This window comes from Sprattus sprattus (genome assembly GCF_963457725.1).
Source record: "Sprattus sprattus genome assembly, chromosome: 6".
NCBI classification, from domain to species: domain Eukaryota; kingdom Metazoa; phylum Chordata; class Actinopteri; order Clupeiformes; family Clupeidae; genus Sprattus; species Sprattus sprattus.
In genome coordinates, this window is record NC_137925.1 from 29,297,928 (window position 1) to 29,442,106 (window position 144,179).

The window sequence follows — 144,179 nt, forward strand, 5'->3', positions numbered from 1 at the left end:
ATGGGAGACTGTTTCAAGAAATGTGTTTTAGCAATCGTGAAAAACTGTGAACACATACTATGGCTCATTGAGAGTGAAATAATCTCATCCCTCTTCTCGTATCTCACACACACTGACACACACACACTCATCTCTCTTCTTGTATCTCTCACACACACTCATCCCTCTTGTATCTGCTACCCGATTCCAAACGTCACTGCAGGTGATGCCCTCTTAGAAACACTCACTTCTAGGTGTGAGGACTTCCTCTGACCAAGGGAAGTCTTGCCCAGACATAACCATTACATAACTACAGAATAGTTCATCAGACATAACAATTAAATAACTATAGAACAGTTCATCAGATTCCTTCTAAACAGGACTCCCAGACATAACCATTAAATAACTACAGAACAGTTAATCAGACATAACCATTAAATTACTATAGAACAGTTCATCAGATTCCTTCTAAACAGGATGTTGTTGCACTTTTGCACAGCTATTTCTGAGAGAAGATTTGTATCTCACACACACACTCATCACAAAAGCTACACAACTCACCTCTTGAAATGTGTTCTTATCTAAAGTTTGGTGGGTGTTCATCATTTTGCTTACAGCTATTTTTAATTAATAGGATTACAATATTTTAAATAAAGAATGAGGTAAGATGACTTGTTCACATGTACATTGAAAAAACAATGACTTCATAAAACCTCAAGACAAGATTTGATTTCCAGACACAGTTTGTAAACAAGCGTATGACGTAAAGCATTGTGAGACAACAAATATTTAAACATTTTATTACAAAAGACTGCTATGGAATTGTCACTCGTCTGTTCACCCTTCTGTATATAATTACTTAACACCACCAGAGAACATAAAACTACCACTCCATACATACATAACTCCACATCCTGCATGTCAGTGGTACCCTGACACGTGTGTGTTTGTGTGTGTGTGTGTGTGTGTGTTTGTGTGGGTGTGTTTGTGTGGGTGGGTGTGTGTGTGTGTGTGTGTGTGTCACTCCACATCCTGCATGTCAGTGGTACCCTGACACGTGTGTGTTTGTGTGTGTGTGTGTGTGTGTGTGTGGGTGGGTGTGTGTGTGTGTGTGTGTCACTCCACATCCTGCATGTCAGTGGTACCCTGACACGTGTGTGTGTGTGTGTGTCTGTGTGTGGGGGTGTGTGTGTGTGTGTGTGTCACTCCACATCCTGCATGTCAGTGGTACCTTGACACTCTTAAAGGCCTCTCAGGGCTTGATGCATTCTTTCACAATGGCCATGAACTTAAGTGTAGAAAGGGGAGCTAATGATCTATATATTCTGGGAGGCCAGTCTTACAGACCTAGACCTACAGCTGTTGTGCATTTAAATATTCATTCATTGAATGTTGCAGGAAACACAAGACCTCTGATGCCAATATTCTACATGTATGATGTACCTGGAAGTATATCACCTTGACAAGAGGAAGGAGGTTCAGGCTTTGATAACCCAAAACCATCATCAATGGAATAATCCATTCAAGCCAACTGAGCCCAAAGTTCAGGCTTGCATTGAGGTAATAATATTCCATACATCTCTAACGTGAACAAGGACAAGACTTCCTACCCCCTTCATGTGTATGCATACGCATGTCTTGAAAGCTTGCTAGGGCTGAAAATCATCCTAAAACATGTGAGATGGCCATGTCAACCCTGTGACTTAGAGTCTTGAGGAACATTAAAACAGAGGAAATAATCAGATGAACATTTAACTTCTAGACATCTACACAAGTTCACAGATTCTTGCCAATGAAAACAAAAAAAGTGTCATAATAATAAATGGCGCTATTGACTTCCAAAGAGGGATGTAGATATGAGGGGTTTAACAGACTGATGATATACGGTCAGTTTTACTGCAAAAACACAGTATGTGAGAATGGCTTAAATGCAATCATACGCTCAGGATAGGATAGTGTGTCCTCCAGGATCCTAAGCCTTTCAGTCCTTTAGTCTCCAACACAAGTGATGTGCAAAGACTCCTCTACTGCTGCCCCTCCTTCTTCTCTTCACCCCCCGCACTGGAGCCGCTGCTGCCGCTGGAGGAGCCGCCGCCGCTACCGCCGCTACCCTCTCTTTCTGCCGCCATCTGAGGGAGAGGATTGGACAGAAGTCAGAGAGAGAGTCAGCACAGCTCTAACTAGGATTGGGTACCGAGAACCGGTACCAATACGGCACCGGTTCAATACAACCGATATCTACCCGGACCGAAATGCAACGCAGATTTCGGTGCTTCCTTTCGGTGCCTGAGCAGATTTTTTTTTATTTTTATTTTTTTATTAAAAAATTAATTATTTAACAAAACTAGCGATAGCTAACGAGAAGTTACGTTAGTGGCGTAGATCTTTCTGAGTACGATCTGTATACTTTTTTGTGTTGCTAACAGATTTCGTGGGGCACATATAAAACTGCTCCATCTCCCAATGTAGACTCTTGCCTGTGTCGCTCATGCTCGGTGGTGATAATGTAGCATTCCATATGGGACTAGTGGAAACGGGATTTGTGTTGAGGAGTTGCCATGGTAATGGGTTGCCTTGTGTGTGGTTTCGGTTTCAAGATAAGTGTGGTTGTTCTAAGCAGAAGTTAGATACGCTTTATTAAACGGAGAGCTACCGTCTCATCCAAAGATATTCCTTCTCAATGTGAGTTCTTAAGAGAGCACTAACTTGGACGCTACAATAACATTGCAACAGTCTAATGACAGCGAAGAGCAGGCAGCCTTGCACAGAGCAAGCAAAGCAAGCTAGCCATCAATATAACGGAGAAGGTAAACGGTCAAAAGTGTGGCTGTATTTCGCACAAAAAGATTCAAACAACGCGACGTGCAGCATATGCAACAACAAAATTGCGTGTAAATGGGGGAGAGAACTCAAGAGGCCCTGAACCTAAACTCTTAAAGGGGCATTTCACATTCACAAAACCAGTGGGTTTAAATAAATGCAAACAAAATAATATTTGTTTTACTCTGAAGGCAAACATTCTCATATTTCAGCAAAAGAATTACTGAAGTGTGAAGTGTGTGTACAGAGTGTGTTATGTATTTATTTATATTTATTTAAGTATACTGTAAACAGTTGTTATAAGTTAATATATTGTTCATAGTTTGAAGTTAAAAGGTTTGAAGCCAAGTGTTTTGTATTTCTTTTTATTTATAGTATACCTTAAACAGTTAATATATTGTTAAATTTGAAGAAAACTATATCGGAAAAAACCCAAACGATACCCATCCCTAGCTCTAACTCCACACATCTGAGTTCCATTTCAGTCTATTCGCACAAGTACCACTTAACGTGTATTTCTTAACGGATGCAGCAGTAAAGAGTCTTGGTCTAAAGCTTGCCAGGTAGAGGGCATGTAAAACCTTGCCAACACCAACAACAGTATAGTTGGCTCTGATAAAACTTGCTAGGATGCTGAGTGGTGTTTTGTGGCGATATAGTTGCTGTGGTCAAGCCGGGAAAGCTTTTCCTACATTTTTAGACCCCATAGACTTCAGATCATGTGTCCTTCACACAACCATAAAAATAATTTGTAGATGATGCCTTAATTTGTTTCCTATAAAAACATACCTCAAAAAGCGGCAAAATGCTGCAGTGTTGCTTTAAGGTCATTAAACGGTTAAAGGCAAACTGGGCTGGAAAGTAGTCTCTTAACAGTACGCTCTGAACAGTACTCTCTTAAAAGTAGTCTCTAAAAGTACTCTAAGGTTGATCCACTAAAGATGCAAACTAAGAGCACACACTACCAGATGCAAACTAAGAGCACACACTACCAGATGCAGACTGATAACACCGCTTGCAGAAAGTGGGAATCAATCCTCTGTTCACTACCGATTGTTACTGACCAACATAAGGTTTTACCTTCTAGTATTATTAAAGAAATATAAAATATTAAAGTTTTACCTTCTTGTAAGCCATCTCAAACAGCTTAAGTGACGCCTGCTGCAGGGTGTTGGCAGCCTGTTTGATGTTCTCTCCAGTCTCCGTGTCCTTTTGCGACAGGAGGTCTCGGACTTTTACAATCTCTTCCTTCAACTTGTTACACTAGAACAAAAACAAACAAACATTGTTACTGATTATCCTACACAGTTTCACTTCACGTCTCCAACTCCAAACGTCTAGTATTCAGTAATAATTGTATTGAATAGTTGTAACTAGGTCTTGTCGGCTCATCAACAGCTTCAAGGCTCACCTCCTCAGCTGGAAGCTGGTCTTTGAACTCCTCCATCTTGGACTCGGTGTCGTGGACGATCCCTTCCGCCATGTTTACTGCCTCAACGCGATCCTGCAGAACACAGCCGTTAGTGCACCGGACACACACCAATACCAAACACACACCAACACCTGAACACCCACTTACCCTAACAATAGATCCTGCAGGAAGTATGATATTTGGTGAAATGGTGTAAGGGTGAGAGTAACCTGATCATTGTTTGTATATTAGATAAAAGGCAGTTTATGAAATTGCTGCATTTTGTGTTTTGTTTCTTGTAAAGGTTTTCAACTTAAAAAGACCCGTATTTGACTGAAAAGAAGCATTTGAACCAATGACTAACTAAAATAAATCAAAGAAGAATGAAGAAACCGTCTTGAATTGTTTTAATTTTGACCCTGTTGATGGCCAAAGCCTTTTTCAAGTTTTCAAAACCCCCGATAACTTGACACACACCAACACCCACCCATTGAACACAAGCATTACCTTCCTCCTCCTGTCCTCCTCTGCATATTTCTCAGCATTCTTGACCATGTTCTCAATGTCATCTTTGCTCAAACCACCAGATGACTGGATAACAACTGGAGGGAGGGGAACAAAGTACAGATTTAAAACACAGGCCTTTAAGGGTGGTTACTCCCTCATGCAAAGAGTTCCTGTACAGGTCTTTAAGTGAGGGTGGTCTCTCCCTCAAGCATATATTTTATGCACAGGCGTTTAAGTGAGGATGGTCTCTCCCTCCTGCATATAATTTATGTGCAGGACTTTTACCTTTCAGAACGTAGGTTTTTTTTTTTTTTACCAACCTACCGCAGTGGGTGAGTTTTTTTTTTTTCTGGGTGCTTCACGAATGTTCTACAGAATGTTCTATACGGTTATTGTTAAGGCTGCAAGTAAAGATATTGTACAAAATCTCAAGACTAATCAACAAGTTGTACTTTCTCAACCGTGTGACGTCATCTCACCTAGGCTGGTGCGTGCTTGTAGCGATGATAACGTCGTGGCAGTTAGTAACCAGCCAGTCTTACGTGAATTTGTCATCAGCTCGCCCAACAGTTGATGATTGTCAACGACTATTTCCTTTCCTCACATGGATTCAACAAAGGGTAAGTGACCTTATAATTTATTTCTTTATGATATCCAGAAAACACAAGAGTTGTAAATTAGGCTATTAAAAAAAAATCGATGTCAAACGGTGTAGGTCAATAGAGCTAGTTAGCTGAATATGACATATGTGAATGCAATGCAATCGCATGAATGCGAAACAATACAAATGTGAATACAATCGATGTCGAACAGATTGGTGGCCAAGAGCTAGCTTGATGTGAAAATAATCTGGAAATATACTCCAGAAAGTGAACGGCTCATTCCGTCCATTCAACAAAAATAGCCTATAATTTTTTGCGCAAATCCAGAGCTAGTCAGATGAGGCAAATGAGAAGTTAAGGTGAAATTGCCTTATAAGTGCAAAGATACCACATATGAGTGAATTACTTTGCGAAGTTATTGTAGTCAATATCAAATAGAAGGCAGTTTAGTGTAGATTTTGGGAATATGATAAATGTCAAACAGTGATTTTGAGTAAAAGTAAGGTTAAATGACAAAAAGTGTGTACAACTCTATAGAAAACTATTTGAATATTTCAAGAAACCAGAAACATTTATTTTTAAAAGAGGCCAATTACATTCATGTGCTCATGGACACACACACTCAAACAACCACAAGCACACATGGACACACATTCACTCATGAACAACGACAGTTGTCATTTGATTACTTTGTGTTGAGACATCAACTTATCTATGCTTAGCGATGAGCAGTGTTTGTACCGTATGTTGCATGTATGTGTCTTTACATTTTGGCCATTACACTAACAGACCGGTATTTCTGTGCGTTTCAGCTGCTGCCTCGGGCCTGGAGATAGACGCTGCCTTTAGAGCAGCAGTAGTGGGTTGGGCCGGGCTCTGTTCAGGAGTTTTGGGGGCAAGCTTATGGGCGCTGATATTTATAAGCTTGTCCGGAATAAATGGTACTTCATGGACACCGAGTGCCTGGAGTACTCCAGGTTCTGTCACAAGAAGGTCACAGGGCATCTTGGCATTGGCCAGCATTGGTCCATTATTAAAATGCTCCAGGTCACCCATGGACATCTTTTCCCTCAACTTTGGCATCCCTTTCATGTTTGATCTACCCAGTCACTGAGGCACCAGTTTTGTGTGTCAGTAAATTATGAAAAAGGGTGGGACTGCTGTACCAGTGGTCCACATACAAAACATGACCCTTGCCAAGGAAAGGCTACATTAAGGTGGTCACGTCTGTAACCATTGTAATGTCTGTTGACTTGCAAGTATACACAATTATGTCTTGGATATACCCTGTTATTTTGTTTGCATAGTTGAAGGGGAACATAAGTATATATTAGCATTTTTGTATGCAAAGTTTCACTTAAAACTATTGTCCAGAAATGTGTTGTGTAATTGTATGTGAGGTAATTGTAATCAGGGCTTGCCAGTGAGACTGATCCGGTCGCACATGCGACTGGAATTTTGGCCGTGCGACTTGATTTGAAATCACAGTCGCACGCGTGCGCCTATAGAAATAGGCAAAAATTGCGGGTTTCAGGGTGTTTTTTCCCCCCACTAATTTTCCAAGAAGAACTGATTTTTACTTGACAACAATATTAATTTGGACTATCAACGTTAATGCGTTAATCTATGATATCATTGTAGACGGGCTTAATGCGATACAATATTTTAACACAGGTAATGCAACTTTGTTTACTTTCGGTTTGCGTTCACGACACGAAACGTGCCTGCAGTCATTTAGACAGGAGATAACGAAGCGGTAGTGGAAGATGGGGAGAGCTGAGCGGAAAGTTTCTATTTAAGAGGCAAAATGACGGAACAATCGACCAAACTAAAGTTGTATGGAGCATTTGAAAGCTAAATTTAGCTAGCACAGAAGCAGCTCAAAGCACCCGACAGAAAGCAGTCCCAGGTTAGATGGTCGCCAACCCACACTCCACGACTTCCCTAGGAAAATAACTCGACCAGTTTGTGGCGATATTAGCGGAGAAATTGAGAAGTTTCTTAAGCGAAAGAACTACTACCAAAACAATTAATATTCAGCGTAAATACAACCCTGATTCAATTATATTTGGTTTTGTGAATGGAGGTTGAGCCCAAGCGCAGTGTGTTGAGTGTGTTTTAAAGCTGTCTAATGAGGCGCTGAAATCTGAATCGACATTTGGAGACGTGACATCCAGCACTCACGTAGAGATGAAAGGCAGTCCGCTCCTTTTAAAACAAGTTAGACGAGTCGACGGATGTCAGTTAAGTCGCATTAGTGCTGTTTTTTGTGCGTTATTATTGGAGTGTTATTCTCTTTCTGTGGAGAGCTACCAATTCGAACTACTGCCCAGGAAGTGCTATTTATGTTGATAATAGATTGCAGCCACAGATTTAAATATTTTTTCCAATTATTTGAATCATTATATTGAACATTATTTGAACCTATTTGTTTGCATGTCTGAAGCATCACCTATTTTAATTAGGCCTAGCTGAGTGGTCTTGTTGGCATGTTTTATCACTTGATTTGAGTGCATGCTACCTTTTGGGTATATTGTGGTTTTATTTCCTTGCTTGTTTGCTGTTACTGTGTTTGATTTTATGTTGTTTTTTGGTGCACAATACAATTTTGATGCAATATCTAGAGTTAGATTTTCTTTTATTAATTTCTAGGCTTCCACCTGTAGCAGGTGCTGATGTTCGTTTATAAATTAGAATTAATGGATTATAGATTAAATTAGCCTAATGGAATAAAGATAAACTAAAATAAGCGGAGTGGCTGTTGGGCCCTGACCTGTTACAAATACGAAAAGTCGAAAAGGTTGGGAACCCCTGATCTAAATCACCTATACCATGCAATTCTTTTCCACCTATCAATGTAGGCCTTAGCAAGGTCATGCCTTTCCTTTTATAATCTGCTCAAACATGTTATTCCAGGTTGTTAACATTGATCAATAGTAGTATTACTTGGTTTGGCAAACTTTTTATAGTGGTGCGCCTAGATATTTGCTGGTGCTCCCAATTTTTCTGGGTTAGGAGCACAGTGCTCCTAAGCCAAAAAGTTAGTGTCAAGCCCTGGTAATAGAGCAAAATAGGAATTGAAAAGCAGAAGATTTCTGCCTGGTTTAGCATGATTCACATTTGCCAGCTTGATGCCAAAACTTCGAGGGGATAAAGTGTTTGAAGGACAGCCTTCCTTTCCAATTCATCATGGACTTATCAATGTGATGTCAATGGGGTAAAACATCTGATAAAAAGAGTTAATTATTGAGGTGGAAAAGGAGGGGATCAGTTGAGGTGGTGTTTGAGGGTAGTGGAGTCTGTCCTCCAGCTCCATTCCCTCATCCACTTCATCCAAGGCTGCCAAATTATCTGGCAGCTCCTCATAAAAGGAGTTGTCAGATTCAGGCTCGTCATTTTAGTCAGCATCAACATAAGCATTCAAGATCGACGGTGAAGATGTTACAAATTTTATCATCAGTGAGCTGACGCCTTCGTTCAAAATGTCTTGTCATGTTTATTTAGTTTTGTGATTTTACGTTTACGCTACTTGTTTTTCTGTAATAAATGAATGAATGAGATGCCGGTATTGGTGTGTAGTTATTTTCGTGAGTGACAAGTGATTGTTATATGAAAAGGTGTCTGCGCAGTTTGTGTACATCAATGATGAGACTACAATTATGTGTATCCTGAGGAGCGTATGTGTCTAAGCTAGTCAGCTCTTGTGAAGCATTCCATGTACGGTATATTCCCGCTGCGATGCTGGTTTTCATATCGAGCTGTCGTTGGCCATGATATTTGACTGAATGTTGTAACTTTGTCATGTACAATTGGACGTGGACCACACAAATAATCATAAGACTACATATAGTAAACAAAATGATAGTGACGAGAAGATTTTAAGAGGCATAATGGATGAAGGTGGCTGAATGTACAATGTTAGCTCACGTTAGCGAAGTTAGTAGTAACCCACAAACAGGCTAATTGTTACGCTGCCATTGGAACGCTCGTGTCGCCTAATTCTAATCACACCCGTGTGACGGTACGCTTTTGCGGAAAGTTGGCTGCTGTCACACCGGTGTGACGCTACGTTCTGAAAGGTTAAGTGAGGGTGGTCTCTCCCTCATGCAGAGGTTCAGTACAGGCCTTTAAGGGTGGTCTCTACATCATGCATAGAGGTTATACACAGGCCTTTAAGGGTGGGCGGTCTAATCTTCATGCATATATTTTATGTACAGGCCTTTAAGTGTGGGTGTTCTCTCCCTCATGCATAGAGGTTATACACAGGCCTTTAACTCACTCTGCTGTTCGCGTCCAGTGCCCTTGTCTTTAGCCGAGACGTGGACGATACCGTTGGCGTCAATGTCAAATGTGACCTCGATCTGCGGCACTCCTCTGGGAGCTGGGGGAATTCCCACCTGTGAGGACCAGAGGAACTTCATCAGTAAACCTGCTCCCCTATGCACCTGGACCAGCCTAAACTAAATGAGCCCAGATCTCACTCTCTTACCAAGGTGAACTGGCCAAGGATTTTGTTGTCTGCAGCCATCTCTCTCTCACCCTGGCAACACTTGATCTCCACCTGTGTCTGGCCATCAGCAGCTGTGGAGAACACCTGGGGGGGAGGGGGGTCAAATGAACATGTGAAGAAATATACAGACAGAAGACGAACAGCAGTTTTATTACATTACACAAACTCCTTGACCTTGAGGGACAAGGAAAGGCAAAAGGAGGAGTCTTCAACTTCCACCACTGCAGAGAGCCTGTCAGAGGTCCATACCTGACTCTTTTTAGTGGGAATGGTGGTGTTGCGGTCCCTACCTGACTCTTTTTAGTGGGAATGGTGGTGTTGCGGTTGATCAGCTTTGTGAAAACACCCCCAAGCGTCTCAATGCCAAGTGAAAGAGGCGTGACATCCAGTAACAGCACATCAGTGACATCACCAGCCAGGACTCCTCCTTGAATGGCGGCTCCAATAGCTACTGCCTCGTCAGGGTTGACAGACTTGCTTGGTGCACGGCCAAAGACATCCTGGACAGTCTGCTGGACCTGTAGACGGATTAAGCAGGTTGGAATCAGCGACAGCTTTATATAAGGAGACGGATAAAACCAAAACATCTGAGCGCATGTTTGTGGAGTAACAAATCATTCATCTTCACACATTTGCTTCACACAAAAACCTGTAAGACATGGGCATACGAATAAAATGACCAAATTGACCGCCTTCTCAACAAGCCAGCCTATCACAACTTGACAAGACTTCCTGCCCAGGACAGTAAAGAACAAACTAATAACTTTTTGAAAAGGATAAAGACAAGTCAGGGAAAATGACTGACTTCTCCAGGCATTCTGTGATCACACTCATCACTGGCCTGCACTCTAGTGGCACAAGCTGGGAATTACATTAGGTGTTCCTATTAACCCCCAGAGGGTGTGCAGTATCATTATCCAATCCAATCTGCAAACCCCATTCTCAACCCAACATGATAACAGCACTACCATGAACCTTAAAGGCTTTTGTCAATTAATGCACTGATACAATTAAAAAATAACGGTTTTAAAGGGTACACAAAATAAGTGAAATGTTCGGATATGTGCATTTCTTTCACAGCAGCAGTAGGACAGTGGGTACAGACACCCCTTTATTAGTTGTTTTATCCACATGCTAATGAAGGTCATGACCTCTGGCTTAAGGGGAAGAGAGAGACCACTGTAAACTACATGTGCAGGTCTATAGTGTACAGTGCATATAGTGTGGAGATTTCTGCTTAATATTTGCCTTCTCTTCTCAAAGGAATGAAGTGTGAAATGTCTTCAAAGAAAGTACACTTATGATACCAATGTTGGGCGTTACCATTCAAATGTTTAGAATCACAAAAAAATACCCTTGATTATGTTTTTGATGTCACTTTCTCTTTAATTTGAGTAACTTTAACAGTCTTCACATGTTACACTTGACATATTTCAAAAGATATTTTCATCTCAACATCCATCCATTCATTTTAAATGAACCATTTATCTTTTACTTTACTGATTTTCGTTTTTCCTAAAAAAAGTTAAACATCAGATTTAGGTAGGCTTAATAGGTACGTTCACCCTACACCTCCAGCAGCTGATTTGGTTTACCAGTTTCACAGGAAAGATGTACGAGTATTTAGCATTAAACCACAGTGTTCCCAATTCCCTATGTCAGCTTGTGTTGTACGAACATGGCACAGAATGTATACTCCTACATGTGTAAAAGGAAGTGTGTTGTATGAACGTGGCACAGAATGTATCCTAACATGTGTAAAAGTAAGTCAAGTGAATAGAGCATCATTGATATTACATGTGTAAAAGTAAACAGCGCATCTTTGTGTCACTCACCTTTGGCATACGGGTCATACCACCGACCAGGAGCACCTCGCCGATGTCACTCTTGCTCACTTCTCCGTCCTGCATGGCCTTCTGGCACGGGGCCACGGTGCGCCGGATCAGATCCCCCACGATGCCCTCGAACTGAGAGCGTGTGAGCTTCATGTTCAGATGCTTGGGGCCAGAGGCATCCATGGTCAGGTAGGGCAGGTTGATATCAGTCTGATGGAAGAGGAGATCACCGTTTTAGTGTGGGGCAGGTTATTATCAGTCTGATGGGAGAGGAGATCACCGTCTTAGCGTGTTGACATTTTAAAACACATTCTGCCATCATCCAGTAAGGATTTGTATGGTATTGTAAAAACAGCAACAAAACAGCCAAGAGCCAGTTCCTGCTCAAAATCCCACAAAGCCGACCAGCACCCCAGCTCAGGAACAGTAAAGCCTGTATAGGTGACTGCCAATAGGACTCAAACCGCCTCTGGCTTGTGATGGCACGTGCCAGGTTTATTCAGGCTCTAGTAACGCAACAGCATCAAATACCGGCACGCGTCAATTACCGGCCACATTCGACGTGGTCATGTTTACATTCAATCTTGTGATCAACTTCGGGCAACTATTCTGCTCCCACAAAAATATGGCATTTAAGCTTTACTGGTGAAAAGTTGTACTGCCAGATTTGTTCTCTCCAAGATGAAGCTTAACTGTCATTTTAAACGGTCATTTCAAAAGCTAACACAGCTAGCATGACGTAATGTAAGTACGGATGCTCACAGAGACCAAATCCGATTACGTTTAGACCTATGTCAATATGAAAGGCACTCGTTTAGAAATTGGGCGGGAGAACAACGCGATTTGGCGAGGAAGGTCGCGTTCAGTTGTTGCGTTTACAGTTTAACTAAAACAAAGTTGAATTATATAAAAATGTTGTATTTCCATGAACAATAGTACAATTACAATACCGTTATAATAACATTACATAATCATGCCATGTTTGTTTTGTGCGTGTTTACGTGAACAGACTGCACCTACAACTGAATCAGGTCAAAGCCCACAAAATACCCAAATAAAAAAAAATAACACTAGTTAGATTAACGTTTGCTTGTCTAAACATATTGTAACAAAGTAATCTGTACAGAAATTAGACCTGTATATGTAAAAGCAGGAGGAACCCTAGGTGTACTCACTTGCAGAGAGGATGAGAGCTCACACTAACACTAACCCTAGGTGTACTCACCTGTAGAGAGGATGAGAGCTCACACTAACCCTAACCCTAGGTGTACTCACCTGTAGAGAGGATGAGAGCTCACACTTGGCCTTTTCTGCTGCCTCCCTCACGCGCTGCAGCGCCATGGTGTCCTTCAACAGATCCACACCCGACTGGAAGAGAGCAACATTCCTTTAGTACTAGTAGCACTGGAGCAGTCATCAGTCATTTAGTACTAGTAGCATTGGATACACAGTCCGCGGTCATCTCCCGATCCCACTCCCCCACTCTCTTCAGCGAATTTTCTGTCTATCTTCACTATCCTGTCTGATTAATGTTCACTTTGTCAGTTATTAGCAGATGCTTTTGTTCGAAGTGACTTTGGATATAAAGCAGTAAAAACAACAATATGGAAATTAAACATAATGCAAGTAAATTCACCAATAAACAATATTAAGCATCATTGAGAACTTTGAAGAGTGAAATAGCAAGGCACAAAACTAGTACAAAAACAAAATGAGAAACTAAAAACAGGGGCACCCACCTCTCTCTTGAACTCCTTTACGATGTGCGTGAGAAGGTGCTGGTCGAAGTCCTCTCCCCCTAAGAATGTGTCTCCGTTCGTGGACTTCACCTCAAACACCCCCTTCTGGATCTCCAGCACCGAGATGTCAAAGGTGCCGCCGCCCAGATCATACACTACAATACTGCAATGAGACAAGAACCATATCATAAACTACAAAACTGCAATGAGAAGCAGATCATACACTACAATACTGCAATGAGAACCAGATCATACACTACAATACTGCAATGAGGCAAGAACCAGATCATACACTACAATACTGCAATGAGAACCAGATCATACACTACAATACTGCAATGAGGCAAGAACCAGATCATACACTACAATACTGCAATGAGAACCAGATCATACACTACAATACTGCAATGAGAACCAGATCCTACACTACAATACTGCAATGAGAACCAGATAATACACTACAATACTGCAATGAGGCAAGAACCAGATCATACACTACAATACTGCAATGAGAACCAGATCCTACACTACAATACTGCAATGAGAACCAGATAATACACTACAATACTGCAATGAGGCAAGAACCAGATCATACACTACAATACTGCAATGAGAACCAGATCATACACTACAATACTGCAATGAGACAAGAACCAGCTCATACACTACAATACTGCAATGAGGCAAGAACCAGATCATACACTACAATACTGCAATGAGAACCAGATCATACACTACAATACTGCAATGAGACAAGAACCAGCTCATACACTACAATACTGCAATGAGGCAAGAACCAGATCATACACTACAATACTGCAATGAGAACCAGATCATACACTACAATACTGCAATGACAGAAGAACCAGATCATACACTACAATCATGCAATGAGTCAAGAACCAGATCATACACTACAATACTGCAATGAGAACCAGATCATACACTACAATACTGCAATGAGGCAAGAACCAGATCCTACACTACAATACTGCAATGAGAACCAGATCACACACTACAATACTGCAATGAGAACCAGATAACACACTGCAATACTGAAATGAGAACCAGATCATACACTACAATACTGCAATGAGAACCAGATCATACACTACAATACTGCAATGAGGGAAGAAGGAAAAGCCTTTACATACCAATCCAAATAATATTAAATTAAAACACTTAATTGGTGAGGTGAAGACTGGCCAGTAAACAAACGCAAGCAAAAGATGTTGCACGGTATATACCGTCATACCGCCCAGCCCTATTCCACTGTAATTCAAGTTACATTTCTAATGATCTTGTTTGTTATTTAAGTTTAATTCAATAGTTAAATTTCTTTCTTTTTTTTTAAGATTTATTTTTGGGCTTTTTGGCCTTTAATCGATAGTTGAAGTGAAGAGTGGGACAGGAAATGAGAGGGAGAAGAGGTGGGGAGTGGACAGGAGAAATGACATCAGGCGGGAATCGAATGGTCGGGGCTGCTGGATGCGCCACAGTGCCCCCCAATAGTTACATTTCTAATGCCCTCGTTTGTTATTAAAGTGTAATTCAATAGTTACATTTCTAATGCGCTTGTCTGTTATCAAAGTGTAATATAATAGTTACATTTCGAATGTGCTCATTTGTTATTAAAGTTTAATTTAATAGTTACATTTTGTCGTCAGTCTTCTCCAGGCCGTAGGCGAGGGCGGCAGCAGTGGGCTCGTTGATGACCCGCAGGACGTTCAGGCCTGCAATTTGACCAGCATCCTTTGTGGCCTGTAGACAAGGAGTCATGACATTAACTTGTGTCAACACCCATTAGTGGCCCCAGCCCACCACCCAATATTGGCCAACAGTAATGCCTACATAGTTCAAAGTCTAAGTCTTGGCCACAAACGCTCAGTAGCCATTTTGTATAATACGGCGGCACCTATGACAATAGTGTATTTATACAAGCGTGGATTTACAGTCGATTAAAACATCACAGTCATGACATTCTTACAGCACTCAGATTATTGTTACAGAGTTCGTGCTCAATATATACACCTATAGTACCTTGGGATCAATATTTACTAAATATTCGATACATAAATGTTTAGTCTTGTCAGACGTCCCCAAAAGGGCCACGCCCTGTACTCCAAAGGGTTAAAGGACTCCGAGGCGTGAGCCCTACCTGTCTCTGGGAGAGTGGTGTGTGTGTGGTGAGTGTGAGTGTGAGTGTGTGGTGTGTGGGGTGTGGGGTGTGTGGTGTGTGGTGTGTGGTGTGTGTGAGCCTCACCTGTCTCTGGGAGTCGTTGAAGTAGGCTGGGACCGTGATCACTGCATTCTTCACGTTGTGTCCCAGGTAGTTCTCTGCAACAAGCACAAGCCATGAATGAATAACAATGTTTGTAACATTTTATGTAACAAAGCGTAGCTGCACCTGTTAGCAGCCAGTCTGTTAAACAATCGATATGCAAAGTTTATTATTAGATGACTAAACAAACGTAGCCGATAAAACGCGCATGCCGCTATTATATCCCGTTATGGAACAAAGCGATAGTGAACAAAGCAATAGTGAATAGAGCAATAGTGAATAAAAGTGTCGTTTTGGAACAAAGCAATAGTGAATAAATGTGTCACCTGCTGTCTCCTTCATCTTCATGAGCACGAAGGCGCCACCTTGGCTGGGCGAGTACAGTTTCCCATGAGCCTCCACCCACGCGTCACCATTGGAGGCCCGGACAATCTTGTACGGGACATTTTTCCTGTGGACATAAAAAGTATATACTCATTATATACTCAAAAGCCACCTGCTTATTTACTCATTATAAACTCAAATGCCGTCTGCTTATATATATATATATATATATATATATATATATATATTAGAGCTGTGAAAAATAACGCGTTATGATTAATTTACAGGATTAATCCGTATTTTTTTTTTTACTCATTTAGCGCATGTGCCGACTGAGCTTCCAATAAACCCACAATCGACCGTTCGCGAAACTCCTCCCTAGAACGGCCCTCGTCCAATCCTACCTGAGCAACCTCGACTAATATAAAAGAAGTTTACCTCGACAACCTCGAGGTCTGATGAGCATGGTGAAACGGTGTTCATACGGGACTGACACAAGGTACCCTGAGATTTTAGAGCGACACGTCGTTTTTTTCCGCATTTCTAAAGCCCAAAACAAAGGAGGAAAGGAGCCCGCTGTGGATTAAACAGTGTGGGAGACCCAGCTCCCATCTCAATGTATCAAAGATCAACAAACACACGTGTCTGCTCCAAAGTAAAAGAAGCTTCTTGAGCCTGCCAGCTAGTGAACTAGCTATGCTATCTAGCTAACTATCTAGTTGAGAGAACACCCCCAAGCAGTTATGGTTCATGTCAACTAGTATTATAACGACTACAAGTGCATAACTAGTCTCTCCAACAAATGTGTTAATGTTTAAATAAAATGTTAATGTTACTGTCAAAATGTTAATTAGAATCAGAAAGGTTTTTACTGCCAAGTAGGTTTTCACCTACCAGGAATTTTTTGTGGGACGTTGGTGCAAACAATAAACATACACAATAAACTATACAAATATTAGTTATCATACACATATTAAGTTATTAATTATAGGAAAAACTAAATCTAGAATATATTAAAAAATGTACAGAATATATTAAATGGAAAATGCAGGACTAGTGTGCAATACAGAGTTCAGGATTAGTCCGTGTTGGGGGGGCTGGGGTCCAGGGCCTTGTTAATGAGGCCAGCCGCAGACGGGAAGAAGCTGCTCTGGTGGCGTGAGGTTTTGGTCCTGATGGACCGCAGCCTTCTGCCGGAGGGGAGGGTCACAAAGAGTTTGTGACCAGGGTGGGAGGGGTCGGCCATAATCTTCCCCGCACGCCTCAGGGTCCTGGATCCATACAGGTCCTGGAGAGATGGCAAATTGCAGCCAATAACCTTCTCCGCTGAACGAATGACACGCTGCAGTCTGCCTTTGTCCTTGGCAGTGGCAGCAGTGTACCAGATGGTGATGGAGGACGTGAGGATGGACTCAATGATGGAGGTGTAAAAGTTCAACATCATTGCCTTTGGCAGGTGCCGAAGGAAGTACATCCTCTGATGTGCCTTTTTGGTGAGGGAGATGATGTTTAGCCCCCACTTGAGGTCCTGGGAGATGATGGTGCCCAGGAAGCGGATGGACTCAACAATGTCAACTGGCGCGTCTCTCAGGGTGATGGGGGTGGATGAGGCTGGGTTCTTCCTGAAATCCACTATCATCTCCACTGTTTTCAGCGCATTGAGCTCCAGATTGTTCTGTCCACACAAGGTCACCAGATGGTCAATCTCCCACCTGTAGGCAGACTCATCCCCACCAGAGATGAGCCCAATGAGGGTGGTGTCGTCCGCGAACTTGAGCAGCTTGACGGACTGGTGACCGGTGGAGGTGCAGCTGTTGGTGTACAGGGAGAAAAGTAGAGGGGAAAGAACGCAGCCTTGAGGGGAACCGGAGCTAAAGGTTCGGGGGTCAGAGACATGTTTTCCCAGCCGCATGTGCTGCCTCCGGTCAGAGAGGAAGTCTGTAATCCACCTGCAGATTGAGTCAGGCACACTCAGCCGGAGAAGCTTGTCATGTAGCAGAGCCGGGATGATGGTATTAAAGGCAGAGCTAAAGTCCACAAACAGGATCCTGGCATATGTTCCTGAGGTGTCTAGGTGCTGGAGGATGGAGTGAAGGGCCATATTTACTGCATCGTCTACAGACCTGCTAGCTCTGTAGGCAAACTGCAGGGGATCCAGTAGAGGGTCAGTGATGGTTTTGAGATGCCGCAACACAAGCCGCTCGAATGACTTCATCACAACAGAGGTCAGAGCTACGGGTCTGTAGTCATTAAGTCCTGTGACCTTTTTTTTGGGGACAGGGATGATGGTTGAGGTCTTAAAACAGGCTGGTACGTGGCATGACTTGAGTGAGGTGTTAAAAATGTCTGTAAACACCGGTGAAAGCTGTTCAGCACAGTGCTTTAAGCCTTTTTTATGGTACTCCGTACGACACGTTTTCGGTGACATAGGAACGCCTTCGGGAAGGTGGAACGCCCTCTCAGGTAGGTGAAACGCCCTCTCAGGTAGGTGAAACGCCCTCTCAGGTAGGTGAAACGCCCTCTCAGGTAGGTGAAACGCCCTCTCCGTGCTCTCCAGAGCCTTCAGACAGCTCTCCGTGTCCCCGCAAAAGATTCTGTCGGTCCGCTCATGGCGACGGATACTCCTTGGCCGTGATTGGCCCACTACGACATCATTTCCATACAACATCAATTCCGGAAACTCACATTTCTGTACCTCGCGTTTCCTGTTTCATTACCTTTATATCCATAGCCTACGTATATGAACAACGGCCACTGTCAAAGTAGATCAGATCCTTTCCTTGAAAACTATTCCCTATATATCACAATACATGAGCCGGCCCAAGTAGCTGAGCCCAGCACGAGCGACAGCAATTAAAATATTTGTCCAAACGACCTGAGCCCCACGGAGTCAATGTCTCTGTGTCTCAACTGTTCATACTACTGACACATTGACTTCCGTATTTTATGAATAGCCTGCCTTTATTTAACTCTGGCATCAACATATAGTACATGCACTCGCTCTAACAAACAAGCCCTGTTAAAAGTACAACCGTGCACAAGAGGGAGATAGCATATTGAAATGAAAATGATTCATTGCAAGAACGGAATGAAATAGCCTACACATTACACATGCTAGGCATCTGCTGTGCCCAAATAAAACTCACATTGTATGCTACACCAGAAGAGGCACAACAAAAGGGTCTTACCATTGAAGATATTTTTTTTTTCTTGTAAACTTGAAGTCCACGTACACGTTTGTTAATAAAATTAAGTCCACCGAGGTTTAATCCATGTTGTTATGGAGAAAGCAGATGGCATCAATTCTATTTCATTAAAAGTTCACACTTCTTTCATTGGACATATTTATCATTGGACATATATTGCAGAACTTGTCACTCCATTGTTTATAACCGACGGTTTCCACTGTATTTTAAATCCAGCATGCATGTTGATTATAAATTTCAAACGGCAGAATAGTCTGTTCCGTTAAAGCAAAAATAAGGGCAGTAGGCTACATGTTTGCTTAATAGGCCTAAATATTAGGGTTATTCTCGAATTCCGATTGTGTTTGGGATACCAAAAGGCTACCTTTCAAACACGGTGATAGAATGAAGGACAAATATTATTATTTCAAATATGGAATGTTCATTCCTTAATCCGCCAGCCGCAGTATCTCAATTTGCCAAGATGATGAATATGGATTATCCGTGTGCTCTGCCCTGCTATTGTTCTAACAATACAATATTCTTTTGTTTGAGTGTGGTTGTTAAGTGCGATGGGGGTATATTCTCGTTAGGCTACTGTATATAAAGGAAGGCATTGCAACGGGAAAATCTCCTGAATCTCTTCTCATTTGTGCTCCACCTGTCACGTCTCTGCGACCCACCATTTGGGCTTTAACCACACTTCGAGACACACTGCCGTTGGGGGTAATTATTATTTTAGGAATTGATACACATGACAGTGCAGTTTAAGGATAGGTAGGGTAGTGGTAGCTGATGGATAAAGTTTTGTATAAAAAACAAGTGAAGTCTTTCATTCTCACTTTCCACCCTAAAACTATGAACTGAACTATTAACTAAAATGGTTAACTATGATCGTGAACTATTCATGTTTGCTCGTGAACTGTTCATGTTTACTTGTATGAACTTTAACTATTTAAATTTCATGAAAGGTGTGGACTTGTACAACACTGTCAGTCGTTCAGATGTTGTGCCGATATCGTATCGTCTCGTCACATGATCATATAGAGATTACAAAAATTACCCAGAAATCATTGCAAATCTGAATATGACGAAAATACCACAGAAAATAAGAAGGTATTGATTTAATTTAATTGTTTTTTAATCGTTTCTATAGTGTAAGTTAAGCATATCATTTTTGCTACTATTTCTCCCACAAAAAAATACCTACCATGATAAAGAACAGTTTGCCCCATCAGGTCAGGGTGTCTGCAGGTTTTAACAAGTGCAATTTTAGACTTTTTTTTAGACCTTTTTTAGACCGTCATGGGTTCAATTTAAGACCTTCACGGAGTATCAAAAAAAGAAATAACAAAGCCAGACTGCGGTCAATTGACATTTATTGTCAATGAAACAAACATATATACATCCATTATTTTACATGCTTCTAAGCTGTGCACTTTTGGTGGCAATTTCATCCTCCAGAACCTTAAGCTGTTAGAGTTTGTCTTTAGCAGCCCTCCTCAGAGCATTGGATTTTGAGAGGAGCTCTGCCATTTTGCTGCCAGCCTTGCCCTCTGCTTGCTCTGCCAACTGAGCCCAATTGATCGCAAATGCTGGACGCAGCACTAGTCCACATTTGCCGAGTCCTGGTGCTTACTTGACTTTGTGTGCGATTCCAGTGCCTTAATGCCCAGGGTCCCGAGTTTTAGAGTTCTTTTGCAGAGAATGCAGTAAGCCTCACTGTCGTTGGGAACACGTTTCAACCAGTCCGAAAATTCCGGTCGCGAGAGTTATCATTGAGTTTGCATTTCCCAATCTTCTTCTGCCATTTAGTCGTCTTCTACTTCATAACTTCCCGCCTTGCTCGCACACAGGGAATCAAAATACTTGCTACTGCAAGTGACGAGAGTACATTTCCGTTTCACATCCGTAGTTTTCTTATTACGTTCCACTAACAGCAACATGTCATGTAGAACTACACGGACCATAACTGTGCTCATTACAGAAAAAGAAAAAACAGAACGGCGTGGAAAAGGACGTAAAAATATATATTTTTGCATTGAAACGTAGGTCTTAAATTACTCAAACTCAATTTTAGACATACAGTGCAAAAAACAAAATAAAAAAAAATTAAAAAAAAAATCGCTATATTTTAGACTTTTTTAGGCCTAAAATGGAAAATGTGTAATTTTAGACTTTTTAAGACCCCGTGGACACCCTGTCAGGTGTATATATAGCATTAGACACAGTTGAATTATTGTGTATCTGCTGACACCTGTTGCATTTGAATAGTGGCAGCTGGTGGGAGAGTAGAAATGGACAGTTGTGGTGGAGCGGTAAAGCCAGCTAACGATTTCCATCGCACAAAGACGTCATGGGGTAGCTTGTCTTTCGGCACTTAAACCGTTACTCCCCCTTCTGTTCTGGAAGAGAATTTGTTTTCAGCACCCACAGCCGTTGGAGTACTATAAAAGGACACAAATGCTAACTAGTACGTACTATCCGGCCTCCCGCCCACTGCCCGACTATCCGCCACGACCGTTTTGAGTACTCTATTAGGGCCTTTAGGATGGATGGAGAGACATAGTCTGGCCCGGTTGCTTTGAGGGGGTTATGTCTCCTAAAGATTCTGAAGACGTCCCTCTCCATAATGGATAGTCTTCACCGTGGTGGTAATGTTACCGTCTGTAAGGTTGCACACTTAGCTATCTTAGCTAGCGATAGCAAACGAGCTAGCTTAATATACTGTATCAATCTTGAACAAAACGTCCCAAAAGGCCATTATGAACTTTTTCAAATTTTAATCTTTGTAGCATTTTGTGAACGGGCAACCTGCTCCTGGGTATCCCAAGGTATGTGTGGTGTACTGAAGCTTCAGAATAACGATAAGCAGGATGATATTAACACTCTTTACTGAGAACTGTCAGCAGCATGAAAGTACGTGACTGGTGGCATTTCGGTTCACTTTTCTTCTGCTCTATGTATGTAAGTTAGCTAGGATTGATTGCGGAACAGTGCCTCCTAGTGGTAGCACAATATAGAACAGTATTACAGAACACAACAGTATGCATAAGGCACAACCTGAGAGCAATAACCAATGATTAGATACAAAGCCATATCATTACATAAGGATCATCATTTTAGATGTATTAATGTCAATATGGAATAGCAAAGATTATTGCTTTGCAGCATTTGCAGCACTATTATTTTAGTTTTTTTATGAATAAAAAAATATATTTTTTTAAATGTATACATCCGTCTTCTCATACATCTTTTCCTCACAAAAATATACAGAGAAAAATATGTGATTAATCATGATTAATTCACAGAAACCCGTGATTAATTTGATTAAAAATTGTAATCGTTTCACAGCCCTAATATACATTTCATTATGTACTCATTATAAACTCAAAAGCTATCTGCTTATATACTCTGTCTGCTTTTATAACGCACCAACACCCGCAGCCAACCAGCGCGTCGACTGAGGTCGAGGTTGAGGAGGCTAATATAACAAGGTTGTTTTACAAAAATATGCTAAGTTATTAGGCAAGAGATTGAAAAAGACTGATCTAATGTTTTGCATGAGATTAATTTATTTGAATATGATTATGAATGGTTTTAATTGCCCATAGGTAACCATTTTGTCGATCAAGCCAAATTAACCTTTAGGAGATGTGGTTAATCGGAGCGTAGTACAAGCAAACCAGATTAAGCTTTGAGCTTAAGCCAGTCTTGAGATATTGAAATGTTAGTTGCAGTGCCTAATTCTCAAAAACATTGGGCAGATGTGGTAGCGTTGCAGCTTGTCAAATTTTGTGAAATTTTGAACCTTTACATCACAAGACATTTGCATTGCATTGAATTTTATAATGCTGTAACATCCTTCTACACGTTTCAAACCTTTTTTTAACTTGGATATTTTGACATTCAAACACACATCAATTAAATGGATGTATAGACATTCAAACACACATAAATTAAATGGATATTTAGACATTCAAACACACATCAATGAAATGGCGTTTCCTACTTTTTAAGCGATGCTTTTAAAATGTTTTTTTTTCTTTTCTTCTTTAAACTATGCTTTTGTTATGGGCTGTTTTTAACTATGTAGCACTCTGAGATTCAGTTAGAATGTAGAGTGCACTACAAATTAAATTAATTATTATTATTATTATTATTATTATTATGAAATGAGCAACTCACAGGTCCTTCTGCACCTCGGCGTCATCGAAGCGGCGCCCAATGAGACGCTTAGTGGCATACATGGTGTTGTTGGGGTTGGTGACGGCCTGGCGCTTGGCGGGCATGCCCACGAGCCTCTCTCCATCGGCAGTGAACGCCACGACGGACGGGGTGGTTCTGGCTCCCTCGGAGTTCTCCAGGACCTGTTACACATTCAAACAGGAGGTGGACAAATCATGATGAAATTGTGCTGCATCACTTATGGGTCCGTCACAGAAGACAGACCGACCTGTTGCCCCTCCCTCTCCTTGAGAAGTGGGTAGCATTAATGTGAACGAGGGCAGGCCATCATAGCAAGAAAAGAAAAGGTCCATTCACTTTGTTACACAATTATGGCTAATTTACCACTGCTCACAAGCATTCATGCTTGGATGAGGTCAACAATTACAATGAATATCATACACATAATGCAAAAAGTGTGCATCTTTCTCAGAGCTCCCCCCCCCAGCACTTGAAGAGGGGCATCCCAAATCAGTAAAGTACAGTAAACACAACAGTGATCTCACCTTTGCCTGTTTTCCCTCCATGACTGCCACACATGAGTTAGTGGTGCCCAGGTCAATCCCAATCACGGATCCTTTAATTGCCTCGGATCTGCTCAGTAAAGAGGGCATTGAACATCAAAATGTTGTTAAAATGTATTAAAATATATCAACACATATCCAATAAAACTAGTTCAAATTTACTTTAGAACTCACGCATAGTCTCTTCTGATCAAGCCTCTCATCGCATCTTGCCTCAATCCATTGGAGCAAGCCTGAAAGCAAGAATTTTGGTACATAAGCGGATTGATGTAAGGAGGGGGGGAATCCTTATTTTGTTTAAAAACAGAGAGAACCGGGATTCCTGGAGTCTAAATGGCTGGCAAGATAGCTTTGGTAACAAGTGAAATACATTGATTTCGGGTAAAGGAACACCCTGCTAGAGGGGGATGGACGACTGCTGTGTTCAGGGACACCTGACGAAGGTCACGGGAAGAGACATCGCTGTCGCACATGTAAGACACGAATGAATGAACCAGTTGCCATAAATGAAAATGGCACCGCGCAAACCGCTATGATCAACCTACAAGTGCAATAATATACAAACTCATTCATAGACTCAAATCGTTACGCAACCATCAACGAATCAAGTCCTCAACATTGGCAATTATTAGCTCAAGCTGATACCATAGCGTCAGTTAGCTGGGCAGCTAATGTTAACTAGGGTAACATATGAACCATTGCAAGACTACGACGACTTCGCTTTGTGGTCTTGAAAAACACCCGTTCGGTATTAAAAGTATTTAGAGCAAACCCAACTAACAAAGTCAATTTAAGTTACAGAAATTACACAACTGGCGTTACGTATCCCAATAACATACTCAACTAAATTAGCAGGCTAGGACTCAAAGTTAGCATTTGACCGTCATCTCCTACTCATGCCTAGCAATGTTACCAACATAAGTGAACTACAGGCCAATATTTGGAGCCGACATAAATCCATACTGAAGTAAATCATAAACAAGGTCCATATAGGCATTACACTGTCCAAGCAATATGCTTCATTTGAAATTAGAGCAGGTAACACGGCTGGCTCGGTGGCGAAAATGTAAGAACATGATTTCAACGTTAGCATGTAATTTGCTAACGTTAATCATGGACAACTTTATCCTTCCATGGCGTACACGTCAATATTTTCTGTAAACCTGTCGTGTCAACTCTACTCAACTTAAATTGGTATTAAGAAAAACATAACGTTACCTTCTTCACCAAAGAGGAGACACCTCTTGTATTATTCTGGGAGTGAGAGAGATTTCTCGAAGCTGTTCTTGCAAAATTCAACATCTTGATTTAACTTGGAGTTGGGGTTTCAAAAATGGAGTCCGCTATCTGACGCTAATCTCAAAAGAAGTAACGCTTTTATTACTTTTTTTTTTACCGAAGTCAAATTTCCAAGCAAAATCAAGCCCCTGGAAGCTAAGCGACAACCTCAACGACAGCCACTGTCAAATTGCAATTCTCCAGCCGCTTCGATGCTACTACCTTCTGGAATTATCTAACACATGTGAGTTGCATAGTCAGGCTGCGTTGCGTAAAGGACCCTCACATAGAGGCCTTTAGAGTGCCTGAAAGAACGTTTCCATTTCGGATAATGTCTCCGAGGTTTACTGAAAGATTTTCCATTTGAAAAATAACTACTTTGTAACAATTCAATGTCATTTTGGATGTAATGCTCAATAACTCGTAGCCTACGCAGAAACACAATGTAATTGAAACGGGCACGCAATGCGTCTGATTCAGGCAGGGGATTCTGAAGGTCAGGTTCTGAAAATTTCTTGTAGGTTACATCAGAACTGCTTTGTAGATGATGATGACAGACTCTTGAAATGACGATATAAAAATGATTTGAATGTGGTGTCTTAAGTGTATCGGCCCAGTGTGCCCTATGCGTCGACCAACTTATGTTCAAATGTATGTCCTAATAATGACGTTTTTTTGCATCCTGTCCAGTAGGGCTATAGCTACGTGAAGTAGGCTATGTCTAGGTGCGCAAAACCTAAGGTACAAGCTCAGCAGTGCTGTAGGTAAAATAAAGTGTGTAAACTACCGCATGTGTCTGCGCCGTTATGAAACTGCAATACCACTGATTATTATTGTTGTTGTTGTTACAGTAAAAGTGTTTAGCAGGCGTTTTTGTCTAAAGGGATTTGCAAAAACAGTTAATGTTAAAACACTTTTTTAAAGAAGAAGAAGAAGAAATAAAGTATGCCTCAAACCATTAAACTAGACAGATGACGTTTAAAAAGGTTTTAAACGCTTTTTTAAAGTATCATGGCTGTCACTGGAACGCAGAGCAGGTAAGTCATTCCACCCCCATCCACCAAGGTACTACAAACCACAAGTTTCTTCTGAAACAGCACTTGAGAGAAAGCAACAGATTCAGATTGAGAGGGTAATGACATTTTTGCCAAAAAAACTTGCCTTACTAGCAAAGATGATGGCTAAGCAAGTGTAGCTCGCTTTCTACATGTAATGTACACCATTTTAACTATTAAAGTCATACAAATAATAATATGCATATTTTTATTATTAATTTGTGATAAATAATGTTTGAGATATGGCACGACATGTGAAAACTATGGTGGCGGACAACACCAAAACTCAGATATTGTACCACTAAACAACAATAAAATGTGTTAAAATCATTAGTAAGAGCAACCATAAAAAAGGTCTAGGCTTCACAGCTACAGCATGAGCCAGTGAAGGACTAACATGTATCACAGCTACAGCAGGAGCCAGTGAATACAATAAAATAAATCCCAATATGCAAGTTCTACTGCTTACCCACTTATGATCACATTTTTGGTTATTTATCAACTATGCTTTGAGATGTCTTTTAAAGCAGTTGAATGAGGTTGTCTCCTCTGAGGCTCAATGTGCTGCTGCTCTCTGAATCATCTGCATTGGTGTCACGGCACATGCAGGCAGGTCCGTTACAATTGCACTGCAATGTTTTATAACTAGCCAGACCACGGCCATGCGCAATGAGTTGTGGAGCATTATTAGTGAGATAGAGTCTGATCTTCTGAATATTATAGTGTGAACTGAAAAGACCTCAAAACAGAAACTACAAGCTCAGAGAATTAAGTTGGTTATCAATTAGCACCCAAGTTTCATGCAGTTTTACTTTGGTCAATGGAGATGGACCAAGATGGATGTAAATATTTAGTGGGATAGCCGGATTGGCTGGGAATATAATTTTGTATAGTCTTTCAACACCACCACATAGTAAGATGGGGACAATTCCCCACTTTTTATATTCCAGAATCATGTTCTACAACCTCTAATAAAGAGACTTCACTCCTATATAAAAGGGGTACAATTTGTAGTTTTCTCAGCCTAACAAGTATCAGTGTATGTCAATTTTGCCAATAGAGGTTTGGGCCCTGCGCTTGAAAGATTGTGGATGCCCCCATTTTTTAAATTTTATTTCATGATCATGTAGTTTTCCCAGCTTAACAACTTTTTAAGCATTAGACTATTGGCCATTGGGAATTAAAATCTGTGAGGTGTAGTGTGTATTTATTTAAACTTCATTTTGCAGTGGCACACATGCTTTAGAAGGGAGGTACACTATGTTTTTTTTCTTTTAAGGTGGGACATTTCTCTGAACAATATGTGACATTGGTGCAATGTGTTAAATATGTTTTAGAGCATTAATGTAAAAAAGCTTTACTGCTGTATGGATTAAATCAAAGTAAGATCGTTTCGTTCGTGCTGTTATACCGCTGCATTTTTGGGCTTTTACTTTTATTTTTTATCGTCGCCCATCCATAAATCGAGACCGGAAGCTACCTGCACTATTTAAATGACTACTGGTATTTATGTTAGTTTCACGCTTCTTTATCATGTAGCCTAGTGCAACCGCAGACGGATTCTCTTATCACCGCGGCTGACTTTTCTGAGTGCTTAAGAGGTCTACTTCACATCTGTCCTTGATCTTATGCGGTTTTCCATCGAGGGCAAGGAAAGGTATTTCAGGAAAAGACATACGACGTAATTTTGTGCTATCCGACCTCCGTCTGGTCTTTGTATCCCGCCTGCATGAACCACATGACCAAACGCGGAAATGTACAACGCAACGTCTGCTGTAGTGGAAATCATGTGAAGTGCCACGATCCTCGCATGGCATGTATTTGGGGACTGCAATGGAAGATATAATATCCTTAAGTTCGGGGAGCGAAGCAGACTCCGATCTAGAGGTGGTTGGATGTTACAGTGACGATACTAAAGAAGATGCGAGACCATTTCGCAGGGTCGACTGGGTGCCTGTGAAACCGGTGAGTGTCAATAGCCTCACACAAACTATGTATTGTCCATATCCATAACAAACCAGCAACCCTATGGGCTTAACGACACACTTCCAAGTCGATCATTACGCTCTCGTTAGCTTAGTGGCCTCACAATCTCAAAGCAAGCCAGTCAAAAGCTATTGTTGTTAATGTTTATTCACCTGTTGGCATCTCCGCTAACGGAAGTCATTCCATGCAGACGGCTACTACAGAATTGATATGCCTGTCTGTCAAAGTTGTGGTTGTGGATTGTGAATCGTCACGTTCGGTTTTGTCATAGATACTTACTTCACGTGAGCAGCACTTAGTTCATGGGCAAAGGAGTTAGCATTGGTTTAGCTGATATTCAGTTAGACATCCACGGTTGGCTCCAGCGAAGCCCTTGAAATGTACCGGGCTATATCCAGCCACCACGGCTAGGTGATTTGTGGCAAACACCTGAGTAGTGGTGGCTTTAATGTTATATCTAGCTCTCTAGCTAGACAGCTTATATATTGTCTCGCTAGGTTGGTAGATTCTTAACGTCTTGTTGCTAGGTAGGTATATAGCTAGCTAGCCATCACAAGTTTGTTAACATGACATTATAATATAAGGAAGTGATTTCTACATCTTTTTTATATCCAAATACCGTCAGACAAAGACAAGTATGTATAAGGTTGTGTAAGATATTTAACAGATATGTGTGTTTATTTCAGGTAGTCATTGACTTGTCAAAACTCAGAAGAAGACGCCCCCAACGGTGCCAGCTTGGTTCTATTGAAGTTGTGGACTTAGAAAAAGACTCTGAAGCTTTTGTTTGTACTGCACTATCAGTGTCAGATAAAGAGGTTGTTTCTCTGGATCAACAAGGTGAATGTCAGATTCTCCCTTCCCTTGCAATGGGGACAAACCAAAGTTTAGCAGTAGAAAGTTCACAGATAATTGAGCCATCCCAAAAGCCTTGTTTGCCTCCTGTTTGTGTAGCCCTGACCGTATCAGAGGAAGAGGGAAATGGCCTTCCATTCGAAGGTGAATCTCCCGTTCCATTGACAGCTGCACTGAATTTACACCAAAATATATCTCTTGGAGATTTGCCCCAGATAGATTTGAACCAGATAGACTTCACAGGGTCCTCTGTTCTTCTGGATGGTGAGCTGCCTGTGTTGGAAAAGTGTAGTTCACAGAGAGACTCTTTGGAAAGCATCCCCTCTCCCTTCAGCCTTGATAGCCCCTATCACTGTCCGTCTGAGATCGACCCAGTGTTGTTCTCAGATGAGTCAAGCATGCTTGACTTGAAGGACACCACTTTTACCACAGATTTTTTCGACCACCCGGCAGAGTCCCTTATCATGCCTTACAGCTCTGCCGACACTGAAGCTCAGGGCAACTCTGCCCTCACTGAAGCTAAAACCAGCTCTGCCCTCACTGAAGCTCAAACCAGCTCTGCCCTCACTGACGCTCAGGGCAACTCTGCTCTCACTGAAGCTCAAACCAGCTCTGCCCTCACTGACGCTCAGGGCAACTCTGCCCTCACTGAAGCTCAGGGCAACTCTGCCCACACTGAAGCTCAGGGCAACTCTGCCCACACTGAAGCTCAGGGCAACTCTGCCCACCCTGAATCTCAGGGCAACTCTGCTCTCACTGAAGCTCAGGGCAACTCTGCCCTCACTGAAGCTCAGGGCAACTCTGCTCTCACTGAAGCTCAGGGCAACTCTCCCCACACTGAAGCTCAAGGCAACTCGGCTATTGGCCTAGCTTCACCTGTGGCTGACTTAGCGGTTTGGGAAGAGGTTGAGCAGAACCTGGAGCCCTCGTCGTCCCGTGCATGCCAGTCTGATGTTTCTACTCTGTGTCGTCCCCCAGCATTACCTGCCTCAGATACTGGGTCCACATGGACAGAAACCCAGAACAATTGCACCCCAAATTCTCCAGGAAGGCCGGTTTCAGGTGACAGCAGGACTGTTCAGAGTCCAAACCCCCTCTCTAAAGTCCCCTGTCCTCAAAGTTGTGTCTCGTACCCTTTACCTGAAAGAGGGTGTCATAAACAGGAGGTGGAGATACTGGGGACCATACCTAATGGTCATGGTCAAGTTGATCACAGACACGATGATGCTGGCAGTCATGTGATGTCTGATCTTGGTCCTGGGATGTCTGGACAGAAACCAGAGGACAAACAATACATTTCTCATCTTCAGCTGAAGAAGTTGAAAAAACAGATGGGGGCGTTTGTTCAAGGGCCGGTGAGATGTACCTTCTTTTCAATGTAACCTAATTAATTATAATAAAATTCAATGTAACCTAATATTTATTAACTATAATATAATTCAATGAAATCTAATATTTATTAACTATAATATAATTCAATGAAACCTTATATTTATTAGTTATAATATAATTCAATGAAACATTAAATGTATTTATTATAATATAATTCAAGGTTCAAACTTATATTTTTTTAATTTCAGTGTCTGAAAAAGTCTTCACTAAGTGCTCTGTTTTAATTCTTAACTAGATGGATGAGGATGAGGAGGAGGAAGAGGAGGAGGAGGAAGACTACGGTCCCCCTGAGGTATTGTGTAGACAGAGCCTGAGTCTGGTCTACAGCACCATCGATGAGAACTACCCAGAGGGAACCCTTCAACTGCTGTCAGACTTCCTGCAGCCTCGGTACTACCCCCCCCCTGACATCATGGCACACCTCCTCAGGGGGATCCTGATGGACCCTCACTGTCCCGACGTCCTGGCACTGGAGGCCTACACGCTACTGACGAGGATTCAGATGTGAGACACACACACACACACACACACACACACACACACAAACTGACACACACGCTACTGACAAGGATTCAGATGTGAGTCTCACACACACACACACACACACACACACACACACACACACACACACAAACTGACACACACGCTACTGACAAGGATTCAGATGTGACTTACTAATACCTGATAAATATGTTAATATCAACTTTTTCAGAACAGGTCAGGTACTGTAACATCGGTCAAGTTAAAAAATTTTGATGCAACAGTGTTCCAAAATATAATAGCGTCTTCAAATAACTTTGAACACAAATGTTCATCTGTGAAGTACAGGCCATCAAGCGGTAGATCAAGGTGTTGGTGACACAAAATTGGAATGGGGACATTTGCCGGTTTTCTTATTCTCTAATTTGCACGTCAACTGAATGATCTCACGTCACTGTGTGGGTCAGTTAACGCGTTGGGATGGGATGGGTGGCTTGATTCTAGTTTGTTAGCTAGGCAGGCTTCTGCTACTGCCTGGAAGGGTCCCCCACTCTGAAGTATCAGATGGGAAAGGGCATAGAATAGACATAATTGGCTGGAGGGGTTGTAGTGATGGTAGGCCTAATCAGAGATCACTTCTGTGACCACTGGCGTTCGATGACCTTTACTTATAGGTAACCATTGGATTAAACAAGTAAAATAAACTCACACAATTGGATTAAACAAGTAAAATAAACTCACACCATTGGATTAAACAAGTCAAATGATCCCACTCCATTGGATAGAACAAGTTGCTTGGCAAGCGAGCTTGACTCCCATTCCACATTGTATTGTTATAGCACTAAATAAATAAAATTGAATTGAATTATTGCAGGCAAGCACATCGACCACTAGAGGGCAGTAATGGCAAAATTACTATTACAGTTTACATTTAGTCATTTAGCAGATGCTTTTATTAAAAGGGACGTGCGAGGGAGAGAACAAGCAAGCTACGAGCTAAAGAGACCTAGTGTAACAGTTGATACTATTTTTACATAAGAAATAGAAAAAAGGTCAGGAAAGTAACTACTGTAAAGGCAAGTTAAGTACTAGTAAAAGTGCAAGTTAGGAAGTAGGGTGCTCTCTGAAGAGTTTGGTCTTCAAGAGCTTCTTAAAGGTAGAAAAATGACCATGTGCCCTATGTGAGTTTGCTGTTTTATCCGTGGATCTATTTATTGTTCTGTTGATGTGGTCACAATCATTGGGATGGCTCCATTGCCCCTGGCGTAGTCGGTTTGTTAAAACGCATTCTGTTCTTACCGGACAACCTGTGGCGATTGTCGCTCGTTCTTTAACCAGCATACAGATCCTTTCGGGATTTATTCAATTCACAATATTCCCCTATTTTATACAGTTAATGTAAGGCTGAGTTGAACCTGTTTCTCCCAATGCAGATTCCATCCATCAGATATCTCCACTCTCCCCTGGGACTGGGGTCTGCTGACGGCTGTGATGGACCAGCAGGTAGGGAAGCAAGTTTTTAATCGAACAATAAAATAAGTCACGTGGACAACACCTGTCTGGATACACATTTCAAAAGCATTTTCTCTAAATATCTATTCCCCTTCTCTCTCCACCCTTCTCATGTCCCTCTTGTCCTCCTCTTCTCTCTCATGTCCTCCTCTTCTCTCTCATGTCCTACTCTTCTCTCTCACGTCCTCCTCTTCTCTCTCTTCTCTCTCATGTCCTCCTCTCTCCCTGTATTGTGTGACTGCTTCTCACGACCCTCATGTCCTCTTCTCTCTCCGTGTGTGTGTTGTGTGTGACTGTGTCTCATTACTAGGGATGGGTATCGTTTGGGTTTTTTCCGATACCGGTACTTAACCGATACTTTTAAAACGATACCGGTGCCTAAACGGTGCCAGAACTTTTTTTTTTAATTAAAGACATTAAAGGCTTATTTATTGCCAAGGCAAATAGTTTTCTTCAAATTTAACAAAATATTAACTGTTTAAGGTATACTATAAATAAAAATAAATACAAAACACTTTGCTTCAAACCTTTTAACTTCAAACTATGAACAATATATTAACTTTTAACAACTGTTTACAGTATACTTAAATATACATAAATACAAAACACTCACACACTTCACACTTCAGTAATTCTTTTGCAGAAATATGTGCATATTTGCCTTCAGAGTAAAACAAATATTATTTTGTTTGCATTTATTTAAACCCACTGGTTTCGTGAATGTGTACTGCCCCTTTAAGAGTTTAGGTTCAGGGCTGCTGGCATTTCTGTTTAATCTTCAGTCTGCGATATCTGATCTGCCTTTGCCTCTGACCTTCTCTCCCCCCTTTACACGCAATTTTGCTGTTGCATATGCTGCACATCGCGTCGTTTGAATCTGTTTGTGCGAAATACTGCCACACTTTTGATCGTTTACCTTTCGGCATTTTCTCCGTTATATTGATGGCTAGCTCTGTTTACTGCTTGCTCTGTGCAAGGCTGCCTGCTCTTCCCTGTCATTAGACTGTTGCAATGTTATTGTAGCGTCCGAGTTAGTGCTCTCTTAAGAACTCACACTGAGAAGGAATATCTTTGGATGAGACGGTGGCTCTCCGTTTAATAAAGCGTATCCAACTTCTGCTTAGAACAACCACACTTATCTTGACACCGAAACCACACACAAGTCAACCCATCACCATGGCAACTCCTCAACACAAATCCCGTTTCCACTAGTCCCATTAAAATGCTACATTATCACCAATGAGCGTGAGTGACACAGGCGAGAGTCTACATTGGGAGATGGAGCACTTTTAAATGTGCCCCACGAAATCTGTTAGCAACCTAAAAAAGTATACAGATCGTACTCCGAAAGATCTAACGTTAGAAAACAAGAACAGGAAAAAAAAACCTACGCAAAATGACCCATACTTCTCTTGCTCCCAGATGTAGTCATTCACGCCACTGTGATCAAACCATACTCCGTTTATTCACTCTACAATGAAGCTGAGCAGGATAGCTTTTCTGAAGCACAGAACTCAGGCTGTTTGTTTTTCCTCCTGTAGATTTTTCGGCCTCCTTTCATTGTTTTTGTTCCAGTTATATATTATTTGTTTTGTCTGGTGTTCGTGCCATGAGATTTGGGCTACCATCTGCTCTAGTAAAACTTTTTAAACTATACCACTAACGTTACTTCTCGTTAGCTAAACTATATTTTTAAACTATACCACTAACGTTACTTCTCGTTAGCTATCGATATAGTTTTGTACTGTTTTGGAACCAGCGTCCGTGTCTGATGTTTCCGCCTGAAATAATTCCTGTTTATAAGACAACATTTTACGGAAGTTTTGTTCATTTAGCTGCATGAATTGTTGCTGTAGAAGTATTATTTTAGTTTTGATCAAGAATGAAAACGGGTCCCACAGACCGGAATACCATACAAGGGCTAATTAAAAAAAAAATCTAAAAAAATCGACTCAGGCGCCGAAAGGAAGCACCGAAATCTGCGTTGCATTTCGGTCCGGGTAGGTACCGGTTGTATGGAACCGGTGCCGTATTGGTACCGGTTCTTGGTACCCAACCCTACTCATTACCCTCATGTCCTCCTCTTCTCTGTCCTTGTGTGTTGTGTGACTGCGTCTCATGACTCATGTCCACTCACAGGACGGCACCAGGAGGCTTCGGCTGGAGGTGAGGCGTATGCTGCTGCAGTATGTGCTAAAGATTCTGGAAGACGACTTTCAGCGGCAGTTATGCCTTCAGAAGCTGCACCAGTCCATCACTAAGGCCATGCTGTCCTGTGAGCTGCACTTCACTCATGTCAGGTGAGTCACTAAGGCCATGCTGTCCTGTGAACAGCGCTTCACTCATGTCAGGTGAGGACGTACTACAGCCAGGATCAGAAATGTTTATTTACACTAGAGGTTAACATGTAGTGTGGTAAAGAGCGTTTATGTAGATTAAGAGTATGATGTAGATGTGTGGTTGTTAATAATAATAATAATAATAATAATATTATTATTATTATTATTATTACTATTATGATGATTCCAAGCTGCTGCTCAAGGTTTAGGCTACTGGGCCATTTTACATCTAACCTATTTCAACAACTAGCCTATTGTAAGCATTGTGCCTTTGAATACTCTTTAAAGAGGAGGCCCATCACCCTTAAAATGCCTTACTGGTGAACATGTTTCATAATCTCTGGCATCCAGAAGAACCATTTGGAGTATTCTTGTTGAAATTGCTTGCAACTTACAAACCTCTGAATTCTAGTCCGAGCCAATATGTTAGCTTCGTATTTACAGAGCCAGCACTGTCTATGAACTCTAGGATCTGTTTCAGCACCTACACTGATTTGACAGCTAGAGAACTGTGAGGAGCAATTCACTTAATCTGACCAGAAGTGCATTGGATTAGAATTACAGACCCTACCTTTAATGGAGTAGAATTACAGACCCCACCTTTAATGGAGTAGAATTACAGACCCCACCTTTAATGGAGTAGAATTACAGACCCCACCTTTAATGGATTAGAATTACAGACCCCACCTTTAGTGGCGTAGAATTGCAGACCCCACCTTTAATGGAGTAGAATTACAGACCCCACCTTTAATGGAGTAGAATTACCAATGGCCAGGACTGACTCCAAGACTGCACTCCACTGCCATTCAGTCACTTTGTTGCTGGGTTTTCACTAGTGGAACGTTCATATTATCCATTTTAAAGCACATTAATACGTTTTGGGGTATGTCACTTTCTTTCAGAGAGCTGATTTGCTGGCTTTTCGAAGCAGTTTCCATGGCTGTTGGCAGCAAAGACAATAAAAACCAAAAAAGGGAGCGGAATGAAAATCTAAAGTATGTTTGTTTATATTTTTATTTATAAAGCATATATCTGTTTTTAAAACTGACCAGGGAATTACATATAACTATGCTTGTGTTTCAGGATGGTGAAGAAACATTGATAAAACAAAGATACATATAGATATATAGACATAGATATAATGGGCTTCTCTATATATAGCCATAGATACATGGATATGCGCTCTACAAAGAGGGCTTCCCTGTGCTGTGCTTCAGGATGGTGATGTATAGATGTATAGAGGATATTAAGACAGTGGGCTTCCCTGTGCTGTGTTTCAGGATGGTGATGTATAGATGTATAGAGGATATAAAGACAGTGGGCTTCCCTGTGCTGTGTTTCAGGATGGTTACGGGGTGTCCGCAGGGTTTTAAAAAGTATTAAAAGGTGATACATCAAAATTGCCAAATTTAAGGCCATTAAAAGTGTTAAATGTGGTTTTAGATAATTTTTTCACACTATCAAGTGTCCTATTCTGATTGAAATTGTATCTGCTTTAGTTCACGTTAGTTTGTTTAAATGCGGGCTTAAGCAAAGCTGGGCACATAATGAAATCTTCCGTATCAGTCTAAACTTTGTATGTTTGATGCTTGTTTGATGTACAGTTTGCGCGCTTCAACTGGGTAGCCAACTGGCTGGCTTACGTTTTTGACTTGCTAAGGCATTTCTTCAACGTCCAGACAACCATCGTCATAGTTATGGGTAAATGCAAGTTTTCTAACAAGACCCAGCGTTTATGGACTGGCTCAGGCCTGTAGTAGGGAATAACTGGAAGGCTTATTGTTCGGTTTGTAAAAAAAACATCATTGTCAACTGGATGGGAGCTAATGCACTTCGGTCGCATATGCAATCCACTAAACATAAACATGGAATGCAGGTTCGTCAAGAGCAATTCATTCTACGAAAGTTAATAAACTCGTTCATAATTTTGGTGGTGAACTGAGCGTACTGTATAACTGTCTGATGAACGATACTGTGAACCCGTTCATTCTGGTGTCTGTGAACGGCACTCAATAATCGTTAACAGTCCTGTATCCAGTGTTGTCAATCGCTGCGTGTACTTTCTTCTACTGTCTATGCCTGGCAAGTTTTAGAGCGCCGAAGTTGCGTAGAGGCCGAGAGCGGTATTGCAGACAGATAAACTAATAAAATAATTGCTGTCTGTGGTTCTATATGGGCTGTGGAACTCACATTTGTAAGGGAACATGCGTTGGTGGGATGAGCATCAGAGCTGAGTATGTGGGGCGCGCCCATGAAAAATGTGCCAGAATAAACTAAAACTGAAAAGTAGTGGATGCCTGTTTGTGAAGTGATATCAGCAAAAATTAATATAGCAGTTGCCAGTTTATAATGCATCAACAATTCATGCAGTGAATGCCAGCCAGTGTGCTGGAACTATCTCTCCAATGCACATTTAATTTAGTTTGTTTTATTTTTATTCACTATGAAATAAATATGTGCAATATATGGTCACCATCAGTGAGTTTCTAAATCTATTATGTTGTATAGTGTTATACATGTCAAAATCTGCCTAAACGTTAGAAAGGTCGCTGATTAACACTTGCATCTCAGTGTCGTGATGGTTTTAAAAAAAAATCAGAAGGTAGTAAAAAAAGGTATTAAAAAGGTATTACATTTAACTTAAGGATTGCTGTATATACCCTGGGTTATGATACATAGATACATATAGATGTATACAGGATAGTAAGACAGTGGGTCTGTGTTTCAGGATGGTGATGGCTCTCCAGAAGATGCTGGTCTTGGCCTTGGAAGTGGACCGCACTCCCACCTGCAGCGCCAACAAACTGTCCCAGGAGCTTTTCCACACCGTTATCAGCTGTCCAAAGCGTGAGCACAGGTGTCTCAGTGTGTGTGTGTGTGTTTGTTTGTGTGTGTGTGTGTGTGTGTGTGTGTGTGTGGGAGGAAGTGGGGGAGAGAAGTGGTGTTTAATACACACCTAATTAAACTGGTCCTCTTACTTCCCCATCTGCTTATTGACGTGTCTCTCTCTCTCCCTCCCTCTCTCTTTCTATCTTCCTTCCTTTCTTTCTTTCTTTATCTCTTTCTTTCTCTCTCTCTGTCTCTCTCTCTCTCTCTTCCTGTCCACCAGGCTGCTTGTGTTGGGGACTCTGGAGAGCAATCTTCTGAAGTGCAAACTCCTGGAGCTGCTTCTGGACTATGAATGCCCTCAGAAGATCCCCGTCCCCATGTCTTTCAGTCTGCTGCTACACTTCCTTCAGCACTCCACTCTACCCTCTGATCCAATGGTGAGAGACACACACACACACACACACACACACACTCACTCAGAAGATCCCCGTCCCCATGTCTTTCAGTCTGCTGCTACACTTCCTTCAGCACTCCACTCTACCCTCTGATCCAATGGTGAGACACACACACACACACACACACACACACACACACACACACTCAATCAGAAGATCCCCGTCCCCATGTCTTTCAGTCTGCTGCTACACTTCCTTCAGCACTCCACTCTACCCTCCGATCCAATGGTGAGACACACACACACACACACACACACACACACACACTCACACACACACACTCAGAAGGTCCCCGTCCCCATGTATCTCAGTCTGCTGCTCCACTGAGACGCTGTGGAGGATGACAGGGAGAATATCTCACCAGTTATCTATCTCTATCTCACTGCCAGAGAAGCTTAGTGACTACATCATCATATATGTTTATACCTCATGGATAGAGTACCATAGAAGAAGCTTAGTGATAACATCATCGTATTATGTGTATACCTCAAATTGAATTGAATAGAGTACCATAGAAGAAGCTTAGTGATTACATAATCTAATATGTGTATACCTCATGGATAGAGTACCATAGAAGAAGCTTAGTGATTACATCATCGTATATTTGTATACCTCATTGGTAGAGTCTACATATTTTGAAAGGTTTTTGCACTGGTAGTGTAGTGACAGTCAGTATTGAGGAGATGATTGACATATATTCATGCAGCCATCTCCATGTTCAAGATCATGCACCATTTTAAACATAATCAGTCATTTCAACTCCTTCACCAGGATGCCAGTGAAGAGGCGATGATTGACATATATGTGTGTGTGTGTGTGTGTGTGTGTGTGTGTGTGTGTGTGAGAGAGCGTGTGTGCACTATTGTAACATAATCAGTCATTTCAACTCCTTTTCCAGGATGGCAGTGAAGACTGGAGGAGGTGGGAGGAGCTTCTGCAGCTGATCTGGATGCTTCTTCTGAGCTACGAGGAAGTCATGAAAGGTGTGTGCTTTTGACTCGTCCACTTTTGTATTTTTTTATGCATAAAGATACTTATCCTTGACCATGGAATGGATCGTAAATACAAAACAAGGTCATATTTATATATATATATATATATATATATATATATATACAGTGCCACTTGAAAGTCTGTGAACCCTTTGAGCACTTAAGAGTTTTCTGTTGTTTTACCATGATTTCATCACCAATTTTCCATAGATGAAATGTCAGGTTTATGTTTATCATTTTCATGTACTTGTTTAGAGGGAATTGTTTGAGTAGCCAAAAAACTACATGAAACATGGAATAAGTGTTTTACTATAGGAAGTGAACCCCCAGGTGCATTGGTAAAGTCAAGTAGGTAACAGATTCGGTGAAACATATTTGGGTGCTTAATTAGTCAATTGAGCAAACCAATCAACTGAGACATCCTTAGGAAAAGGGTTGGGCAACACAGATTAAAACAGAGAGGAAACCAACCAAACCACTGTAGTGCCAAGGTGTACCCCCACAGATCAACAATGCTGAGAGGAAACAAGATATCCGAGAACATCAGGAAGAAGGTTCTGACAGCCCATCAGTCTTGGGAAAGCTATAAGACCATCTCCAAAAGATTCCAGCTCCATCCATCCACTGTAAGAGAAATAATTTACAAATGGAGGGCATTCAACATGACCACATCTCTGCCTAGAAGTGGATGCCCATCAAGACCATCATTCTTCTTCTGGTGCTTCTTGGTGATGGTCTTGACTCTTGACTTTAGTTTGCTCAATTGACTAATTAAGCACCCAAATATAGTTCACCGAATCTGTTACCTGCTTGACTTTACCAATGCAGCTGGGGGTTCACTTACTTTGGCACAAACACTAATTCCATGTTTCATGTAGTTTTTTGGCTACTCAAACAATTCCCTCTTAACAAGTACATGCAATTGATAAACATAAACCTGACATTTTATCTATGGAAAATTGGTGATGGAAAAAAAAATGAAAAATCATGGTAAACCAACAGAAAACTCTTAAGTGCTCAAGGGGTTCACATACTTTAAAGTGGCACTTTATATACAGAGAATGGTCAGAAAAATAGAACATATCCAGGGAACAGCAATTCTCTGGGCGGAAATGCCTTGGTGATATATATATAAATATATATATACAGCCGCGGAAAAAATTAAGAGACCACTTCAAAATTATCAGTTTCTCTGGTTTTACTATTTATTTGTATGTGTTAAAGTAAAATGTACATTTTTGTTTTATTCTATAACCTACAGGCAACATTCCTACCAAATTTCAAATAAAAATATTGTCATTTAGATTATTTATTTGCAGAAAAATGACAATTGGTCAAAATAGCAAAAAAGATGCAGTGTCTTCAGAGCTAGAATAATGCAAAGAAAACAAGCTCATATTCATTTTTAAACTACACAATACTAATGCTTTAACTTAGAAAGAGTTCAGAAATCAATATTTGGTGGAATAACCTTGATTTAAAATCACAACTTTCATGTGTCTTGGCATGCTCTCCACCAGTCTTTCACATTGCCGTTGGGTGACTTTATGCTACTCCTGGCGCAAGAATTCAAGCAGCTCGGCTTCTTTTCATGGCTTGTGACCATCCATCTTCCTCTTGATCACATTTCAGAGGTTTTTTATGGGATTCAGGTCTCGAAATTGGGCTGGCCATGACAGGGTCCTGATCTGGTGGTACTCCATCCACACCTTTATTGGACTCATCAGAGAAGACGAACTTAGAAGAACCTCCAGTCCGCTTTTTTCAATCCTTATGGTCTTTTACAAACCTCAGCCAGGCAAAGTACAACGTTGCCCCGGAAGAAAAACTTGCTTCCTTTTGCTCTGACAATGTTCCCCAACTCTGAGAAGTGTTTTTTCCAGCAGGGCAATGCTCCATGCCACACAGCCAGGCCAGTAAAGGTGTGGATGGAGTACCACCAGATCAGGACCCTGTCATGGCCAGCCCAATTTCGAGACCTGAATCCCATAAAAAACCTCTGAAATGTGATCAAGAGGAAGATGGATGGTCACAAGCCATGAAAAGAAGCCGAGCTGCTTGAATTCTTGCGCCAGGAGTAGCATAAAGTCACCCAACGGCAATGTGAAAGACTGGTGGAGAGCATGCCAAGACGCATGAAAGTTGTGATTTTTAAATCAAGGTTATTCCACCAAATATTGATTTCTGAACTCTTCCTAAGTTAAAGCATTAGTATTGTGTAGTTTAAAAATGAATATGAGCTTGTTTTCTTTGCATTATTCTAGATCTGAAGACACTGCATCTTTTTTGCTATTTTGACCAATTGTCATTTTTCTGCAAATAAATGATCTAAATGACAATATTTTTATTTGAAATTTGGTAGGAATGTTGCCAGTAGGTTATAGAATAAAACAAAAATGTACATTTTACTTTAACACATACAAATAAATAGTAAAACCAGAGAAACTGATCATTTTGAAGTGGTCTCTTAATTTTTTCCGCGGCTGTATATATATAATGTCCTAATATTCTCTATCCTCTTGATCAGGTCACCTCCGCTGTTCGATCACAGAGCGGTCCACATACAGCAGGGCCCCGACCTGGACGGTGAACGACAGGCTGACCCCCACCATGGTGCAGGATGCTGTGGACGCCTTCCTGGCCCGGACGGAGAGGGACCTGGGCTCCTCCCTCCCAGCACATGTGCATGAGTCTCTGGCTCTGCTTCAAGGACATTTACTAGACACCTACTAGATATGTTTATAGTCAGTTTTTTAATTTTTTTTTTATTTGTGTGTACAAACTTGAAATGCCAAATGATTATAGCGTTTATTTATTGTTTTAAAAAAAAATATTTGTTTGTATTTTCTTTCTCTCTGCTCATGGGTGGATTCTTCTGAGCGCCCCTGAAACTACTGGAGTGGGAGGTGACGCTTATTGGTTGAATGACATGAATGGAAGACAATAACAAGCGCCACTTTTAAAACCAGCAAGACTATTTTTGAATGAAGTGAATACAGTGAGGGAATTGTAGCCTACAGAGATGATGGGTGTTTCTTAAAGTCAAGGATGCTTCCTTTGTAGGACGAGCCAATCAAAGTTGGGTCCTTGAGAGGCTGGGCAGGACTCCTTTCTGGAATTCGGAGAACAAACAATGGAACAGCTTAGCGAGTGTGCAGGTGTGCGTCATTTAAAAGGTCCCGCCTTCAAAACCCATGCTCCTTTTATAAAAAAAGGCTCTGTTGTGTGTGCATAGGATTGTGGGTGCTATAAGAACACAGAGGATTGTGGGTGCTTTAAGAACGTTGAGGATTGTGCGTGCTTTAAGAACGCAGAGGATTGTGGGTGCTTTAAGAATGCAGAGGACACTCAACCACATCCTTGAAATTTCTCTGATCAAAGGACTCGAAGGATCCTAGACATCAGAACTTTGGTGGGAAATGATGACGTAGCATCCTTGAAACACAACCGTCAAGGATCCTTCTTTGACTTTTAGAAACACCCAGCATGTTGAGGTTTCTGTCACTGACAACACGTCAGCACAACGTCAGATGAAATGTGTGCTTTAATCAACAGCGGTCCTGGCATCTTCATTAATCAAACTGTTAACTCGACCTTGGGGGAATCCTAACGTTCTCTAGAAATCCGTTGTTAAGCAATCTGATATTGATGCTGCCGTTGGAGAGATATACAGTCATGGACGAAAATGTTGGCACCCTTGCCATTCTGTCAGATAATGCAACAATTCTCCCCAAAACTTGTTGTAAATACAAATGATTTGGTATTCACATGTTCAATTGTATTGTTTGCATTGACACAACACAAAAAAGAAGACAAGAAAAGCCACATCTAACATAATACAACACAAAACTCCAAAAATGGGGTGGACAAAATGATTGGCACCCTTTAAAAATTGTAAGAAATAATTGTATTTCAAGCAAGTAATGGTCCTTTAATTTGTATTTTAATGCACCTGTGGCAAGTCACAGGTGCTGGCAATATAGAAGTCACACTTGCAACCAGTTTAAATGAAGCAAAGTTGATTCAATCGTTGTGTTGTGTGTAACAATGAGCATGGAGAAGAGAAAGAAGAGAAAAGAATTGTCTGAGGATTTGAGAAGCAAAATTGTGGAAAAGTATGGACAATTCCAAGGCTACAAATCCATCTCGAGAGATCTCAATGTTCCTGTGTCCACTGTGCGCAATGTCGTTAAGAAGTTTAAAGCCCATGGTATTGTCGCCAACCTCCCTGGACGTGGAAGGAAGACAAAAATTGATGCAAGATTGCAAAGAAAGATTGTTCGAGTGGTGGATAGAGATCCTAGAACCACTTCTAAACAAATTCAAGCTGACTTGCAGACACAAGGTACAACAGTTTCAGCTCGCACTATCCGTCGAAGTTTGAATAAAATGGAACGCTTTGGTAGGAGACCCAGGAGGACCCCACTGCTGACACAGAGACATAGAAAAGCCAGACTGGAGTTTGCTAAAACGTACTTGAGGAAGCCAAAATCATTCTGGGAGAACGTCCTATGGACTGATGAGACCAAAGTAGAGGTTTTTGGTAAAGCACATCATTCTACTGTTTACAGAAAACGGAATGAGGCTTACCAAGAAAAGAACACGGTCCCTACAGTCAAAAATGGTGGAGGTTCACAGATGTTTTGGGGTTGCTTTGCTGCCTCTGGCACTGGTTGCCTTGACTGTGCATGGCATCATGAAATCTGAAGACTATCAAATCATTTTGGGGCGTAATGTAGGGCCCAGTGTCCGAAAGTTGGGTCTCCGTCAGAGGTCATGGGTCTTCCAGCAGGACAATGACCTAAAGCACACTTCTAAAAGCACCCAGAAATGGTTCAACACAAAGCGCTGGAGAGTTCTGAAATGGCCAGCAATGAGTCCAGATCTCAATCCCATTGAACACCTGTGGCGTGATCTAAAAACAGCAGTTGGGAGAAGGCACCCTTCAAATGTGAGAGACCTGGAGCAGTTGGCAAAAGAAGAGTGGTCCAAAATTCCTGTAGAGAGGTGTAAGAGACCCATTCATGGATACAGGAAGCGATTGATTTCAGTAATTTTTTCCAAAGGGTATGCTACCAAGTATTAAGTTGAGGGTGCCAATAATTTTGTCCGGCCTATTTTTGGAGTTTTGTGTGAAATCATGTTAGATGTGGCTTTTTTTGTCTGCTTTTTTGTGTTGTTCCAATGCAAACATAAGAAATAAACATGTTAATGCTAAAGCCTTTGTAATTGCAACAATTTTCAGGGAAAAGGGGTACATTATCTGACAGAATGGCAAGGGTGCCAACATTTTTGTCCATGTCTGTATTTGTGTCCTGCTCAGAAGTGACGTTGTGGTAGTGCCAGGCCTTTCAAGCTCGGACCTATTGACCGCTATGGCCTATCGATCTCTTTAGGCCAAATTGACATACTATTTCTGCAAAAGTTCTTAGGCTGAGAACTCAAAATTGTACAAAAGAATATGAGGAATGCAATTAGTTAAATATTTAAGGCTGTTCTCCTCCCTGACTCCTCATTGGTCCTCAGTCCTCGCTCACTCCTCATTCCTCGTCTCCTCCGGCAGCAATAGAGGGTCCCTTCAAAACCGTAGGTTGCTGCCTTGTTGCCGAAATAGACAGGTAACTTTAGAGTAAAGGCGTCTTCCAAGAACGTGGGATTCAAATGGTCCTTCAGAGGTGCCATAGAATGCTTTATTTAGTATTTGAGATTGTTCTCTGATGTCTACATGAAGGGGCTGTAGCTGGTAGGGGCAAAAAACATGTCTCTTTCCAACCCTGGGAACTGGGGGTTCTTTGCCGCTTGGTGATTGACAAGAAAGGAGATCCAAAGAGGTCCAGGTATAGTTTCGACAATGTTGATTGGTTTATTATTATAAATAGATGTTAAAGGCACCCAGTGCAACTTTCGAGGCTTAAAAATAAACATTCAATTTCTAGTCTTTTTTACACGTAGTAAGTTTCAATAACTCCATACCATTACATACCGACATTCAAGCAGCAAAGATGAGACGTCGTTGTGTGGTGAGAACTGATAGAAAATCGATAACAACAACAATCGCCGCCATTTTCTTTATTTTTTGTAACCTACAATAACTAAAGCAGGCTTCCAGTCAATGGAAAAATAGCTTCTCCCCACCGGCGATTGTTGATTTTCTATCAGTTCTCACCACACAACGACGTCTCATCTTTGCTCCTTGAATGTCGATATGTAATGGTATGGAGTTATTGAAACTTACTACGTGTAAAAAAGACTAGAAATTGAATGTTTATTTTTCATTGAATGTTTACATAAAATTGCACTGGGTGCCTTTAAAACTTGTAGGTTTTGTAAATGTATTAATTAATAAAGGCAGATTGAAAGCTCAAATTAGAACAGAAAGAGCAAGGAGATTCCTATAGCCTTGACAAACAAGCAAGGTCAAAAGCTGTCTGCTCCCAGTCAGCCGCCTCTCCAACAGGTCACTCTCATATTTATTGACCTTTTGACCTGTAGAGGGCACAAATTCTCAGAAAATAGAAACAAAAGCAAGCATTATAATAACTTATTTAATAAATAGAGAAATGACTACACAGTCATCAAAGCTATTGTGAGGTAAAGGTACAATTCTCTAAGAATGCAGCATCCTTTGCAGTGGTACATCATCATCGTACTGGGGATGAGAAGTTCATCGTTTTTGAGAAATGCACCTTAGCCTGTTCAGGAGTTGTCCTGTGTGCACCACACACTCTTCTATTGGTGTGTAGATACACATGTGTCTGACCACGCAGAAGAGGGACCTTCTTAGCCATTGACAACTGTGAGTTCTTTAGACTGTCCTTTGCAGAACCCCTGTGGGCAACTGGTTTTGGTCTGTGAAGATGTGGAAATGTGGATCATAAACAATGACCAGGAGACTTCAAGTCTGGGCCAACCATCAACATGCTTATCACTTTGTTGTAAGGCAATTGTAAAAAAAAAAAAAAAAGAACAAGAAGTGCAGGATTTAGAAGAGTGCTATAGCAGTGTACTGTATAGCTTTAGATTATCAGGTTAAATTCATTTTTAGTATTTATTTATTCTTCTATTGGTGTGTATCTATCTACACATGTGACTTATTCACACTGGCAATATGAACAGTTTCTGTGGTTGCATGTCTTGTGGTTTATGTGGTACCGTGTAGCAATGCTCTTCAATGAGAATGCTGACCGTCCACAAATGGCAGCACATGAAGGGAAACCTGTGTACAAGCTTCTCTTTATAAAAGCCATACAGGGAGGACACACCGTCAAACCAGTAAAAACAGAACAAACATTTTCTACGTTTTACAAAGAAATATTTATTTCAAACAATACTTCAAAATGTGGTGTGCAGATAGAAGGTGCAGATACATAAAAAATACCTTTTCTCACTTCACAGGCTGTCTTAAACCCAGTGGTGGACAGTAACGAAGTACATGTAATTAGTTACTGTACTTAAGTAACATTTCCATGTATCTGTACTTTACTCAAGTACATTTATTTGGTAAGACTTTATACTTTTACTTCACTACATTTAAAACTACATTTAAAATTATTACTTTTCACTTCTTTACATTTACAGAAACACTCGTTGCTTACTCGTTCCTTTTTTATTTTTAATAGCATACCAAAAGGTCAAAGTGTATCGCGACTATAACCAATCAGCGGCAGCGCCCAGCGCGCGATTATCTGCTGAAGTTAACAACAGGTGTCGTCCTGATTGAAGAATTGCAAAGTCACGCTGGAGCTGGAAGCATAAGGTGGTGTACGTGCTTGTGGTCATTGAGAGTTCTTACTCCTAGAGATTATTAATATTATTTGTCAGGTAAATGGCTGAGGAGCTGACTGCAGCATCATCGGATGAAACAGAAGTTGGTGCCCAACACCCCTGGCCTTATTTAGCCGAGGTGTCAAGTAACGAAGTACAAATACTTCGTTACTGTACTTAAGTAGAATTTTTAGGTATTTTTACTTTACTCGAGTATTTATTTTTTTGGCAACTTTTTACTTCTACTCCTTACATTTAACACAATTATCTGTACTTTCTACTCCTTACATTTTTAAATGAGGCTCGTTACTTTTGGTTCCGGTTTTGTTTTTAAAAGTTTCAAATGTGCGCCATCCAATACAGTTCAATGGCGCCATCCAGATACTGATTTCGAGCGTAATTGGATGAAGCATAGAAACCCATTACACTCATTGGTTAGGGCTATCCATCGTCTTTACGCATGACGCAAAACAAGACAACGGAGGCGAACAAATGATACAACGCGCGTCAATGGCAGTGTCAGAGAGAGATGGCAACTCTGGCGAGATGTCTGAAGGGTCTGAAGACGCTAGACAGTAGTGGCGATGGAGAACAGCAAAACCGTCCACATCCCTGGCCCTACCTCAAAGAATTATTCTAAATAGTCGGGAGCAAAAAGGATCATGGAGAATGCGGTGCAAACTTTTCGAACCCAAGAACCATGTAGGAATTGCTAACAGCTAGTAGCATGCTAACATTAGATAGGTGGCTCAGACACCGTGCAAATCCTCAGACGTATTTTTCAGTTACAATAATGGGATTTTTACATTATACAGTGTAACTCCGTAACTTTCTAAAAATCAAAGCAAAACAAAATAAGGGAACAAGTACAACAAGGCCATTACAGCTGTTTACAGTGCACTAAAAATACCCATGTATGTACCTGCCCCTTTTAATTTTAAAAGCTGAACTATATCTATATTCTTTCACTTTGAATTGAAAAGCTTTAAAACACTATACAGTATATTTACTGACCCTCATTACAGATGATTAGCATTACATAATTGGTTTGTTATTGAATTGAAAGTGTTTTTATCCGACTCCTGTCAAGCTTGAATTTCTGGCAGAATATGCGAAGACTGCAAAGGCCCTTGAATAGAGACGAATGTGCAAATGGGGTAGAGGTCTACTTGAATTCCAATAAAGTTTGAGAAAAACATGCTCTTCTAGTTTGTTGTCTTTGACAGCATTATTATATTTTTGTATGACATTTTTTACCATGCCTTGGGCCCCATGTAGCACTAATCAGCTATTAAATTAAGCTTCTTTTTTCTTACAGTCGTGTCAATTATATTAAGTCCAACTAGTTTACCTTTAAATGTTTTTTTTTTCTTTTTTACTTTTTACTTTTATACTTTAAGTACATTTTAGAGCCTGTACTTTTTTACTTTTACTTGAGTAAAGAGGTTACGTCAATACTTCAACTTTTACCAAAGTATTTTTAAACTCCAGTATCAATACTTTTACTTAAGTAACGAATGTGTGTACTTTTGACACCACTGATGGCTTTTGAAAAATGTTTTTTTTCCCCTTTAATACTAGATTGGAAATGCCTGTTTCAGGCTGATTGAAGAGGCTGCGGAGAGAAATGTAATGTTATTAATTATGTTCTTTTGTAATTGATCTCTTCACTAAGTATTAAACCTCAGAGTTAATTATGGTTTTGTATTATTTCAATAAACAGGGGAAATCCGTCCACATTGTGGACCTTTATGTGGTCCCTACGTGGAAAGTCATGGACCCACTGCCAACCCTGCCAGTAGGTTGGAGACATCTAAAAGCATCAGAGATGAAAAAATGTTATGTGATTAAACCATTAAAACCTGCTTTTGCTAATGCAAACAGAACAACCTGAGACAGAAGGATGTCATAATCTTTCCTGCTTGGAGCAGACAGGATGGGGCAGTAAACCACTACCTCCTCTGTGTTGAGTACAATTTTTCATTTTTCTACCATTTTAAGAATAAGATTTTTATATTTTGAATGCAATTAAATGTAAGGAAAATTTGTTTTTTAAACCTATTGCAGGTCTTATTGGTAGCTCAGCGGCAGGTGTTGTACCTCGACTCTCTGAATCCAAACGGATTTGGAGATGAGTCCTACCGCAAAGTATTTAGGTTGTGATAATGGCAATAGTTTTTGGCTTGTTCCTAGCCCTCACACATTCCTCTGAGTTCCAGAGGTGGTCCTGTTCTACGACCTACATAACCCATTAATGACCAGAGACCAGAGAAATATGTTTGTGATATTTCGAGTCACACACAAATTTAACTTTAAAACATGGCATGGTAGTTAGGGTAGATATGAGCAACAACAATTCTTAATTTGGTTGCCAATTCTAGTTTGTCATTAATGGGTTAAAATTCTGTTAACAAGCCCTGTTCCGTGGCTGGTTTCCCCGGTAGCCTTGTTCCCAGGCTACAAAACAATATGGTCAGTGTTCTTACTGTGTGTATGCTACTGTACCTGTACAGACTGTACAGACAGGTGGCATGCTCCATTGAGGCGGGCGAATGGACGGAGAAGACTGGTGTGGATCTCGAGGTGTGTACAACAAACTTCACAGGGGTTCAATTATTCTTTAACTTTGGAAAAAATGGAGAATGGTGCTGCCTTCTTAACTAATTTCTTTTGGCTTTTCATTTTACCAGGAATTCCCCACACAAACATCAGGGAATTCGTGTGGCATTTTCATGTTGATGGTAAGATATGCTTATTATTTACATACATAGTACTTGTAGTTCTTCTTGATGTTGAAAGTGGCATTTTCTTTGAAAAGCCACTTAAACGCAAACAGACATCTATGTACAATAGCAGCTGATTTGACTGAAGTTTCACTAGTGTGTGGCATAAAATAATGAATTAGAAACGTCTTGGCAACCATTAATTGTTGTTTGTAACTACTTACTTAATGTTTGCTGTTTCTTTTTTGTTATTTTTCACAGTATGCCCTCTGCTTGTGCACCTCCACCCCCTTTCACTTCTCCGAGGTATCTTCAATTTCAGTTTTTTTTTCTTTAAATAGAAAAGTGAAGACACAGGTCAAATGTCTCGGAACTAAATACATTTCTTGTCTTGAATCACATTTTTAGAATGACATGCCACAAATACGCAGGTGGTGGTGTGTACAGCTATTGCAGATATTTGCAATTGAAGGGTAAGCATGAGGTTGAAGTTAAGGTTTCAGAAGGTTTCTTTGTGATGTCTAGTCTGAAGAAAACTACTTGAAATTACATAATTTATTTTTAGACATGGACAAGCCTTTGCTTCATGGACCAAGGAGAGTCGGGAGCTCCTCGAAGGGAGGTACTTGCCTTTGCTCAGGGTGAGCAAGACCCTTAAGCAAGGCACAAAGGTTAGTTATCCAGATGTTATACACATAACAGGTAAAACTGATTTAAGGGACATGAAAACACAATTTATCACACTGTATCTGCATGATGGTTGCAAATGTACTTGTCCAGGCGAAAAATGTAGAGGGGGTTCCAAATGAAAGGCAGTGCCTAGCAGAGGGAATGCTCCTCTGCCAATTTCAGACACACAAAGGACGGAGGTGGGTTAAATGATTCCCCTATTGGTGTGTGATTACAGCCAAAGTAACAAAAAAATGTATCATAGATTTTACCCATGAGCCTCTTTTATCCTTGTTAAACTACAACAAGTACCCTGTCCAAATGACATATAATTCATTTGGTTAGAGTCTTCCATCCTGATGCAGACTGCATCGAGTGGGTGCAGTGCCAGTGGTGTAGGGGTTGGCTGCACAAAGACTGTGCTGGTGCCATCAATTCCCAGAAAATCAACTGTGGTTGCAAAATTGATGACACCGAGATGGTACTACACCATTTTGTTGAAATACTCTGAGGACAACATCTGGCCCCTATGCCATATGTTGTCTATATCTACTGAAGTTGATGAGCATTTGCGCAATAGCTGGGAGCCCTCATGTTTTCACTCTATGTCGGCAGGATCGTGGATACCGCAGAAAGAGAGGGGGTTCTTGCGGTCTTCAGCAAGGACCAAATCAAGGTGACTTTACATAAAGTGTGTGGTTATTAATTACATTCTCTATCATGGCTCTTAGCCTATTTGTGTGCCCTGGCTTGAACCTTTTATTTCAGAGCTTATATGAGGACCTAATCAGTGGAAGGATCCTTTCCAACCGGATGTTTTTGTGGCGGAACCCCGGATGTTCCAACGAATTGAGGCAACACCTGAAGCCCAAATCAGGAATTTTCAGTGGCAAGCAGGTAAATGAAAAGTGGCAATATTACCTACTGTTAGTTGTTTACTTAAATGTATCTCTATTGTTTTTTTTTAATTGATGTTTACTAACCAGCTTTGCACTCACTAATAGAGTGTCCTTTGCTTGCAAATGCTGAAGGCTGAACAAATAGTAGATTGTTCTCTAATTTTGCTCTCAACTGTATATTGATTTACTTGAATAGACCTATGAGCTCCTAAAAGCAATCGAAGAGGTAACAGGCATCGGAGCCCAAATCAAGGCAGGAAGAATGGACCTCATTGATTTTGTGTTTGACATCATGCTCCCAGAGGTATGGTCAATGTATGCTGAAATGCCACGGGTGCACATAACCATAGATAACCTTGATTGTAACAAACAAACATAATTTATCTAACAATATTTCCATTTCATAGTCTATTTCATATCTATTCAATAGTAAAACAATCCATTAAACACTTATATTTGGTCTATAGCCCTATTTGGACCACCAAAGTGATGTAATCATTAACTTTTTTTTCAGACAACCATTAAGATCCTGGAGAGCGCAGGAATGTCAAGATTGCAGACAGAATTTTTTTTGCATTGAGTTGCTGAATTTCCGTTATGCACTACACAGTCTACATTACTGACGTGCATGACAATTTATTTGACCGTCCTTCTCACGTACTGACTTTTGTAAATATTTTGTAAATAAACGAATTATTATTTAAACGTTACCCGATGGTGTCTGTCTTCCCTTGATAAGAATAAAGACAAAGGCGTTGTGGGGGAAGGATAACTCCATGGTGTTTTATGTATGCATTTTCTTTCATACAAAAAAATCCAATTAATTCCGAGCCCATACAGAGGCATACATATGAATGTATTTTAGGAATATATTATATAATGTGAAGTGCCACAGAGTAGTGTACGTGGCACATACCCTAGTCTGCAGCAGTCTGTGTGTTCTTTGATAATAAGGCTCCCTGACAGAGAACAGTTCATGAATTTGCCCAACTCAAAATGTTGAGAATGAAACTGATAGCCTTCTTTAGTGTCCTTAACATGGTGGTGTAGCCTACGTACAGCATGAGGTGGAATGACAAGCGCATGTATTTACGTTTGAAATCCACCAAGGTTTATGATGTTAAGCTTCATGTTTATTAAATTATTAGTTAAGCAGTGCATTCATTACTAGTAACAGTAATACAAAATAGCCCCATATGTTGACGATGAGCCTTATGCTGTTAACCGTTTACAACAATTAAATGTAACATTAAATGTAACGGTATTATGCGTTAAGACCAGCCCCATATGTTGACGTTGAGCCTTATGCTGTTAACCGTTTACAATACAATTAAATATAACATTAAATGTGCCGGTATTATGCGTTATGGCCTTATGCTGTTAACCGTTTACAACATTTTATTACACGGCTCTTTTTAATGCTGTAGAATTCTCCATTCACTTGAATGGGGCTTCCCAACGTTCTGCGGTCAACTATTTTCCGATAACTGACCGTTGCTATGGACTTAATGACCGCTGTCAAGGAAAGTGGCCTTTTTGCCTCTGATTCACATCTTTCGTAGCACTCCGCAAGTAGTACGGTATCTTATCAAGGGAGTTTCAGGGGACGGTTGAGCAGCTGTGTTCTAAAGAATGTTCAACTGTCTTTGAAGTTCAACGTCTTTGGCGAACTATTTCTCTGCTTTTTAACACTACGTATAGTAACAAAAACAAATACATTGTAAAAAGACACACTGTTGAGTTATTTTTTTTGTTTTAGCCGTAAAATAAGCGGGATAATGTGTAGAACGCCGGTCATTGTCGGGAAAATAAGCCCCTTCACGGTGAAGCAACACCCCTCCGCTTCGCGTCGGGGTGCTGTTCGCCCTGTCGGGGCTTATTTTCCCGACAATGACCTGCGTTCTATACATTATCCCTTACATAAAACATTATGTTAAATACACCTACATTATGCGTTAAGACAAGCCAGATATGTTGATATTGAGCCTAATGCTGTAAACTAGCGATACCCTTCTTCTGGCGTTCACTCATCCCCAGGGCAACCACACTACCTGGCTCGTTGTAACAGTGTCGCAAAGTTGACGCATGCGCGACTACTATCCGGTAGACGGACTACGATTCGGCATCGACAAGGACAACGGAGGCATATGACGTGATTTTAAGACGTAGCTAGCCCTACTCTGGCTCTCAGTCGGTGGAAAAGCAAGCCGGTTCCAAGATAAGAACCAGCACCGAACCGCATAAGCACCAGCCCAGAACCAGCCCAGAGCCAGCTTTGGTGGAAAAGGGGTATATGGTGTGGACTGGCCTTAACATTACATTTTTTTTTTTTTTTTTTAATAATCTATTTATTTATCCGGCCCACTTTAACCCCTGCCCACACAGTATCTTTCTATTGAACATAATACAATTTTGCCGGTTGGTTTAGGAATTGTTCCCTGTTCCCTGAGTTGGTCCTTTATTAGTCAATTTTTTTATATATATATAATTATAATTATCATGGTTATGCTGGTTATGGTTATTTGACGTTTCTTCAACACGAAAACTGATTGAAGACCTTTATTTTGGTATATCTTTTTTCTAAATGCTGCCGGAAGTTAAGCCAGATCGCTGCAGCTTCTAAGTAGTGTTGCTTTGATAACTCGAGACGTGTGTCGAGCAACCCATCTGTAGTTATTCTCATATCAAGTGTCTATTACTGGCGTTTGCATCCCTACGGTGAGAGGTGGAACACTATGGCATCAGGATATGGGAAAGCTGGTGGTGCCGTGGGCGATAATGTCACCTTTCTCTGTGGTGGAGTACTTCCAGAGGTTGAGATTATGTCAAAATATCTGAAAGAACTGGATAAGGAACAGTTTCGCTCCATACTTAAAGGTTGGTAGTTTTTGGATCGTCTCATAACGTTAATTGGAATGATGATATCCAGTTGCTGATCGTGCTTTTCATGGCCTTCAATGAAGAATTAAGTTTTGTGTAAGTCAAAAACCATTATCGTTATGTCGTTAAAACAACCACTTTGCAGTCATTTTGAGACAAAATGTAGCCTATACTACGACTGTTTATACTGCGAAGCCATATCAGTGGGTTTTCGACCAAAAATATATATTTTCCAGTTTCTGTACCGAGATAACCTACTTACTGAAAAATGCAAGCAATATTTTGCCTTGTTTACAAAATTGGAAAATTGCTCATTTCGCTTCATGAATGGACTACAAGTCACGTGCCCTGCTCACCATAGTAGGCTGACACCCCCTGTCCGCGCTCCTTGTGAGTTGCGCCACTGCTCATTTGTCCTGGTAATTTTAGTTAGACACCTTGTGCTATTGTGCCAATCCTTTCAATGTCACATGCAAGTTCTCATATCCAAAAACCTAATCTCACCAATAAAACAACTGCCCAACCATAGATCCCGAGCAGCTGGATGATACCCCACTGAAGAGAAGTGCAATCAGTTTGCTCCATTTTTCAGTGAAAACATTTCAACTATTAGGAGCGAATTCTTAAGACTTGGCCAGCATCATCATCTACGCAGTAGACGTCATACAGATAACAAAGTAATACCAAAAATAACATACACTATAACAATAAAACATATAACATTAAACATTAACACACAGCAATTTAAAGTACAAGAGGGGCTAGCAGCAGTTTAAAGTGAGTGTGATGAAGTGAGGAATATTAAATCAAGATTTTTTTTTTTTTTTTTACAAATATACAGCCGCGGAAAAAATTAAGAGACCATAATTATCAGTTTCTCTGGTTTTACTATTAATTGGTATGAGTTAAAGTAAATTGAACATTTTAGTTTATTCTATAAACTACTTTCAACATTTCTACAAAATTTCAAATAAAAATATTGTCATTTAGAGCATTTATTTGCAGAAAAATTACAATTGGTCAAAATAGCAAAAAAGATGCAGTGCTTTCAGATCTCGAATAATGCAAAGAAAACAAGTTCGTATTCATTTTTAAAGTACACAATACTAATGCTTTAACTTAGGAAGTGTTCAGAAATCAATATTTGGTGGAATAACCTTGATTTACAATCACATCTTTCATGTGTTTTGGCATGCTCTCTACCAGTCTTTCACGTTGCCGTTGGGTTACTTTATACTACTCCTGGCGCAAAAATTCAAGCAACTCTGCTTATTTTCATGGCTTGTGACCATCCATCTTCCTTTTGATCACATTTCAGAGGTTTTTAATGGGATTCAGGTCTGGGAATTGGGCTGGCCATGACAGGGTCCTGACCTGGTGGTCCTTCATCCACACCTTTACTGGATTGGCAGTGTGGCCATAGATCCCTAGCAGCAGGATGATACCCCACTGAAGAGAAGTGCAATCAGTTTGCTCCATTTTTCAGTGAAAACATTTCAACTATCAGGAGCAGTGATCACATCATCTTTCATTAATCTAAAATGATCCCAGGGATTCAAAATCAGATACAGCTGTGAGCTTTTCTCCTTCAATAAAGACATCAGGGGGTGGTGTATTTGATGATTTCTTGGAGAGGAACATACAGACTGTTTTATTTGTGTTCAAGTGTAGGGATGACGTTTTTTAGCCAGTCAGAGACATGGACCAATGCTGCGGTTAGTTTAGTGGCAGCCTATTCTTTGGTTTTTGCATGTATATAAAGAACAGTGTCATCTGCATAGGCTACATTTGCACATTAATAGAGGGACACACTGATGGTAAATCATTAATGTACATGCTAAACAGCTATTGTCGCATGCACCAAACAGCGAAATTCATTTCAACTATTAGGAGCGAATTCTTAAGACTTGGTCAGCATCATCATCTACGCAGTAGACGTCATACAGATAACAAAGTAATACCAAAAATAACATATAACACTATAACACTATAACAATAAAACATATAACATATAACATTTAACATTTAACATACAACAATTTAAAGTACAAGAAGGGCTAGTAGCAGTTTAAAGTGAGTGTGAAGATGTGAGGAATATTAAATTAAGGAAAAGAAAAAAATTGTACAAATATACTGTATGTAGGAAGTGTATTGTATGAGTGGGGAGCAGGGAGTAAATTGTGGTGGCGACTGTTCACTGGATCAGTCTTGCTGATCCAGTGAACCCCCTGATCCCCCTGATATGGGGTCGTGACTCGTGACCCCCCCCCCCCCCCCTGCAGCCTCCTGAAATCCACAATCATCTCCTTCGTTTTGCAGACGTTGAGAGACAAGTTGTTGTCTTGGCACAATGCTACCAAGCCCCTTACCTCATCTCTATAGGCGGTCTCATCGTTGTTAGAGATGAGACCCAGGATGGTAGTGTCGTCTGCAGCTTAAGGATGATTTTAGAACTGTGTGTTGCCACACAGTCCTGCGTGTACAGGGAGTACTGGAGGGGACTGAGTACGCAGCCCTGGGGGGCCCCGGTACTCAAGAAAACAAAAGCCTCCTTAAAAGATTATGCCGCAAATATGAACGTAAATGGTGCAAGACTAAATCACAGGTTGACCTTATGAACTATAAGAGTCATTTGCTTATGTACAACTGTGAAATGAAAAAAGCTTGACGACAGTACTTCTCTCAGATTATATCAGATAGTTCAAATAATTCTAAAGTCCTGTTTAATACCATTGACAGACTAATCAATCCTCCGCGTTTGATACCCTATGAGCTCCACACTGAAGAGAAGTGCAATCAGTTTGCTCCATTTTTCAATGAAAACATTTCAACTATCAGGAGCAGTATCACATAATCTTTCATTAATGGCTTCAATCCTCAATCTCTTAGCCTACCTCTGCCCAATAATATGGTTACTATCCTCAATTTTACTCCAATCCATCTGAGTGAGTTGGAAGAAGTCGTCCAAAAATTAGGTTCAGCTACTTGCTCCCTCGACCCTGTACCTACTAAACTGTTCAAACAAGTCTTCAGCTGCTTGTCAGCTGACATACTTCATATTGTCAATACCTCCCAGCTATCTGGAACATTCCCTGGTTGCCTCAAACATGCCATTGTTACACCACTTATAAAAAAACCTACGCTCGACCCCTTGGCTTATGAGAGTTATAGGCCTATCTCTAACTTGCTTTTCTTAGGCAAAATTCTAGAGAAGGTTGTCCATAGGCAACTTTGCACCTTTCTGTCTCAAAATTCCATATTTGATGCCTTTCAATCTGGGTTTAGGGTAAACACAGCACAGAGACTGTGCTAGTCAGAGTCGTAAATGATCTTCGAATTGCGACTGACAATCAAAAATAATGATTCTCGTTCTCCTTGATTTAAGCGCTGCATTTGATACAATTGATCATGCTGTTCTTCTTCAACGTCTTCAGCACTCAGTTGGACAGCAGGGTACAGCTCTTGATTGGATCTCATCCTAATTAAGCGGGAGATCCTTTTCAGTTTCTATCAATGGCCTCTCTTCTGATGTAAGGCCCATCTTATATGGGGTTCCTCAGGGGTCAATTCTTGGTCCTTTGCTTTTTAATTTGTACATGTTTCCACTTGAATCTATCATTCGGCAACACAACATCTCCTACCATTCATATGCTGATGATACCCAACTTTACTTATCCATCTCCTCTGATGACCCCAGTCCTGTAAATGACCTCACTCTCCGACATTAAAAATTGGATGGCCCAAAATGTTCTAAGGCTAAATGATGCCATGACAGAGATTCTGGTTGTAGGCCCTAAGGCCCTGAGAAATCACTTTCAACGAATTCTAACCTCCCTCTGGGCAAAACCATGTGAGAATGTTAAAAATGTAGGAGTGACTCTTGATGCAGATCTTAATTTTCAAAAGCATATATCTAACATTACCAGTGGCGGCTCCTGACATTTTTTTCAGGTGGTGCAATTTCCCCCTGTTATGTCCATAAGTACCATAAAAGTCCATAGGACTGAGGTATATTTGTCTAGGTAGCAAGACCATTTCCCTAACTTGTTAGTGCCTATAAATTTAGGTATCAGATATTAATTAAGCAGGCTGACAGTTTACCAAAAGACCAAAGGAGAGACTCAATTGCAGAGAGGCAGACAAGGGAAGTCAAAGTCAAAAAGGTGCTTGAACAAAGGCACGATGGTAGACCAGCAAGATACAAAAAGAAGGATGTCCAAAATATTTTGCCACAGTTCAAAATGCTCAGTAGGTAGCAGTAAAAAGTCACAATACAAAAATCCAACACAGAAGATCCAATGGAAAAATATCAAAGAATATCCAACATCCACAAGTAAGCTTTTTCTCAAAAATAAAAAAAAGGTCACAGTCTTAGCAAGGTGTAAACATTCAGAGTCCAAAAAGACAAAAAATATTCAGAGAACAGAGTACAAGAGAAACATCAATTTACAAGTCAAGTGATCTGCAGGGGCCGGTATTTCAAAATGATCCAACAGGATTAATCCTCCTGGATTGGATTGAATCCTGATCAGATCCTAAAAACGGGTATTTCAAAGCAAATCTGATCCTGAAGATTCAGATTCAGATTTGGGAATCCATTCCTGCCTTTGATCTGGATTAAACACTGCTGTTGAGTATTTCAAAATTTAAGTGGGAAATCTGGATCAGTTTGATCCTAAAAATCAGGATCACCCTGATCCCACCTCAGAGGTGGATTTGAGGGAGATTACATGTAAAGGTTTGAACAGTTTAAGTGTAACTTCTCCCAAAGTTCTTTGTTTGATACTACAATTCACTGCTGTTTGATCAATGTTTATTTTCGTTGCACTTTCCTTTCTTTTTCAGAAAACACAGTGAAAGTCTGAATATGAATGCCTTATTTAAGTAACAGTTTTTTGTTAAGTTATACTGATAAAAGAATCCACTGAAATCAGTCAAATTTATTTATTAACATGCATTCAGCACACACACTTAATTTTCATAGCCAAAGCTCAAAAGGTTATGCCATTTGGAGCAGGTCTATGTTAACTGCCTGCTCTCTTTCCACAAACATCTGTAAAGAAAAACAAATATTAAGGTTTTAGGACTGTCCCTTTTGTTGACAACTGTTTCCTAAAAAGATATGTACAACACATTTTGAAATCTACACACAATGCCTTGCGAGTGAATGCATTCAAATGGACTGTGGACCGCGACATACAGACGCTAGCCTATTTACTAGCTTGTTAGCTCCTTCACACAGGAGTCAATGGAGCAGTGTTAGCTCGCATTAGCGCGAACTCTGCTTAATTAGAGATCGCCGAGCTCTTCTTTCAACTTTGTGCTGATTTACGTAATTGGTAAACTCAATATAATGAGTGCCTTTCATCTAGTCTAAGGACGCATCAACACTGACCAAGATTATACTTTAATTTAGTGACAAAATTTGTGTTAGCTTCTCCTTTTTCTGGTAAAAAGTTCGCTCCGTTTCCTGTTTCCTGTCTGTGATCCAGGGGGCGGGACGGATTTGGACATCCCAATCTGCCGGTATCAGGATCACTGATCCAATCCAGCAAAGTTTTGAAATACCGGGATAGATCAGGTTGATCCGTGGCTGAGGACAGGGGGATTTGGTTATCCGGATCATTCTGATCTGGATTACAAGTTTTGAAATACCGGCCCCTGCTGACAATCCCAAGACTGAGCACTGGCAAAGAAACTGAGGAGGCATTTAAAAGGAAACTAAATGAGGTACATGTGATAAGCAATTTGCTGAACAAGGTCTACTCTAAAAGAAAACATGACTCACTAACCTCACACTGAAATATTCAAGCATGGCAATGTTATACTGCAATTGAAAAAAGCAACCTTAACACTGCTTTGTTTAATACAAAATCTGGCAAAATACACAACAGGTGAAAAGAGCTTGATATTGTTACTGAGAGAAAGACGGTCAGAGAGAGAGTGTGTGTGTGTGTGTGTGTGTGTGTGAGAGTCTCTCTTTTAATGCAGCAAAGCAGTCAATGACTCTCTCATTGAAGTCAGGCATGCTAAGGACAAGTTTCCGTTCCATTGAAAGCATGGCCAGGGCGTTAAGACGTTCCTGGCCCATGGAGTTGCGCAGGAAGGTCTTTATACTCTTCAAAGTTGAGAAGCATCTCTCTGCTTCAGAGGTGGTCATGGGTGTGGTGATAATGATGTTCAACAGAGCAACAGTCTCTGAGAACGTGTCCTGTAGGTTGTAGGACATGAGCAGCTGGTAAAGTGCCAGTGCACCACAACATCCCCTAAACTCTGGGTTTTCGAAGATGAGGGAGAGCTCTGTGTGCAGCTTTGCTTGATCCAGCATGGGGTATGCCTTCACAGTGGCATGCAGCGCTTCGGTTGGAAATGAATGGCAGTACCTTCCAAACAGATCTCCTTGCAGTAAGGTGGCACTAACTAGGTGGTCGGTGAAGGAAAACCGCTCCTTGCAGTGAGCCAAGATGGTGTCACAGATCTCTTTAGCCATCCTCTGCTTTTCTTCCTCTCCCAACGCTGTCCTTGATTGTTTGGCAGCTGGTTCTCCCTGGACCTTTTTTTTGTTAGTTGGGCCATTTGCTGTTGTGTAGTCTACATGCTACAGGCTGTTTATCCATTTGAAACACCATTATTTCACTGTATCCTTTTAACAACATTAAACACACACAGAACTCTTTAGTTCACAACTTTTCTTTAGTTTTGCAAAGGATTTTAAGCTAGTGCAGTCATTTCAACAAACTAGACTACACCACAGAGGCTACATTTAATTAATCATTATTGGCATAATTTAATTAATCATTATTGGTACAACATAGTTATCAATATATTCTTATCTTACCTTATGGCCTGCACACTGCTTGTGAACCTCTGGAGGGCCCGCTGGATGAGTACTGCATCGATGTCCTTCTGCTGGAGTTGCTGGTACAGGATGTCCACACGGGGCATGATGTTGTGAAAAATGCTCAAGAAAAAAAGTCTTCATCTTGCAGCATTCGGATGAACCCAGATGCCTCTCACTGTGGGTTGGTCAAATGAACCGGATGTCATGATGGTTTCGAAACATTCAATGAGGTCGGCTCGATTCTCACTGACAGTGTTGACGATCCTGCTGTTGAAATTCCATCTTGTAGCTGAAGCCCTCGGCAGTCTCCGGGCGACGACCTGATCGAGAATGCTGGTCCTCTTGGGTGAACGGGAAAAAAAACTCGAAATCCCACTCAGCTCAGAGAAAAAAACCTTCACTTTGCTTATGTTGGATGTGGCTTGCTGCATGATCAGGTTCAGTTGGTGTGTGTAACAATGCACATAATGTGCATTTTTGAAGTGTTCACGCACCTTTTGCTGCACACCAGCCTTCTCTCCCCTCATCACACTGGCACCATCATACGCTTGAGCGATTAGTTTCTCTCTCTCGTCGTCGGAAAACAGACTGTTCAGTCGCTCCAGGATCACATTCGCTATAGAGGTCGCCGTTGACTCGGTGAGGGGAAGAAACTCAAAAAAACGTTCATGCACTGCATACTTGCCGTCGATGTATCGGAGAACAAGAACCAGCTGAGTCTGCGTGCTGACATCGGTGGTCTCGTCAGCCTGGATGGCTACAAACTTCGCAGCCTTCACCTCCTCGACAATCCGTTCCTTCACCACACCCAGCATACACCCCAGCAGTTCGTTTTGAATCGTCTTGGATGTGCCCTTTAATACACTTGCCGTTTTCAGGTGCTCATCAAACACCTCATCCAACTGTGCCACAAAATCGACAAGGCCCCGAAAAATACCAGGGTTGGCGGCGCCCTCGGTTTTGTCTTTGCCTCGCAAAGCCAGCTCAAAAATGCCGCAAAACTTCACACACTGGATGAGCCGATTGAGTATGTGGCGGTTCTTGATCACCTCATCGTTGTGACGAAGCACTGCTAGCCGATACCCCTCATCCAGCTTTGTAGCAATGTTCACTCTCCCTAAAGCTGAAAACTTCAGACAGCTGTCCATGTGGTTTTTTGCCTTCTCGTGCTTTTTAACTTTCTCAGACAGATGTTGCATATCTGTTACCCCTTTTATTGTCCACGCTGTACCGTCTGCCGTGTTGTTTTCTGGGTGGAAGAGAAGGCAGGGGTAGCAAAAAAGAGCATTGGCTACATCACAGCCGGCTAGCCAGGTTTTTCTGTGGTACCAGTTATTTTTAAAAGATCGTGTGTAGGCCTTCTCCCTTTTCGTTGACACTTGCTTGATGTTTAAATCAGGTCTAGGGGGTCCTAGCTGTTTTATCGCTTCCTTCTCCGCATTAGTACGACGACTAAAGGGCACTTCTCTCAGAGACACTACAGTATTGCACTTGACACTCGCCATCTTCTTCGTAGAATGTTCATGTTCCCGCGCAACAGACAGATGACGAAAGCACGTTGTTTGTGCGAGCACATAAACCCTCATAGAAAATGTATTGGGAGCATGATTTTTGAAAAAAACGGACGTACCATGAATGTCAATGGGAGAGTTCTGGTGCAAATTTGGGCTTGACAGAAATCGCCCCAAATGGGCATGGCAACACCAGGCGCAACCTTAATCTGATTGGACAATGACATATACAACCAGCTTGCATACAGCAGATTAATCACCCGCCCTAACAACTAGATACAAAAAAAAAAAAACAACTCCGTGTTTGGTAGTGCGTCGCACAAATCGCCCCTATGAAGGAACCGCCGCCGAACATTACTAAGACAGCCTTTTACCACCTCAGAAATATTTCCGTGGCTTTCTGTCTTTTAGTTCATGCATTTATCTCAAGTCGGTTAGATTACTGCAACGCACTCTACGCTGGTCTAACAAATCACTTCACTGGCTCCCTGTACAATAAAGGATTGAGTTTAAAATACTCCTTCTTGTCTATAAATCACTTAACGGCCTTGCCCCACCCTATGTTTCCGATTTGATTTCTGTCTATGATCCATCGCGTTGCCTAAGGTCCTCAAATAAATGTCTTCTCACGACCCCAAGAATGAACACCAATGCTACACGCGGTGCCTTTAGTTACTATGCTCCAACCCTCTGGAATAGCCTACCTCTGGAGTTAATAATAATAAATAAGAGAATATTTTGTATCATTAACAATTACGCATTGTTATTAAAATAGCCATAGTGGAATAGAATGGACATATCCACAGTGCCGCTTGAAAGTATGTGAACCCCTTGAGCAGTTAAGAGTTTTTCTGTTGTTTTACCATGATTTTTCAATTCTTACATCACCAATTTTCCATAGATGAAATGTCAGGTTTATGTTTATCAATTGCATGTACTTGTTTAGAGGGAATTGTGAGTTTTTTTTAACACAATCCTGTGGGCAACATCATTATGATGATATTGATGATAATTAAGCAAATGATCTGACTGATCATTGATTTTTGTTCAGATACCACTATACCTAAAATTGCAGATTGACAAATGAAGAAAGGGTAGGATTTTCACCCTGGGCCATAAGTCACACATTCCGATTGTAAACGCTTCCACGAAAAGGATTCATGACGACTTGTAACCCTAGACACAAGCCATTTCTAAAAAGACTTCTGATACTTACCAGTGTACTCTTGGTACAGATTGCATCTCTGTCTTGTCTCTGAGGTGAGGTCAATGATGTTACAAGAACAGTGTAAGTGTGTGTCAAATAGAACAAGAACAGTGTAAGTGTGTGTCAAATACAGTCTGACAGTCTGACCAATCACCACACTTGGAGTGCCACGTTAGAACCACCTGCCCAGAGAGAAGTGTGGTATTTATAATGACCCTTCAAGACAGCGGACGAAACTTTCTGACATGCCAGAAATCCAACTAATTGTCTGGTAGAATATTGATTGTCCCAGTGATTGATCATGTTGTTACCTTACTCAAACTTCACAATAAATATCTACTGTTTTGTTTGGATTTAATTTTGATTCTAAAATAAGTCGGGGCAATGCAAGAACTCATCTCTGTTCCTCAAAATTACATATTTAGAAGTTTTTTTTTTCAAAAATCATAAAAAAAACCTTCTTGGCCTTCAAATAATGTAACCTGGCTTTTCCTCTGAAAGCTCTTATGCTAATGATGAGTAAAGCCCCACCCTTAGGTATGTGACGTATGAAACCCAGGCTGTCTCGTACACTGCAGTTCCAAGGTGAAAACACTCTGTCATGGCGTTGGCTGCTTATTTCGCTCATATGTCGCATATCATATGAAGAGCCTCACATTGACATGTTGAGGCTAGGATCTTTAATTAATGGAGCTTTTTCATCTTAAACATAGATGTTTTTTCAATACAATTTTCATTATGTTTTAACTGAAGTACCATAAGGGCCTGTGTCCATGTGATGTGTTTTGCACTGGCACAGTGTTCTTTTAAGCATTTATTCTAGCAACTTTTTCAAAACTGTCTATGGTACTTCTGGACTTTAACATTTGTTTAAGCTAACTAACTTGGTAACTAGTCAACCTCAGCAGATTCAAAATTGACATCGACAAACAAAAGGGAGCAAACCAGAAACAAACATTCTACACAGAGAATGTTTTTTCCACGTGAGTACAGTCTCCCTAAAGCCCAATATATTCAGCGATTTTTGGCTGTCCCAGATTTAAGATGTCCAACATGAAAGAAACACAGCAATGCCTTTTGACTCCAAAAAGGTGGTCCTTTGTTGCACTGTGAGATAGGTTCAAAGATGGCCGTTGTCAGTCTTGCAACCAAAGATAGCCTGGGATAAAATTTTGACTGTCAGAAATTTAGGATGACCATCTGACATTGAGACTGCTAATACTACATACATCTACTCACCAGCAAAAAATAATCCAGCATGAAATCAAAGAGTCACTGCCTCTGAACCCACGTTTCAGCAGGTGTTTCAGTCATTCATTCTACATACATCAAACTTGATGTGGTACCTAAGTGTATTAGTCATGTTGCACAGTGTGGCTTGCAATAAAAACCGAACCGGAAACACAACCACACAGGTGGAGGTAATAAAATAAATACAGACCTTCCAAATGTTTAATAAATGTTTAATAAACGTTGTTACTGATTACATTATCCTCAAAGTAAGACTAAAGTCTCTCCAAACTATTTTGAAACCCTTACACACCTACAGTGCATTCAGAAAGTATTCAGACCCCTTCACTTTTTTCACATTTAGTTATTTTGCAGCCTTATGCTGAATCTTTTACATTTATTTTTTCCCTCACCAATCTACACTCAATACCCCATAATAATAAAGATATTTTGCACATTTACAAAGGAAAACTGAATTGAAATGAAAACTGGGGAAAAAAATTATGGAATTTGGATCATTAAAAAACTAATGATTCATCATTGTCCTTCATAAAAAAAAATAATAAAAAAGCAAACAGAATAGTCTGGTAGCCTGGGGATAAAATGGGATCAACAGGTCTATCAGAACTAATATTATATTTTCACTAGTTGACTAGTTTAGCTGTTTTGAGACACAAGAATACTATTCCACTTCAGTTGGAAATGTGGGTGTGCACGAGGAAATCTCCACCCTTGCATATAGGTATATTTATAACCACGTGAGGAAATCTCCAGCCTTACATATAGGTATAACCATGTGAGGTTATCTCCACCCTTACATATAGGTAAAACCATGTGAAGTAATCTCCACCCTTACATATAGGTAAAACCATGTGAGGTAATCTCCACCTTTACATATAGGTAAAGTTATAACCACTCTTCACTGCATTCCTGAAATCTCTTTTTTCGTAAATGCTGATTAAGGCATTGGCTCAACTTCCTCCAGGATTACTGATTGGTTGGCCAAAAATCTTTTCAACAGGTCTGCTCAGTTAAGAGATTCAAGACTATGATGTCATTACAAATATAACCAGCCTTTTGAAGGTTTACACATATCCAAATCTCATATGCTACGTATGTCTGCAGATACGGTATGCGTTGATTAGGTATACATGAGGTTTTCCAGAATTGTATTGTTATAGACAATATATTCAACTGTTTTATATGTATTTGATGCTTATAAGGGATTATAACAGGGTAGATGAAATCAAGCATTCTGATTGGTTTAGAGTGAGTCACGGGGTGTGCTTTATTCAGCAATAAAGGTACTGTACGACCTGTTTACATTTACCTGAGCGTTCCATATCACTGCGCACTCAAAAATAACAGTAGATTCGAAATCGAACCAAGATGGCGGCGTGTTGGGAGCCTGTCAGTGGGACATATTTTATGTGAATTAAGCTATCTACACAACTTTTTATATGTCTACATTGACTCGGTTAGTTGTTTATGTGCTACACGAATGTTGAAAGTGTCCCATTGTCGTTTTAGTTTTTTTAATGGCAACTTTATAAAATGAGCAATGTGAATGACTAAAATGGTGCGAGATCAATGTTGATCTCCTAGCTAATCATCAACAAACTTTTGGTTCTAGGCTAACAGACGTGATGTTCCCAATGCTGTTTGTCTGTTGCATAGCAACAGCCACACAAAGGGGGACTATTTTCTCTAGGCTACTGAAATGCGTTTTCCAATGTTTGGTGGCTACAACTTTTTTGTGCTGAAAGGCAGCTTACTATTTATATTTCAATTGTACTTAATATTTAAAATGTCGCTGGCAACCGTGTTATAAAAGCAATACGGTACTCAAGTCGGTACTGTATCGTCAATAATGTACTTGTTTGAGGGTTTGCTGGCCCTCTGCTGCGCGTCGGCCTAACAACACCCTCGAACAAGTACATTATTGACGATACAGTACTGCCTCTCGAACCGTATTGCTTAAATATGTGTCTGTATAAATAGATAGATGAATAAATAAATAATGTGTTCTTGCCTGTTCTTTTCACAGCTGTGGTGAGCACAATCGAAGGGAAAGACTGCTGTGAAGCTATGAACGCCATCCTTGAAAGTGGCATTGTCACTGAAGAGAAATTAAGTCACATCATCGCAGGAATGTTTGGTCTGCTGAAAGAAGCTTTACGCCTTCCGAAGTCGTCATTAAAACATGAGGTGATCAAGAGTGAAATCAATCATACACTTAGCGATAGAATTCTGATGGACAAGCCCCATCATCTCCATAGCCTAATGCTTGAATCTTTTTTTTTTAAAGGTGTTCCAAGAGGACTTGCGAGCACTTAGGTATAAATTTCTCCAATTTATCAAGATGTCAATATCTTAATTGATTTGATCAATGTGTAAATATGATGATTTTCTTATTGCAGAATATCAGAGGAGTGTATAACAGACTTTTCTAGTGTTGTGTTTGGAAACCGGTAAGGTACTTTTCGACTTAAGTGATTTCAATCTATTTTTCCCCTCTATGTATTTAGACTAAACTTAGTACGTTCTCTTATAACAGTATCCTCTAGATGTGCCTCACGTTTAGATATATTTAGATCTATGTTTACACACCATCTCACTTACGGTTACAACTACAGACAACGTACAATTCTGACACTACAAAACTGTAGGTACAATAGGTACACATCAAATGGGCACGGAATAAATGTGCGTGCAATTGTGTAGAAATAGTAAACCTTTCCTTATGAGTGCCACCAAGATAATTTTGGTACTATCCTGACAACAGCACCAATAACATGTTGGTGATCTCACCCGATTGGATAGGCATCAACTATTCAACACAAAAGCAGATCAATTAAGATGAACACATGGGGGCGCCACACAAAGTGTCACACAAAATAAAGATCAGTCACAAAATAATCTCATATGTGAGTCTCATAAAATATATGTCACTTTTTATTTGGAGCTCTGATTAATAATGTCATTAATAACTACAACCAAAATGTTATTATTCATAGTGAGTAAATAGAAGAAGTTTCCATTCATTCATTCTTGTGCAACATTAAATAAACCAGCATATACAAATCAAACTAATTTATTCACAAAATGATCAGAAGTTAAACACACAGTATGTAATCTAAATAGATGTACCTAACTAATGGACTGAATGGGATAAATGTGTGATATAGAAGAAGGGAGTGTGTGTGTGTGTAATAATAACATGTTATTTAGAAATAGGTTTTCTGTTTTTCAACAGAATTTTCAAAAGTAATGCAAGTTCAAATGGACCAATAGGCTGTAGGAAACAGTCATTGGCTAGCTGGTAACATTATTGCTGACTTTGTTATGATTAATGCTTGCTTGAGGACCCATAGATTTCAAATTTCAATTGATCAGTCCATGTAAACCTTTTCTTCTTGTTAGGAACCACCTCCATGCCATAGCCCTGCCACCCTCAGTCTTTTGCAACTTTGGTATTTTTCAGCCTGGGCCCAATTTTCTATATACATTTCAGGACAACATTTTTACTTGGGGCAAACTATTAAAATCAGTGCAGTAATGAGTTAGAACACTAAAACCAGCAACCACCAATCGTCTGTACAATGGAATCCTATGACACAAGCATGCACGTGAAAGTAAACCACTTGTTTTATTTACAAGTGTCTGACAACATGGACATGGTCCCTACAGATATTGGACCTCATTCTGGAACAAGTGTCTTCTTCAATGTCTTTTTACGAACTGCGTAAGACCAAGCCCAACCCCCATGAACAAAGACATTCCACCACAGAATAGTAGCATTAATGAAAAGTATTGATTGTCATCTCTTGCTGTGGAGAGAAGACAAGGACAATCTCAATGGAATTTAATAAGTTCCAGAATGCAACAGCCGTCTGGTGCTGCGGCACAATCACAGTTGCATTTCCTTGTGGAAGTGGGTGTGTAGTTAATTATTAGCCACAACGCATTGTTTCACAGTGGGCAGGATGCAGAAAGCGTGCCATGTGGAAATGCTTTTCACTGTGTGACATGAAGAGTGTGCAAAATCATCGAGTCTTTGATTTGAGTCTTGTACAACTACCATCCAGAAAAACAATAAGGAGTCCATATGCTATATTCATTCCAAATAGAAAAGGGTGTTTTTGCTTTTCTCCTATCGCTCTTTTGACTCCTTTTCCTTTTTTGAAAAGAGCATGCTGAAATTGTGCCATTTAGAAATCTAATCACAGTCCTCTAGCAAATAGGAGGCATAGTTGAGGTCACCAAGTGGGTACCCACTTGAAAAATATACTCACCTTAATATCACCTTAATAATCCATACACTTACATTGACTTAATCCTCATTTTAAAACATTTACTTTGATAATTGTCCATTCAAATAATTCTTTACATGCTTCATAGGACTTATGTATAAATGCTTATGTATAAACACAAGTTTAATGGATATTTGCAAGCCAGAACATGAAAATACACACTGTGGAAATGTATTTGTTCCACTCTACACAAATAAACAAATAACAAATACATTCCCACAGTGTGTCTTTTCATGTTCTGGCTTGCAAATATCCATTAAACTTGTGTTTATACATACATTTATTGAAATAAAGTAACCAATTTGCCAGGTTCTAATCATCAACATAAAATACGATAGAGAAACAAGTTTCAATATTTGTATTCAAGCAAACACAAGCTCTATAACAAGGTTTATGAAAACTTGAAATTACTATAAGGCTTAATATGCAAATTCATTAAATATCTTATATATAATATTCATCGCCCGTCATAATCATTGGTCTCAAGCAGGAAAGTGGTCCCAACAAATTGGCCACCACGATTTGCGTGTGGCCTCACTTTGAAACTGTCAGAAACCATGGGATGCGCTATCCAGTTTCTTTTTGAGACCAGTGCTCCAGGCCAGGGGGAGAGATGTTGCCAACCAGTCCATGGGAAACCAAGCGGGAGTGGCTAACTTAGAACAGAGCAGGGGGGTGAAACCCATTTTTCTTTGGGAATAGCTACCTTCTGTGAGCACTGTAAGCATACAGGCACACTTGACCAATTGTTTGTTTCTTTGAAACTATGTTGACAGTGAACTTAGCTAGCTCACATAGGTTTATGAATGGTAGTTGAACAAGTTTTCAGCTGATTAGCAATCAAAAGACAGTGTGGATGTCTTTTATAGGCACAGTTGATCATTGGTTCATGTAATATGCAAAGAATGTCCTGATACTTATACAATGTTCAATTATACATGATTGTGTTTTATGGAAACGTATAAATGTTATTTGTTTTTAGACGCATGGTTCTGGAAACTGTAGGCACTCAACAGGTTCCACAGCTACCTAGCATCAAGGACTTCACATGGAGAGTAGATGTCGCCATTTCAGCAAGGTATAGCTCAATGTTCTCTAACTAGCATGCTAACTGCATAGAATGGTCAACATGACTGGGTATGTGAATATCATCCTGTATATTCTTTCTTTTCTGATTTCAGTAGTCAGGTGCTTTGATTTAAGCCTTTTGTAACTACAAGTTCTTTCAAGTAGTATAGCAAAACATCTGTTTTCTTCTATAAAGCTGTATTTCCCGGGCTCTGCAACCTTCCATACTCACGCAGATTCAGTTGTCAGATGACACCAGACATTGCTTTGAGGTAAACTACTGTTTCAAATTCTTTTGCACGTTTATGCCATGTCAGTTTCAATGTTACCTCACAATTCAACAGCAGATCTCCAGAGTTGTACCCAAGTGGTTGCATTTCCTTACTTTTTTATTTCTGGCACGTGCGACTGATTGTTTTTTAAGGTGCACTTGTGTGACTATATGATATGTAAACACAAGACAGTGTGAAGATTAGGCATTAAGGCAACAGAATGTGTCATGTGACATGATTCAGCTCACATCAAATCCTTTGCAATTGAATTAAGTTTCCATTCACAGAAGAAGTGAGAATAAGTGTCCTATCAAGCACAGCATAAACCAATGGCACAAACCGTTTTACAAGCTAACCCAAAGGTTCTGTTGGGCTCCACAGTCTAATGTTGGTGCTGCTGCTGGTGAAATATATCATTATGTTGTTATGCTCAGAATTGAGGTTGCATTCCAGTGTGTACCTCTCCAAAGAATAAATCCTAGTTTGTCTCTAATGTTTTTTTGTTCTAACAGGGTATGTGTTTTGGGGGCTGTTAAAAAGACTGTGTAGTTTTACTCACTTGCATTCCATTGCGAGCCATTTTTGGCAAGATAAAAATAAGACATGAGAAACTTTGTTATTGTACATTGTACGGCATAACTCATAAGTATATTATGAGTTATATCACGATGTATAAAGTATATAAGTTCCTAAGTTATATATTATGTATTAAGTCAATCACGGTTGAATGCATTCCATGTACACACTCATTCTAAAGAATGTATGTAGCAGTGACAAAATTGTGGCTGGCATCTATTCATCAAGTGGTTTGTTTTGTCCAGTTAATGACCTGTGGTGATCTCTTCCAGATTCCTGTTTCCAAGTTCCAAGAATTGCGCTACAATGTTGCTCTCATTCTAAAGGAGATGAATGACCTAGAAAAGAAAAACATTCTCAAGATTCAAGACTGACCAATTGCCTGCAAGGCCATTTCATTCTCCTGAAAATCAGTCTGGATCAGAGATGTGTGTAATCAGCTAAATACATGACAAAAACTTTTCTTAGAGATCCATTATCTGATCACATGCTGCTTTAAGCTTTGCTTTGAGTAATTGATGCCTTTTTGTCTTAATTTTGTCTCATGTCTCAACTGAGATGTTAAACCTTTTATAAATGCAAAAAGATATGATATAATTGAAACATTATATGCTCTAATAAAAGTATTATATTAACATTTGTCTTCCATGGAATGTGGGTGGAATGTAGATGGGAACGAGTCCAACTATGAAATCCTCCATAGAGCTGAATTTGGGTTTAGGATTTCCCATTTCTATCCCTCAAAGAGAAGTGTTTGTAGAATTATTGATTACATTTCTTAAGTAAAAGCCCAAACTGCTGTTGGTAATTTTAAATGAATTACTGCTAGGTTACAATCAGTTCCATTGTTAGGTCCCCATCTCTCCCTGCTAGTCAAACATGCCATTAGTCTTCTGTTGAGTTTTGGTTCAATTCGAAAAGGCTATATTGTGTCACCAGTATAATCCACAGATTTATTATTGTGTATATATGTGTATAGACCAAGTCAAACATAAAGACAGGCAATGCAGACTTGTGGTCTTTTCCACATGGTGAGAAACAACGAGACAATGTGTTATTGTCACAACTAGAAGCAAAGAGAAGCACACATATTGTACCATAGAAAAATTGTAGAAACTTTTTTTTTTTCTTTTTTTTTTACAATGACATGAATAGTTATGAAATGACAACATACAAACTGCTGTAACAAAAAAAAGATCGCATCAATATTTGGTGTGTCGTTTTGTCTTCAAAGCAGTGTCAATTTGCCAATATATACATCTTTACAGTTTTTAGGGGACATGGCAGCCATTGACATTTTAACATTTGTCTAATATCCCCGATCCGCCTTGAGCTAACTGGTGCTTGAGGCAGTGTCAAGAGTTCTGTTCAGTGTAAAGTACTTGTTTTATGTTTATATGAGCCTTGTTTGATAGAAGTGGCTATACAGTCTTGTATGAACAAAGTTTAATCCAAATGATCATTAATTACCAATTGATTGAACAGCAAACACTTACATAGCCTATATGTTTAATATACTGTATGTTACACCTTCCAGCCATAGTTGTGAAAGAAAGCTTTGTAAAATATATCAAAAGCAGATAAGTTATGTATTATATAAAACCCAATCAGGAATACAACATTTTAATGAATGTGGAATTGTATTCAGTTTATTTGAGATCCCCCCGCAAAAAAGGTTCAATACAATACAAACAGCGTCAAAACATCAGTTCCTCCCTAATGTCCATAATGGGCACAAAAAACGAGAGTGAGACAAAAGTCGGTAAGTGCAGTGCAGCTTCAAGTCTGACCATGGACATCACACAGACATTCTGTTCAAGTTTGACCATGGACATCACAATTCAGAAACGTTCTGTTTTGTAAACGGGATACAGAGCCTCCTGAGATTTGGTTCATGAGATCAAACATAAATCTTTTCAGAGGGTAAGGATGATGAAAGCTATTTATCACACAAAGATATACTAATAGGGATGGTAAGATTCGCCAATTTGCATCAATGCACCGGCATAAAAGTTCATGACACGATTGCCCCGATTCAAACTGCAGCGCAAACCATTTGGGCTTCACTGTTTCGAACATTTTTGCATTGTTAGAAAACTATTAATTAAAATGTGACTTATAATTTGTGACCAATGATGTTCCATTAAATGGATTTCTCTTCTCTTAACTATTTCTCAAGCGTCTGTCAAATTACTACGGAGCCCCTAAAGGGACATGAAAAAATAAAAAAAAAGGTTCGGGTGCGCAACTGAAAGTTTCGCGTTCGCACCTGAAACTTTCAGGTGAGCACGCGAAACTTTTAGGTGCGCACCTAAAAGTTTTCTGGTGCGCACCTGAAACTTTCAGGTGCTCACCTGCAACTTTAAGATGCGCACCAGAACGTTTTCTTGTGTGCATTCCCATATGAAAATGTCAGTACAGGAGTTAACTCGTTTGTATTTTGACCTGGGATTGCATTATAAAGACATAGCTACTATGCTTGCAACTCATCATGGTTATGTGGTGTCTGACACTTAAAAAGAATTTTGAGGTCATGTAGTCTGTTTCGGAGCAGGGGATACATTTCCCCAGTGGACAGAGCTGATGTACAGTTGTGTCACAGTAACTGCACATTTCGACCAGCTGTGCCATGTGACACAGATATCTATGACCTCTGCAACATTCTGATGGTGGAGTCACAGCTTCATCTTCCAACTGATGCATATCAAGCAGTGGATTTGTACCTGCATTTGAGGAATGAGATAAGATCTACTCTCTAATGTGAAATGAAACACATTTGTAGCCATGTAACTAAAGTGATCTGATGCTTTATTCACTGACCATTACAATGATCTAACAAAGCACAGACATGAAAGAGAAACATACTCTTTTTTGAACACTATTCTGTTAACAGTGACTGTCTGTATGAGGCACCAGCCATAAGTAGCCATTTCGAATGTTACTGTGTCATCCTTTTTGAAATAAACAATTGCATAAGATAACCAAATGCACAAAACATGAACATGTTAACAATATCAACATTGTATATGCCTGAAAAGTTAAGATATGAATGAACAATAAAATGTTTTAACTGTAGATCTGTATAAACAGCTTGCTTCAGACAAATGGTACAGCAACCTCAGAAGAAGAGGGACATTTAAGGTCCCTACATTATATACGCTGAAAAAGGGATGTTAACATAAAGTATGAGGGTAGGCCTTTCTGACTCATCAAAATTATTGAATTTAAACTGTCTTTTGGACTTAAGCTACATTTTCAAAGTCTTAACAGTAAAGCAACAAAACCAAAAATGTCAAAACAGTTTGTCTCTGTTATGTGTTAATGAAGCACAATGTTTTTTGGGGTAAGATATGAATGAACAATACAATGTTTTAAATGTAGATCAACCTCAGAAGAAGAGTGTTACGACCCACTGCGCCTCTACAGATGGTGCAATGTGCATGCATAGCCTCTAGGACGACTGATGCCTGATGACCTACACCTGGCCTGGTGTATGGGATATAAGGAGGAATGGACACTTGACTCGCTCTCGCGGGACTTACGTCTAAAACCCCTAGACACGTTGCCTTTTGGATTATGGAGAATATGGACTGAATAAACGCGTGCTTTTGCAGTTTACCTTTTTGTTGTCTGCCTCCATTGTTATGTTGCGGCCACGAGCCGGCTGTAACAAAGAGGGACATGTGTAAGTCCCTTACATTCACTATACAATATCCATTGTAAAGCAGTCACCAGACAGGACATTGTCAAACTCCTTACGAAACTCAGGGTATGAGCTGTAGGTGCACGGTAACTCAAGAACTGCTCCACACATGTGTGTGCTACAGGTCTGCGACTTAATCCACACAATCTATTAAAAGTTACTTCAATTGTGTCTTTGCAAAGCACAGTGCAGAAGCGCAAGAAGATCTCCAGCTTTCTTTGGTCAATGTTTCTCACGTACCGCAGCAGGTGGTTAAGAGCTGTCTGCTCTTGTGGATTTAGGCTTTCAGGTGATGGCTGTATCATCTGGACCACTTTTTTGTTAGTTGGCCTCTTCGATTCATAAAGCCCCATTATGCTGCCTTTGGTTATGAGTGTTGGCACATAACTGTGAATGATGTTGTGGAAACAGTCAATTATGAACTTGAAGAAGAGCTTTGTGGGCCATTGTCAAAATGGCTGCCCGTAAGCTGTCTTTAGAGGGCATGCAGTATGAGCCCATTCTTGAGAAAACGTCAAGTAAGTCCTCCTCAACAGTTTCATCAATGTTGCCCTGCAGTGCTTTTTCAAGTGATGCACGCTCGTTCTCTGAAAGAAATCTGCCAAATGATAAAATCAACAGCTCGTCATCCACTGAAGTAAGTCCTTGACAACAGGCAAGAACAAAAGCGGGTGACAGTCTGACTGGTATGATTTTGTGGTCCAGGTATCCTTTCAACCACACTCTTCCAAGAGCTTCCCATTTCTTCTCAGAATAGTTTGGTTGTAGTCTGGGTACTCGTTCATCTTCCCCCTCACACTGTTCCAAGAAATGTTCCCAGAATGCGGAATATGCCTCTCTTGATACCCCATCACTGTCCACAGCTTTCTCATTTGTGAATTCCATTTTTAAATGAGCAGTCAGTACCTTTGGATCCATAAAGACATCGAGGACATCATCAACTACCCGTCTCAATTTCACAAGTAGTTATTTTTCAGATGGGTATTGTGATGCTGGAAGACTGCTTGATGATACAGGCCCATCATTCAATGTAGAGTGCTGCAATATAATAAGAAGAAAGAAAGAAAGAAAGAAAGAAATCAGATGTGATTATAGATTGATTAATCCATTTGTGAGCAGAACATGACTCAACACCTTTGACAATCAATATGAATTAGCATGCAAAATGCTGATTATGTTGTGGTTCTAGATTTGTTGCTTTTCTGTTTTATATGACATTGCATGGACTATCCGTGTTTTTTAATGTTTGGATGAAAACTTTATCTCAAAACTTGAGTTTTGGATGATAAAATATGTTTTTGTACGTTTGTAGACAGAATAACTGAGGAAAAAAAAGAATCAGTAATTGCAGAAATGTTTTGCTGCACTATAACTTAGACCTTTAATATACCTGCTGAGGGTCCAAGTCTTGATCAGCATAATCATCACCAAAATTGGGTCCAAAATGTACTTCAGTGTCCTCAAGAGACGCTTTGATGGCAAGAGGGGAATCCGACTCATCACTTAACATCTGGTATGTGTCTTGATTTGAAATAGGGATCAAATACTCAGCTTCAGATCCATGTCTGCTCGTTGATTGCTGAGTATGACTGTCAGGATCATCAGAAGATAGTTGATACAGCAACTCTGTGTCACTCATCTCAGGAGTTGCTGGTCTTGGTCTTGATTCAATGACTGGTTTGGTTCGCTGTAGATATGAAAAACAAACAAACAATCATATAATTATTACCTTATTTTTGCAGCTTTTTGGTATATTTACCTACTGCTCCACAAAATGACCAGAGAGCATTTTAGACATGTCCATGTTCTGTTATGATCTTTTGGTTTTGATACCTCATGATATTTTAATAAATGAATGGTTTCATTTTGAAACAGTGGGCTTGATGCTTCCCATTGAATACGTTGTGCTATATCAACTGCCCCTTCAGTAACTTCATCCTATTTATTCTGTTTGCAGTCCACAGCTGGAGCAGCTGCAGCATCACAGGGCAGCTGATACATGCCTCCAAACTGAGAAACATGCTGATGTGTGCCTTAATGCATTCACAGTGCTGACTGACATAGCTTCATTAACAAGATCGGCCAAGATTTGATGATATTAATTATTTATTTATTAATATTCAGTTCTCCCTACATCTATACAGGTCAGTTGGTGCAGTTTCCAGATTTACAGTTAAATTATTTCAAGACAGACTTTATGGATCAATTTAGACCTGCATGCTAGTCGACAATCTCCAAATGATAGGCCTATCACAAATGTGTCAAAACAAAAATTGAAAGACAAATAAAAATTACCTTGTTTGGCCTCTCAGTGGGCTCAGAGTCCGATGACTCGTCCGAGATGAGTGTTACATCTTTCGCCTTGGAGCTTGCGTAAACCCGTAACATTCTTAATTTAGTCTGGTCGTATAGCTCATAGACATGTATAGATAGACACCGCCTCCACTGCTTCAGCCCGTTGCCTCGGCGAAACGCGTCGCCGCCATTTTGGGAAAGGTGCTCTCTGCCGTCAGAGGTCTGTCAGACGTGTCAAACAAGCGCAAGTTGCCAGGAGCTGCGGTTTTTCTGGATAAAAATCACGATAACCTTTTACATTTCGCAACCAATTTCATGGAGTATTCAAAGGTTTATGCTCTACGTGAAGTGTGTGAAAAAGATTTGCCTCTACGTTACTTTGAATCTCGCTAGTCAAATCGCCAGTCATACATGTGCATGGGTCTATGATAAACGCTCACTTTTCTTTCAAAACTCGTGCATTTTGAAAATACTGAGAAGATCTATAAACTATCGAAATAGTGCTTCTTTAGTTACTAGTAGTGACCATCATTAAGAGAAAGAGCATACATCAAATAGTGAGAAACTGGCAGTCAGTGTGTTTTTCATAGTTTAATTCCTTTTCAAGTATGTGCATTAAGAAACCTTGAACAGTGCAATTGGCAATACACAGTTATTTCACAATTATATATTGTGTCAATTGCACTGCATAGATCTGAAAATGTTAAGAGCATGATTGTATATTATGTCAAATTGTACAAATGTACATATATATATATATATATATATTTATAATATGAATATATACTTATACTTAAAATATATTATATTGTATCACATATTATATATATCATATGTTATTCCATTGCACATTATACTGAGTCATTATATTATATTGTATTATATATATGCTATGTTATTTATATTACAGTTGGACTACAACTATTGAGATGTGTAGGCTATGTATATATTGAGATGTGTATATTTTTACTGCTATAGAAATATATAGATTTTTTTTGTAGCCTAATGTTGATTTGTGAAATAACTGTGTATTGCCAATTGCACTGTTCAAGGTTTCTTAATGCACATACTTGAAAATGAACTATTAAACTATGAAAAACACACTGACTGCCAGTTTCTCACTATTTGATGTATGCTCTTTCTCTTAATGATGGTCAATAAGTAGTAACTAAAGAAGCACTATTTCGATAGTTTATAGATCTTCTCAGTATTTTCAAAATGCACGAGCGTTTATTATAGACCCATGCACATGTATGACTGGCGATTTGACTAGCGAGATTCAAAGTAACGTAGAGGCAAATCTTTTTCACACACTTCACGTAGAGCATAAACCCTTGAATACTCCATGAAATTGGTTGCGAAATGTAAAAGGTTATCGTGATTTTTATCCAGATAAACCGCAGCTCCTGGCAACTTGCGCTAGTTTGACACGTCTGACAGACCTCTGACGGCAGAGAGCACCTTTCCCAAAATGGCGGCGACGCGTTTCACCGAGAAGCAGTGGAGGCGGTGTCTACCTATACATGTCTATGGTATAGCTCGCCCACTGTTACTTCAGGGGATACTATGACGTGACTATAATCACGAATGTCAAAGTCAAAGTCTTCCACCGGTCCTTTGGACGAATGACCATTTGGGAAAAAAAGGTCTTTGCCTGTCTGCAGCAGGTCACCCATAGTTATGGACTTTTGGACAGATAGATGCCGTGTTCCACCTCCATTTCTGGTCCGGATTTGGTGGTAAGTGCCACTCTCAAAGTTGAGCCATCCAATCTCAACCCGCCGGGTGACTTTGACGGCAAATGTATTGCCAGTAGAGATGCACAGATGGGCTATTATTTCATCCGCAACCGCATCACAAAACGCATGATCCGTCCGCTATCCATCCGCACCAATTTTTTTGACCAATTTTCAAAACCGCACCCGCCCGCCATCCGCCTGTTGTTTTTAGGTATAGGCGCTGTGACGCGAGGCTAGAAAGTTCTTGAAAGGAGACTGATCCAATGCCGCAAAGATATTTAAAGGATAAAGCCCCTAGTATGAAAGCCTATTGGCTATGTTGTAGCCTATCCCCAGAATATTATCAGTGAAGTGACGTCTGTCTCTGATCGATGCACAGGGAGAAACTTTAAAATAGCCAAGCACATCGGCAAACCTGACCTTACCATAGGCTAGTAAGCCTACACTTTTTTATCATTGTAATAAAACGCAATTTGGTAGACCATTTTAATATGGTAATATAGCCTACTGTTTTTAGTTTAGAAGGAAACGCAGAGTCTATTAATTCCGAAATTTCACCGCATTGTAGGCTTTATACTGTAACAACCCCAACACTTGCCTGCTTGCCTTGCAAATCAAAGTTTTCCGACTATTTTTCTTACCTTCTTTCTTAGCTGGTGATGTTACTGAGCTAGAAGTTTAACTTGTTCATCTCGCGCTGCCAATGGCCAATGTCACTTCTGAGTAAAATCACTCCATCATCTCTTTGAAATTCCTTATTCCACGAGTGGTAGGCTACAATGACTGGCTGTTTTAAAATATAACTAATAGCCTAACGAAACAAAATAACCCAGGCAGTTTAATCTACGACACGTTAAGGCTTCTTCCAATACTGACAGCTGACTCATAGCTTGCAGGTTTGCGGCGTTGCAAAGAGACGCGACATGATAGGGATCGTCACTTAATTTAAACTTTTTTGCTTCCTTTGTTTGCTTTGTATGCATACACGGAAGGCCAATTTAGGCCAATTTATTGCCTGATGAAAATTTGATTATTTCAAAATGTGCTTGGATGTAGGTAACGACATTTAACAATGTGTATATATTTTGAATTTTGTTGGGTAAACCGCCACCCGCCCGAATTTAATTAAAATATTATTTTTTGTCACGTCACCCGCCCATCCGATGCTTTTATTGCAAGTCGGTCCCCATATCTTGTAAAATATTGTCCCAATTCATCGTCTGTCATAGCACCGATGACGTTGATATCGATCTGTAAAAAGACAGGCAAGCATTAAAAACGTTTGAAATAGCAAACAAGGTAGAGAGAACTAGGAATGCTGTACAATACATGTATTTATATTGTTCTGGTGAACATTAACTAGTAAACTTGAGTTCAATATAAAGGGATGTGGCCGTCTAGGGGCATTGGTCAGAATGCTCACACCAAAGATGTTTTTTATAGGAGATTTATTCCAAGCAGATGGGTAACATCAATAAAGAGTATATTCCCTGTGTGAGAGTGTGATAATGTGTGTGTGTGTGTGTGTGTGTGTGTGTGTGTGTGGATTTGTGTCAGAGGATATATACTGTATGTGTGGTAGGTGTGTGTGTGTGATTCTGCAGGAGAGAATGAAAAGATAGGCAAACATTATCCATGTGCTAAATACAGGAGCATCTCAATAAATTAGAATATCATCAAAAAGTTGATTTATTTCAGTAATTCGATTCAAAAAGTCATATATCATATATAGATTAATTACACACAGACTGAAATTTTCCTAGTGTTTATTTATTTTAATTTTGAGGATTATAACTGACAGCTAATGAAAACCTCAAATTCAGTATCTCAAAAAAATGTAAATATTACCGAAGACCAATCAAAAACAGAAATGTTGGACTATTGAAAAGTATGAACATGTACAGCACTCAATAATTGGTCGGGACTGTTTTTTTTTTTACTGAACAGGCGCCAGTACCTGGTTTTAGGACCATGGTATCCCTGTGCTTGATTGACGCCTGTCCTAAACCCCATAGAGAATCTATGGGGTATTGTGAAGAGGAAGATGCGAGACACCAGACTCAACAATGCAAACGATCTGAAGGCCACTATCAGTGCAACTTGGGCTTCCATAACACCTCAGCAGTGCCAGAGACTGATCGCTGCCAAGCTGCATTGCTGCACAAATTCCTGTAAAAGGAGCCCCGACCAAGTAGGCCTATTGAGTGCTGTACATGTTCATACTTTTCAGTAGTCCAACATTTCTGTGTTTCGATTGGTCAGGTAATATTCAAATTTCCTGAGATACTGAATTTGGGGTTTTCATTAGCTGTCAGTTGTAATCATCTATCTATAAATCCAGAAATCTCTGTGTGTCAGTGTGTCAGTCTAGGGCGTATCTTCCTGACGTTAGTTACGTTAGTTATGAAATTTTGCATGTAGCTTACGCATGTCATGAACCTGTGCATCCTTGATTTTGAAGATTTTTGAATTCATAGTTCGCGAGATATTTGTATTTTATCGTTTCTCGTAGGCACTATGGGTTATCGTTTCCCGTAGCAAGTCCCACTGACCGATTGTGCACCGAAATTACGTCACAATCAAACAATTTACGCGTAGCGGTATTAAACTATCCTGCCTTCACTCAAAGTTCAGAATAGCGTTGGATACGATAAGGAGGTCCGCATTCAAATTGTTCTTGGTGAACAGATACAGACTTTTGCTCAGGTAATCTTAAAACAGTGATTGATTTTATCTATTCGTTTATTTTTAAGCTTCTTTATATTAAGTTTCAAAGTAATGTCTAGAGTTGTACAGTCATCTAACAGACAGGGAATAATAATCCATCAAAAATATTCATATTGTTTATTAGTATAGCGTATTTTTACAGTACATTTCTGCACTTATTCGACTTGGCAAACTCATTTCATAAGCATGGTTGAAATGTAACTGTGATTACAGCACTTATTCATGGCATATGCAAAACGCATGAATTTTACTCTATACAACTCTCTCTCTGAATTCATAGTTTGCGAGATATTTCTATTTTATCGTTTGCATGGTATGGAATCAGATCAATGCCATAAATATTTTGTAATCTGTAATATAGATTTTGTATCTGTAATATAGATTTAGTATCTGTGAAACCATCTACACTTTCAAAACCTTCGTCTTCTCTGATGAGTCCAATTTCACAGTAGGTGCAAGACTCTGTGGCTTGTAGGCCTCTCCAGGTCTCAGTCTAACCATCAGATGACCATGTGTTGGGCAAAGCTGAAAATTGGACTCATCAGAGAAGACGAACTTAGGGACCTCCAGTCCGCTTTGCTTCAATCCTTATGGTCTTTTACAAACCTCAGCCAGGCAAAGTACAACGTTGTCCCGGAAGAAAAACTTGCTTCCTTTTGCTCTGACAATGTTCCCCAACTCTGAGAAGTGTTTTTTCCAGCAGGGCAATGCTCCATGCCACACAGCCAGGCCAGTAAAGGTGTGGATGGAGTACCACCAGATCAGGACCCTGTCATGGCCAGCCCAATTTCGAGACCTGAATCCCATAAAAAACCTCTGAAATGTGATCAAGAGGAAGATGGATGGTCACAAGCCATGAAAAGAAGCCGAGCTGCTTGAATTCTTGCGCCAGGAGTAGCATAAAGTCACCCAACGGCAATGTGAAAGACTGGTGGAGAGCATGCCAAGACACATGAAAGTTGTGATTTTAAATCAAGGTTATTCCACCAAATATTGATTTCTGAACTCTTCCTAAGTTAAAGCATTAGTATTGTGTAGTTTAAAAATGAATATGAGCTTGTTTTCTTTGCATTATTCGAGATCTGAAGACACTGCATATTTTTTGCTATTTTGACCAATTGTCATTTTTCTGCAAATAAATTATCTAAATAACAATATTTTTATTTGAAATTTGGTAGGAATGTTGCCAGTAGGTTATAGAATAAAACAAAAATGTACATTTTACTTTAACACATACCAATAAATAGTAAAACCAGAGAAACTGATAATTTTGAAGTGGTCTCTTAATTTTTTCCGCGGCTGTATATTAAACTGCACCCACTACATAATCTCAAACTTTATTTGTTGGTGTATCTCCAAAAAGGCTATACAACATTAAAACATTTCTCAATGAAAAGGAAACATGCAATAATACTTCAGTGTAACCTGTACCTATGTGGAGTGCAAATATGTCTTGCTATTACACTACCCAACAGCTACACCTATGTCTGCTAACACTACAGAGTGCATCATTCCTACGGGCACTGCACTAGTCAAAATTAAAAGAAAGAAACACTTGAAATATATCAGTCTGTGTGAAATGAATCTACATAATATATGAGTTTTACTTTTTGAATAGAATTACTGAAATAAAACAACTTTTTGATGATATTCTAATTTATTGAGATGCACCTGTACAATTAACAGGAGCTACCACATGGACATGAGCACAAGCCTACACATGTCTGCAGCATGTTACAATGGAACTTAGCTTAGCTGAACATAGCATATCAATGCAATGCACATTAATATTAGCACTACTGTTGCATATTTGACAAGTGAGTACAGCATAATTCGGTACACCTTTCACATAGGTATATACAGTGATAATAAAGGCACTACTTCACATTCACATTCAGAAGGAAATGTACCCTAACATCTCTAAGTGGCTAGGTCAACAATTAACCCATGATCATTTCAGTCGCGGTAAAAAAAAAGCCCCCGCGAATTGTGTGCCTCACGCTTATACAAAGTGTCTGAATTACTTCAAAACACTACACAAACATAACACAGGTACTCACTTGTTACTGAACGCACACAAGGTTGGAAATACACACCAAACACGCTTGGACTCTAACACACAACAAGAAAATGCATTTCCTGAAGGAAATACCAGTGCATGAAATGCAAAAGTTAAGAAAGGAAAAAGAAAAGAAAGAAGAGTGAAAGAAGGAAATAAGGGAAAAAAGAGTAAAAGAAGAAGAGAAAGGAAAGTGGAAGAAGGAAAGATGAAAGGAAAAAGGAGTGAAGAAAGGAAAGAAGAGTGGAAGAAGGAAAGAAGAGTGAAAGAAGAAACGGAGAGTGAAAGAAGGTAAGAAGAAAAGAAAGTAGAGTGAAAGAAGGAAAGAAGAGTGAAAGAAGGAAAAAAGAAAGGAAAGAAGAAGGGAAGAAGAGTGGAAGAAAGAAAGAAGAAAGGAAAGAAGATTGAACAAGAGTGGCTCTGGATAAAGACAGTAAAGAGAGAGTGAAGAGGGAAAATACTAAAAGAAGGAGGAAAAAAAGGAGTAAAGCAGAGAGATGCAGTGTGAGAGAAAGTGGATTGAGAGGGATAGAGAGAAAGATGGAGAGAGAAAAAAGTAGAGTATGTAAGGTGTCTCTTAATATTCCTAGTTATACAGTTGAATGGAGAGGGACAGAGAGAAGAGGAGCCTTGGAACTTTGGCGCAGGTGTCAGTGAAGCACAGGTGCAGGCCAGTTTAATGACCCTATTATGATATAATAATGGCCCAATGTAAGTCAATGGGAAAATTTATATTCATTTTTCTTTAATATCTTAAAAAGTATAAAGTTTAGAAAAGTGAAAAATACATAGCATAAGTGTCCTTCACAAGACCTACACGACAAAGTTTGAACGAAGTTTCTAAGTTAAGCGGTTCGAGCTGAATTAATCGCAGAAAAAGGTGAGAAGAAGAAGAAGAAGCCTAGGAATAACAATACAGGGCATTTCATGCACTGTAATTAAACACAGACACTTAACGGCAGCTCTCTCCAGAAAATGTCCACAGTTCGCGGCAGTGCTGCGTGCTGGTTTGGAGGCAAGCAATATGACTAAACTAAAATTGGGCCTTTGTTACATCTATATTCATATCTAAAATGTACATTTATATTTACCTTATCATAATTGGTTGATTACATTATTTGGTATATTTCGGCCTTTTAGGAAAGAGGACAAGTCATCTTCCTCTGCCATATTGCCTGAGGCAGTCGCACGCAGATTCAGCTCCCGTGTCTATGGAAGTTTCAGGTGCGCACCTGAAAGTTTCACGTGCTCACCTGAAAGTTTTGCGTGCTCGCCTGAAGGTGTCAGGTGCGCACCAGAAAAGTTTTGCGTGCTCACCTGAAACTTTCTGGTGTTTCAAAATGATTATGAAATCAAAGTGCTGTATATGTCAAAGGAATCCATAGCCTAACATTTTTAGTGCTCATACATCTCACTGCTTTATCGAGATGTCTCAGCCACCCACTACACTTTTATTGCTTGTTTTTTTAGCTTAAGCGAAATTTACACTTGCTGTTCCCAAGGGGGTGCAACGGCAGTCTCTTGAACGTCCGCACAGGAGGCCATTTTGAGGACAGTATACTTCCGGTAGGGATCAGTGGTACGTTAGGTAACGTCAGTGATCTTCACAATCGTTTACACTCTTATCTCGCGGACATTTTTGACGGATTTACAAATGACTTGATTTTGACTTGGTAATAATTCTGGATGCTTGAACATGTTGAAATGTGCAGCTTAATTGTGTATCACGGCTATTGTGTATCAGTCATTTTACATCAATTGGCGAGGCATAATTGTTCTTTCTTTTCAATATAACTTAAGTTGCACATAATAAAACTGAAGTTGCACATGATTTCCAATCGGGTTGGTTTGTTAAACATCTTACATTATGATTTCGACCGGAAATTGCGGACTTTATTGCCAATGAAGATGCCAGAATTTTGTGCAACCTGCTCTATTGAACACTCCCTTGAAACGAGACCTGTCAGAGACCTGTCAATGTTATTTTCATATGAAAACCCATGTTTATAATTCTTCATAAGTATGTAGTGCCATAAGAAATATCTTACGTTTATAACAAACCAACCCGTTTGAAAATCGGTTGAAAATTGAGCAGGTTCTGGTTACTTAAAAAGTACCACTTCCAACACAATGTTAAGGGGGAGTGAGCTATACTGTCCTCAAAATGGCCGAAATGTGCGGACATTCGGCTCCGTCGGCCAGAAACGCAGGCAGGATATCTAGCCTTTATTATAGATATCTATGGCTGTTCCTGTCTCTGCTCATAGAGGCGCATGCCGAAAATGACGGCAAATGACGCATGATGCACTTTGAAGTAATTTTGGGTGGTGTGTCGCACCTATTTTTGTACTTGTCGCGTGCAGCGCACATACAGTGCTGTTTGAAAGTATGTGAACCACTTGAGTAGTTTAGAGTTTTCTGTTGTTTTACCATGATTTTCCTATTTTATCATGACCAGTTTTCCATTTATGAAATGTCAGGTTTATGTTTATCAATTGCATGTAGGCGAGAGTGGGGTGAGTTGTGGCAGTTTTTACTTAAAGTGACTTTTAAGCGAGGCCATGATAGTAATGCTTCCAACTAAAATATGTACATATATTTCAGGATGTGGTGCATCCTTGGGAACAATCACTTTGGATCTGAGTTGCAATCAATGACGCCCAAGCTTCAGTTTCATCACAGACGGCATGATGTTTTTTCCTTAGATTTCCTGATACTTGACTGAATCCATCGTCCACCAAGGAGAACTATATATGCAGTGATGAACAGCTCGTTCTCGCCTGAGATCCATTCCATCATCAGCATACCAGAAGTAGTGAGTCATAAGAATGTTTAATTTTCTAATGTATGACCAGGGGCCGATATTTCAAAACTTGTAATCCAGATCAGAATGATCCGGATGACCAAATCCCCCTGTTCTCATCCACGGATCAACCTGATCTATCCCGGTATTTCAAAACTTTGCCAGATTGGATCAGAGTGATCTCGATACCGGCAGATTGGGATGTCCAAATCCGTCCCGCCCCCTGGATCACAGACAGGAAACAGGAAAGGGAGCTAACTTTTTACCAGGAAAAGGAGAAGCTAGCTCAAACATCAGTGAATTACTGTATCAAACAAAAAACTTTGGGAGCAGTTACACCTAAACTCTTCAAACCTTTACATGTAATCTCCCTCAAATCCACCTCTGAGGTGGGATCAGGGTGATCCTGATTTTAAGGATCAAACTGATCCAGATTTCCCACTTAAATTTTGAAATACTCAACAGCAGTGTTTAATCCAGATCAAAGGCAGGATTGGATTCCCAAATCTGAATCTGAATCTTCAGGATCAGATTTGCTTTGAAATACCCGTTTTTAGGATCTGATCAGGATTTAATCCAATCCAGGAGGATTAATCCTGTCGGATCATTTTGAAATACCGGCCCCAGGACATTTTGAGTGGAAATAACATTGAACCTGGAAACAACAGAGTCAAGCAATCCTCCGTAGACTCCAACACAGTAGGTGGCAGTATGTACTCCTTCAGTTGGTGTGCAACTAGTCAAACCCATCGAACAAGAAGGGAAAGCAGTACCAGAAGGAGTTAGCAGCTGTGCTGTCTAGTTACATACATCGCCAGCAGACTACAATTAAACGAAGGTTTGTCATCGATTGATTTATATAGTTGGTCATCTACATAAATCTACTGTTAATTGGGCTACGAATCATGGTTTGTATTACGCTGTGTTTTTACCCCCATCAGGAAATTTCCTATTTCCCTCCTGAAATGGGAATTTACGCGATTGAGATAGGGAATATGTAATGTATGCTGTCCATAAGCACTTGTTGGCTGGTTAGTAGGTGAAACGCTGTCCTCTTGGTTTTACATTTTAAACTCAGAAGCTTGCTTAATAATCGCAGAAAACGAGATAACTTTTTGTTCTTGTTTTGTAACCCCAATCGCCGCCATGTTGTATTGACGTCACGGTATTTTAAAGCATGAGGGCTATTCGATTATACCACAGAATAGAATGTGCACCTCCGTGGTGCTGCACCTTAAAGCCACGCCTACCAGCGCAGTGAACCAAAAGTGCTCTACTTAACCCGACCAGAAAATAAGGCCTTGGTGGTGCACGACAGCATAATCATGATCATGGACTAGCTCCTTAAACTTTGACTGATCACGTGACAGTGGTGCTCTTAGCTGCATGCTAGTTTTTCTCTGTGCATAAAGTGGTGTAGCCATAAAAAAAATTGCAGCTCAGCCCGGTGCAGCTCAGCGGTGACCAGTCAAATACGCCAATATTAACGTGGGCCTCTGGTTCGTACGTCTTCGGCTTCCCCGCATTGGTCAGGACGGAATTCAGTGCAATCACAAAACAGTCACGAATGGAAAACGGTGGAAAAACGGGCTGCCTGAAGTGTGTACAAATCGTAGCACCTTTAAGACTTGTATCTGCTTTAACCTCACATTTACTTAGGTTAAGGGTAAAGCAGATACAACTTAACAATACCCTGCTGCCATGAATACCATGGTGATTAATGCTGACTTAAAGGTATGTTATGAAATGTAATGTTACTCATTAAGCCACTTTTTCAGTATGGTATTGATATTCTAGTACTGACCCAGTTTAACAATCCCAGAATGTTCAGAGAACTTCCCCACTTTTTACCTTGTAACCTCCCTAGGAAATTCCCACTCATCATAATGCAGACCTCTTTAAAGGTTCTGGGGATGTTATTTGGGCACTTCTAGGGAACATTCAGGACGCTATGGGAAGGGTTGCGGACCATTACTGTAGGACGTTACACTCTCTGACGTTTGTGACTTCTCACATACAGCCCCTCCAGTTTATGTCTAAGGACTAAGTCTGAATCTAAAAAAAAAACCTCTAGCCAAGATTAATAGTTTTTGGGGTGCAGCTACCAGACTAACACTCTTCTTCCGGTGCTTTGGGGCACCAACCACAGCCTTGTGCAGTCAGTGAGAGGCCTAAGAGAAAATAGCCTCCAATCACAATGCAGTGCTCTCCATTCAAGCCCAATTGAGTGGCTGCATCCACATTTTCTACTGTCTGTTCCGTATGAAGTTGAACCACAAAAGGAGAGCATATTTTGCCCATATAAGAGTTCCATTTCTAAGCAATTTCCCCGCAATGGGAAAATAACAAAACTTTGGGTTTTTTCAACCTGGGCCTTTTTTGGGTCCGACTATTTCACAAAGGGGCAATTAATGATTGAAATCCGTCCAGTATTGAATTTAAATGTTAACACTGTAACACGGATTTGTACAATGGTCTAATGCAAATAGATTAAACAGATCAAAGTGTGGCTTGTCAATAGTATCCCTTTCTTAACCACATCGATTTAGGTAGATGGGAGATACACTTGTATTAATGCCGTTAGCAAAATTCACGTGTAATAGCAGCAAGGTAAAAGGAAGAAAATCTTGGAAAAAAGCTGGAGAGCTGCTGCACTCAGCTCCCTCACTCGCTGCGCCATGGCAACCCATTCAGTTATTAAATATTGCCGGTTGTGTCAGGTGTTCTGGCTGGTCTAAAAAATTACGTGGCTAAGTAAGACCGCAAAAAACTATCCACATGTAGGTAGAGCAGCACACTATCCCAATAGAAACAACTTAGCACAGTAGAAAAAGGTAAGTCACGAAAAAGGAGCCATGTCATACATTTAAATTGTTGTTGCTGTTAAAGGGGTTCAGCCTGAGGTCGTGATGCGATCACGTGGGACAATGACATCATCAGGTTGTGTAAACCCGTGCACACGAACACTAGCCCCCGTACAGATTCAAATCTACTCATTTTCTACCCCCAATTCGAATCTTAGGATACCTTGTGCGGATAGAGAGTGTTCGTCTTAACGATAGGGCTATCTGTATTAGTTTCATTTCAGACGCAGAGAAACTCGGCTCCGTGTAAACTTGGCCTAAGTGTTGAGTAAAGTTAACATAAGACTGTGGTCAGTACGCAAAATGAAGTGGTTCCATAGATAAGTACGCCAACGACCAGTCGCTCATATGCGAAAGGGCTTCTTTTTCAATCAGTATTTTCTTTTGCACTATGTAAGAGTATGGATTGCAATGTCTCTCTCACTGTCCCCATGGAGCTGTGTAAGTACTGCACTGATTCCATAGTCTTCACACAAAATCATAATGCTTCTGGAAACTAAAACAATGTTAACTTTAAAATGGTTGTTGCATTGACTGCAAGTGACTGACCTAGTAGAACAGTTGGGTAGCTAAGTGAGCGGAGGAGCTAGTTTGGTAGCAGTCGTTCCACTTCATAAAAGAGCTGTATTCTTTCGGATTTTGCTACGAGGATTTGTATCTACCCCTGTCATTTCATTATTTACATCAACATTTGGTGAATGTAAATTGTTTGTAGAGGCAAATGATCTTTCATTGTAGAGGAGTCACTCCTTTAGTCTCCAAATTTGCAGATCGCTGAATGAGACAAGAGGTTCACCATGGGCAAAAATGCACAACAAGTCCACCTGTTCAGATCAGACATGACTACTATTCTCTGAGCCCACCTAAACCGCTGGAAACATCAGGAACCTGAGTGGCTTTTCTTCAGGTTTCCTCAAACAAAAGCCAATTTACTAGCTTTTACATTACGCTGACTACAATACTCTAAAATGGAACTAAATTAATTGACAGCAGAAAAATATAGTTTAAGACCGTTTAAATATCATTGAAGTAGGCTACTTCATTTATAATCTACTTGTACATTCTTTGTACATTCTTTGTGCATTTTAACCTTGCATGTCAGAGCCAAACCTCATGAACATTGAGAAGATGCTCTTTAAAGTTTCAACAAAGCATGTAGCAGATTTCAAGCCATTATTGTTAGTATGTGCACTTTAAATGCAGGAACAATGGTCATCCCTAAAAAAAAATCACAGAGCAATAAATACATTTATTACCAACGCTTCCAAACTAATTTTGTACATCCGGAATTAATTAGCTAACCAATCAATTACTTTTAATGTGAAAACTCGATGTGGATGATGGCCAAATTGTTAATGTATTTATATTTTCCTTGTGTGTCTCTCTCTCTCAGTATCGTTATCGTTATTTAGAGGCTAGCTAATGTTAAACAGCTACGTACAATGATTTTACCTGTTGTCTGTCTATGTTGGCGAAGCTTGTTCCTTTAGGCCACAATGTTTACTTCAGGGACAAAACATTCAGTGCCTTTAGTGCATTGTCATATTAAGTCCCTGTAGCAAAGGTTTGCCAATGCAATGCATGAGCATGGTGCGCTTTCTCCCTTCTGCAGGCTCTCTCAGACAGCACCAGAATAAGTATGAAACATTCATCACCAAGCTTAAGCTCATTCATAGCCACTTAAGTTGGACTTGCATTTGAATGATTGCGAACATGATGTGTAGTAACTCATGATGTGTAGTTTTCTATCTGGGCTATGTATGTATTGATGGTGTAGTTCAGACCTGGGCAAAGTGCGGCCCCAGGGCCATTTGTGGCCCCTTGGCTGGCCCTGACCAGCCCTCGGAGGTCAATGGTAAATTAGGAATCAAACATTAAATGATACAAATGTATATTACAAATCATTTGTATACTTATACTATTGCATTGGAAGCTTGCTCTCGTGTGTGTGTGTGTGTGTGTGTGTGTGTGTGTGTGTCACAGTGTGTGCCATGTGTATTGCTCGTCTGGGCAAACCTTTAATACTGCAAAAACATGCTCATTTTTTCATACTGAATTGAGTTCAGCCTATTGGTCTGGCCCTCCACAACAGTCCCACTCTCTCATGTGGCCCCTTGGGGAAATGAATTGCCCACCCCTGGTGCAGTTACTCATGATGTCTAGTTTTCTATCTGGGCTATATACAGTATGTATTGATTGTGAAGCCTCCACAGTACAACATGTGTTGATGCCTATAAGTATATCTTTTTTTTATATTAAAATGTATGCATATATGAAAAAGTATGCCTACTGTAATGTTTATTATTAGGTATTTTAACATGACATATTGCACAGAAGTAAAGAAATAAGCTTTGATTTTTAGTAGCAATACATTGACATTTGTGTACATGTTTTTTTGTGTAATAAAACTAAGTTAACAATTATCATTCATTTTTGCTAAAGTGATTTATTTCGTTTTTTTTTTTGCTTTTTCATTCCAGTGCTAACTGAGCTGTTCCTGATGTCTGAAGCCCTTTACGAGAAGTTTCTAACGCCTGAGGAACCCTACCCGTTTCTGTCCCAGAGGGTCAACTTAAGTGACGATGGCGTACTGGACATAAGCGAGTTTGAATGCCAGTTGTCGTCTTGCCATCGCACAAATCCACTGCGTCGTTTTAACACCAATAGGTAATGAAGGGTTAATGCAGTCAATCAGCACAAATGTCTTCGTAAAAAAAACTGTGAAAATGCGATGCCTGCATGAGATTAACTTCCAACAGTTAGGCGGCTACCATTGCCATGAGTGAATATATTGTGTGTTGTCCAATTAGTTCCATTTATTCCTCTGGTAAGTTATTTGCTGAAAGTGTTGATTTTTTTTTAACAGATGGAACCTGACGTCTTGCGGCACAAGTGTGGCAAGTTCAGAATGCAGCGAGGAGTTGTTCTCCTCCGTGTCAGTGGGGGACCAGGATGACAGCTTCTCTCTGCTAGATGACCAAGAGTTTACCTCCTATGATCTGTTCCCAGAAGGCAGCGTCTGCAGCGACGTGTCATCTTCCATCAGTACATACTGGGACTGGTCGGATAGTGAGTTTGAATGGCAGGTATGGAGATGGTCAGCAACCTTAATATTTAAAGCGCCAATTTAGTTTGTAATGAGAAAATTCAGTTTACAGTGCCTTGCATAAGTATTCACCCTCTTGGATGTTTTACCCTTTTATAAATCAGTCATGGTCAATATAAGTTGGCTTTTTGGACAAAAAAAAAAATACAAAATAGCCCTCCTTAATGTCAAAGTGAAAACAGATTTCTACACAGTTATGTAAATTAAATAAAAATATGTAATGAAATTAAGTGATTGCATAAGTATTCACCCCCTTTAAATAGACTGACCTAATTCAACAGAGGTCCAGCCAATTGGTGCTAGAAGTCTCACAATTAGTGAAATGAGGATCAGTATGTAGTGAATGTGACTCAACTGTAGTATAACGGTACTGTAATGGCACATCTGTGTCCCAAAAGTTCGTTGTACCACCTTTGCAGCTTGTCCAACAACCAGTATTTGAATCACTCGACTGAAACCAAGTTTCCTTTCATGATGTTTACTTAAAGAACTGAAAAAATACATTTACATGAGAAATTAAAGGGCTCGGTACAGATAGGTCAAAAAACTGTGTTGCTTCCACCGTATCCAGCTGCAATCTGACCTTGAAAGTGCATACGGCAATGTTAATATTACGCATTACGTAGTGGAAGCCAAATTTACATTTCACAATAAAAGTATGCTTTTATCCATCTTTTTATACTAAATTAAATTAAGCATTTTTAAACATTTTTAATATAAATTATTATTCTACATGAATTCCCCATTAACTGGCTCTTACAGACACCTGTCTCAGTATTCCTGGCTACTGTTACAACATGAAGACCAAAGATCACTCTAAGCAACTCAGAGAAAAGTTATTGACAAGTATAGGTCAGGGGAAGGATACAAAAAAATGTCCAAGGCACTTAGCATCCCCTGAAATTCTGTTCAATTCATCATCAAGAAATGGAAGGAATATGGCACATGTGTAAATCTGCCTAGATCAGGCCGTCCTTACAAACTGAGTGACCATGCAAGAAGGAGACTAGTAAGAGAGGCCACCAAGAAACCTATGACTATTCTGAAGAAGTTTCAAGCTTCAGCAGCTGGTATGGGAGAGAGACTTCATACAACAACTGTTGCCTGGGTTCTTCACCAATCAAAGCTTCATGGAAGAGAGCCACTGTTGAAAAAAATGCTCCACTTTGGTCTCAACAAACCACAGAACCTTCTTCCACTTGACCATGAAGACATGCCGTTTGGCAAACTGTAGTTGTCAAGTTGTCTTGAGGTTTTTTTTTTTGTACTTTTCCCCAAAAAGGACTGAATCATTTACATGGAGGTGTGAGTAACTGGATTCCACTCAATACTGATTGACTGAGTCCCAGGCAGTAGCTACGTTTCCACTCTTTCTTTTCTTTTTCTTTTCAATTTAGCAGCATTTGATCATCTGCCATTTGTTGTCATCAGCCATTAATCATTAGCCATTGGGTAAAAAACCTTTAAAGACAAACATAGACATAGAACACACATCAGTACACACACCAGTACACAAACACCATCATGTGCAAATGCTGAACTCAATAGGTTCACTTATTAGCTCAAATATAAATTATGTTAAAAAAATATACTTTGGAATGTTTAAAAGTTCAGTTTTTTTACCCATTTAAGTGTACACAAATCAAAGTGCAAAAAGAACAAGCCAACCGCAGCAGTTTTATTTTACAAGTGCTTGTAGTTTTAAAAATCACAACTTCTTCTCCTCCCCGCATACAAACAAAAGCTGAAACAGGTCAGACCAGTTATCAGGACAGTCCATCAATGGTGTGATGAGAGTGTGGAGGCTCTCCAGGACTGCTTTGACACCACTGACTGGCTGATGTTTCGTGAGGCTGCAGATGGAGACATCAATGAGTATACAGACAGTGTTACCAGCTACATTCATCACTGCATTGAGGAGGTGGTTCCCAAGAGGGCTGTCCGGTCTTTCCCTAATCAGAAGCCCTGGGTTGATACAGCGGTCCAGGCCAGCCTGAGAGCCAGGTCTGTCGCCTTTAACTCAGGGGATCCTGATCAGTACAGGAAGGCCAGATATGAACTCTTTAGGGCCATAAAATCTGCAAAAAGGACTTATAGGACCAGGGTGGAGTCCAGTTACCATGGCTCTGATCCCAGGCGCATGTGGAGTGGATTAAAAGCCATCACAGACTACAAAGGGAGGGGTTTGCAGTGACACTCAGTCCTCTGCATTACATCCAGACGAGCTGAATACCTTCTATGCTCGCTTTGAAAAGGCCAGTGACCCCCCTGCAGTGAAGCTACCTGATGACCTAGACAGCGGCATGCCTACTCTGTCTGTAGCGGAGGTGAGGCAGTGCCTCAAAAAGGTCAACCCTCGCAAGGCCCCAGGTCCCGATAGCATATCAGGTAGGGCCCTCAGGGGCTGTGCTGATCAGCTAGCAGGGGTCTTCAGCGACATCTTCAACCTCTCCCTCAGCCTGTCTGTACTCCCCACCTGCTTCAAGAGGACAACCATCATCCCTGTGCCTAAGAACACCAAGGCCAGCAGCATGAATGACTATCGCCCGATAGCACTGACCTCTGTCATCATGAAGTGCTTCGAGCGGCTGGTCAAATCATTCATCTGCTCCTCACTGCCACCCACCCTGGACCCTATGCAGTTCGCATATCGATCCAACAGGTCTACAGACGACGCCATCGCCCTGACAGTGCACACCGCCCTCTCCCACCTGGAAAAGGGGAACTCGTATGTGAGGATGCTGTTCATTGACTACAGTTCGGCATTCAACACCATCATCCCCTCCAGACTCGTCTCTAAGCTTGTGGACCTGGGACTAAACACCTCCTTCTGCAAATGGATCTACAGCTTCCTGACGGGGAGGCCACAGGTGGTGAGACTCGGTGACCGCACGTCAGCCACAATGATCACAAACACTGGCGCCCCCCAGGGCTGTGTGCTTAGCCCTCTCCTGTTCTCCTTGTTCACCCACGACTGTGCGGCAATGCACAGCTCCAACCTCATCGGGAAGTTTGCTGATGACACAACCATCGTAGGCCTCATCACTAACAATGATGAGTCAGCCTACAGAGAGGAGGTTGACACCCTAACAACTTGGTGTCAGGAAAATAACCTCTCTCTCATCATCAGTAAAACTAAGGAGATGATTGTGGACTTTAGGAGACGGCAGGGGGTGGAGCATACACCCCTTCACATAAATGGATCTGAAGTGGAAAAGGTCAGCTGCTTCAAGTTCCTCGGGGTAAACATCAGCAATGATCTCACCTGGTCTGCCCACACTGATAAGGTGGTCAAAGCTGCCCGGAAACGCCTCTTCTTCCTGAGGAGACTCAGGAAGTTTGGCATGAATCCAGACATCCTCACCAACTTCTATAGATGCACTATAGAAAGCATCTTGACTGGTAGCATCTCAGTGTGGTTTGGGAGCTGCACAGCCATGGACCGTAAGGCCCTACGCAGTGTGGTCAGATCCGCTGAGTTCATCATCGGCAGGAAACTCCCTTCCCTTCAGGACATCTACCTCACAAGATGCCTCCGAAGAGCTGGCAGGATCCTAAAAGACTGTCACCACCCATCCTTCAGACTGTTCACCCTGTTGCCTTCTGGGAGAAGGTTCCGAAGTATCCGGTCTCGCACCCGCAGACTGGAGAACAGTTTCTACCCTAAGGCCATCAGACTCCTAAATGAACAATAATGCACTCTCATCACTTTACACTCACTCACTTTCACTGCTGTTTGCACTACATTTGCAATATTGCACCACCCACACACTTGAAGTGTCTTTGTCTCTGTGTTCAGGTTATTATGTGTATAATATGTTCAGTATTGCAAAAAGTATTATGTAGGTATGTTTATCTGTTTAGTATCTGTTTAGTATGTGTATTTATGTTAGTATTTGTATTTATGTTTAGTATCTATATTGTATATTTATTGTTTATCTAGTAGGTCTACTACTGTCTTTTCATATGTTGATCTAATGTTCAGTACTTATTGTTAAGTTATGTTATGTTATATCATTTTGGAGTACTTATATGTTTATATGTTATATCTTGTTATGTTATGGAAGTGTGGTATGGTGTCCTGTCATAAGAATAAGAACAGTCGCTGCAGTTCCACTCTATTTATAGCGCAAACAACGATGCAGGAGCAGCGGCAGACTTCGATGGAAGAAAGATTTAAAGTTAATTTCTTACCGGCTGCCTCTCCAGACTTCGTAAACTCTCTCGTACCTCCTTGGAGCTCAATTAGACACCTGTTATTCTTGTGGCTGCGTCGCGTGTATGACGTTGTCTCGTTGGGGTGGAATGGAACTTTGAGTTTTAATGGGTTTCAGCTGCTTTGTCTGCCCGCTCCCGATTTAAAGTGAAAGTCACTACCAATTTTTTATCAGTTTTTCCCAGTGTATTTTCTTAAAACCTCAAAGTGAAATTTAAAACACAGTTTGACTCGACAGTAGTTGATACTTTTTTTCAACAGTGGCTCTCTTCCATAAAGCTTTGATTGGTGAAGAACTCAGGCAACAGTTGTTGTATGCAGAGTTTCTCCAATCTCAACTGCTGAAGCTTGAAATTCCTTCAGAGTAGTCATAGGTCTATTGGTGGCCTCTCTTACTAGTCTCCTTCTTGCAGGGTCACTCAGTTTGTTAGGACGGCCTGATGTAGGCAGATTTACACATGTGCCATAATCCATCTATTTCTTGATGATGGATTTAACAGAATTCCAGGGGATGTTTAGTGCCTTTTCAACAACCTTTTCTCTGAGTTGCTTAGAGTGATCTTGCGTCTTCATGGTGTAACAATAGCCAGGAATACTGATTACTGAATACTGACCAGCGAATGGACCTTCCAGACACAGGTGTCGTTATACTACAATCACTTGAGACACATTCACTGCACACTGATCCCCATTTCACTAATTGTGAGACTTAAAGCACCAATTGGCTGGACCTCTGTTGAATTAGGTCAGTCTATTTAAAGGGGGGGAATACTTATGCAATCACTTATTTTCATTACATATTTTTATTTAATTGACATAACGGTGTAGAAATCTGTTTTCACTTTGACATTAAAAAGGGCTTTTTTGTGATTTTTTTTTTTTTTTTTTTCCAAAAAGCCAACTTATATTGAGCATGACTGATTTATAAAAGCAATAAAAGGGAAAAACATCCAAGGGGGTGAATACTTATGCAAGGCACTGTATTTCTTATGTAGTGTGACTTACTAACACAGCCACTCACTGTGCAATACTGTGCCACCATAACACCAAAGGACAACAGTTAGCATAGTAGCAAGCTTTTAGCAGTGCTGATGTTGGTATTTGCAATGTTTTACATGCCTTTAAAGTTGTTTGCTTGATGTCAGCCCATCACTTCATATATGTACTTCAATGCAGCATTCCAAATAGTATTTTACAAATTAGCTAGTATGCTTTATAAGTGTCCTGTTCTTTATTGAAAGGCTGATTTTGAACTGCCCTGGTGCTGATGTCTTACTAGACTGAAATTACATTTGAACTGGATATACATTGGGTTCCTTTTGGGGTCCAAAAGTCTTAGTATTTTGTCTTCTTTTACATTTTTGAAATACAATTTCAATTTTCATTTTTTTTTTGCATTTTGCATTTCTTGAAGAAAAAACTAGTTTGTATTAAGATGATGCATGATACAAACATGAGGTGTCAGATTTGAGTTCATCACAAAACATTCATGAGATTCACAGTAGGGTTGGCACTCCTGGAAGAAGAGCACAGTGATGTTTGTCCTGTATGTTGTATGACAGGGTTGGCACTTCTGGATGCAGAGCACAATGATGTCGCTCCTGCAGTATGACAATGTGAACTCCCATTATGCATTTCATGTTTTAGTTGCCCGGAAGTGACATCGCCAGTGGAAGTGACGTGCTGTCTGACATCATCCCCAGCGTACCAAGCTCACCTTGTCTGGTCTCTAAGAGAAGAAGCAAACTTCATAGGAACCTGGATGACCTTCCCTGGAGTGCTATGACTAATGATGAACAGGTTGAACTATCCTAAACTACACAAAGCATGCAATTATGTATATAACTCTGTGGATCACAGATATGTGTTCAAAAGCTGAAGTTCACAGTGCCAACATTTTCTGACAATACTTCTAAACACTACACCCAGCAACACTTCTTTGAGATCACAAATAATTTCCTTTGCAAAAACAAGCCTAAAAGTACTCTCAATTGGGTAGATGTAAGAAGCTTTCTCTGGTCTTCTGTTTTTCTAGGTGGAATATATTGAGTACCTGAGCCGGAAGGTGAGCACTGAGATGGGGCTTCGAGAGCAACTGGATATTATAAAGATTATTGACCCAATGGCACAGATATCTCCCACCGACAGTGAGTTCATCATTGAGCTCAATCGTCTAACGGATGAAAAGCTGAAACAGGTAAGGATCCTGCAATCTCAAACCAATGAGAACTGCATTGATGAGCCATTTTGATTAACAAAATCACAAACCATCACAAACCTGATCACAAACCAACTTAAGCAGAGCAATGCAGAACAACAACAATCTAACTTAAGCACTTAAACAGAATCTTCCAAAAGTCTTATTTCCGTGAGTTGCAGTTAAAACCGATACAGCAGGAAGTGAGGTATCTCAATAGAGCTTTGATTTGTTTAAACTGGCAGATAAATGGTGGGGATGGGTAGGTGTAGGCAGAGGGTTTCTGCAGGTAGATCAGGTGGAGAGACTACAGCAGCATCCCACAGCGGAGACGGCCTAGACTAGGAGGTGAAGAAAAGAGATTAAGTGAGTGGGCAGAGCTCGGCTGCCTAATACTCGTGTAATTAATGGTTATGGTGAGGAACAATGTTTTCACAGCCATCTGCTTGACCCCCACATCACCCTTACCGTAGATATATTTGTGTATCTTGCCAGGAGCTACATTAGGCTGTAAAGCTATTAGAGTATCCATGGAACAAATCCCCTTTCCTCTTGATTTAAAATGATTTCGTTTTCATTGCCTTCACTAGTTAAAGGTGTATAATTCCAGCAGCCGTGGCCTACTGGTAAGGGTTTCGGGCTGGTAACCGGAGGGTGGTTGGTTCGATCCCCGACCAGTAGGAAAAATGTGGGCGGTGGAAGTGGTAGAGCACTGCTCTCCCATGCCCACATCCACGGCTGAGGTGCCCTTGAGCAAGGCACCTAACCCCAATCACTGCTCCCCGGGCGCTCAAAAGCAGCTCACTGAGCCGGGTTAGTGTGCTTCACTGTGTGTATCGCTGTCAGTATCACTACCCTGGATGGGTAAAATGCAGAGATAAAAATTCAGAGTGTGTGTGTGTCACTATCTCTGCCGTAAAACAGTCACTAGTCACTAGGGCTCATTTTCCATTTCATTTCCATTTCCATTCCATATGTCTGCCACATTTTGAACAGAAGCTCTACCGTTTTGAAAAACTATATAGGAATAGATGAAAACTATCCACAGTTAAGTTCATAGTCCACTCATATTGTTGTATGGATGCAGTGAGAAAAAGGGAATGGTCTGCTGAGACCTATAAAATGAATTATAAAAAAACTCAGTGTTGCTTGTACTGGTCTCACTTGTGCTGATGCGTAAAGGCACGGAAAGCACTATTGGTCTTATTAGAAGAAGCAAATGTTGCCTGTATTTTGCAGGTGCGGAGCTACATCTGTGATCATGGACCACGTCAGCGCCACAGCAGTCTACGGGAGGGCTGGAAGCGGGGTTTGACCAACACTGGAAGCATCAGTGGTGTGAGCAGCACCACCAGTGGCCAGAGTAATACCAGTAGTAGCAATGCCAGCATGGTGAGCACTGGCAGCAGTGTGACCTCCGCTGGTTCTAACTTCACCAACAACTCCATCAGCCGGGCACACAGTGAAGGAAACCTGCCCACTGCAGCTGAGCGCATCCGTGACTCCAAGGTTTGATGAGCTGCTCCTTCAACCAAACATTAGAATACATCAGTCTGTAACTGACTCTGTAAACACCTTTTTCAATTTCACATGTAAAGAGATATTTTTTGCATTTGTGGATTCATTTCTACAAGTGAAGTGGGGTTGCACATATGTGGTCGCGTCCTGTCGGTTTGTGAGTCATGTGACATTTGTGACTTCCCTCCTATTTATTTGTAGCCAGACGATGTCATCCTCATAATTCTAGTCAGAATGTGAGTCTGATACTGCTCCATTGAGCTGTGATTATTCAATGTCTGTAGCACATATTTTAATTTTGATTTTTATTAGAACAATATTTGTGTTCGGATATGTCTGGGTGGCTGGCACAGCAGGTGATGGGTTTGTTGACGCGATTACTTTTGGCTATAGGATGCACTGAAGAGGAGGGTCTTAAGTCTTGATTTGAATATAGGCACGGTGTCTGCATCTCTGATGGAGGCAGGGAGATTGTTTCAGAGGAGAGGGGCTCGGTAGCTAAAGGCTCTGCCTCCTATTGTGGTTTTTGATATTCTTGGAATTACCAGGAGGCCTGCACTCTGGGAACGGAGCAGCCTTGGAGGGCAATAGGGGACGACTAATTCCTTAAGGTAGTTTGGAGCCAGGTCGTTTAGGGCTTTTTTATGTGAGCAGGAGTACTTTGAAATCGATTCTACTTTTGTCGCGGAGCCAATGCAAAGAAGCGAGTACCGGTGTGATGTGTTCATATTTTTTAGTTCTGGTGAGTGTACGAGCAGCAGCGTTCTGTATACAGTGGGGAAAATAAGTATTTGAACCCCTGCCGACTTCGCAAGTTTGGCCACTTGCAAAGAAATGTGTGATCTAGAATTGTAATGGTAGGTGTATTTTAACAGTGAGAAACAGAATATCAACAAAAAAATCCAGAAAACTGCATTTTATAAGATTTATGACTTTATTTGCATTTGATGCAAAAAATAAGTATTTGAACCCCCAAGCAAACAGCAATAATCCTGGCTCCCAATGGCCAGTTATGTGCCCAAAAAGCACACCGATTAGTCCTCATTAGGTCTAACAAGGTATACCTGATCTCAACTGATGACCTGTATAAAAGAAACCTGTCCAAAGAATCATACTTCACACCTTCAACCTCACCACCATGGGCAAGACCAAAGAGCTGTCCAAGGACGTCAGAGATAAGATTGTAGACCTGCACAAGGCTGGAATGGGCTAAAAAACCACCGGCAAGCAGCTTGGTGAGAAGCAGATAACTATTGGTGCGATTATTCATAAATGGAAGCAACACCAAACAACTGTCACCCGCTCTAGGTCTGGGGCTCCATGCAAGATATCCCCTCGTGCGGAATCAGTGATCATTCGGAAGGTGCAGAATAACCCCAGAACTACACAGGGGGAGCTTGTGAATGATCTCAAGGCAGCTGGGACCAGAGTCACCAAGAAAACCATTGGCAACACACCACGCCGTCATTTTTTGAAGTACTGCAGCACTCGCAAGGTCCCCCTGCTCAAGGAAGCGCATGTACAGGGCCATCTGAAGTTTACCATTGCACACTTGAATGATTCTAGGGAGGATTGGGGGACAGAATGTGGTCAGATGATACCAAAATCAAGCTCTTTGGCATCAACTCGACTTGCCGTGTTTGACAGGGGGGGGAATGCTGAATATGACCCCAAGAGTACATCATACCCACCATCAAGCATGGCGGTGGAAACATTATGCTTTGGGGCTGTTTCTCTGCCAAGGGTACAGGACGACTCCACCGCATCAAGGGGACTATGGATGGGGCCATGTAACGTGGAATATTGGGCTTGAACCTCATTCCCTCATTCCCTCCCATTGAAAACACAACCTTAAAGATTTGGAGAGGATCTGGAAAGAGGAGTGGACCAAAATCCCTCCTGAGATGTTTGTAAACCTGGTGACCAACTACAAGAAACGTCTGACGTCTGTGCTTGCCAATAAGGGTTATTCCACCAAGTACTAAGTCATTTTTGTCAGTCAGTTTTGGGGGTTCAAATACTTATTTTTTGGATCAAATGCAAATAAAGTCATAAATGTTATAAAATGCATTTTTCTGGATTTTTTTGTTGATATTCTGTTTCTCACTGTTAATATACACCTACCATTACAATTATAGATCACACATTTCTTTGCAAGTGGCCAAACTTGTGAAATCGCAAGGGGTTCAAATACTTATTTTCCCCACTGTAAGTGTAGGTGGAATGGGTACCATTCTCATATGAGAGTACCAGATTATGTAGGTATCTTACCCAGTGAGCAGGCGCCGGGTGAATGTGGGTGCAATTGTGTATGAATTGTGATATTGTCTCCACGAGGGCCACCAAGACACACTGGTGCTGTCCTTGCAACAGCAACAATATGTTGGTAATCTCACCCGATTGGACAGGGATCAACCATTCAACACAAAGGCAGATCAATTAAGTTGATAATCCACAAATCAGTCTCATTAAATATATCAGTCTCATAAAATATATTATACTATCAATTTGGAACTCTGATTAATAATTAAATTAATAACTACAAACAAAGTTACCTTATTAATAGTATGGTTGAAGGTCATTGGAGTTCTGAATAGAAGAGGTTGACAACGTCCATTCTTGTGTAACATTAAATAAACCAGCGTATATAAATCAAAGTATTTATTTACACAATGATAAGAGAATAACACATCTAGCTAAATGTATCTAACTAATGCATTGAAGGAGTATATGTATGTGTAAGGGAGAGAAGGAGTGTGTGTGTTTGCGAGCTATTAAACTCGGTGTTGCGCTTTTAGGAGTGCGCCTGAAAGTATGTGTGTGTGTCCCTTTGTCTGACCACGTAGTTCCGCGTGCATGTGTGTACGCGTTCGTGAACATACATGTGTGGTGTCAGCGCGAAGTTCGATTTTGTGCTTCGCGTGTGTGGCTATATGAAGGCCAATGTATTTGTAATCGTATGTGATTTAAGATGCCATGTTAAAGAAAGAGATGGTTAGTGATGCATGCAAGACTCGTGTGTCTGATAAGCAATCCTAACGATTTCCCTTAGATGGTGTGGCGAAGCCAACTACCAATTAACAATGAAAGTATATAACAGTTATGTTCGGTAAACAGTTCGGTAACAGAAACAATACATGAACAATGGCATATGTAAACAGTCCTATGCTTAGCCAGGTTGTGAATAACTAAATGATAGCTAGCTGCCCAGTCGATGATTTTACCAGTCCTTTGGAAAAGTGTTGTGCTGGCGTATCCGACGCTGAGGAGGCAGAGAAGAGATGATGCTGTCCGGAGATGGAGAAGTTGTCCTTGCTGCGAAGTCTTTGTTTCACTGCAGTTAAGTTCGGAGGAGTTGATCGCTCGGAATGTTGCAGTTTCCGTGAGTTCTGTTGTGCTTTGTCCCGGTTGCAGAGATAGCTAGTTAGCAGGTCTAATGTTAGCTGCTTTGCTAAACTTACTTTGTCTCAGTTAGCGGTCAGTGTTTGGCTAACGAGAGATTGTCTTTGTTGAGAACAAAAGAGTAGGCCTTCACCAGTTGATGGTGGAAGGACGGAGACGCTCCTTGGCCGACGCCAAGAGATAGAGAGGTGTGAGCTGGCCAACGCCAGAGTAGAGAGAGTGCGCAAAGAGATAGAATGTATGTTTAACGCAGCTTATAAGGGAAAAGGTGCGTCACGGTTTTACCACCTTGTTTTCAGCCAATTGCGGTCTCATGAAATGCAGATAACAAATTAGGTGATAAGGGAATTGTGGGTAATGAAGTCTTTTGTGGGACTACCGACATAAGTTGGAGGCTCTTTATTGTGTTGATGCTGCATCCGGACAGGAGAGCATTACAATAATCGAGGCGGGAAGTAATAAATGCGTGGATTAGTTTTTCTGCATCTTGGAGGGATAGGACCTTTCTAATTTTGGCAATATTGCGTAAATGAAAAAATTATGTCTTTGAGATCTGTTTTATGTGTGAGTCAAGTTACACCAAGGTTTTTGATGTTAGTGTTGGGTGTTGGGAAGCCATTGAGTGTGGGTAGAAGGGTAGATTGTGAAGTTCTCAGTTGATCGGGGCCTACAAGCATAACCTCAGTTTTATCAGAGTTGAGGAGCAGGAAGTTGTTAGCCATCCAAGATTTTACATCATGGAGGCAAGCTTCTATCTTGGGTAAATGTACAATTTCATCAGGTTTTATGGATAGGTAGAGTTGGGTGTCATCAGCATAGCAATGGAAGTTAATGCCATGTTTCCTTATGACAGCACCTAAGGGTAGGATATAAAGGGGAAAAAAGCAGTGGTCCATGGACAGAGCCTTGTGGAACACCGTAGCTTACTCTGGTGTGATTTGACGACTTCTCATGGACATGAACAAATTGATGGCGATCAGAGAGGTAAGATCTAAACCAAGTTAGGGCACAGCCTTTGATGCCAACGTGATGTTCAAGTCTCTGTAACAGGATATGATGATCTATAGTGTCGAAAGCAGCACTAAGGTCTAGGAGAACTAATATTGAGGTGCACCCTTGATCAGATGCGATTAGTAGGTCATTCAAGACTTTGACTAAGGCCGTTTCAGTGCTGTGGTGGGCCCTAAAACTGATTGGAAGGTTTCTTCAATTTTATTTTGTTGTAGAAAGGAAGTAAGTTGCTTAGCTACTAGTTTTTCAAGTATTTTTGACAAGAAAGGGAGGTTAGATATGGGTCTATAGTTAGCAAGATTATCGGGATCAAGGTTAGGTTTTTTAAGAGTCGGTTTTATCACTGCTATTTTGAATGATTGTGGGACGTATCCTGAAATTAGAGAATTATTCATTACATTAAGGCGAGACACGGCAGGCAAAAACATCGTTTTTTTCAGCAGTGGTCAATTTTAAGATTTTGAGCTAGTTTACTCCCTAAACATGTAATCTTTCATACTATCATAAAGAAAATATCCTTATTATACATTAATGTGTATATTTATTCACATTTTGTCTGTTCGAGGCGTCAGCATTCTCCTATGGTTTCCTGGAAAGTTAGCATTCTAACGTAACGTGCAGTATATCGGCTTTCTGATGCCTAACATGTTTGGTATCGTTGAAAAGCTAAGTTTCTCCCACACAACGCTATGTACTCCAAATAAGGACATTTCCTTTCCAGCAGTAACCAATGATGTTAGCAAAAACGGGGCTTTTAAACTAAAGACGCAATTTCATTGGTTTGCAGTGGTTTCTGATAATGTGATTCGTTCAGACGCATCACGTGATATGGCTTGATACTTCCTGGAATCTTTAAATGCGATTTTCTCAAAATGAGTTTTTTGTCATACTCCAAGGAAAAAATCTCCACTTCAGTTCAACCTATATATACCAAACTTTCCAGTCTTGTACCCAACTATATTATGAAGACATTTACAGAGGGATTTGTAAATATATTATTCCTAGCCTGAATTGTATAACATTATATCCCCAAAAACATGGCGAAAATCGACTATTGACTGTCTTTTCTGATTTACAGGAAAACAAAAGTAGATATCCATAAATCCCTCTGTAATTTTTTTCCCATCTAATATGACAACAAAAGGGAAAAGTAATTTTTAACCTGGCTTTAACCCATGATCATTATGCAAATTCGAGCATATTTAATGAGATAATGCATAATTTGCATATTCAAACATCAAAATACAAAAAACATTTTTTTCTCATCTAAACAGGAGTAATCAACTGAGAAAGTTTCATGGTGATACCTATTATTTAAGATTTTTACCCCATTCACCTGTAGTGTCTCGCCTAATAAGGGAAGTGCATGTTTAAGTAATTTTGTGGGGATAGGGTCTAGTTGATGATTTAGATGAAAGGATCAAGGAGTTTAGTTCAGGGAGGTCGGTAGGTGCGAAGAATTCAAGGAGAGCACCCGGTTGAGGGGGTGTTGCCATGGCGCATTTTGGAAGGGGTGTAGGGTCACAGAGGGAGAAGAAACTATGAATTTGTTCTCTTATTTTAAGGATTTTATTATTGAATAAGGTCATGAAATCATTACCACTAAAGTAGGGATGCACCGATACCACTTTTTTACAAACCGATACGAGTACGAGTATTTTTATTTGTGTACTTGCCGATATACCGAGTACCGATACTGATACTTCCAAGATTTGGTTTCCATGAAAGATTTTATTTTATCCTCTGCAGGTTATGTCAAGCCTATAGTACAACATTAACAGAAGGCTATCCCAAGCCAAAAATAAACAGAGCTTTCTGGTTTAAACAAAAAAAAAAGAGTCAATATCATCACAGACAAAATGTCAATATAGACAGATGGCAATTTAATTTGCTGCATAGTTAACAACACAGTCTGCTTAACAAAAAGTGAACAGAACTATCCTGAATAAGAACATGAGCACAGTTCAGTTACAAAAGGATCAACAACTCTCTTCCTCCCCTTCTCTCTCTCTCTCTCTCTGTCTGTGTGCGTGCACGTTTTTTTCTTTTGAAAGACGTCAGTAAAGATTGGTTGCTTTGGTCTCTTGCGCCACTGGCATGAGTGAACTTTGTGTGCTTAGCACTATGGTGCGTCTTCAGATGTTTAATCAAATTGCTTGTGTCAAACGAAGTACTTTCCTTTCCGCCCCTCGACCCTGTAACAGTGCAGATCTTACACTGTGCCTTACTCCTGTCATAATTTATCTTAAAATGAGTCCAAATCGCCGTTAAGGCAGCACAACGTTATAGCGATTTCTTACTAGAGTTTAATGTTGACAATGAACTGGGCTATGTTCTTGCAGCCAAATTGACACATGCCTGATGTTTGACTGTGTTAGGGAAGTTGTTTGCAACCTAGCCAACATAGCTATCACAATAACATTGCAAATAAGTTAACGCAAGAGCACTTAATATTAGCATCAGGCGGAAAAACGAAAAAAAAAAAAACGTAATACTAGCATCAATGTCCAAGAGTGTTAAAACAACCTTGCTAACATCACTAACGGGATGTCTTGCTAGCGGCTACTTGCTAGCGGGTGTTTATGACAAACTAGCAAGTCAACAAGATTCCTGAAACACAAGACAAGGCAGACGTCCTCTTTTACCCTCACATGTCCTCCTTTCGAGACCTAAATGCGTCCGGGTAAAAGAGGAGAAAACAAATACATTCCCGTCCCCGTCAATCAACCGTAGCAAATGGCAATAATATGTTTTAGGCGCAGCGTCGCTAAAGACAGTAGGCTAGCCCCTATACTTTGCCTATGTAACAGCAGTTCTAAGTTAACTGCAAAACATAAAATAGCCGAAGATAGCACTTACCTTTACTGGTGGTCGTACGTGTTAAGTTTAAAATCTCTAGCGAAACCGTAAGCTTACGCAAGCCACCTCCATACATCGTATCCAAGCTGTCTTGAATTGATTTAAACTGCAAGTTCAACCTCAACTTATCTGTCTGCAATACCACTCTCGGCCTCTATGCAACTCGGCGCTCTCACACCTGGCAGGCATAGACAGTAGAGGAGAAGAAAACACACGCGTTAAGACGCAACACTGGGTATCGGTTTTTGGTATCGGTAATTTAAAACGAGTACGAGTATGTTAACGAAGTATCGACCCGATACTGGTATCGGTATCGGTGCATCCCTACACTAAAGATTATGGGAACCGAATGTTCGATTGTGTTGTGTTTTTTTGTTAGCCTAGAAATAGTGTTAAATAGGAACTTTTGGGTTGATTATGGGGCGTGTTTTAACAAAAAATGCCTCTTCGCTCAATTGGATACCTAGAACTAATCAGAGCAACGTAGTATGACCATCTGATACATTAAACTTTTACCGGATCCCGTAGGAAGGACAGCAAAAACATCTTTTCGATCGACAAATGCCTTGATCGCGTTTTTCTGTTACTCTTTCAAAATGAATGCGCTGTCAATATCTTCTAAAACAGACTTGAATCCCCACATTTCAGCTCTCCAGCGGCAGCCATGTTTGTTGAAAACTAATTCAACTCAAGCGTTGGTGACGTAGTTGATTACGTTACGGTTGATCATCTGTCCATCATCGTATAAATTCGTACCGCAGCTGATCTGTACAAAAATATCCACAAATATGAGGTGCAGTTCCTTGCTCCACCATAGGTGTTGACATTCTCTCACATGAGATGAGGGAACTACCGAGCATCTGCATCTGTGCAACAGCAGGCAACAAGAAGGCCAGCAGTCTGGCTTCGCCCATGAGGTGAATGCAGAGACAAGCATCTTTATTTAACCCAATCGTCTTGATTCAGGATTGGGTTCATCATTGTCATCCCCAGGTGAGTGTGCTGTGCTGTGCTGTGCTGTGCTGTGCTGTGCTGTGCTGTGCTGTGCTGTGCTGTGCTGTGCTTGCTGCTTTCCTGTTAGCAAGTTGTGAACAAGCTAGTTGACGTTGTATCATTTAGTTCAGATACAGAGACAATTGTATGTGAGGCATGGATAGCAGCCATAGATGCCAACGGCTGTAAACTTGCATGGCCAATGTTAATGGGTAACCATCAATTTGGGAAACAGATAAGGAGATACTTTTAGATAGTCAATTAACAGTAGGCAATATGGCCATTTAATCAGTATTAATATTTTTGTGTTAAGAATCCCGAAGTTGGTAGTCATCCAAGCTTTAATATCTTGCATATGTCTTTGGTAACTATACAATTCCACCAGGTTTCATGGATAGGTAAAGTTGTGTGTCATCAGCATAGCAATGGAAGGTAAAGCCATTTTTCCTTATGAAAGCACCAAAGGGTAGCATGTACAAGGAGAAGAGCAAGGGTCCCAGCACTGAGCCTTGGGGAACACCATACACACACTGGTGCGATTGGATGACTTATTATGGACATGAACAAATTGATGACAATCAGTAAAACCTAAACCAGGATAGGGCACAGCCTTTCATGCGAACATGAACGGATCCTTGTAGAATGCAAGCATGAAACGAGAAGTCATCAAAATGAAGCATACTTTTAAACAACTCTGCTGTAAATATGACTTTTAGCTTTTTAACGTATTGTATGACCACTGTCCTTTTTTTATCAAAGTTGAAGGACACCTCCATGGAGGACATTGACTGGGAGAAGCGCGGACATCCACACAAGCCTGCTTTGGAGTTGTTTTGCCAGAAATTGCCATCCCCCTGATTGACCAACAAATGGAAGTGCTTAGGGTGGCAGTAAATCCCCTCCAACACTCAGACTGTAATGGTGTTTAGATATTTGTCCAGTGCCTGGTGTATGATGAGAACACCTTTAAATTAGACGTAACGCAAAGCGTTACAAAATATGACCGCCGAACTGTTCAGTAGGTTTTAACACAGAATGAGTCATGGTTGTCAGTGTGTTTGTGTGTTTTTATGTGTTTTGTGTGTGTAAATTGGTTTGTGTTTCATTTTATGTATTAAAGGAATTATTTGTGATAGATTTTGATGATTTGGTAATGTAATGTTTTGTGTACTACTTTTTTGTGGATTGTTTTGGTATATTTTCCTTTTGCAATGTAGCTTGTTAAAACAGGTCACATAAAGAGGTGTGGAAACAAAGTTTCCAACCACCAACAGGCGGCGCTATACGTGATATCAGTCAGGCATATGTACAGGCATATGTACGGGTTCGGGCCAGCGTCCACCCTAAGACATTTTCTCTGGATCAAACAATGTTCGCAAGAGTTATAAGAGACTTTGTGTTTTGTGGCAAGCACTGGCAAGTTGGCAAAGTTTGAGGGTCTGCCATGCCCACACCTTCCGACTAATGAGAAAATCCAATATAACTTTAAGTCGCCCATGGCTGAAAAGTAACCTGACCACATTTCAAGGCGTTACCATTAAATTTGTCGAAGAAGTTCGATCAGATGCAAGGTGTGCAAACGCTGTCAAAGCGCATGTTCCACTCAAAATGGCCGACTTCCTGTGGACCTGCCACCATGGCGTTGAGAGACTTTTTGGTGCGTCCAAGCATGATAAGAACAAGAACAATTTGGCCCTCCAAGGCCCTACGGTTCTCGGGATATTCGAAGAAAACTGTGTCGCACCACCTACAGGCCAGTTGGTGTATAATCATATAAATCAATTTATTGCATGCCCCCCCGTGAACGGAATTCCACGAAACTTAACGTGCAGTCAGAAGGTGTCATAATGATCCCACACTTCCGATTTCGTGCAGTTCTGGCCTTGTCAACTTACAATTAAAATGTTTTACAACACTCCATTTTTGCTTTTTCATTTGTAACTAGGTGGCGCTCTACATGAAATAAGTGGTAGTGGAATGGTTGACGTGGTCTCTTAAGACCAACATAAAAAAAATGTGGTCCTCCTAAGCCCTACGGTTTTCGACTTATTCACAGAAAACTGAATCGCCCCACCCTCTCTAAAACGGGTCCAGTCCGACGGGGGTGCAACGGATCAAAACGAAACTCCATGGTTCCACGCTCATCTAGTGGGGCTACATGCCCACCAAATTTCGTGCACCTCGGTGTTTCAGTGTCCGGGAATCGTTGACAGAAAATCGGCAAACAGAAAAAAACAGAAAAAAAACTCACTAAACCTATGTGACCGCCGCTCTGCGCTGCTGGCGGCGGTCATAATAACAGTTGAAAAATGTGGGCAAAATTGTGGCACAATTTGGTCATAAGGTGTTGACAACAATTTGAAACAATAAAAAGTTGTGTTTGTGCTAACATCGCGCGCACAAGCCCGCCTGCAACATTCTTCCAGAAACTCGTCCTCAACTTTTTACTATTTATTACTAGGTCATTTACTTACTTTTTTGATTATATTTAAGTATGGAAACGTTGTGTACTGTCTTACTGTACTTGTCTTGTGTACTTTCTTCAAGTTGTATTTAAATAATCTTATAATTAGAACACATTAATATGCATAACCTTTACATTGTACTTCAATGCATTCATTAAAAAGTGTTTTACTTTTTAATACCAAAAAGTGCACAAGTGCAATTCCTTTAAGCACACTTTATTCATTACATTGCATGCAAAGCTATCCGCTGAAAGGTGCTCGACTTTGTCTGTCACTTCCTGGATGAATCCAGTCTGCACATGCAGATGCTAAGGTGTTTCGTCACCTCGTGAGGGAATGGGAGTTAGTAACTGCACCTTTTATTTGCTCAGCTGTTCAATACTAATTAGGACAAAATTCCACAAATAGGAGGGAAGTCACACATGTCACATGACCCAAAAAACTTGTTTCAACTACTGAAATAGAGCCACACTTTACATGTGAAAATAAACTGTGTGTTTACAGTGGTGCATTTGCAATGCACTCTGTGTTTTTGTCGATCACTTCACACTACACATCATAATCATATTTGTGAATTTGTATCTATTTCTGTGGTACAAATTGTAAAAACAAAATCAAGTCACAAATGTCATACAGCCCACAAATTGACAGGAAGTGATAGTGAAATATGTTTGGATAATGGTACACATTTGAGGATTGTCAAAAGTAATTAAGTACAATTAAAATGTCAATATGTCCAGCAAGATGTTGGTTCTCAGCATTTGTCCATGTCAATCCAAACTTAGTTCAGTAATTGTACCTGGCCATCTCAGACCACATGAGGAGTGTCATCAACAGAGGGCTGTCATCATGTGTTGAGTCCTTACCAAAAACAGCTTTTGGAAAGGTTTCTCCACAGAGTACTGTAGTTTGGGGAATTAATAATTTTGCGCATGGACATTTGAGCTACTGGTTAAAATTGCTAAATGCAAAAGCTTTATCAAAGTGATCTAGGATATTTTTTCATTGACCTGTCTGCAAATCACTACAGGGTCTTGTTGAGGATGAATCATTTCAAGTTCAGCTGTAGATAACCTGCCCATATAGCCTCGACTTATTGGTTAGATAAAAGTGCTGACAATTACCGGGGAACTCAACCCCAGTTGTGTGACAATTTTCTTTTTTTCTTTCCCGCCAGAAACGCTCAAAACAAAGGAAACTTCAGCAAAAGGCCCTGCGAAAACGGCAGCTTAAGGAACAACGTCAGGCACGTAAGGAGCGTCTCAGTGGCCTCTTTCTTAATGAGGAAGTGCTGTCTCTCAATGTGACGGAGGATGAGGACCACCCTGACGATGTAGATGTCCTTATGTGACAAGAGTCAAGCCATCAGTGCTCCCTCCATGCCTAGAGCACTAGCAGTTCCCCACTATACACAAACACATTTCCCTTGTTCCCCTTGTGGCCTGCCCAAGCCTTTCACCTTCCTCTTGTATGTTTTTAACTGCTAGACATTAAGGCCGAATCTCGATTCTTCCCCTTGCCCCTTTTGCTTTGTCTTGTCTTTGTCTTAACCCTAGCACTTGCAAGTGTAAGGGCCAAGGGCTGAGATCTTTCCCTTATGAAATGAGACGCCACTCGGTTTCGGGTACGTCATGCGTGACTGTATGAGCTATGAAACTAGCGATTTAAAAAAAGTCTAATGAAGAACATGGTTGCAAATATATATGTATACAACTGTGTAGAGCAGGGGTCCCCAACCTTTTTTGCACCACGGACCGGTTTAACAAGGCAATTTTTTTCACGGACCGGCTTCAAGGTGTAATTTTTCACCACTTGTAAATCATGTCATCCATTCATATTGATGTGAAGGCAAGCGCGAGTTTGATAGAATGGAGTCTATAAAAGCTAACATTAACGTGAAGTGGCGTTAACTTGCGACCAACACCATTGTATTGCGAATGTTAAGTGCATGAAAAATACAACTCACCATAACGCTGAATCAGTGCTTGGTCTCCCTGTGCCGAAGCAGTTTTGAAGGCTTCATTGGCTTATTTGCTAGCTTTGTCGCCACATATTATAGGCTACAGAGCAGACTTGTTGCATGAGAATCACCTGTTGCGATAAACCCGTATTTTTAGTATGACTTCTAGTATTGTCTGTTAAAATAAGCTTTATGTTTTGGAGGCCGTAGGCTCCTTATTGGGCCTTTTCAAAATAAGCTCTCCAAAGATTTTAGTTTTGTAGGCTACTCATTTTCGCTAGTTTGCGGGATTCTTTTTGAGTGATGTATCACTTGAACGAGACAAGCGTCTTGACGTGACAAGAGGCACAGGCGAATGATACGTCCTAGAAAATCCGGTCATTTTTCAAAATAAAACACCTATCAGACGCTAATAATGAATACAGCGGAAATTATATAAATTATTTATTCTTTCTGTGCGGCCCGGTAACAAATGCCTCACGGACCGGTACCGGGCCGCGGCCCGGTGGTTGGGGACCACTGGTGTAGAGCACGAAACAAGACTGTCGTCATTTTTAAATTAATTATAAGCCAAAAATACTTACATGTAGTGTATGTAGCATGATAGCTGGCAAGCTACCATATAAGCCAATGGAGTGGTGGTATACGCGCTAATTGTATCCTAAAACTACCGTTTGAAAGCTTCAGTTAAGACCTACAATACTATGCATCGTTCAAGTAGCACATTTCAGATCAAACCGAGACATTTTAAACATATAAAAAGTTGTGTAGATAGCTTTATTCATGTAAAATATTCCTCACTTCAAGCAGCCATGTTTTTTTGAAAATTCCCGAGCTGGTTTCGCGGTGTGCTCTGGGATAGCCCTTGGAGGAGCAAGGTAGCTCTCCGATCATCTCAAAAACGAGGGCCATACACCCCTTAATCTTACCCCTTAATCTTGATCAAATTGGGTACTAGCTCTCACATGAACGCGCAACTTCAAGGGTAAGGGGGAAGATAAGGGGTAAGGGGAAGTATTGAGATTGGGCCTAATACTGACCAGGAAGTATTTGGGGGGGGGGGGGGCTCTTAAGATTCAGATTGTCCATATTTACAGCCGCTGCCCTTAACTCGTCAGTATAATTGTTGCATATGCCTTTACAAAACCAACAGGGACATAGAGGGAATACTGACACTTTTCGAATGCATCAGAAGCAATGACGACTTGACTCAGTATATAAGCATTACCCCAAACGCTGTCAAAGCATGAGGAATGAAGTTGCATTCTCTTCTCCAATGTGTAATCTGCATCTTAGGTAACAACATGCTTACTCCACAGTCGGTGTCAGAGGAATTTATGTATTTCTTGCAATGGTTGTACAAAATGTTCTGTTGTTTATTTGTTTTCCTTGTTCTATAACTTCAGTGGGGTTGCTTTGTTCCAAATATTTTCAGTTCTCAGTAGAGTATTGTGATATGCAAAAGGGGCAAGCAGTTGGGAGAGCGACAAATTGATACAATGTAAATCTTAAGTATCTTTTTACTGAAGTCTGTACCAGATATGTTATCTATTATTAGTCACATATCAATATAATTGTCAGTACAGCAAACTGTTTGTTTGAACGTGGCGGTCCTAATGCCTCTTGTGCATCTATGGACTGAACTCTGAAGTTTGAGCTGTTTGGCATCTTCACCCTCTGTCCGAAACTTCACTTATATGTACAGCCAAAATCTACATCTTTAAACTAATTTTGTATTATAGATATAATTTGTCTATTTCACACAAGGAATGGAATCTTTGAAAACTATATATGTGACTATTTTGCTTGGTGTCAATAGCCATGAAGAGTAGGGAGTGAAAATATTCATATTTAAAGTGCATATTTATTTTTTTGTACTAAGGTACAAAATAAGATGTACAATGTGTTTGTCTCAAATAAACATTTATAGACACTCGCCTTCATTCACATATGAGTCTGATGCATCAGGAAAAACATGGGATAGATAGCAAACTGTATTTAACAGGCTGCTATGGAACGCAAACCTCTGCAAGAGGTGTAAAACATGCAACGTCTCATGAATGATCCTAATTATCTCTAGCTTAGGGAACCCTCTTGACCGTTGGCACCTGATAGTGTGTGTGTTAATATAAAGTCATGCATCATCAACTTTGATAAATATAATAGGAAAAGGTTGCCTGTGCATCTTCATATTCACACATATTATGTGTATGCATGTATGTGTGGATATGAAGATGCACAGGCAACCTTTTCCTATTATATTTATCAAAGTTGATTGAAGAGACATTTAAAAGTTTCCTTAGCCAAAACAAATCTAAAAATCTGCTCACCAATAAAAGGTGCTCTTGGGTTTGAAGTGATCAGATCCACTTGTGGATGATGTTAATGTTTCACATACACATTCAACAATCCTGAGAGAAACAAGGGGACATCAATGGAGAAAGGACTTTTTCTGACCAATGGAGCAAGGACTTCCTCTGATCAATGTGAGTGAGAATGAAGGAGGAGGAGTATGATAAAAGTAATAATAGATAAACATTTACTGAAAATTAACTAATGAAAATCAGACATTGCTTTTGAATTGTGGTTCCACAGAATAATTTTATGAAACTGGCCTGGACAAAACTGATGGTACCCCTAGATTGAAAATAATGTAACCATAGGGACATGTTAAATTAAGGGTGTGTCCTCTAATTAGGTCTACAGGTGTCTTCAAACTTGTATCATGGTGTGTACCACACTAAACAAGGACCATAGAAAGCTAAGGAGAGAGTTGTCTCAGGAGATAAGAAAGAAAATCATAGACAAGCATGTTAAAGGTAAAGGCTATAAGACCATCTCCAAGCAGCTTGATATTCCTGTGACTACGGTAGCTCATCCGTCACTGTTTGAGCCAAAGTGGACTTAGAAGACGACCGCGGAAGACAACAGTTTTTAAAGCAAATCATAAAAAAGTGAGACTGGAATTTGCCTAAATGCATACGGACAAGCCACAACGCTTCTGGGAGAATGTCCTTTGATAAGACGAGACAAAACTGGAGCTTTTTGGCGAGTCAGCTCCATGCTCAGACGCAAAAATTAAGTATACAAAGAAAAGAACACTGTACCTACTGTGAAACATGGAGGAGGCTCGGTTATGTTCTGGGAATGTTTTGCTGCATCTGATCTGGCACAGGGTGTTTTGAATATGTGCAGGGTCCAATGAAATCTCAAGACTTATCAAAGCATTCTGGAGTGTATTGTGCTGCCCAGTGTCAGAAAGCTTGGTTTCAGTCGCAGGTCATGGGTCCTCATGCAGGATAATGACTCAAAACACACAACTAAAAACACCCATTTGAACTATTTTGACGTAGCCTTCTATGAGCCCTGATCTAAATCCTATTGAATATCTGTGGAAGGAGCTGAAACATGCAGTCTGGAGAAGGCACCCTTCAAACCTGAGACAACTGGAGAAGTTTGCTCACGAGAAGTGGGCCAAAAAAAGGTTGTGTAACTAAATATTAAGGTAAGGGTACCATCCTTTTTGTCCAGGCCAGTTACATTAGTTTGTTTTTTAAAAGGATTCTCTGGAGCGACAATTCAAAAGCAATGCCTGATGAAGTTGATTTTCAGTAAAATTGTATTTCTTTTTACCTCTGTTTCAAGTTATTTCAGTGTCTATTGTGGGTTTTTCCTTCTTGAACGGTAGGGTACCAACACGTCAGTATATGGTGCCGTAAATTGTCTGAGAAATATGGTATTCATTAGAGCCTCTCGGTCTCTGTTATGTGAATAAGTTAAGGGCCAATTTCCAAAATGAAACTAGAAAGTGTGATTACATCACAGCATGAGTGCACTGTTGGCTTTTTGCTCTGCAAGATATACGGACATGAACTTCAACCGACGGATACAATTGTTTGACACTACTACCCCTGTTGGACAAGGCACAAGGTCAGGGCAGAATGCCTCATGTTCCCTTTGTATTAAAAAGGTTTGCATGAGCCTTGTGTTTATGGTAGTGTCACAAGACACCCAGCCATCATCCATTCAGCAAAGGTACAAGTTCACCATAAACTCAATCTATAGTTAACATGGGTAGTATTTATTTCACCATAAACTCAATCTATAGTTAACATGGGTAGTATGTATTTCACCATAAACTCAATTTATAGTTTACATGGGTAGTATTTATTTATGAGTAACAGAATATGGGAACAAATGGGACATGAAATAGTGGGTACCGCACTACATGCCATGGATGGTGAGCATCATAAAATGGGTAAACTGTGACAATTGGGTTTTCTGTAATACTGCAGAAACAAATGCATTACAACCCTGGATTGGCGTTAGCACCTGAAATTGCGGCAAGCCTCACTCAGATATAATGCCCAAAGCAGTATAGAAATAGTGGCTAACTGAATATGTGGACATGAATAACCCGGAGTCTATGGATGGACATGTGAGTGTGCGTGAGTGTTCAAAGGTTCTCTCTCTCCAGCTCTTTGCAAGCAAAATAATCTCCAAGGATCACAGCTGGAGAATTGCAGACATAATTTGAGTCTTGGGGTCAGAAAGTCATCGAAACTACATTTAGACGCCACCTACCTTTTGGAGGGTTGCCAGAAAAGAGCCTCTGCTGTCAATCAACTACAAACCTAAAGCGCCTACAGTTTGCCGAATGTAAATCAGACAATAAATCAGACAAATCAATCAATGGGACAGAGTTATATGGTCAGATAAGACCAAAATAAAGCTTTTCAGAAAGAAAGCCATACAGAAAAGCACCTCATACCCACTGTGAAGTATGGTGGCGGATCTTTGATGTGGGCTGTTTTTCTTCCAACATTGTTGTTATTAGGATACATGGTTTCATGGACTCCATCAAATACCAGCAGATATTAAAATGAAAACCTAACAGCCCCCTCCAGTAAGCTTAAAATGGGCCGTGGTTGGACCTTCCAGCAGGACAATGATCTGAAGCATACCTCAAAATCAACACAAAAATGGTTCAACGACCGCAGAATGGCCATCACCATCCCCCAACCTAAACCTCATAGAAAATCTGTGAGATGATCTGAAGCCGAGTCCTCAAGCTTTGACCTAGGAATCTGAAAGATCTAGAGATACTGTATGTAGGAATGGTCTCAGATCCATGCCATGTGTTCACCAACCTCATCACGCATTATAGGAGAATACTCAGAGATTTTATCTTGGCAAAGGGAGGCTGCACAAAACATTGAATTAAGGGGTGACAATAATTGTGTTTTGGAGAATAATATTTATTTAATGTCAAAAAAGTGTTTTCTTTCAAAAAATGTAATTCAATAAAAAGGTAAGATTTGGAAGCCCAAGAGGATAAACAGCAAAGTCATATTTTTTCATAGCCTGTTTGCTCATATTCACAAGGGGTGCCAATAATTGTGGAGGGCACTGTACATTCTAAATATATTTAATAGTCACGCTGATCAACATGTATCATGCAGCTTCTCTGCTGAATGGTCCTATCCCCTTAAACATTTAGGCATATATTGTAAGGCATGACATCCAAGATGGTTAAACCATTGTTCATTGTATCATTGTTGTCAAGCATATATTTAATTGGTCAGTGACACTGTATTTTTTTTTTTTAGCATTTAACGTAAATTGATAGTCCTTCTCTTTAGAAACCTTGTCTGTTCAATTTTGATATTACTTTCAAAATGGCCATTTGGAAATGTGGAAAATCTGTCTAAACTATTGTGGGTCAGTGAACCAGAGTGGATCTGCCAGGCCAGCATGAGGGAAATATACAGTAATGCCATGGCAGTAACAGTATTTGCCATGTGCCACAAGGTGTTCAGTTATATTTTCACCCTTTGGTTTATCAACTAATACCCTCCTGGGAATCATGTGCAGTGATCTCGTCCCTCTGAGTTTGAAGGGTTGTAAAAGGACCAGCATGTCAAATGACTGAAGTCACCAACAGCATCTGGGAATGGTTTTGTGCTCTAAAAAAATATAGCGTTAGTTCCATCTATTCTTTTCTTCATTGAGGGTAAACGTACCTATTAAGCCCACGTACCATATAAGCCCACTTGTGACTTCTGAGTCAAATAAAATAAAAACTACATCACCATTTTTGCTGGTTCATGGTTCTTCCAATGAAGCTGCTTGTTACATAAACTATACTTTTTATTGTAAACCAATCAGATTTGTCGATCTTGAGTTATCGAAGCACATGTGCGACATGTGCCTACTGCTCCCAGGAGAAGACACCAAAAAACTTCATGTATTTTGATGCTCTGAAAAAAGAACATTTCTGACGTATTTCTGCTCCTTCTTTTGGTCAGTACTCATTTGTTATACAAAATTAAGAGATTAGTGCTTTAAATAAAACATATGTTATAATTTTACTAGAATTAGACATATATATATATATTTTAAGTGAAAATATGCATATTGGCATACTAGCAAACCGCCCACATGCTGCATCAATACAGTTGCTGCATAGCATTGTTCATTGCAATGACATAAAGCATGATAAGCATGTATAGTTTACTTTTTTATATGCAGAATATATTATTATACTATAAAATTGATAATATATGTGTGTATTTATCTTTATTTATTTTTTATTAAACATTTTTACCAAGTGGGCTTAAAGGGAACACTACCAAAAAAAATCACACCATTTACAGCGGATGCAAATGAGTATAGCTAATTACTTAAATGCATGATCAATTGATTATTTTCATGTTATGTTAGTGCAGCATATATAGATTCATGGCATGTAGTTGTTTCTTTAATGTGATGTGTGTAGAATAAAATATTCTGACTTTTAACCAGATATTCACTGATGTTTCCTTTAAGCCCACCTGTTCCCATTAAGCCCACTTGGCTGTGTTTCAATGGAGATTTTCTCCCTTTTGACTTTTGAACCGTTTCCTTGCCTAACTTTGACCTCACCTAATTACTAAAATTGACTCATTTATTAACCTTAGAATATTACTATTGAACCAGGAAACTGTCTTTCTTTCAGTCATTAGGCCTTCAGATATCTAGATAAAAACAACTGCACTTTCAACTAGCTGTCTGGACCAGAAATTTTGGCCAGTTGTAAATGCCAACAGTCTAATGTAGGATAGAGATACAGACAAAATGGCAACACATATTGAAAGATGAAGTATTGAAGATAAATTTCCATTCTAATTTTGATTTTGTTCATGAATAGTTTTTTGGCTACATTCCAAAGAAGACATGTTGTAAGTTTAGCTTTTTCTGTGTTGAAAAGGCTGATCACGCATAATCACGCCTATTTCAAATGCCATTTGCAGGCCAGCGGAAAGGAGTAGACACAAAATGAAAATAGCTATTGAGAGCTAAGAGATTGCATATTTCAATAGAACAAGTTTGAATTGTTAGTACTTTTTAATATGTATTTGTATTTATCAACAAATCATGAAGTGGGCTTAGTTGGAACACCCATGGGCTTAAAGGGTACATAAAGTACCCATTAAGCCCATGCCAGACTTTTGACATATTTTGACAAATTAAACAATATAAACATTGAAAATGGGTATAAATTAATTATTGACACTTCAAATGAGACATTAGACTATCATTTTAACTAAAATGTTCTCACTTAAATTTGGGCGGTATATATTTTTAATGTCTGAAAAGCAGATTTGGTGGGCTTAATAGGTACGTTTACCCGAATCCTTCTAATTCTTGTTAATTCTTGTTAACTTATTTGAACGTGTATGATCATCACTGCCATGGTACACAACTGTATCCTGTATAATTACTTAGTTCATAAAGAATGTTAAGCATGCAAGAATATTTTCCCATTTTTTCTCAGCAGGTTGTAATTGAGGGAACTGTGCATTAGTTATTTTCTACATCCTTCTACTACTTTCTTACTAGGAAACGTTTGTTGTTGTGTTGTGTAGTGCCATGATTAACATTCAACTTCTCCAACAGAGTATTCAGTTAGTTGGAATTATTATGACCAATCATTGTAAGTGAAAGCTTCCAGGATTCACTATTACATCGACAACATGACTAAGTATTTTTGTTTGTGGAGACACAATTACTTCTCATTCTGATGGCATTGACATTTTTGTTGACATAAATAATTGCTTTTGAGACATAAACAAAGGATTTGAAGCAAGTTACTGGCTTTGCAGGCCTACATTGTGCTGTTTGCGCAAATTGTTTTGAGAAATGCACTTTTATCTACTTCCCTGTAGGCCTATTTTATGTTTCCTTGAAAAGACGTCCACTTTCCACCACTCTGGGGCACTCCAAGTCCTTTGAAACTAACAAAATGCAGTTCCTTAGCCATCCAGTAGAGGCATAGGCTATTACATCCCCCTCTCATTTTCAATGGGGAAATTAAGCAATAATGCCCAAGAGGCCGTGGTTTGCGCTGATTTTAGAACAGGTAAGGGGAGTTGGTAGGCACGACGCGAAGCGGAGTCAAAATCAAGGATTTGAACAATCAGTTTTAGAATATGGGATTTTAAAAGGCAATTAAAAAATAATGCTGCACACAAGCCACGTGCACAATTAGGGCGAATCTGTGTATTCTAGAACGGTGTCAATATTATGAAACTGTGGATGGACATAAGTCAAGAAAACCTGAATAATAAAATTTAACAATAGGCCTATAATGAATTGAGCTAATGAAGTCCTTAGCTGGGGTCAAATTATTTTCAAATTTAATAAAATGATTTGGTAAAACAATTTGTAGGCCTATGTGCTTGTTGGCTCCGCAGAATGCTTAATTGAAAAGGCCATCCCAAGTTTCACCTCCGCTGCATTATAGGCTACTGACTGCGTATTGCTTACGGCTTTATGGCAGTTTACAAACGCATCCGTTGTAATTTGAAGTCAGGAAGTAATATATTGCTGCAATATCTGAAACTTCTAAAGTTTTATTTGCGTGTAAAGCATTTTTGTTCTCACTGGAAGCCATAGGCCTACAACTGTAATAGTCTAGCTATTAAGTAAGGGATAATGTATTGTCCGGAGGTCATTCTCCAAAAATAATTCCCGACGGGGCGAACAACACCGCGTTTCGTTGGTTTGAAACGCGTTTCGCTGGTTTGTGAATTATGAAATGAATCTAACTCCATAGATATGACTATGGATTATCTGAATATGAATGTATCAATAATTTTGACCGTCATGTAATACCTATGTTTCAGTAGGCTATAGTACATCGTGAAGGTTGCTCTTGTGGATTTAAACCATAGGCTACAATTCTCATCTAGCCTACTTTACCGCAGCTTCAGGTTACCATGAGTGACATGTGTTGGGTTATCTAGCCTATTATCACAGCAAATGCAAAAGAAACGAAACAGAATAGTGTCTAGTGCCGGTCAATTTTAACACCCATGTGGCAAAATGAACTGAATTTGCCGCACATGCGTGAACCTATCCTGATTAGTGTGTGCCGCGATGGAAAATACAACACAACATAACATCCACCTCAAACATCGCTGTAGAAACAAATGCAGCAGGTAGGCTGAGTAAGAAATATGCCATGTCTAAATTATCGTGACTGATTTTTCCAAGTCGATATGATCAAAATAAGCATGGGAATAACATTATTATGGGCAAACATCACACTATCATGTGTGATAGTCGCTGGTGGCTTCTTACAATAAACTAGCTTTAACAATCATACACTTTAACTGATTGTTATATTGAACAGCCATGCAGATTGTCCTCATTTGAGCAGGCGGTGTTTTGTCTTGAGATATATTGCTGTTATTGGTTAGGCTACAGTTGGCACATGTTAATTGTTAAATTCCTGACAACCCCCTCTTTAATTGTGTAATTCCTGATTCATTTTCTGAAAGTATTTAAGTATGACTCCTTCGTATCCGAATTTCATAGCGTTTCACAGAGTTAGAACCTGCCAAAAATGTTAAAATTGTGCTGGTTACCCCCAAAGTTTTGTTGTAATAAGCTACAAGTGGACATGTTTTAGAAACATTTGTCATCCTAAAAGTTAGACCGCCCTAGTAATTAAGTATCCTAGAGACGATACAGATTAGTCATATCTGAGAGGTGGGGCCCCCTAAATGCACATAGTTTCATGGTTTGGTCAATGTGACGCCATTTGACAAACGGTGCATGCCACAGGGTGCAACCTAAAGTGCGCGTGCGAGACAACTCGGGACACCAGTTCAAGTCTGGGCACTGACTTCAAACTCGGAGAAAATCTATCAATCTCGACTTCATTGAGAAGGCATAATTATCATCATTACTAATATCGCGACCAATTTGCCAAAATAGGGAGCTTGACTGCCTACCAATGGCGGGGGTAGCCTACTTACCTGCATTGGAGGATGTAGGAGGAGGCATTATGCCAAAAAGATGAACATAGTAAAAAAGGTGATTATGACAAACGCACGGGAAAAGAAAAGACTATCGGTTAGACGCGACGGAGTCGTTTTCTGTGTTCACGTTTGCCATTAACATCGGAACTGGAGAATTGTAAGTGGGCAAAAACAAGTTCTGACTCCAAGTTGTTTCGAACACTGCATAAAAACGGGACGAAGCTTTCAGCCTACGTCATATGTATGCGAAAGAGGATCAGTATAAAGTCAACTGGTAAAAGGCAGATGGGATAGTTACGTAGTAAATGTTTGCATATATTAGATCAATATTCTGTACCGCGGATCAATCTTGAAGTAGCACGGGCATTATGCGAAAAACTAGAATCAGATTTTAAACAGGGCGTGGGACATTTAAAAATGGTCATGGCGAGAAGAAGCATGCTACAGTCACTGATGACACTGGCACCTTTTTTTCTTTGCACCGTTAAAGGTAATGTTTCACTGATTAATGACAGAGACTGGGGATTAATAAACGGGCCTGTCCGAACCTTAAGGTTTCTAGAATGTTTAATGTAAGGACATATGTAAGCTTCTCTGTGCGTTTCGACTTTTGTTTGTTAGCTCAATGTTAACTCTATTTGGATGGTCAAAGTGCTTAAGTTGTTAACAAACTAATGTTCTAGCCTTCACCATGCAGTGTTAATTACTACATGTAGAGTTAGGCTATTTGAACCAAACTGTTTTTCTTTTGAAGCAGTGGAATGCCCCACAGCTCCAACTGGACTTGACCACAGCGTTATTTTGTCAATTGAGGCTGCTCTACAGAACGATTTCCCCGATGGCACCGTAATCAAACTGGAGTGTGACAACGGATATGTTCCAGAGGAAGGAAATAACACCGTCACCTGTGACAGCGGCAGCTGGACCAATGTGGAGCTGAGGTGTACAAGTATGCTAGTTCACACTAAAAAAATAGTCATTTAAGTGTAATGTAGGCTACCTCCATCTATTTCTGACATGTTTATATTTTCAGGAAAAAATTGTGGACCCCCCAAAGTGATCCCACATTTAACATGGGCGTATCAGAATGGAGAGAATGGTACATATTTTAGGGATCGAATAACAGCTATTTGCGAGCCAGGGTAAGCGATACGATGTAAAGTCATATACTACTGGAGTCACAATGAAAGCCTAGGCCTACTACATTCAATATTTGATTTGGTTCGACATTTCACATCACATATTCTACTATTGTTTCGTTTGTTTTTTTCCTATCAGTTTCCAGCTTGTGGGATCAGGTCACTGGCAGTGTCTAAACCACGGCTGGAAAGGGAAGTCAACTGAATGTAAAGGTATAATCACACTAATTATCTAATTATTAGCCTGTACATTAACTTAGTCTGATCTCTCTTTATTGGCCTATTTATTGAAGTCCCACCCAATGACTCCATCCACCCAATGTCTATGACTCTGAGCTCTGAGCTTTACATTCTTTCTCCTTGCTGCAGAAATATTGTGTGGTGCGGCTCGGCTTGACACTTTACCTGTTCTTGAAAATGGACGGATCATCAAAGCTCCCCTTGACAAAGAACACATTCAGTTTGGTGACTCCATTCAGTATAGTTGTAATGACGACTACCATCTCACTGGAAATGATACCATCAAATGCACTGAGAATGGCTACACTGAGCTGCCCAAATGTGAAGGTGAATTGCATCTGTTTCACAGAGATATAAGCAGAGGCTTTATCACATGTTGTGCAAATGCACATGGGTGGAGTGCAACATGAATAAACTGCTGAAGTCAGCCGTTTGGACTAAACTTACATTTTCGGTACATTTCGTTTTTTTTGCATTTTTGAATGATTTGCTTATTGAAATGATTAAGCTGTAGAGCTTATTCAGTGTTAACCTACATTGTGTAACAACATATTTTAATATTTACAGATAAATACATTAATAAGAGTACAGTCATGGCCAAAAGTTTTGAGAATGACACATATGCATTTTCACAAAGATTGCTGCTTCAGTGTCTTTAGATATTTTTGTCAGATGTTACTATGGAAGACTGAAGTATAATTGCAAACATTTAATAAGTGTCACTGGATTTTATTGGCAATTACATGAAGTTAATGCAAAAAGTCAATATTTGCCTTCTTTTTCAAGACCTCTGCAATCCGCCCTGGCATGCTGTCAATTAACTTCTGGGCCACATCCTGACTGAGCCACTTCTCCCAACCATCCAGGAACAGTTTGGTGATGAACAATGCCTTTTCCAGCATGATGGAGCACCTTGCCATAAGGCAAAAGTGATAACTACAGTGCCCTCCACAATTATTGGCACCCTTAGTGAATGTGACCAAAACAGGCTATGAAAAAATATATCTTTGCTGTTCATCATCTTGGTCTTTCCCTCATAATATTCACAAAAATTGTACCTTTTCATTGAAGTAAAATTCTCTACATAAAATATTTTTCTCCAAAACATCCTAGAAAATCCTATAATTAAAATTAGTGCTGTCAGTTTAACGCGTTATTAACGGCGTTAATGCGAACCCGTTTTAACGCCGTTAATTTTTTTATCGCGCAATTAACGCGTTGTAAAAAAAAAAAAAAAAAAATCCACTTTTCCATGCTGATAAGAGCATTAAAATAAAATTAAAATGATGGAAAAAAATAATTGAAGAGTATTTAGAATAGATACAAATTTGCGACCGCGATTAATTTTGATTAATTTAATCGCGATTAATTTTGATTAATTTAATCGCGATTAATTTTGAGTTAACTATGACAAAAATGCGATTAATCGCGATTAAATATTTTAATCGTTTGACAGCACTAATTAAAATCTAACTGAAGTATATTACCAGTCATGTTTTACATTTTTGAGTTCACCTGTTTCATTAGGAACTCTAAAGTGGTCAACCATGGCTTCCTGCTTCACAGAGGTATAAATATGAGGTGACACAGGCCAAATACCCTTAGTCATTCATCAAGATGGGAAAGACAAAAGAACACAGTGTCAAAGTGTGACAAAAAGTTGTTGAGCTGCTGAAATCCAGATTTAGGGAAATAAGAAAATATCTAAACAGTTGGAAATACCCACTTCCACAATCAGGGCAATAGTTAAGAAGTTAAAAGCGACAGGAGATGTAAGGAATCAGCCTGGAAGAGGACCTATCTGTAAATTGACCCCACGCACCGTGAGGAGGATGGTTCGACTGGTAAAAGAATCTCCAAGGATCCTAGCTGGATAATTGCATAGGTTAGTTAAGTCCTGGGGTCAGAAAGTCTCCAGAACTACCATCAGACTGCACCTACATCACCACAAGTTGTTTTTGAGGGTTATCAGAAAAAAGCCTCTGCTGTCAATCAATAACAAACTAAAGTGCCTACAGTTTGTCAAATGTAAGTCAGACTTTTATATTAGAGTTATATGGTCACATTACAAATACATCCTATGATGCTTCGCCTCCATTCACTTTACGTGAATGTAGCCTTGGCCAGGAGGATTTGATGTCATCAGGTGATACCCATCGTTCACTGGGTGTTTTGACCCTTATCCACAACACCCTCCCGATGGTGGGCCGGCAGTGGTGGCCAAGTCACTGCCCATCTCCTCCTCCTGGCTTCCAGCTCAACTCCTCTCTCCTGCTCCATAACCAGCAAGAGGCCCTTTCTGCTGCCTCCCCCATCCTGCGAGCTGCTACCTTTCTCTCCTTCCCTGTCATTCCAATGGCTGTTAGCATTCTCCAAACTGACTGCGCAGGGAATCCTCTACAGCCGACCTCGACTGGGAACAGCCAAGCCTGCCATCCCTTCCCCCTGCAGTCATGCAGAAGGTCTTGGTATTTGGCGTTCTTTCTTTCAAAGGCCTGCTCACACCCCTCCTCCCATGGGACTGTAAGTTCAATGAGGATGATCTTTTTTGCATCTTCCGGCCACAGTACCACATCTGGCCTCAGGGTTGTCTGAACAACCTGGGGGAATTTCAGCCTTCCTCCCAGGTCGACCTTCATTTCCCATGATTGGGCCTTTTGTAGCAGACTGGTTCTTGGTGTTGCTGTGGTTGGTGGCTTTTTCCCCTCCCTCCCCTCCTACAAACTGGATTGATGTTGTTTTCCGCTGTGGTTGACGTTTCTTTGTCCTCTCCTGCTCTAAGGTGTTAGCCAGTGTCATTAGCACCTTGTCGTGGCGCCACCTATACCTTACTTGGGTGGTGAGTGCTGTTTTACACCCGGAGAGGATGTGTGCCATGGTGCCCCTCCCCCCACAAAGCTTGCATAATGGGTCCTCTCTCAGGCCCCATTTGTGCAAGTTTGTTGGGGTTGGGAGTGTGTCATACACTGATCTCAGCAGGAAGGAGATGCGGAATGGCTCCAGTCTCCACAGGTCCGCCCAGGTGATCTTCAACAGCTAGCACCCACCTTGCCTCCACATGGGTCGTGGTCTTCACGGTGAGGTCGTCCATGTAACCTCTTATTGGGGGTTGCCGGATGCCTGACTCCATTTTTGGACCCCTGGCTTCCGTTTCCGCAGTTGTTATTAGGGGGTTTATTTCCATGACGATGAGAGGCTGAGGCTTCTTGGCAACAAACATCTAAGGTGGGGCTTCTTGGCAACAAACATCTAAGGTGGGATTGGCGTAGACAGAAAGATAGCCATACAGAAGAGCACCCCATACCCACTTTCAAGTATGGTGGCGGATCTCTGATGTTGTGGGCAATGTTCCCTCTCCTTTTTTTTTAGCACTGAGCAAATATTTTTTATTCTGAGCGCACATTTCAGCACTGTGAGCAATTCGTAAACCACGCGTCCTTACGAAAATGACCACGAGCCTTCGTTAGCCATAGGTTTCCAAAGAGATGAGCAAATGCATCAATATGTCTACAAGGTTGATATTTATTCAATATCCTTTATAATGGCTGGACTTTGGAACGTTTTAATTATGGTGTTTTACCAGTCAGTTTAGTTGAACTTAAAGGATCTTTGGTTGAAAATAAATAAGGTTTAGGGAGGTTATGACTGGTTCACTGGTTATGAATGATAATAATGATATATATATACACAACATAAAAGTATCCAAGGTGTTTAGTCATTTCTCAGCAGGTACAACATTTAAGTAGAACTTCATTAAAAGAAAAATGCTAATGCAGTGCTTTACAATAAATATAGTAATTATAGTGTATTTTTTTCCTAAAGGTAGCCTTTATAAAAAAAAAATAACTGGAGTGGTTTGCAACAAACTAAGCTACAAAACATGTCATTTGAATTACATTGAGGGAGCTAGGCCTATCTGGCTGTTTGGCTCGTCTTGTCTGCAGGCCTATGGAAGACACACCTTTCTGACTAAACATATGTCAAAATGTTGTTGCAGTTATCAAGATCACTTTGAATACGGCCTAATAGGTTTAATTGAAAATATTGGAAATTTCTACCTCAAATCTTCTCGCCTCACGATGTTGTCTTAGTGGCATTCATTAAACTGAAACCGCGTTCACAGTCGGCGCTAGATGCTTGGAATGTGCCACAAATGTCGAAGTTGTACCAGATCTGGAAAATGCTCACTTTTCAGCGATCACCTTTTTTCAATAACCATGAACTTGAATTCGACAAATGCGTCCCGGGACCGCATATTATGCCTCCTCCAGAAGCGCTTCGAACCCTTTCGCCAGATTGGTCACGTCATTCAGCCCATGATCAAATTTACTAACTGCACGATCAACGTGTCCGGCTCAAAGGCAGCCTGCTCTGCTCGGGGAAGCGGGCATTCAAGTGCTCACAAACTTTAAGGACAAACAGAATAATGTCACTTTTGTTCACTGCATGTTTTCCCTCGAGCGAACTCTTTTCGCGTTTGCCTCCGAGCATAGGCCTATGTAAATATGTTTAAAAGTTGTATCCTACCTGAGTCAGTTTGGACTATTTCATCTAACCGCTCATGTTTAAACGTTAGGCAGACCTTTTTCTGGGGCACCTGCTCTGCCTTTCTTTTTCGCCATGGTAACCTATAACTGCTGGAGCAGAGACCAGTAAGAGAGCTAAAGGAAATTTTGTATGTAAACATTCTAACGCACATCCGGCTTGGTTGTCAGACATGTCAGTATTTTAAATGTTTATTACCTAGCCTACATCCCCTTTGATGCTCAGATTTTTAAACCCTAAAAAAAAATCGTTTATGTGGTCTGAAAAATGTGCGCGGTTTGAAAAATTCATTGCGCGGCCTTTTCGACTGGCCTGCGCGGGCGCACGCGCGCGCGCAGCTTAGAGGGAACATTGGTTGTGGGGCTGTTTGTAGCCTGTTTTTCTTCCAAAGGCCCTGAACATCTTGTTAGGATACATGGTATCATGTACTCCATCAAAACCAGCAGATATTAAATAAAAACCTAACAGCCCCCCTCTAGGAAGCTTAAAATGGGCGGTGGTTGGACCTCCCAGCAGAACAATGATCCAAAGCACACCTTAAAATCAACACAAAAATGGTTCACCGACAGCAGAATAAAGGTTTTGCCATGGCCATCACAGTCTCGAGACCTCTACCCCATAGAAAATCTGTGGGAAGAGCTGAAGCCGAATCTGCAAATGTGTTGACCTCAGAATCTGAAGGATCTGCAGTGATACTGTATGTAGGAATGGTCTCAGGTCTGTGCCATGTGTTCACCAACCTCATCACGCATTATAGGAGAAGACTTGGAACTGTAATCTTGGCAAAGGGAGGCTGCTCAAAACATTAAATTAAGGGGTGTCAATAATTGTGGCACACCCGTTTAGGAGAATAGTATTTATTTAATGAAAAAAAAAATGTTTTCTTTCAATCATTTTATTTCAATGAAAAGGTAAGATTTTTGTGAATATTTTAAGTGAAAGACAAAGAGGATAAACAGCAAACAAATATTTTTTCATAGCCTGTTTTGGTCACATTCACTAAGGGTGCCAATAATTGCGGAGGGCACTGTAAGTGGCTCGGGGAACAAAACATCGATATTTTGGGTCCATTGGCCAGGAAACTCCCCAGACCTTAATCCCATTGAAAACTTGTGGTCAATCCTCAAGAGGCGGGTGGACAAAAAAACAACTAATTCTGACAAATTCCAAGCATTGATTTTGCAAGAATGGGCTGCCATCAGTCAGGATGTGGCCCAGAAGTTAATTGACAGCATGCAAGGGCGGACTGTACACTGTTCATACCATATGTATACCTTTATACGCAGTGCCGGATTAAGCCTCGGCTGGCTCTAAGGCACATTTTGAAACTTTAAATTAGATCTCCGGCAAATGGAAATGAACCTCAGTCAAAAAAGAAAAGTATTTAATGTGGAAAGAAACTACTTTCAAACTAGTTTTGTCAATGCAATTTGCATTGTATGAAGATATGCATGACAAAACACGCACAGATTTGTCACTTTGCTTTACAGTTTTAGAGTTTACTAAACCTTAGATTGTAACCTTGCATGCTTTTTTTTAACTGCAAACTCTTCAATTACGGAACTGAAGTCCAGTTCTACAAGTAAATCACTTTTAATGCACAAAAGGGCCAACTTACAAAGATGCTGTTGATGCATGGTAGAATGCTTTACATCTTTGATTCTCTTAAGCTGCGCATGATGAGCATTGTCCTGAGCAATTTGTGGCAAGTATATTCAGTGAGCCAAAATTTGATATTTCCCAGCATGACCGATCGGCCAAGGTTAGTTAATTGGTAGTAAGTAGGTACGTAGTAAAAATTCTAGACACAATGGGCTCATTCTAGAACGCAATTGAGAAGAATTTAAGAAGGACTTTCCTCTGAACCCCACTTCGGTGGATTTAGGACAACAGTTGCCATTCTTCAACGTTTTCTCATCTGGGATTTCTTCTGAACTTCAGAAGACTTTCAGAATGCGTAATAGCAGTTGTAAATCTGCCGGAGTCTTCTCAAATGCAATTCCTTCCCCGTGGGCCATTTTGTGGTTATTTGAGGAATCACGTCAGCTCTGCAGACATCCTCGGATTAAAATAATTATAATAATAATAAATACGATGATCCTACGAGGCATTGTGATGTCATAAAATAAATAAAAGGACTTCACCAGGATGCTAATCCAGACTATTCTCATTTGTAGATCCACGTTGGTGGAACGAACTGCCTATATAGCACTTCCAGAGCAGGCGCGTCCCTCTACTTTTAAGAAGCTTTTGAAGACCCAACTCTTCAGTGAGCACCTCCCTTCCTAACTGACACTTCGACTAGTGCTTGACTTGCACTAACAGCAGTTGCATTCCTGCACTTCTTTTTTCTTTTCTACCACGTTTTTCAATTTTTTATGTAAAGTAGTATTTATTGTTACGCTAGGTCTCTATTGCTCGTAGTTGACTGTTCTCTCCCTTGTATGTCGCTTTGGACAAAGGCGTCTGCTAAATGACTAAATGTGAATGTAAATGTACACGTACACGAACACTGCAAATGTAAGTGAATAAACTCAATCGCGTTAAAAAAGCCAAAGTGGAATAGAATGGACACATTTACATCCTGCAGTAGTACCTCCACGTCTGCACCGGTTAAGTTATATCTGCGTTTTATGCTCGCTTTCGCTAAGGCGAGTCATGTCTTAGCGGAAAGCGAGCATTAAACGCCTTTTCAAAATCGATGAAGTTAATGTCTATATTTCTGTTCCCTTCAATGCTTTGCTCCAGAATATTCCTCAGGGTGAATATATGGTCTATACATCCCACTCCTGATCTAAAACCTGCTTGCTCTTCCCTAAAAAGAAAGGTAATCCCATCATTAGAATGCGGCTGCAAGGCTATTATTTCCATTGTTTATATGGATATTAAAATCTCCCACTATCAGGATTTTATCAGATTTCATAACCAAGGTGGGTAGAAAGTCAGATAATTGAGATACAAATTCAGTTTAATGGCCTGGTGGTCTATAAAGTATCACAAGATTGACTGCATGGGTGGTTTTCCAGTTGGGTATGGAAGATGAAGTACAAGAATTTAAAATGATTTGAATTTAAAATTGGAAAATTGTTGTTAAGGACTGTATGTTAGTCAGTCCCAACTTCAGGTTTGAACTGTTATATCCGCTTTGTGCAGATATAGTTTTTATCAATAATTCTATTGTGGCAACAGAGGTTAGTATAGGGTTGTAATTCTCCCTTCTAGTGATATTTTTCTATTTTCAGCAATGGACTAGGTGATTTCTAGACAACAGACAGGCCCCCTCCTTCTAAGGGGTGGATGCCATCGTTCTGCTTTCATGCTTCCTCCAGAACGGAAGCCAGTTGTGGATGAAGCCTACGATAAAGCCTAGCTCCTACTAGTGGGGAATGAGGGAATGACAGAATAAATTGAGAATTCAGGTAGGGAAGTTTTCTCAGAGTCGATGTAATGTTGAAGGCAGTTGTAAAGAGCGCAGTCACTAAGATGCTTAAATTCAGAAGCAGTTAGCATCGGTCCGAGGCTAGACTGCAAGGCAGGTAGCAGCAACTCTGTCAAACAGGAAATTATGTCCCTCAGAGAAAAAGTTTATGTATCCTCAAGTTAGAATCTCAAGCATCTTTATTTTCCGCACCATATCTTTACAAAGACATAAAAGCATGGCAGACATTCACATCTTTGCGAAGATGTAAAAGAAAACAATGGGCCTCATTCTCGACCTTTTTCAGTAATTCTTCAGAAATGTTTCTTACACGACTTCGCAAAAACAACGTAAGAGAAACGCTTCCGCTGCATTCCCGCACGCTTGAAAATGTGTTCATAAGCAGCCGAAGTCTTCTCAGCTGGGTTCCTTCCGATTAGTTTTGTAGATTGATGCGCGTTCTCGTGAAAGTGGATTTGCATACATACACGCCCTGCCAGCTCCTTATTACAGGGTGTCCGCGGGGTCTTAAAAAGTCTTAAAAAGTCTAAAATTACACATTTTCCATTTTAGGCCTAAAAAAGTCTAAAATGTAGCGATTTTTTTTTGCACTGTATGTCTAAAATTGAGTTTGAGTAATTTAAGACCTACGTTTCAATGCAAAAATATATTTTTTTACGTCCTTTTCCACGCCGTTCTGTTTTTTCTTTTCCTGTAATGGGCACAGTTATGGTCCGTGTAGTTCTACATGACATGTTGCTGTTAGTGGAACGTAATAAGAAAACTACGGATGCGAAACGGAAATGTACTCTCGTCACTTGCAGTAGCAAGTATTTTGATTCCCTGTGTGCGAGCAAGGCGGGAAGTTATGAAGTAGAAGACGACTAAATGGCAGAAGAAGATGGGGAAATGCAAACTCAATGATAACTCTCGCGACTGGAATTTTCGGACTGGTTGAAACGCGTTCCCAACGACAGTGAGGCTTACTGCATTCTCTGCAAAAGAACTCTAAAACTCGGGACCCTGGGCATTAAGGCACTGGAATCGCACACAAAGTCAAGTAAGCACCAGGACTCTGCAAATGCGCAGCGAAATTCGCATGGTATAGCCCAGTTTTGTTCTACAGCTAGCAGAAATAATACCTCTACCGGTAGTACTAGTTCTAGTGCTGCGTCCAGCATTTGCGATCAATTGGGCTCAGTTGGCAGAGCAAGCAGAGGGCAAGGCTGGCAGCAAAATGGCAGAGCTCCTCTCAAAATCCAATGCTCTGAGGAGGGCTGCTAAAGACAAACTCTAACAGCTTAAGGTTCTGGAGGATGAAATTGCCACCAAAAGTGCACAGCTTAGAAGCATGTAAAATAATGGATGTATATATGTTTGTTTCATTGACAATAAATGTCAATTGACCGCAGTCTGGCTTTGTTATTTCTTTTTTTGATACTCCGTGAAGGTCTTAAATTGAACCCATGATGGTCTAAAAAAGGTCTAAAAAAGTCTAAAATTGCACTTGTTAAAACCTGCAGACACCCTGTTATTAGGAGACGCAATTTTAGAAACGTGTGCAGGCGCAATCTCCCGAATCCACCTCGTAACAGGTGTTCATTAATAAGGTGGAGATATTGTATTACGTTGAACGTCCGAAGTCCGTAAAACACATTTAAGTAGTCACTTTTTTTTCGAAAAATAGTCACCATAGGTGTGAAGACCGGTCCCGAGTAGGAGTATAAATTGCAGTCAGTCCTGTCGTTCGAAATGGCCACCATAGGGGTGAAGACTGGCCACGAGTAGTAGTATAAATTGCAATAATTTCATGCCTTAGTTCTTAGAGATTGGGTTTAGTGTTTATTTATTTATTCACTTACATTTGCAGTGTTCATGTCATTCACATTCAGTCACTTAGCAGACACGGCCTTTCTCCAAAGTGACGTTCAAGGGAGAGAACAGTCAAGCTACGACCTAGTGTAACAATAAATACTACCTCGTAGAATTATGACTATACAGTGCCACTTGAAAGTATGTGAACCCCTTGAGCACTTAAGCGTTTTCTGTTGTTTTACCATGATTTTTAATTTTTTTATCACCAATTTTCCATAGATGAAATGTCAGGTTTATATTTATCATTTGCATGTACTTGTTTAGAGGAAATTGTTTGAGAAGCTGAAAAACTACATGAAACATGGAATTAGTCCATTTCAAAAGTAAGTGAACCCCCAGCTGAATTGATAAAGTCAAGCAGGTAACAGATTCAGTGAAACTTATTTGGGTGAATAATTAGTCAATTGAGCAAACCGATCATCTGAGACATCCTTAGGGAAAGGTTTGGCAACACAGATTAAAAGAGAGAGGAAACCAACCAAACTACTGTAGTGCCAAGGTGTACCCACACAGATCAACAATGCCGAGAGGAAACGAGATATCCGAGAACATCAGGAAGAAGGTACTGACAGCCCATCAGTCTTGGGAAAGCTATAAGTCCATCTCCAAAAGATTCCAGCTTCATCCATCCATCCAAGACAAATCATTTTGAAATGGAGGGCATTCAACATGACCGCATCTCTGCCTAGAAGTGGACGCCCATCAAGACCATCACCAAGAAGCACCAGAAGAAGAATAAATCAGGTAAAAGTCAACCCACACATCACCTCTAAAGAGTTTCAGACCTCTCTGGCAGCATCTGGGGTAAATGTACATGGGTCTACAATCAGACGAAAATTGTTGGTTTTGATCGTGACAAAATAATTCTATCTCGGACTCATCTGTTTAAAGAAGGGACTTCCAGAAGGCCTTTGGTTTATCCAAGTGCTCTCGGGCAAAGTTGAAACGGGCAGTTTTGTTCTTTCTTGAGAGCAGAGGCTTCCTTCTAGCAACCCGATCATGAATGTCATGTCTATTCAATTTTCGTCTGATTGTAGACCCATGTACATTTACCCCAGATGCTGCCAGAGAGGTCTGTAACTCTTTAGAGGTGATGTGTGGGTTGACTTTTACCTGATTTATTCTTCTTCTGGTGCTTCTTGGTGATGGTCTTGATGGGCGTCCACTTCTAGGCAGAGATGCGGTCATGTTGAATGCCCTCCATTTCAAAATGATTTGTCTTGGATGGATGGATGGAGCTGGAATCTTGTGGAGATGGTCTTATAGCTTTCCCAAGACTGATGGGCTGTCAGAACCTTCTTCCTGATGTTCTCGGATATCTCGTTTCCTTTCGGCATTGTTGATCTGTGTGGGTACACCTTAGCACTACAGTAGTTTGGTTGGTTTCCTCCCTCTTTTAATCTGTGTTGCCCAAACCTTTCCCTAAGGATGTCTCAGATGATCGGTTTGCTTAATTGACTAATTAAGCACCCAAATAAGTTTCACTGAATCTGTTACCTGCTTGACTTTACCAATTCAGCTGGGGGTTCACTTACTTTTGAAATGGACTAATTCCATGTTTCATGTAGTCTTTTGGCTACTCAAACAATTCCCTCTAAAAAAAGTACATGCAAATGATAAACATAAACCTGACATTCCTTCTATGGAAAATTGGTGATGAAAAAAATGAAAAATCATGGTAAAACAACAGAAAACTCCTAAGTGGTCAAGGGGTTCACATACTTTAAAGTGGCACTGTAAATGTGAAACGTAATTGTTAATGATACAAATATTCTCGCATTTATTATTATCATAATTATTTTAATCCGAGGATGTCTGTAGAGTTGACGTGAACGCAATCACCAACGGGTACTCACAAATTTAACCGTTAACCCTTTTACTGTAATATTACGGAGTTTTTTCAAATGTCATTCCTCAACACGATTCCTCAAATAACCACAAGATGGCCCGTGGAATCGCATTTGAGAAGTTTCCGGCAGAGTTACGACTGCTATTTCGAGTTCTGAAAGTTGTCTGAAGTTCAGAAGAAAGCACAGAAGAAAAAACTATGGAGAATGCAAATGTTTTCATAAATGTTTCCGAAGTGGAGTTCCTTCTGAAATCCTTCGGAAAGTCTTCCAAACTGCTGTCGAGAATGAGGCCCAATGACTCCACGTCCTTGTAGGCAGACACTAAACAGACTTAACAGACAAAATACCAGAGGACACATTCCTGCCAGTCTTAAAATAGAGCACAATCATTTTGAATTCAATTGATTCAAGCTATATGAGAAATATTATATGTTTTGTTTGTTGTTGTTGTTTTGTTTTGTTGTCTTTGCACTGTAAAGCGTCTTTGAGTATTTAGAAAAGCGCTATATAAAAATAGTATTATATGAATATAAGTAATGATTCCGAATCACAACTCCTTCAACACAGGCTGGTGTTTTCCCATTTCACTGGGGAATATATCAATTACTACTACTTTTGAGGGACAACTCGAAACTGTTAGGTTTAGGTCTTCTGCTTTAATTTCCATAGTAAACGAACTAGAGGTTTATTGAGACATCATAGAAAAGTAATATTGAACAAAAAGAATGGCTTCTTAAATTGATTTTCACCTTTTCTGTGTCTTCTGTTACCGGGTCAAAATGATGCATTTCTTCGACATACAGTGGGGAAAATAAGTATTTGAACCCTAGGCGATTTCACAAGTTTGGCCACTTGCAAAGAAATGTGTGAACTATAATTGTAATGGTAGGTGTATATTAACAGTGAGAAACAGAATATCAACAAAAAAATCCAGAAAAATGCATTTTATAACATTTATGACTTTATTTGCATTTGATGCAAAAAATAAGTATTTGAACCCCTAGCAAAACTGACTGACAAAAATGACTTATCACTTAGTGGAATAACCTTTGTTGGCAAGCACAGACGTCAGATGTTTCTTATAGTTGAGTAACCAGGTTTGCACACATCTCAGGAGGGATTTTGGTCCACTCCTCTTTGCAGATCCTCTCCAAATCTTTAAGGTTGCGTTTTCAATGGGAGGGAATGAGGTTCAAGCCCAATATTCCACGTTACATGGCCCCATCCATAGTCCCCTTGATGCGGTGGAGTCGTCCTGTACCCTTGGCAGAGAAACAGCCCCAAAGCATAATGTTTCCACCTCCATGCTTGATTGTGGGTATGATGTACTCTTGGGGTCATATTCAGCATCCCCCCCCCCTGTCAAACATGGCAAGTCGAATTGATGCCAAAGAGCTTGATTTTGGTATCATCTGACCACATTCTGTCTCCCAATCCTCCTTAGAATCATTCAAGTGTGCAATGGCAAACTTCAGATGGCTCTGTACATTCGCTTCTTTGAGCAGGGGGACCTTGCGAGTGCTGCAGTAGTTCAAAAAATTACGGCGTGGTGTGTTGCCAATGGTTTTCTTGGTGACTGTGGTCCCAGCTGCATTGAGATCATTCACAAGCTCCCCCTGTGTAGTTCTGGGGTTATTCTGCACCTTTCGAATGATCACTGATACCGCACGAGGGGATATCTTGCATGGAGCCCCAGACCTAGAGCGATTAACATTTGTTTGGTGTTGCTTCCATTTATGAATAATCGCACCAATAGTTGTCTGCTTCTCACCAAGCTGCTTGCCAATGGTTTTGTAGCCCATTCCAGCCTTGTGCAGGTCTACAATCTTATCTCTGACGTCCTTGGACAACTCTTTGGTCTTGCCCATGGTGGTGAGGTTGAAGGTGTGAAGTATGATTCTTTGGACAAGTTTCTTTTATAAACGTCACCAGTTGAGATCGGGTGTACCTTGTTAGACCTAATGAGGACTAATCTGTGTGCTTCTTGGGCACATAACTGGTCATTGTGAGCCAGCATTCTTGCTGTTTGCTTGGGGGTTCAAATACTTATTTTTTTGCATCAAATGTAAATAAAGTCATAAATGTTATAAAATGCCGTAAGCAATGAAAGAGTGATATAGGATGTTTTGCAAAAATCATACTGCTCATATATATATACTCAGTGGAATTTCCTGTGAATACTTACATTATAACAAGAAATTCACAGAGTGTGTTCAGAGTTTTTTTTTTTTTTTTTTTATACCTTTTTAGGTTTTCCACATTTTGTTATGTGCCAGACTCATCTTAAAATGTGTTCAATTCATTTTTTCTCATCAATCTTCACCCAATACTCCACAATGACAGAGCAAGAACAGGTTTTTGGAGTGTTTCGTTAATATACTAAAAATAAAAGACTAAATTATGCCATTGACATAAGTCTTTAGAATGTGCTTGGTTAAAGCACCTTTAGCAGCAATGACAACCTCAAATCTTCTTTAGAATGATCCAATAAGCTTGGCACATTTTTCTTTCGGAAATATCTCTAACTTTCCTTGGCAGAATATACTGTATGTGTGTGTGTTTGTGTGTATATTAAAACAATTATGAATACGTGATTATAAAAGATGAATGTACCTATTTTCCTCCATAGTATCAGGACGGGGACCAAGCAAGACCCCCAAGAAAAAACCCATTGAGTCGTCAGTCTCTGGTATGTTTACTGTTTACTCAGTTCATTGTGGTTGGATTTATTTGGAGATCAGTGCAGTGGTGATCAACTGTTCCTGTTATTATTAGGCCTTCCTCATTTCATGCCAAATTAGCTCTGCCATTTAAGCCGTTTAAGGTTTTTTATCATAAGCTATACAACCAACGCAACCAGAAAATAAATGTTTTCTGCATAGACTGAAGCAAAGTTTATTTTCCCAAATTAAGCTCATCATTGAAAGGCAGTCTTGGGTTCATGATCACAACCACTTGCGGACATTGTTAAATGCTTCACGTAGACATTAAAGTAACACTATGGAGTTTCTGGAGCCGCCAAGTAGGGGGCTACTCTCTGCTGGACTATTCAGTAAGTTATTTGCTGTCTTGCTTTGTCTTGTATTGCACTTGCTTGATGTTTGACTGTGTTAGGAAAGTTCTTGGCAAGCCAACATAGCTATCACAATAACATTACAAAGACACAAGAGCACCTTTTACTAGCATGAATGTCCAAGCGTGTTACTGTATAACAAGCTTCCTAACTTCGCTAACTAGCGGCTAATCTTAGCCAAATTTGTTGAAATTTGCTTACGACAAACTAGCGAGTCAACAACTTCCTAACACAGTCAAACAGCAAGCAAGTGCAACAAAAGACAAAGCAAGACAGCAAATAAGTTACTGAATTGTCCGCTCCATACGGCGGCTCCAGAAACTCCATAGTGTTACTTTAAACAATTCTGAGAGAAATAATAATACTCTGATAGTAATGCAGTGAATGAGAGGGGAGAAGTCCCTTCTCTGCCTTGCCCTTCTCGAAACACACTCATTGTTGCGATTTCCACTGTAAGCATGTCAGAAGATCATTTATGGTACTAGGTTGCCAGGGGATAGGTTTACGATTGGACTTCACTGTTAAGTGTTCCTCCCTCCTCTCTAAAATCCCAATCAAATAATCATGATGGAGATTATTTCCAAACACTGTTAATGACTTAAGAATATATGAATCAATATTAATACAATGCCTTGTATTAATATATTACTTGTATGAATCATGTGCTTATGACAGCAGGAACATGGCTTTTCGGTGTGTGTGTGTGTGTGTAACTTAGATTATGAGGTGCCACTTAGTCTGCGTATGTACAAGAGCAAGTTTAGACATGAAGCGATAAGAAGGGTCGAACTGTGCTTCTTCCAATCTTGTGCTAAACTTCCATCCTTGCCTCGGACGTCAGAAATCCACGAATGAACGCCTAACTTCTGTCTATATAAACATTGTGCGATGTGTTTATCCTTGCTTCATTTTCAGCCTTGTACTGGGAGGGGAGCCCAATTGGAATTGTTGTTGGTCTAATAAATATACTTATGCAGCTCTGGAGTCCTGAACTAACTAGGGTGAATTTTCACTTTAGATTTCGCTTGTGCTGGAATATGTGCAAAACATGAACTATGACCCTATGAATTATGAAACCCCTCACCATCCCAACACAAAGAACAATTGTATTGCTTAATGTACCTACTGAATTGGTCACCTTAATTATTATCCAAAACATTGTGTTTATGTGTTTGTGATGTGTTTACTCTGCAGAATTTTAAGTCTGCAAAATGGCAAAATGTGTCTCAGGCACATGCGTCCCTATGCGTGTGTGCCCGTTCGCACTCACACACACAATTGTACACTAGGCTTTGCAGCTAGCAGTCATTATAGATTGCAAGTTAGCTAACGCTAATTAGGTAAAAGCTAACTTCTATAGAAAAGCCTAACTTAACATTTAACACAGCAAAATGTCTCGGATAAACACAGACAGCATATATGATCAATACTTTGATTGATCTTGCAAAGTTTGCTGTGTCTGTGTAGGCCAAAAACAAAACTGCTTGCTGCGCAGAACAATGACTGTGGCACTAGTCAAGATGAGATTTAGAACACGCAAGATGATTTTGTCAGAAGTACAAATGGGCATATATTTCTCAAGGATTTATCCCCATTGGCTAATAAGTTTCTGATTTCTGCTCCTCTGCATATTTTCTCAACCAAGGTTCGATTCACATAACATTCACATAAAGTGGTATCGAAGGAAATATAAACAAAAATATGAAAATAACATGTCTTGGTCTCGTGTTTCATGAAATGAAATAAAAGATCCAGTCAAAAAAGGCTTATTTCTATCAAATTATGTGCACAAATCTATATAGCCACACTGGAATGTGGAATGTGGAATCCATAGATTACTGTCTAATGCATTGGCAGATTTCCTTATGTGAAGCGGAACTCACTAAAAACTTTGCTCACTAAAAACTTTGCTCACTACTCACTAAAAACTGCTCTACGTTGAATTGATATTTTTGTTCAGTAAATGATGATTGTGCCCAAATATAAATATTATGTACACTGATTAATTTTCTCTTTCTCAGTGTCAAAAGGAGCCACCATAGCTGTCCCTGTATTGGCAGTATTTATCATTGTCTCATGTAAGTTATTACAAGTTATTATAAGTGTGAATGTTTCATTTAAAGCCATCATTTTATGATAACATAATTGAATAGTAATATTTTCTTTACATGTTTTCCTCTATGGCAAAACACATTTAATAAAACAAGGGTCCACATATCTTTCTTGTTAATTTTTTGCTGATATATCCCTGCATTTTGTTCCTCTACTCATGATGTTGTTACCCCCTAGCTCATTATATATCAATTTATGATAGCTGATGCATGGTACCAAATGGTTTTACTGCGAAGACATTTATCTTGTTGTTTGGATTTGTGTCTGAACTAGGGGAGCTGCTTACATTTTTTGAATTGCTTAGCAAACTTAACAAAACAGTTAATCAACTTATCTTCCATGTCACTTTTTAAGCAAAACATTTATTTCATTAATTATTCCACACTTTTTCAAAATGTTAAACACTTATCTCACATAAAAAAGTTAACACTGTTGTAAAACTGCTTTCATTATAGAGGGATTAAAGTTCTTTGTCACTTACATCAATTGGATTCCAGAGAGACCATGTATGAAATAAGTGTACCTGATACATACAAAAACAGCTTAGTATATACAGGGTATACAGTGTGCTCATAGGGTTACTGTTACAAGGAACAGAGAGTAGAGTAGGAACAGAAAAACATGTTGGTGCTGTCAATTATATATATATATTGCATACAGTATAGGGTAGAATAAGTGTACGGTGGTGAGGGGTGCATGTGGGCCAAGGGTTTCTACATCTTGCAGGCAAGCTTCTTTCATGGGTAGTTGTACAATTTAATCAGGTTTCATGGATAGGTAAAGTTGGGTGTCATCGGCATAGCAATGGAAGTTATTGCCATGCCTCCTAATGGTAGCATGTACACAAGGAGAAGAGCAACGTCCAAGCACAGAGCCTTGTGGAACACCATAACTTACTGGGGTGTGATTTGATTGCTTATTATGGACATATACAAACTGAAGACGATTAGAAAGGTAAGACCTTAACCAGGATAGGGCACAGCCATTGATGTCAACATGATGTTCAAGTCTCAGTAGCAAAATATGATGATCTATAGTGTTGAAAGCAGAACTCTGAGGTTCTAGAAGAACCAGTATTGAAAAGCACCCATGATCAGATGTGATTAGTAGGTCAGTGCTGTGATGGGCTGTAAAGCGAGGTCAGAGGACTGGATGTGATCGTATTAATGTTATACCATATATTTAGACAGCCAGTCTTAGATATGATCAGTCAGGAAACTCTACTCACTGAGAACAAGGGGCGTCTCTGAGCCATTTGCTTTCTGGTCCTCCGTCTCTCTTCTCCATCTCTCTTCTCTAACCATAAATGCTTACATTCTTACCTAGGTCTAAATAACAGCAACAGTTTTAACTAGATATAATATGTATTGAATTATTCAGTGCGTGCACATGATGGCAGTACTCCGATCCGATCCGATTCTCTCCATGGGGTCTCCATGGGAGGCTAACTGCGTTATCTCACGGCACATGGCAGTGACAAATCCAGATCTTGGCCGCGTCAGTTCAAATCAAATGCGGAATGTTTACATCTGCTACCGTTGATTATACAGTAAATACGTTGTGAAATGAAACAAAAACACACCACAGTTAAAGTTGTATTAGTATTGATTGATTCACATCAATATGAATTAGGGATGCAAATGATTAATCGACTTTAGATTAATTGTCGATTAAGAGGTTGCTCGATCAAAATGTATTAATCACGATTAATCGCTAGAGGGCGCTAGCGCGAGAGACCGGTTGAGTGCGGTGTGGGACCACTTCAACATTGTTAATTCAGGCAAAGAAGTCAAATGTTCTCTGTGTAATGCGGTATTGAAATACAATAGTTCCACTAGCTCACTCAGTTATCATTTGAACACCGTGCATGCTGCTGTCCTGCATGACACCACCAGTTCACCTGGTAATCACAGCTACACTGTATTATACCTTCTCTCAATTACTGCCGCGAGTTAAGGCTAGTCTTAAAACTCAGGTTAGCTATTAGTTCGTTAGCGGGCTAGCTCACTGAGACTTCATAGAGTTAGCTACCTAGCTCGTTAGCGGGCTAGCTCACCTTCCTATGAATATGAATATCTCTGTCTACTCCCGCGCTAACATGTGCCCGCGAGTTTGGCTCATGAGAGTTAGTAAGTAAGTAAGTAAGAGTTGAGTTGGCTATTTAGCTTGATAGCGGACTAGCTCACTCAGGCTTAATGATATTATATACCTAGCTCGTTAGCGGGCTAGCTTACCTTTGCCTGATGGCTTGCCATTAAGAATGTAACTACTCTATCCCTCACTACCGTGAGCGCGAGTTAAACTTCAGAGAGTTGTGTTGGCTATTTAGCTTGTAATAGCCTAGATGCAGTTTCTTCATAATCTATAGGCTCAATAATATTCTGTTTGGCTCTCTATTTAATTTCTTCTATTCTTTTTTTTTTATGTCTGTTTCAAATGCAAGAACTGAGCCAGTCCATAATTTATTTCTTTGTTTTAAATTAAAGAATGTATTTTGTTATACCATAAAAAAACTTTTCTGCTTTCTTTTCCTAATGCATAATTACTTGAGGAATGTATAATAGAATAGAATATAATTATCATAATGTAATGTAATATAATAACTCAACTATTTAGCTGATATTTGTAAAGGC

General features: G+C 40.2%; 5 protein-coding genes across 6 annotated transcripts; 4 read left to right on the plus strand and 1 right to left on the minus strand.

Moving 5' to 3' along the window:
- Window positions 1–763: 763 nt before the first annotated feature.
- hspa9 (heat shock protein 9) lies at window positions 764–25,471 on the minus strand. The gene is made up of 17 exons (XM_080841239.1): window positions 25,163–25,471; window positions 24,119–24,177; window positions 23,927–24,014; window positions 23,382–23,563; window positions 16,011–16,135; window positions 15,667–15,740; window positions 15,058–15,164; window positions 13,404–13,566; window positions 12,940–13,032; window positions 11,665–11,874; window positions 10,120–10,347; window positions 9,809–9,913; window positions 9,599–9,716; window positions 4,718–4,812; window positions 4,211–4,303; window positions 3,922–4,062; window positions 764–2,108 (listed from the first exon to the last, which is right to left on the minus strand). The coding sequence occupies exons 1-17, from the start codon at window positions 25,244–25,246 to the stop codon at window positions 2,004–2,006; spliced, it is 2,070 nt and encodes a 689-aa protein (XP_080697365.1). The 5' UTR covers window positions 25,247–25,471; the 3' UTR covers window positions 764–2,003.
- Window positions 25,472–28,110: 2,639 nt separating this feature from the next.
- simc1 (SUMO interacting motifs containing 1) lies at window positions 28,111–41,850 on the plus strand (the record flags this gene model as incomplete). The annotated part of the gene is made up of 10 exons (XM_080840930.1): window positions 28,111–28,242; window positions 28,950–30,473; window positions 30,746–31,014; window positions 32,424–32,493; window positions 34,642–34,802; window positions 35,744–35,836; window positions 37,570–37,698; window positions 37,951–38,107; window positions 39,024–39,108; window positions 41,645–41,850. The coding sequence occupies 10 exons, from the start codon at window positions 28,111–28,113 to the stop codon at window positions 41,848–41,850; spliced, it is 2,826 nt and encodes a 941-aa protein (XP_080697056.1).
- A 12,006-nt stretch (window positions 41,851–53,856) lies between these two features.
- On the plus strand, window positions 53,857–71,704 carry commd5 (COMM domain containing 5). Of its 2 annotated transcripts, XM_080841052.1 has the most exons (7): window positions 53,857–54,049; window positions 66,889–67,049; window positions 67,150–67,178; window positions 67,262–67,312; window positions 70,137–70,232; window positions 70,419–70,494; window positions 71,343–71,704. In XM_080841052.1, exons 1-7 carry the CDS (start codon window positions 53,908–53,910, stop codon window positions 71,442–71,444), a joined length of 657 nt encoding a protein of 218 aa, XP_080697178.1. In that variant the 5' UTR covers window positions 53,857–53,907; the 3' UTR covers window positions 71,445–71,704. The 2 variants fall into 2 exon arrangements, with proteins under 2 accessions (XP_080697178.1, XP_080697179.1); XM_080841053.1 differs by lacking the exon at window positions 67,262–67,312.
- A 15,463-nt stretch (window positions 71,705–87,167) lies between these two features.
- Window positions 87,168–113,953, plus strand: fam199x (family with sequence similarity 199, X-linked). Its single transcript, XM_080841206.1, has 7 exons — window positions 87,168–87,234; window positions 91,741–91,927; window positions 92,127–92,346; window positions 98,230–98,382; window positions 98,618–98,779; window positions 100,019–100,288; window positions 112,205–113,953. Exons 2-7 carry the CDS (start codon window positions 91,761–91,763, stop codon window positions 112,376–112,378), a joined length of 1,146 nt encoding a protein of 381 aa, XP_080697332.1. The 5' UTR covers window positions 87,168–87,234; window positions 91,741–91,760; the 3' UTR covers window positions 112,379–113,953.
- A 9,615-nt stretch (window positions 113,954–123,568) lies between these two features.
- Window positions 123,569–125,494, plus strand: LOC308367111 (beta-2-glycoprotein 1-like; the record flags this gene model as incomplete). The annotated part of the gene is made up of 6 exons (XM_080840931.1): window positions 123,569–123,784; window positions 124,049–124,243; window positions 124,328–124,436; window positions 124,573–124,646; window positions 124,803–125,000; window positions 125,460–125,494. The coding sequence occupies exons 1-6, from the start codon at window positions 123,712–123,714 to the stop codon at window positions 125,492–125,494; spliced, it is 684 nt and encodes a 227-aa protein (XP_080697057.1). The 5' UTR covers window positions 123,569–123,711.
- Between the last annotated feature and the right edge of the window lie 18,685 nt (window positions 125,495–144,179).

Coding starts and splice junctions, on each gene's coding strand:
- hspa9 (XM_080841239.1), bottom strand. CDS start 25,246: ATGTTGAATTTTGCAAGAACAGCTTCGAGAAATCTCTCTCACTCCCAG. Junction 10,348..11,664: donor GTATGACCCGTATGCCAAAG/GTGAGTGACACA, acceptor ATCCGTCTACAG/GTCCAGCAGACTGTCCAGGA. Junction 2,109..3,921: donor TTGAGATGGCTTACAAGAAG/GTAAAACTTTAA, acceptor CCTCTCCCTCAG/ATGGCGGCAGAAAGAGAGGG.
- fam199x (XM_080841206.1), top strand. CDS start 91,761: ATGTCTGAAGCCCTTTACGAGAAGTTTCTAACGCCTGAGGAACCCTAC. Junction 91,928..92,126: donor CGTCGTTTTAACACCAATAG/GTAATGAAGGGT, acceptor TTTTTTTAACAG/ATGGAACCTGACGTCTTGCG. Junction 92,347..98,229: donor ATAGTGAGTTTGAATGGCAG/GTATGGAGATGG, acceptor TTCATGTTTTAG/TTGCCCGGAAGTGACATCGC.
- commd5 (XM_080841052.1), top strand. CDS start 53,908: ATGGCATCAGGATATGGGAAAGCTGGTGGTGCCGTGGGCGATAATGTC. Junction 67,050..67,149: donor AGTCGTCATTAAAACATGAG/GTGATCAAGAGT, acceptor TTTTTTTTAAAG/GTGTTCCAAGAGGACTTGCG. Junction 70,233..70,418: donor GATGTCGCCATTTCAGCAAG/GTATAGCTCAAT, acceptor TCTTCTATAAAG/CTGTATTTCCCGGGCTCTGC.